At 54.4% G+C, this 137,529-nt stretch overlaps 7 protein-coding genes across 12 annotated transcripts in view; 6 read left to right on the forward strand and 1 right to left on the reverse strand.

The window, feature by feature from the left end:
* The window catches only part of NHEJ1 (non-homologous end joining factor 1), a 42,582-nt gene extending 16,900 nt beyond the window's left edge, over positions 1-25,682 (forward strand). The window contains exons 6-8 of one of the 2 annotated variants that reach the window (XM_066190136.1): positions 24,746-24,863; positions 25,106-25,209; positions 25,498-25,682. In XM_066190136.1, coding sequence (XP_066046233.1) covers positions 24,746-24,863; positions 25,106-25,209; positions 25,498-25,596 — 321 coding nt within the window. In that variant the 3' untranslated portion in view covers positions 25,597-25,682. Of the gene's footprint in view, positions 1-24,745; positions 24,864-25,105; positions 25,210-25,493 lie in introns of both variants that reach the window. The other variant, XM_066190137.1, reaches the window with a different exon arrangement.
* Positions 25,683-30,991: 5,309 nt separating this feature from the next.
* IHH (Indian hedgehog signaling molecule) lies at positions 30,992-42,389 on the forward strand. The gene is made up of 3 exons (XM_066190135.1): positions 30,992-31,294; positions 36,849-37,110; positions 40,193-42,389. The coding sequence occupies exons 1-3, from the start codon at positions 30,992-30,994 to the stop codon at positions 40,852-40,854; spliced, it is 1,227 nt and encodes a 408-aa protein (XP_066046232.1). The 3' UTR covers positions 40,855-42,389.
* A 12,446-nt stretch (positions 42,390-54,835) lies between these two features.
* On the forward strand, positions 54,836-63,688 carry LOC136292990 (motor neuron and pancreas homeobox 1-like). Its single transcript, XM_066189267.1, is given in 4 exon segments — positions 54,836-54,872; positions 54,875-55,378; positions 62,443-62,603; positions 63,125-63,688. Coding segments are annotated over 4 exon segments (1,011 nt in total). The 3' UTR covers positions 63,434-63,688.
* Positions 63,689-67,441: 3,753 nt separating this feature from the next.
* On the forward strand, positions 67,442-99,148 carry CFAP65 (cilia and flagella associated protein 65). 4 transcript variants are annotated; one of them, XM_066190143.1, is made up of 32 exons: positions 67,442-67,601; positions 67,905-68,059; positions 68,737-68,839; positions 70,274-70,440; positions 71,541-71,740; positions 72,420-72,565; positions 73,648-73,870; positions 74,197-74,462; positions 75,689-75,889; positions 76,311-76,673; positions 77,407-77,544; positions 78,420-78,665; positions 79,079-79,303; positions 79,544-79,696; positions 80,945-81,110; positions 81,675-81,803; positions 82,284-82,509; positions 83,427-83,555; positions 83,838-84,014; positions 84,690-84,756; positions 88,601-88,711; positions 89,505-89,696; positions 90,450-90,608; positions 91,922-92,062; positions 92,557-92,673; positions 93,240-93,377; positions 93,993-94,058; positions 95,690-95,904; positions 96,271-96,420; positions 96,942-97,220; positions 97,887-98,024; positions 98,599-98,759. In XM_066190143.1, exons 1-32 carry the CDS (start codon positions 67,533-67,535, stop codon positions 98,633-98,635), a joined length of 5,292 nt encoding a protein of 1,763 aa, XP_066046240.1. In that variant the 5' UTR covers positions 67,442-67,532; the 3' UTR covers positions 98,636-98,759. The 4 variants fall into 4 exon arrangements, with proteins under 4 accessions (XP_066046240.1, XP_066046235.1, XP_066046236.1 ...); XM_066190138.1 differs by lacking the exons at positions 67,442-67,601; positions 67,905-68,059; positions 68,737-68,839; positions 70,274-70,440; positions 98,599-98,759 and adding an exon at positions 98,792-99,148 and having other exon boundaries at positions 71,608-71,740; XM_066190139.1 differs by lacking the exons at positions 67,442-67,601; positions 67,905-68,059; positions 68,737-68,839; positions 70,274-70,440; positions 98,599-98,759 and adding an exon at positions 98,792-99,148 and having other exon boundaries at positions 71,608-71,740; positions 96,945-97,220.
* A 14,418-nt stretch (positions 99,149-113,566) lies between these two features.
* CRYBA2 (crystallin beta A2) lies at positions 113,567-116,660 on the forward strand. Of its 2 annotated transcripts, none has more exons than XM_066189268.1 (5): positions 113,567-113,627; positions 114,211-114,387; positions 114,800-114,941; positions 115,995-116,137; positions 116,419-116,660. In XM_066189268.1, the coding sequence occupies exons 2-5, from the start codon at positions 114,227-114,229 to the stop codon at positions 116,564-116,566; spliced, it is 594 nt and encodes a 197-aa protein (XP_066045365.1). In that variant the 5' UTR covers positions 113,567-113,627; positions 114,211-114,226; the 3' UTR covers positions 116,567-116,660. The 2 variants fall into 2 exon arrangements, with proteins under 2 accessions (XP_066045365.1, XP_066045366.1); XM_066189269.1 differs by having other exon boundaries at positions 113,605-113,627; positions 114,214-114,387.
* Positions 116,661-120,790: 4,130 nt separating this feature from the next.
* FEV (FEV transcription factor, ETS family member) lies at positions 120,791-125,995 on the forward strand. The gene is made up of 3 exons (XM_066190144.1): positions 120,791-120,842; positions 121,822-121,896; positions 124,349-125,995. The coding sequence occupies exons 1-3, from the start codon at positions 120,791-120,793 to the stop codon at positions 124,858-124,860; spliced, it is 639 nt and encodes a 212-aa protein (XP_066046241.1). The 3' UTR covers positions 124,861-125,995.
* A 6,181-nt stretch (positions 125,996-132,176) lies between these two features.
* Positions 132,177-134,083, reverse strand: CDK5R2 (cyclin dependent kinase 5 regulatory subunit 2). The gene has a single exon (XM_066189270.1). It carries the CDS (start codon positions 134,045-134,047, stop codon positions 133,079-133,081), a length of 969 nt encoding a protein of 322 aa, XP_066045367.1. The 5' UTR covers positions 134,048-134,083; the 3' UTR covers positions 132,177-133,078.
* Positions 134,084-137,529: the final 3,446 nt, after the last annotated feature.

The raw sequence follows: 137,529 nt of genomic DNA on the forward strand, positions 1-137,529 counted from the left end.
CAGGGGATCTCTGGTGGGGCTGTGAGCCTATGTCATAGCCAGACGGCCAGGATCCCCACCAGTCTGGGGGGGATGAAGGAGAAGCCGTCTGGCCCTGCTTGGCAAGTCAACGGCTCCAGCCCTGCTCGCCGCAGAGGTGGGAAAGGCAAAAAGGGTGATGGGTGGCCCCGGCCACCTCCTGCCAGGAGCGGGCAGAGGGTACGCCTCCGAGCCGAGCCGGTGCAACTGGGGGACAGCTTCAGGCTGGGCAAGAACGTGCCAGGAAAGGTCTTGTTCCCCTCTTGTTTTCCCAAAACAAAGGAAACAGCCTTGCATTGCTGGAAGTCGCATGCTCGGGCTGTGCTAGCTTGTTATCATCCGATAACCTGGCGACCTGGGAGCTGCCCTGCTCCTCACCCGTCGAGCCTGCACTACGGGATGCGAACAGCTTCCGCATGAGCTGCCCTTTGCAGAGATCCGTTTTCCGCTCCCCGGGCTGGGGGGGGACGGTGGTGGGGGCTGCCATGATGGCCTTGGCTGGCCCTAGGCTCACCATGTGCCGTATGTCTGGGAGGAGATCTGCCCCTGCAGGTGATGATGGATGGTGAGGGCAGAGGAAATGCAGAGATGGCAAATGCCTTGGCATAGCCCAGGTGCTGCCATCCCATGTGCAGTGTGGAAGGAGATTTGGGACTCTGCTGTATTTTTCTTTGTCCCATGCAAATTCCCTGAGAGCTCCACCGACAGGCTTTGCTGTGGAGCAGGATGGGCACTGTGCAGGGCTGGGGGTGGCAGGGGTCCCTTGGGGCATACAGCGATGCCTTCAGGGAAAGGACCCTTGCAAACTGCCAAGGGAGGCTGTCCATCACCAGGACTGCCTGCTTTCCCTTCCAGCTTTGCCTCTTCTCCCAGGCTCTTGCCCTGGGGAGGATACAGTGATGCCAAGGTGCCCTAGGGCCTTTGATGGGACTGGTGGTCACAGTGGTGTTCATCTATCACTGAGGGGACATGTTTGTGGGAGCGTCTCCTTGGCAGGGCTGTGTATGGGGCACGTGCGGAACCACAGCAGTCTCACCCAACTGTTCCCAGAGGAGCTGGCTCATCCCAAAGCAGCCCCTTTCTCCTGCCCTGTGCTATAACGGCTCTGTTCAGCACAACGATGACCTGAAGCAACCTCCATCCCTTGCTCAAGTACCCGTTTCAGGGCAGGAAGGACAATACTAAATCAACTCCTTTAAAGACTCCTGACCTACAGCCCCACAGACGTGCCGGTCTCTATCCCTCCCTCATCTCCTGCGGGCACACTGGGGTCTGGTGCGCTGGCCAGCTGCCCGGGCACGGGGCTGCCTCGGCTGCTGGCCAGAAAGCTCCTGGCCTGGCTGGGTCTGTGCCCTGACCCTCCACCCCACTGTGGGGTCTGTGGCTTGCGCCAGGCGCCAGGGATTCAGCACCAAGGTGGTCGCAGAAGTCCCTGGGGACAGCAGCCACCACCTCACTGGTGATGGCTTGGGAGCCCGGAGAGCACCATGGAGCAAGAGACAAAGTGCCTTTTCAGCCTAAGCCCTGGAAAGATGTCTCTGTGTGTGTGCAGAGGTTAATGCCTTTGGCCCTGGGGAGAGAGAGGAGAGGAGAGGAGAGCATGGGCTGGCTCCATCTCCACGGGGAGCTGGGAGCTATCCCCACACGTGTGCCTCTGCATGTGCCTGCGTGTGCCTGTGTGTGCAGGAGGCTTTTGCATTTCCGTCTCGGTATATTTACATACGTCATGTGTGTATCTTACTCATCGCTGTGTTTTTCTTTCCTTGTTCTTGGGTCTTTCCCCCACCCTCGCCATGGATCTATAATTCTTATGGCATTTTATTCTTCGCTTTTATGTTTTTGTTCAAATCTACAGTTTTGGAAGTTGCTGCCTCCTTAGGAAAATAAACTGTATTTTTAGTGCCTGTCTGCAAGGTGGCTGATGTCGTCTGTCCCTGCTCATCACTTACTCACTACTTGTTTAAGCTTTTATTTAGCCCTTTGCCTCATGCTGGGGTGTGGGGACAACCAGTGGCATGCTGGGGCTGAGCAGCATGGCAGGAGCATGCCAGAGTTGTCAATGAGTGAAAGGCAGCTCCAATCTGGCCTTTATTGAGGTCTGGGTTTGTGTAGCTCTGGAGCAGCCTGCCTTGTAATCAGTCAGCCACCAGAGTTGGCCAGCCTTGTAATAAAGTAACTCTATATTTATTTGTTCTGTTTATACGCTGCTCTGTAATAAGTTGGGAGTCTTCCCATTCCCCCCATTTTCTTTGGGAAGTTCCTCTGGATCTTTGAGAGGATCTGCCATCCTGTGTGCAGTGGATGCTTGGGGCCCTGCATCCTGTGAGCTGCTCTGGCCACATCTGGGCTGTGTGCCACCAGCTCCATGTGCCCCATACACCCCAATGTCCAACTGTTCCCAACCTCTCCCCAGCATTCCAGCCCCATTCCCCAGGGCAGAGATCCCCAGTGGCTCCCCTGGTACCCCTCATCTCCCCATGGCCCCTTCTCCTCCATCCCTGTTGCCCCCAGCGCTGCCTCTGTGAGACCCCCTCCCTCCCTCTCTATTTCAACCTTGGGTCTTTTTAGAATAAATTCATTAAAGGGAGCTCAGTTGCCCTTTCCCCAGTGAGGCTGGAACACTGACAGCCTGTTCACCCGTGTGTCTGTAATTAAACTCAATCTCTGGGTGAATACAACAATGTGACTGCACAGAATAATTCCTGGAGATCCTGACGCCGAGGAGGAGTGTGGCCTGTAAGCAGCCCATTCACGCCTGGCTTTCTATAAATACTTTACTATGTGGCATTAAGAAAACTTCAAGCCCTTTCTCCCCCCCGTCTTTTTTTTTTTATTTTTTTTATTTTTTTTTTATTAGTGCTACATAATATAGTAATTGTGTGACTAGAAGGTCCCCCCTGTGCCTGCACGGGTTCACAGGCCTGGGTGTGACCTTGCGCTGCACTGGCCGAGCACAGGAGCCATGCCCAGGGACTGCTGTGCCCAGGGACCTGCCAGCCTCACTAAGGGGATGCAAGTGGCCTTCAGAATCCTCCATCCCAGATCTCTGCCAAGATAAAAGGCTTACATCCCTAAAACTCCAGTGGTGTCCCTGCTGGCAGCATGCTTGGCTGATACGTGTTCTGTGGTCCTGGGAGCTGTGGCTGCTGGCGGGAGATACTGATGGATATTGGGGAAGAGGGAGGAAGGACAGGCATGGGAGAGCATCCCTACATTCCCACGGCCATCAATGTGGCTGCTCCTCAAGTTCCAGCCTGGTAGCTCTCTAACCTGGAATCCTTGGGAAGCCACAGGGCAACTCCGCATGTCCCATCATGCCCAAGGGCAGGGGTTAAGTGTGTGTCCCAAGTGTGATCACATCCAGCTGCTTTCCCCTGTGCTTCCCTTAGGGCATGCCTGACCTCTCCTCCGCTGGAGCCTACTGATGGCATGGCTGGAAGGGTGCTCAGGCACACACGGGTCCCTGGGGAATCCATCCTCTCACTCTGTAACCTTCATCAATGATGCTTTCCAAAGCAGACACAGAACAATTTTCCTCAGCCACGGCGTGTGCCAGCCCCACACACTGCCCAGGTCCCCAGGCAGCATCCCTTGGCTGGCTCCTGAGACACTGTGGCTACAAGTGCCTGTCGTGGTGCAGAAGCCACGGTCACAGAGCAGTCAGCTCCTTGTCTGCCTGGCTGTTGCTCCCTGTGTTTTGAGACCTCGTGGTTGCAAAGAAAGCAGGGCTTCCCTCCCACTCCTCTGGCCAGCTGATGAGCTGGAGCACAGAGACTGAGGACATGGGCAGAGGGTGGGCATCCCATCCTCATTCTGTCACCTGGCTGGCATGAGGATATGTGTTTTCGTGGCCAGGGGCAGTATTAAGTCTTTGTGCTGTGTTGATGTTCTTGAAAGCTACAATGGGCATTAATATTCATGAACCCACTCCGCTTCATCCACAATCATGTAGCATCCCTCGACAGTGTGGTCCCTGCATGTTTTTCACTTGCATGGCAGTGTAGTGCCCCAGAAAGTGGCAACATGCAGAGCCAGAGCTGAGCAAGGGCCATGGTGCAGGATGAGTTGTGGAAATTTGGGGACCAGCTCTCCCTGGGTGCTGCCCTATTTTGTGACTGTCTAGTTGAGCTTGATGATAAGCAAAGCCACAGGTAGCACCCTGGAATAGGGACCTCCAGTGTTCCTGCTCTCTCCCCCTCAACCTGTCATTCTCCGGCTGCTGCAGCGATGTTCCTACCTTGGTACCCCTGCCTTGGTGGGGTAGCCTCTAAACTTGTCCCGCAAAAGCTGCCCAGTGCCTCTGGAAGCCCTTGGGCAGGGTCTGAATCTGGTGGTGTAGAGTGCCAGGAGAATTTCAAGTGCCTCCCATCCCCTCCATCTCTCACCCCCCTCTGTGTGCTTTGTTGCTGAAGTTCCCCGGCATGGCCCCCCACCTGCCCCACTTCCCAGATTTATTTTGTGGTACAACCCGAACTGCCCCCAAGCTCCAGCACTAGGGGCTTGGAGCCCAAAGGAGAAACAGCCCGGAGGCATTTGCATCGTCATCACTGCCACTGCTGCAAACTGGATGCCCTGGTTGTCAGAGCCGCGAAGATGTGGCGGCGGTGGGTGACAGGGACGCGGCAGATGGCGCCCTGGTTCCGGTCACCGCCTGCCTGATGGGCTGCGGCGGCGGCGGGGCTGCGGATCCCACACTGCACCTCTGCATCTCGGGCACTCTGCATCCCGCGTACTGCATCTCCGCGTCCCAGGCACTGCATCCTGCATCCACAGCACTGCATCTCTGCAACCCTGGCATTGCATCGCTGCATCGCCCTGGCTGCAGCCTCTGTGACAGGGAGGCTTCAAGGCAGCAGGGCTGGTACCCACATTGTGCTGTCACCCTGGTCAGTGGTGCAGCAGGAGCCGAGCAGGCTGTCATGCGGCCAAGGAGCGTTCCCTCCATCACTACAGCATCAGCCCCATGTGGGTTAGGAGCAGAGGTGTGCCTGCAGCTGTTCTTGCCCTGGTCTCCCTGCTGCAGGGGTCCATCCATGCTTACTTTTCTCATGTCAAATGAATCAGGGCCAATGAGTGGGGTTAGGCTCCAAATTCAGGGGTTCTTGGCCTGTTTTTTCCTTTAGGAAGGCTAAGAAGTGAAAGGTTTTGGTGGGAGCAGCAGAGAACTGGGGTCCCAGCTCCCCAGCCCCTGCTGGGGCAAGGCAAGAAGGACTGAAGTCGACTGGGTACTGCCAAGCACTGTGAGGAACAAACAGCATCAGTGGCCACAGCACACCTCCTCTCATTATTTATTGCTTACCCCTCAGAAAGGGCCTCTGTTTGCCTATTTGTTTATGATTTTGCTGCAAGATCTGCAAAATCAGAAATTTTACTAAAAACCTCAGCTCTTGAAGTGATGGTACTGCTCCATCAACCATGCTCAACAAATGTTCCACCAGTGCTGGCTCTTTCATTCCAGCTGGGATCAGCAGTTACTCTCTCAGGCATCAATACCACTGTGGGCTGTTGTCATCCACAGCAGAGACCTTTGTCCATTTCCCCTCTCCAGCCTTTCACTTGTCACTTTGATAGCTCATCTTCAAGCTGCCTCCAAGTTCAGGGGTACTACCAGGGTCTCCCCACAGCCAGGCCTCCTGTCTCTGCCCATAGTGAGGGTTTAGGCTTCTGGGAAGCTCTGGCAAGGTTTCCTGAGTCCTGCACAGCGGTCTGTCCCATGCAGCTTCACAGAGAGGTCCCGCCATTCTGGAGGCTTCCCATGGGCTCAGGTCTCAGCAAAGCTGCACAGTGTGAGCCAGGGTGCCCTTCCTCTGGCTCCTTACCATGCCAGCCTGTCTGTGCAGCTGCTGGTGCTGCTGCCTCCCCTGCCTTTTACTTACATGTTTTTACGGCTCAGAGGGAGCCGTCCTGCCCCAATTCCCCGCATGCTCCTAATTTCATAGTTCTCTCCATATATCCATATATATCCATATGGCATTTGATACAGGTTTTATGGGCATTTCCATACATTTTACAGACACAGCCATTACAGAGCCAGGTTTCACCCGAGAAACCTCAGGGGAGCAGAGCACTGAATCGCCTTAGTCTTGGCCCCAGAACAAGGCTCTCTTCTCTCCCTTGCTGGGGCTGCCGCTATCAGTGCTGCAGAGGGCTGGGGGACGGCTTGGGGCTGGTCGTGCCAGCCTTGAGAACCAGGATGCTGCCTGCAGCCTCATCCATCCTGCTTCTTGCAGCCTCATGCTGCAAACCCCAAGGCTGTCACTTCTGCCTTTTGCTCTCTTTCCAGATGGATGTCACTGGCAAGGGACTGCTTTGAATTCAGGACCACAATCTGTACGTCTGGGTTGCCAGCATCCAGCCTGTTTGCCTGCCTGTTGGGCTGTACCTCTTGCTGGCTGTGGGGTCTGGAAGCCCCGGTGGTACAGAGAGTGATGCCATCCCAGCTGTCGGGGCAGGGACACTGACGCACAAGGCTCTGAGCTGCAGCTGCTGCAGTGCATGCAGAATATCCAACCTCTGACAGTGGCTTCTGGCTGGTGGAGGGGCAGAAAACAGATCCAGGTGCATGCAGCTCTCTGCACATATTTTGGCCTGCTACAGTGGCTGCCAGCACTGCAGTAATGCCCAGCACTGCACAGGGGCTGATTGTGTTCCCAGCACAAGGGAAGAAGCCTCAAATCTTGTTTAAAAAGAAGTTGGGTGACATGTGTCTTCATCTTCACCGTGGCCAAACCTTAGAGCAGCTTGAAGTGCAAATGAAAGTCATCACCATGGCATTGTCTCTAGATGATGGGTTGTTGAGCACTGTCTGCAGGGGAAGGTGGACTGGGACAAGTGCATGCAAGATTGCATGCACTTTGCACCCCTTAGCACCCTCACAACCTATTGCTACTTAACAGGGGCAAACATAGCAGCATCTGGCCTCACTTCATGTCTCCAGTTCTCCTGGCTTCGCGCTGGACTGATGGGATGAGGAATTTTCCACCCTGTATGTGAATTCCCATTTGCAGGGCAAATGCCCACTCCCACCCAGCACTGCCTCAAGGACTGCTCCTTGATGCTCAGCCATCCCAAACACGCCTGTGGCATCATCCAATCCAGCCCTGCATGTGAGCAGGGATCAGCTATTAATAGCAGCTCCCCTCTCCCCTTTTGAGGGCTGGTGGGAGTCCAGGGTACATCCCACTCTCTTTTCTTGAACAGATCCTGAAAGCAGGAACCATTTGTGGCTTCCCCGGGCAGCGTGTCTTTCCCTGGCCTCCACCATGTTCTATTTTCTGTGCTGTTTACTGTTCTTCTGTGGGCTGTCAGGTTTCCACGCTGGGGAAAGGCTTGTAAATGGGGGGGGGGGGGGGGGGGGGGGCATCGTGTCCGCACCGAGTGGCTATGGGAAGGCAGGGATGGAGGAGCACAGACATGGCCTTTATCACAGCCTAGGGGATGTGTGGCTCATAAATCCAACTCAGGCAGATAGGGGATAAATCATCCCAGCTGGGACACTGGTGGTTACCCATGGTTAGAAATTAACTTTGTGTTGGATGGGTCCCAGGCTGTGGGATGGGAAGGGAAGGCTGCTCTGGGCTGTGTGCCTCTTGCCTGCACAGCCCTGGAGCCAGGCTGCATGCAGGCAAGGAGATGCTCACTGCCCTGGCCCAGTCAGGCAGAGCTGGTCAGTACAGTTAAAGCCAGAGTGATGAAGCAAACAAGTTGGGCTGGATGCTGTGGATGAACCTGTGTTGTGGGTGATGATGCTCTGGCCTTCACTCTGACCTGTCTGGACTTTGGCACTTTGATGTGTGTCTGTAGCCACTGTACTCATCATTGTGGGGCTGCAGCACACTGGGACTGTGTGCTGTGGGACTGGTCTACATGGGAGGGGACAGGGACACAAGGTGGAAGGGAAGGTGGCAGGGTGTGCTTGCAGGGCAGGAGAAGGTATGTGCTCACAGCGGGACTGTCACCTTCCTCCCTGGTTGTGGCAGAAATGGAAGCCTCATCTGGTATCACAGGGACATCCAGGCTGGGGCAGTCTCTGGCCTGGCTCTGTGCCTCTGAGGGTGGGAGGAGGCAGTGAAGCCCACAGACCCTGTTTCACTTTCCCTCTCCAGCTGTAGTATCCTCCTAGCTCCAGTTGCCCTTTCTCCCATCCCTAGTGTTCCCTGCTCAGCTCCATGAACATTCCCATACTCTTCTGTGTGTAGGGCCAGGGCTTCCTTGACAGCTTTTACGTATGCAACTACAGCAACCTCTTCTTCTGCTCAGGTCAAGTGCCCACAGTTGGGACCATGTCACTCTTGGAGTCTCAGTGCACCCACTGAGGAGGAAGAGGGGAAGGGGCAGGAGTGATGAGGACACCCCTCCTGCAGTGGGTCTCCAGGCATCTGGCTCCGCTCACTCCTGGCCAGTTCTCTAATAACTCCCCAGCTCCCTTTCTAATGAGGCTCTAATTGGAAGCCGGTTGTGCTTCCCTTCCCCTCCTCTCAGAGCTCTCCAGTCCCAGTGCTGCAGGGTGATTAAGCTGAGGTTTTGGGTTTTTTTAATATGGCAGAATTATTTTGGAAGGGCCAGGATCGTTACATGACGGGCTTCTTGAAAAACCCCAGGCTTCGCCTTTCAGACGAGGCCTTTTCAAGTGGTTTTGCGCAGTACACGTCTCTGGGCAGCGACCGTCTCGAACAGTTACTGTTAATTATAGATGCCTCTTTCCCGCTCGCCCATTACTCAAAGGATTTTTGTGCGTTTTAACAGTGTTTTACATCAGCCTGAATAAGACTCTATTCAGTATTTTCAAGAGCTGGAACTTGGGCATCCCCTGCTGTATGTGTCGTGCTCTCCTCCCTGCATCCCTGGGGCCAGGGACCAGGCAGCCAGCATGGGCACAAACCTTCCTCCCGCTGCCCAGCCAGTGCATGCACTGCTCTGGGTGCAGTTGTGTCCGTTGTGTGCACAGTCTCTTGGCACCCTTCTCCTGGCTGTGTATGGCCTTGGGTCTGCATGCTCAGCTCCTTGGGCTGTCTCCTGAATCCACTCTCCATCATCCTTATATGCTGAGCTCCACTGCCTGCTGGTGCACCCTAGCCAGACCATGTGCTCACATCCATGTCGTCCTCTTTGCCCAAGGATTCAGAGTCACTGACAGCCTCAGGCACAATGGTCCTGTCATGATCTCCTTGGGATGTGCAAGGTTGTCTTTTCCTTGCTGAGTTCCAGGCCAGTGTGTTCCCCTTGCATTAACACAGTAGCTGGGGCTGTTCCCCAAGTCCTCTTTCATTGCCCAACTATTCAACAGCAACTAATTGCACTAGTGTCCTTGACAATGCTCTTGCCTCCCATGCCATTCCATTTGTACCCTCTCCCTGCAAAAGCCACCATTTATTCCAACTTGCCTTCTGTGTTTTACTTTAGGTGTAGGCTGTGAGAAGTGCTTGCATCTTCTCCCATGAGAGCTGGTTTAACCATCCTCCTTGTGAAAACATCTTGTCCTAAGCATTTTCCCATTCGCACTGCAAACCCCAGATGCTCAGCTGGGCATGCTGGTTCCTTCGGAGGGCTCCGGTAGGTTTGAGAGGGGTGATTTCTCACTGCAGAGCAATGCTGTCCCTTCTCTCCAGCTGCAGGCTACTGTTGTTTCTCCTCCTGAAGCATTTCCAGATGAAGAACCAAGCCCTGAGCTCTGGATCTCCCATGAGAGATGGGAACTCCCCCCCAGGCTGTGCTGACCACTCCACAGGGGGGCACAGACTTGTGGACAGAGCCACCTGCCCAAGTGCTGGGCAGCTGGGCCTGGCAGTGGGTGCTCCTGCTACACAGTGAAGCTTTGGTCAGTGCAGAAGTATAGAAGGGTTGGAAGATAAGGAACAGCATCAGGTCTGTTCTGCTCACCAGTTTCACAAGGCCAGAGGTGACAAGAGCTTCCCCTGTGTCCTCTGTGAGCTGCTGGCTGCTCCCCCAAGAAATCACAAGTTGGAGGGGAAAAGTGGATCCTCATGCCCACCATCCATCCTCCTAAAGGCTGGAGTGGGGGCTGGGGATGGTGGGGGAGTAGCTGGGGGCACAGTGGCATTGTTCGGGGAGAGCCCTGTTTAGGGAAGGGGGGGATGCGCCTTGTTTGGGCACTTCTGCAGCCCTCACCTCCTCCACCTCAGCGTACAGGGCACTGTGGTCAGGCCCATTTATAAAGCTGGTAAATATATTGGCAGAGTTTGTGTCCCCTCCAAAGGTCAATATTTGTGCAGAGTTTAATTTTAACTTAACAAGCAGTTGTTTGCAGAGGCTGCCCTGTTTGTGTGTGTGTGTGTGTGTGTGTGTGTGTGCTCCCCCACTGATCGATGCCTGTGGGGAGGAGTGTGAGTGTCTTGGGTGTGTGCACTGACTCACTGGGGTGCACAGGGGGTTGGTGACACTTCCCTCTCCCGGAGATGCTCCGGATGCAGGGGCAGCACTATGTGGTCCAGAAGATAAGGTCCAGGGTCTGTGGCCGAGTCTATAAATGCAACCCACAAACCTCTCCGGGAGGTGACAGCGGGCAACAAGTGCCCCATGAGGCTCCAAACAGCAGCCAGTGGGGACAGTGGCTTTCCCAGCCTGTTCTGACCGGTGCCCTGGGCTTGCTACAGGCAGGCCTGCAGCTGCACAGCCCCAAGCCTTGCCCCTTCTGAGCCCGTGTGGCTTTTGTGGCTCTCATCCATGTTCTGGCAATGTTGGTCTCCCAGCTGAGCTCATTGTTCAGGCTGGTTCCAGGGCTCTTCCAGTATCACTGCCCATGGGGTTTTATACCCCCTGTCCACTCTCCCACCCCACCAGGTAAGCAAATGCGCATCCCACATGCACCTGCAACACCACACTGAGGTGGCTCCTCTTTGAGAGGTCTAGAGCTGAAGTGCCCCTGTGCTGGCAGGGAAGAGGGGAGAGGTTCTGGCTTGGTCTGTGCCCAGGCACCCAAGGCTTCTGTTTGTACTACTCCCAAAGCTCCTCTAGCTGAAACCCCAGGCTGTGCTTTACCCAGGGACAGGTACCCTATTTGGGCTTGGCGACAGGCTGTGCCACTCATTCACTCCATAGCATCTCATTCCTTGGAATAGAGGCCGGGATCTGTCAGGTGCCTGCAGTACATCCTGGCATCCTGGGGCAGGATAGGTCAACAAGTTGGATGCAATACCTCCCCCCAGCCCATCTTGCCCACAGTACAGAATGTGTTGTCTGTGGGAAAATGGGAGAACAACAGTGGGAACAGCTCTGGCTCGCAGGAGTTTTTCCAGCAGCCTAGAGGCAGGAAGAGGGGGTGCACCTGGGGGAGAGACAGAGAGGACAGAGCCCACCATCCCCACAGTGCGGCTGCTGAGGCTCCGTGTTTTGCAGCCTGCCTTGTGGGCGCTGAGGTTTGGTTTCCTTCTCTCTACTCTTTTCCTCGCCAGGCCCCAGGGCTGCTGACTGACCTCAAAGGGAAAAGCAGGCTCCAAGGGACAACAGCAGGGATGGGCAGGGGTAAACACGGGACTGGGGCTGGCCAGGCGGTGGGTGATGGAGTTGAAGTCATGCCGTGACGTCAGCCCTGTGGCTTTGGGGACAGCCGTGGTTAGGCTGCTCAAGGAGGGGCGGCTGTTTTTCTGCAGCTCCGCCGCTTGCTCCTGGTGCCCGTCTAACTTATAAACTTTAATGGCCAGTTTAAAAGGTTCCTGCCATGGGCACCTTGTTGCCAGATTTAGGTTTTTAATTTGGAAACTTTCCCTTCTGTGGTCAGAGGAGGAAGGACTTGGGTCCGCTCAGGGCCAGTCATCAGGACACGCGGGTGCCAAAGAGACAGTCCAAAAGGACCGTGCTGTCGTCACTGGTGTCGGGACAGGGTTGGCCATGCATGGGGCAGACAGGCTGGAGGAGCCCCCTGGTCCCCTCCTGCTGCCCACATATTGGTGGAATAAATTTAGCTCCTCCTCCACCGCTGGCTGGGGGAGCACCATCAGCTGCCACCTGCTCCTGATCAGCACAGTCCTAATCCTCAGCCCCAGGGGTCACCACTGCTCTGGGCTGTTTGGGCAGCATTCTCATCCTGCAGCCCTTGGGAGACACCAGGGCCCACAAAACTCAGCTCACAGGGGTGAGCATTGGGCTACAGCCACGTTTGCTCCCGCAGGTGCCAGCAGAGCTGGAGTCAGACACAGAGCTGGGGTTAGACAGAGCCGGGGTTAAGTACAGATGGGATTGTGCACAGAGTGATGCCTGGATGTACTGCTTGGCAGGAGGAGAGGATGCAGGGCCAGCACTATGGGAGACACTGAGGGCATGGCATTCCTGCTCTTTCTCCTCTTCCTCACATCCCACCTTCCCTGAAGCCCTTCAGCAGCCCCTGCGAGGTGTGGGTTAGCAGAATCACATTTCCCTGCTGCAAACTCAGCTCTCCTCTGCATGCAAAGACTCAAGAAACCCTAGCAATGCCCAGGAGTTGTTGGGTGCTGGGACACAGAGTGAGACCTAACCCTTTGCATTCAACAAGGAAACCAGCCTGTAAGCTTGATGGGAGCCTCCCCACAGCCTTTCCACCCAGCCCTGGGGAGACCAGGGACATCTTACCCCCCTCAGCTGCAACCAGCTGGGGTTACTAACAGTGGGGTTCCAAGGAGTGACCATGGCTTGTCCTCTCCTTGTCACCAGACTGGTGTGGCAGTGCTTGTCCATATGTTCGTGCTGTACAGACTGGTTGTGCTGATGTGTCCATGCTGTGATGGGCTGGATCACAGCCCACCCTGGAGCATCTTAGCTACCAGGAGGGTCCAGAATTTTGCTGGGGGTGTTGGGCGCTGAATGGCAGACAAGATGCCTGACTTGGCAATAGTCTGCACCCCAGGGGTTGAGCTTCCCCAGGGTGGGCACCCAGAGCACTATAAATAGCACATGAAGCCAGAGGAGCAGAGGAGTGGCCCTGGTTTACCAGCTCTTTCATACCATGGCTTTCAAGTGGTTCCCCTGCCTCTTCCCCATGAGCCAGTGGCATATCTGCACCCAGCTGGCTGCCTCCAGTGCTGTGCCACGTGCTCTGCAGCCGCTGGAACTGGTGCCACGTGCCAGCCATGGAGCAGCCCTGCCTTTGCCAGCCCTGTAATTGATTACTGCTCTCCTGCACGGGTGGAGGCTCCAGATGTGTAGCCTGGTAGGAGGCAGTGGGCTGCGGGCACCAGCTGCAGGAGCCAGCATGGGCAGAGTGAGGAGCAGCCCAGTCCTCGCCTTGGCTCTGATGTCGACTTGAAGAGCTGCCTTTTGAGCTTCCAGGTGTTTGGAGAGGTTCTCTTCAAACTGCCAGCCTCAGTTCCTGGAGGCAGGGCATTTGAGGGAACCCTCTTCCCCCACTGTGGGGCTGCTAGAGGAGCTGGGGTTGTTGGGGGGTGAAGAAAGAGCTCCTTGACCATTTGAGATGATGGCAACTGATGGCAGTGCAGGGTGGGTCTATAGAGGTCCCTTGTTATTTCCCCGAGCCTGCAGAAAGACCTTGCCGTGGTGATGGCAGGGGTTTAAGTTGAGGAGGATTTTGTAGCCTGGCACCATATAGGAAACAATATATTTGTGTATGTTATTTTAAATAAGGTTGAAGATAGACCAATTTTTAGACTGAAGGGTGATGGTGTTCCAGGAGAGAGGGACTACAAATAGATGAGATTTTACATGAGCAGCTGGAATCAGATGTCCTTGGTATCTTGTTTTCCAGTGCTGCTGCTGACAGACAGTTCTGCATGGAAGAAAACACCTAGAAAAACAGGGATGAAAATGGTGAGGTTTTTAAAAAACACTGTATTTAGCCAAAGGGCATGGTTTTGCTGTCTGGAGATGGCAAGGGATGGGTGAACCCTTCTGAGCAAGGCAAGTATGAATGGAGAGAGTGATGTGATGAGTGGACTGGGGGCTGGAAAAAGAAGCAGTTGTCAGAGCTGAGGAGGTCTTTGCTTGTCATTGCCAAGGGTGAATGGTGAAGCTCCAAGCATCTCTCCCAGAACCAGAACAGGCTGGGATCCCTGCCCTTGATATTGAGGAGTAACTTGGACTGCAGTGGCTGAATCTGGCAGGACAGAGATGGAAGAGGCTGCAGAAACAAGGGGAAATCTGCTCGCCCAGGTGGAGTGGCACAGCATGGGGCAGGGTTGGGGCCCCGGTTCCCAGCTCCCCCAGCCCTCTGTGCCCCCCCAGGTAGCACCACAGGGACCCTGACCCTCTCTCCCAGGCTGAAAGGGCGATGGTGCCCTGACAGAGTGTTTTATTTGCAGCAGGTGCCTGAAATACAACCGTGGTGCAGTAATCCCTCCCCTCACCTGGGGATGAACCCAGCTTGAGAGACGTGGCTGTGCAGGGTCAGGCCCTGCTGCTGTTGGGATTGTCCCTGCCATAACCAGAGCGTCTCCCTGGCAGCCTGACGGGCTAGTCCTGCCGTGGGAGACAGGCGCGTAATGCCTGATTTCACAGCACTGGCATGCTCTATATGCTTGAGGCAATGATCTCTCCTGCCCTGTCCAACTCCAGCCCTCGGCCAGACCCCAACCTGCAGCTCTGTCAGCTGGGATTAGGTACAAGATTTGGGCTAAAACGTCTTTGCTCTTGGCTGGAGTAATGACAGAGAGGGGAAAGGTCAGCCTGTCATCTCTGGAGATGGAGCTCCTGCGCTGCCATCAATCCGGATGTAGCATTCCCCAGAACTGCCTTCAGCCCCTACAGCCAGCACTGGCATTCTGCAAGCCTCACACAAAAGAGGAGGAGGAAGGCAGTGATTTCCCTGTCTCTCTGGTGCTGAGGATGACCATGAGAGGTGCACAGGTCCCTGGGCTGTCTGGAACAAACCAAGGGAATACTTGTAAAGGAGAGAGGAACAGGAGTGGTCCATGCAGAAGGAGTCTCCCCTATGCTGTGTGTTCCCAAAGTGCTCCTTGCTGTATCCAGCCTGTTCCAGCAAAGCCATGTCTGAGAGGAGCTGTGGAGCAGCAGCCCCCTGCCCTTGATGCATCCAAGAACAGGACTGGGGGTGGTTTGGCAGCAGATAAGCAGTGATGCTCTGTGGGATGGCTGGCAGCCTAGTGCAGGTAGTGCTAGGGGAGGCAGAGGAGGATCTGTGGCACTGGCAAAATCCAGCCTTGGACTTAGAGGAGCGCTCTATCTGTGTCTCACTCTTGCATAGCACTGAGCCCAAGCCAAGGCTTCTTATCACCTCATGGCGAGGTGCACAGCCCTGAGCAGCCCTCCATGTCCCTGCAATCTTGCCCTCTCCCAAAGTGCTGCTTCCTGCTTGTCTTGCTGGACCCTGGTTTTGTTGGCTGAGCTCGCTTAGCTTTGACAAAGTTTATAGCACTGGAATGCAGAATGGCTGCTGGCCTCCCTCCAGCCTAAACATCTCCACCCCACAGTGCGACAGGCGCTGATAAGGGTGAGTGCCACAGCAGGCAGGTATCTCGTGCCCAGCCCGCGACCTTACAGCCACACAACCTTGAAGGTTGTCATTTATCTCATGCGTGTGCATGTGCGCGCACGCGAGCTGTCTCCCATCCCCTAGAAATGTTCTCCACATCCCTGGGTTTCTCTCCAGGCCAAACCCACATGCACGTTGCCCGAAACCGACTCCGAACAGACTCCTTTGATGAGCAGGGCTTAAATATATATTTGGCATTCCAGCGGCAGCGTGCCGACCGTGGCCAAGGGTGTGAAAGTGTTTGCTTGACAAACTCCGGGGGCTCTCGCCTCTCTGCTGGCTCTGGGGATTTGCAGGAGAGAAATATCAAGGAATTTTTCACCTCTCTGTTTTGTTTTGTGTTTTTATTTTTTTTCCTTCTGCGAGTGCATTTTTAGCTCTGGTGAAAAGTGCCTGATTGACAGTCATAGAGACTGAGTCCCCTCTCTTTGCTGACACAGGGACAGCAGGAGCAAACATCCCAACCTGGGCCCAGATGGGAGAGGGAACAGCCCTGAGAGCCTTGCATTGAATGTGGGGGCTGCCATCTCCTCTCCACTCTCCCGGTCCCCTCCAGGAGTCCAGTGCAATCATGGACTGGTTTGGGTACCAGCAGGATGAAGATGCCCTGCATCCTAGCAGTCCCAGGTTGTGGTCTTCTCAAAGCTGACTCTTTTGCAAAGATCCTCTCTCTGCTGAGGGCAGTGGGTTCCAGTCACCACTCAGCTGGGCTCAGAGAGCCCCAGCACCACACTGTGAAGACACCCATGCCCATTGCTCCACGAAGGATTTCCCAGCCAGTGTCCCCACGTGCTGTGGCACCAGCTTGGGGTACATGCTGGTCTCCAGGCACCTTTGGAGTTGCACAGGGTCTTGTCACTTTGTGTCTGTGGATGGGGAGATGGAGCAAGTGAAGCAAAAGACTGTCTCCATGGGCAAGTTGCAGATGGCAGGCTGATTGCTTGCAGCCTCCTAAAATGATGCATACGAGGTTCTGGGGGCACGAAGTCAAAACCCTGAGCTTCGCTTGCTACTCTGCTCCTTCTGGGCTGCAGCCTGTGATGGGGCAGGAAGGGCAGCTCCATCACCAAATTCCATGTGATACAGGATCCATGGAGGGGCTGGGATGTGCAGAGCAGACTGATGTGCAGAGCTGGAACCCTGGGCTTGGTTGTGAGCCCAGGGATGTTTCCTGCATGGGGAGGAGGAGGAAGGAAAATCTTCCTCATCAGTCCAACCACTGCATCCCGCACCTATGGAAAATGGGGAGGGGAGCCCTGGGCAGTGGATTTGGTTTCAGGGCCCATGTCTGCAATGCCTGCTAGAGCAGACTGAGAACCTGGCTGACTCTTGGGGAGGGGGCTGAGGGGGCTGATCTGTGTGTTCCCAGCTGTCCCTAGTGTAATCCTTCATGAAAGAAAACCCTCTGCCCTGCTGCATCCCCATTGTCAGGTCACAGCGCTGCCTGACCCTAAATCACCTGCCACTTCCAGCCTGATGGATTACCATGGAAATAGGGGTGCTGCCCCCCGACCAGCAGAGGGAAAGGGTCTGGGGTCTGTGGGGCAGAGGTCCAGACTCTGGAGGCTGCAGAGCAGGGATTAGGATGTTGGTAGTCTATGGGGAAAGGCTTGGTGCCCAGGGACTGCAGGACAGATGTTGGTACCATTTGGCAGAGGGATGGAGCTGTTGTGAATTACAGCTGCAGAAAAGGGGATATGGAGGGATTGTGGAGCAGGGTTGGGGATCCTGGGGGGCCATGAGGCTGGGGGCAAGCTATGTCCCCGTGGCAAGGGCAGGCTTGGCTTGGGCTCCTCGAGGTTTCCTTCCTGGCCCACCGAAGAATTGCTGGCTTGTCTGAAGGATCATTGACCTGTGGATTTCCTGGGCAGCAAGTCCCTTTCATGTGGCCGCTTGCAAACTCTCATGACATCACCACGGGCTGCTCCTCCTGGAGACAAACCCAGTGCTTTTTAGGGTTTTGCCTTCCCCCCCCGCCCCAGCCTGTGTGTTTTGGCCAGGGGGGACCCAGCGAATCACGTCCAAGAGCAGCCACTCTGGCAGGGAGATGTTGCACAGGGCTGGGGGGCAGGGAGAGGGCAGTGTGTCCCCCCCGTATTGAATAAACATGGGCTGGCCAGGGATGGAGGGGGCTTTTCCAGCCTGGACCACACCCCGGGGGGCTATTTTTTGCCATGAATGAAAGGGCTGTGTGCTCACAGGGCAGGCTGGCCTCCTGCCACTGCTGCTGTGCATGGAGAGCTCTCTTGACACTCAATCCTGGTGCCTGGCTGGGGACCAACATCTGCACTGAGCACAGCTGGGCATTGCCCGTGGGACACCTGGGTACCTGGAACAGCTGGGCACTGCCTGGGGGGACACCTGGGCACCTGGCACAGCTGGGCACAGCCTGGGGTGACACCAGCAGGCTGCCATGCCTGGGAAACACGGTCTGTCACAGAGCAGGGGGAGGTGATGGTGACTCAGTGGCTGTGCCAGCAGCAGTGCTGGGGCTGCTGGGGCATGTTGGACCCAACCCTACTGGGGCCATGTGCCTGGGGACCTGCTTAAGGCAGCTCAGCAGTAAGCCCTGCTGCCCCCTTGCCCCACACAGAAATGCTTCCTGCTGCGGTTTCAGGTGACAATGGGGCAGCATCCCCAGGGGCTGCCCCTATGGCTGCACCCGTGCTTGGGAGGAACTACAAAGCCACAAGGGTGGAGCTGCTCAACCTTGGTCCTAAACACACCCAGATTCCCCCCAAAAGCCCCTAATCCCACCTGGCTCAGCACCAGCTTCCTCTCTGGGCCCTGTTAGCTCAGCTAAGCCCTTGTGTGCCAGGTTTAGGGATGTACTGGATGCAGTAGTTGGGTGGTTGTCCCCATGTCATCCCCAGATTTTGTTTCTCAAGGAGTATGAGGATTGCTTTGCCAGTTCCCAGCCCTGACCCACACTCCTGCTGCCTCTGCCAGCCTCAGTGCCCCACAGGTTGCAGGGGACCCATGAGTGCTTGTGCCCATGAATGAGTGGCCTGTCCTTGCTGGGTGGAGCTGAGGTGCTGGATCCCACCCTTTGCTGTTCCTTATCACCACGCAGCATCCTTGTGATTCACCAGGTGTGGCTCCCTTTCCATCACCCCACTTCGCAGGAAGTTTCCTGGCCAGCCCCCCATGAGCTCTGTGCAATAACAAGCTGGGATGAGCTGGCTGGCCTTCCTGAGCAACCCTGCAATAACAGACCAGTGCCATGTGTCCAGCTTTCCTGAGCAGACAATAATAAACCCGCATGAGCTGGCACACTTTGCGGAGGAACCCTACAATAATAAGCCTGGATGATGTATCCATATTCACCGAGTCAGCCTAAAATAACAAGGCAGTGTGAGCCACCCAGCTTCCTCACAGATAAGTGGGGTCCCTGAGCTGTCACTTTGGGAGAGGAGGCATACTGGACACCAGGTCTCCATGTCTTCTGCTCTTGACCCTGGAGAAGGCAGCCTGAGTCAGTGATGGGTCAGGTTGGTTGGAGGTGAAGGCCATAGGTACTATCAGCCTGTGACTCTGCTTTCCTTGAAGCAAATCCTCACTAGTCCTGGCATGCTGGGGCCTGCTACACTTCAGGGCATTCTCCTTGTCCATGTCCCTTGCCAAACTGGCACCCAGTGCCAGCTTCCCCAAAGGCTCGCCTGCTGTTACCTCATGGGCTGCTGGACAGGGCAACAAATGCCCATGGTCAAGCTAGAGCTGGGATTGCCACCAGCAGGTGCCACCAGACCCTGTACAGCAAGGCCCAGCATCTACCAGCATTGCCCAGGTAGGGAGGCAATGCTCTTTTTCAGAGAGTTTGTTGGCACTTGGGCAGGGGGAGAGCTTGGATGCCCATGGATTTGCTTGGCAGCCTGGCAGGAGGGCTTCTTTCCAAATGGGATGGGGTAGGGACTACCCACTGGGGCTGGAACCACTCGCTCTCCACCAGGGTCTCTGCCAAGCCCCAGGCTGCTCCTTGTGGGTTGGTCCTCATATGCCTGGGGAGTAGATGCTGCAACCTCCTGCCCTACCTCTGCTCTGCCGCTGACCCTCCTTTTTCCTGGGATTTATCCCTGCGCGTTGGATGCAGGAGTGAGTGGGCAGGGCAGATATAGAACCCCCCCAGCATCCCTGAATGGGAGAAACCAGCATCCACCCCGGCGTGGCGGCGGCACAATGCAGAGCCCCCGCTGCCACCACGCCCCTCCGCTCAGTGTCTGCGAGAAAGGCTGTAACCCAAGCCACAAAAACAGCACAAGGAGAAAAGAAAAGGGTATTGAGCGGCGGGGCTGCTGCGGTCGCCGGCCAGCATAGACTGCTGGTTGTTAAGCGAGTGCCTCGCTTGCAAAGGCTGCCTTGATGAAGTGTGAGACAGCACTTACGGAGGGACTCGGGCAGGCATTCTCGCTCCATCTTCCGCTCACAGTGCTGCTCTTTATGTGCCTGACATTTGCTCGCTGGAAAGGCCCCTGAAGTCAGGGGGAAAGGAAAACATTGCCGGCAGCAGGGCCAGAACGGTGCTGGGAGGAGTGCTGTGCCATGCCGGGCCGGGCTGGGCCGGGCTGGGATGCTCCTCTGTCCCAGCCTCAACCACTCGCTCTTCCCCGGGGTGACCCCTTCACCTCTCATCAGCTCTCCGGCTGCCTTCCCCTGCCGGCACCGCCACTTCCTGCCAGGTGTGCTCAGCCTGGCTGCCTGCCTGTGAAGCCCTGGCCATCCTGCCCGTGCCTGCTCCAAGGGCGGGCTGGCAGCACTGCCAGCTCTCCTAGCTGCTGCTGCTGCTGCGTGTCCCCTGGGAGTGCATGAGGGGGGGAATGGAGACAGTGACAGTGCAAGCTCAGACCTGGTCCTTTAGCCACCTGCTTCTGGGGTATGCAGTGTCCCAGCGACTGCTGCAGGCTGGGGATAGGGGAGGGGGTGCAAGTAGATCTAAGGGCTGGAGGAGCTGGGAAAGGGCATCAGTGGTCAGTGTAGGGCACCTCGTTGTGCCTGGAGGTGGCTCTGTCCCCAGGGAGAGGGTCATTGCCCGACAAGGAAGCTGGGGCAGGAGACTGGGCTGATGTGTCCTGCTTCATCCCAGGGAATAAACACCCCCCTTCTCTGCCCTTGATACCAGCTGGAAGGGGACAGTTCAACCTTCTCCATCTATTCTCTTGCAGACAGATCCTTTGCTGCTGGCAGAGGATGGATTAGCATCTATCTGGATTCCAGAGAGGGTCTCTCCCTAGCCTGACTGACATTGGCATTGCTGGGCAGAGATGACCAGCAGAGGTCCAGCAAGCCATTTCAGCCCCATTCCCAGGAGCATGCACAAAGCTTGTGGCAGGGTAGAGTGTCAAGGGCAGCCTGGCCATGAGGCACAGGAGTGCACCAGCCATAGAACCCTTCCCCTGCCCACCACTGACTGCCACAGCAGCACCAGACTTCATCCATGCCAGTGTGTCAGTGCCCAGTGCCGGAGAACCAGTCTGCCATTCCTGGTCTGTCACTCCACCACGCTGCTTCCATGGAGCCCGCTGGCAGGGGCAGCCTGGGGAAGCCATCCTCCCCCTTGGCACACACCCCTTGGCTCCAGCCCCGGCAGGAATTATTAAGTGTGCCCCTGTGGAGCATGTGCTGAGGCTGGCCACGGGAATGTGGGCAGATCTGACATACAAGCCACAGCAGCCAGGCTGTAATTTCCAAACAGGCCTCATTCACTCTGTTTTCCAGTTAAAAATATATTAAAAAATAGGAATGTGGGATTTGTAGTGAAGAATGTTGGTAACCGCTTCGAACGTCTGGTGTGATAATGAAAGGGTCAGTCCCCAGCTTTGAGCATGACCGATTTAGACTCTGGTGCTTGGCAGTGGTGCGGGGGCCCAGCACTCCATCCAGCCTGCCTACAAACCCATCCTGGGCCAGGGAAAGGTGATGCCTCTGTGCTGGTGGCATGGTGCGGTGCTGGGTGATGTGCCCCTTCTGCTCATACTGTCAAGAGGACATTCAAATTGCTGTCCCTTTTGGCCTCTTGAGAAGGGAGTCTGGGCAGGGGGTGTGTAAATGCAAAATGCCTTGGAGCATGCCCACCATTGACCCTGCTGCATCTCAGCACTGGGGTCCAGCCCCATAGCAGAGCCCTCTGGGCTGGGGGTCACTGAGCGAGGCTGCAGCCCAGCTCCCTCTGAGCTGCCCTTCCACACCGTGGGGCTGTCAATGAGCACGACTTGCTCTCAGTGTGAGGTTGGGCACCTGCTCCCCTTTGCTGAGCATCTCCCCCTGCCCCAGTCACAGTTCAGGGTGTGCTGTGGAGTCTCCCGTGCCGCTACCGCAGCCTTGAGTCCCTCCTGATACTGGGGCATCCCACTTGGCCTTGTGGCCAGGTAGTCATAACAGGCCAGACAAGCCATGCCAGCTCCCGAGGCATCACTCCCTGGTGCCTGGCGAGTCGTGTGGGGCAACCCAGCCAGCACTCCCCCAGCTGCCAGCTCTGTGCTTGAGTGGCTCCCCGGACCTCAGACATCATGTTTATCCTGGAGGTGGGTAATCAGGTAAAAACAAGTCACCAGAGGCCAGGGCTGATGTTGCAGTGGGGACAAGTTTTCTGCAGCAGGGTTCAGATTTGGAATGGAGCAGTGGGGCAAGGAGGAAGGGGAAAACCAGCTGTAGCCAAGGCTTGTCCCCCATCCAGCCCTTTAGGGGACACTTCGTTGTCCCTCTCAGCCTTCGGGGCCATCAGGTGGCCGGTGACTGACACAGCACGCTCTGCTCCCTGCTGAGTCATAGCTCTGCAGGGAAATGCTTCCAGCTCTGGTTATAACTCATTTCCCTCTGGGGCTGTGAAGCGCAGCCTCCCAGTCCCGCCGCGGGCCAGCTCCGGCCACCCCGTGGCCCTGAGCCCACGGGCTCCAGCCGCCGGGAAGGGCAGTGGCAGGAAGTGGCCGCTGACTCCCAAATTCCACCCTGGACTTGCTGGAGCTGAGCCCTTCCCGCAGGCGTAGGCAGCAGGTGCCCTGCACCTGCAGACCCCTGTGCCACCCCAGATGCCCAATTCCCCCCAGTGGTGCTGGGCACTCCTCCCAGTGCCTCCCCAAGGTGCCGCCTCAGTTGGTGTGTGTGTGCTGCTCTTGGGGACACTGGGTGCCTGCAAGGATTATTTGCCCAACCCCAGGGGCGCCATGGGGGCACTGTGCTGGCTCTGGGCAGCTGGGGCTGAGCACTGAGTGAGCAGCTGCCCTTCCCAGATCCTTGCTTGAATGCTGTGAATTGGCACAGTCTGAGCAGCCCTGTGGCTTGGGGCACATCCCAGGTGCAATCCTGGCTGGGTTGGAGCAGAGGAGATTGGGCAGCACTTTGCAATGGGATGCATAGCCTGCCCCATTGCCCTGGCATTCCCCAGAGACACGTTGGTGTCAGGGAGAGGGGGTGAGCACCATAGTAGTGGCACCCAGAGCTGGCTGGCTCTGCAGGGGACTCTCCTACCCTCCTGGGGCACTGACCCACTCAGTGCTATCTAGTACACTTTGCTCACTTCTTTGCCATTCCTGACTTTCCTGGGAACTGCTGTTTGCTTTTCTCTGAATTATGACTCCAGCTTGTGCCTTTGATCTGGGCTGTGTCGGCCACCCATGACCAGGCCCTCTTCTACCTTTGAAGTGCAGTCACCTTCCCAGCCTTGGATGCTGCTTTTGCAACCTTGGGTGCCACACTGGCTCTGTGGGGTGAGACACGCAGGGCAAGATCATCCTTGGGGTGCCTGAGGTGTTCAGCATCCCTCCTTCTCTCAAGGACCTTGTGATGAGCCAACACAGCTAACAGCTCTGAGGCTGGGCAATGAGGCATTGAGAGGTGTGCTTGCCCAGTACCAAGCAATCCCAGGGATGCTGGTGGGATGCTGGTGGGATGATGGCAGCAGACCATCATTCCCTCTGGTGGCACCAGGCAGGGACAGAGGAGGTGACCTGTATAGCAGCTGGTCAAAAAGCAGATGCCAGTGCCATGCATTTCCTACACCCAAAGGGCCTTTCATGCCTGTGCCTCCAGCAGAAGTGATGAGACCTGCATGGAAAGTGTCTGTCTGGGCACCAGCCAACCCATCCTGGCATCAGCCCTATCCTGCCACCGTGTCTGGCAGGGTGCAGTGAGGGAGGGCTCAGCCTACCTATTCTGTCACCGGGAAGCTGGGGTCAGGCTTTGGACTCTGGCCTTGAGTGGGTCTGAGCGTCCCCATCCCCTCCCCACTTTCCTGGCCCAGAGAGGATCCTACCTTATCTGTTACACTTTGTTCTCCTGCTGTCTGGGTGTGGAGCAGGGCAGAGATTAGTGTGTGTTCAGACCTTTGACACACACACACACACACACATAGCCACACAACCAGCCATGCGTGCACCCACAGCCATGCTCATCTGCACACTGCTGCACACACAGCCCCTATGCACGTCATCATGCTCACACTCACCTGCACTTGTAGGCCCATGCTGTGCCCCACACACCCCCCGCAGCTCCCCCTCCAGGGCATGTACGTGTTTCCCCATCCCCGTGTATGTTTCTTTGGGCACTGTGAGCTGTGTTATGTTCCCAGTGGAGTGTGGCACTTCCCCAGCCTGCCAAGATCTCTCATGTGCATCAGCATGGCCCAGCAGGAAAGGTGGCATCCCACTGGCAAGGGGTGCACACAGAAGGAGAGGGGCTTCCAGTGTCAAGTCTGGAGGGAATAAAAGTATGTGCAGGGAGGCAGGAGCTGTTTTGGCCAACTGGCAGCAAACCTGGGCATCCCTCGTCTCACTGTCACATCATTTTCACTTTCTGTGGGGCCACCAGTGATGCCTTGTGCTGGAGGCTGTGGTGACTGGCAGGGGCTACCTGTTCCCACCTGTTATTAGGTCATGTCCCTGCCCAAAGCTCACTGTCCATATCAGCAAGCTGCAGCCCATGCTGCTCCAGGCAGGGAAGCCACAGCCCTTCCAGAGCGATCTTATCTCTGGCATTTCATGAATGACCTCTGCAGTCTGCCTCTCAATGGGAAGGCAGAACCCCCTGTCCAGAGCAGGTGTACAGGGGTGTGCATGTGTGTCTCTGTGTCTGTGTGTGTGTGTGTGTGTGTGCATGTGCACACCTGGAAGCAGCCACATCCCACCCAGTGCCAGAGCTGCCTGTTCCCACAAACTCTGCTGCAGTCCTGGGGTAAAACAGATGTAGCCTGATGGGCAGAGGGGAGCACAACCCCTTCTCTGCCCCACAGCAGCCCCGTGGCAGGGTGACCTGGTAAGTGATTTCCTGGAAGGGTGATGATGCCTCTACTTTTTCCCACAGACCTTGCCCCGGATCTGCAGTGCGGGAGAAGGGCAGGCGTTTGCCTCTGCTCTGCAGCAGCTCTACACTGCAGTGACACAGCAGGAGGCCAAGCAGGCTCGGAAACGGTGTTGCTCTGGTGAGGAGCTCCTTGTCTGTGGCATGGGGAGCATGTGATGCAGCTGTCCTCTCAACTGCCCAGCCCCATGTCCTGGGGTGAGGGAAGTGTGGCCCCAGGTGTAGCTAACCCCATGCAACAGTCTCCCCCTTTGCTTTCCCTCTGTGGGCTGGGCTCCTGATCCAAGCACAATTCCTAGAGTGGGTTTGGGCAATGCCCCATAGTCCCTTATCTCAATCCCAAATTGCATCTTCTGCTACCAGAGGATGACGTGGATACAGTATCCACTGCAGAAACCACAGAGCATCCTCATCCACCTGCTCCATCCCAGGAGGATGAAACGACATCTTCCAGTGAGAGAACCTCGGTGAGTACAGTTCTAGAAAATCTCTCTGTACTAGGATAGGACCCACATCTCCTTCCCCTTCTCTCATCCAAGCACTGTGCCCATCCAGGATGGGCTAGGAGTCTCAGCTTGGTTCCTAGCCCATTCTACCCTATGCATCCTGACTGGGGAGTGTGTGATTGCACATGTGCATGGATTTTGCACTCCCACAACACAGATGACAGGAATGTCACTGCTTGCATACTTGCACACATCCTGCATGACTCCTCAAGGTGGAACTGACACTGCCTCCTCTTTGTTTCCAGCCAGCCTCCTCCCCATCTCAGAAGCCCCGGCTGCCTGCAGCCAAGGCCAAGCCAAAGAAGGCAAAAGGGCTCTTCAGCTGAGAGGCTGCTGCCAACCTGCTGAGGTCTCTGCTTCCCCCAGCATCCAAGAGAGAGAGTGCAGAGCACCCATGCGTTTTCTGCCTCTTCTCTGCATCTCCTGGTGGACCCTGCCCAGATCATGGTTCCCTCCCAAGGTGTCTCCATTTGGGGAGATGGAGCTCCTTTCTTCAACAGTGTTTCAGGAAACAGCTTTTCAAACTCTTCCCTGGTCCAGAGTTTGCCCAGCCTTCCTCTTGTGGCAGAGCCAGTGCTGGACCAGGGAGAAGTGGGAGAGATCCTGCCAGTGGGTGTGGGACAGCTGGGGCTATGGCAGAGCTGTGGGGTTTGGCTGCTCTTGAGTGGGTTTTCAATAAAGGGCTGTATCTGGGTGAGATTCCCTCTCCTGCTCTGTCCCACCAGGCCTGTAGTGCCTAGGAAGGGATGTAACCTCTGTTGCTGCTGGATTCCCCTCAGAGCAGTCCTGATGTCCCAGGGGCTTGCAGTGACTCTGGACAGTGAGGTCACAGCAGCTCATTGCTAGGGCACAGCACACAGCTCTCAGCCATGCTGTGCCTCACCCTGAGCAGCAGTATGTGTTATGGGGTATGCCTAAGGATGGCACAAGACAATGCCCAGATCATGGGGGCACAGCATGCTGAGAGGGCTGGAGACCAAGTTCTTGTCCCATTCCAGGATGCACACCATGTGCTGGTGCCTGCAGAAGCAGGCTGGCAAAGGCCCTGGATAGGCTGCAGGACACCCTACATTTGCAGGCACCTCCACCATAGTTATTGGGTGATACGGTGTTGATCCATGCTTTGGCCTCCAAGGAGCAGGAGACAACCAACATTGAATGCTGCCAAGCCTAGGGGCATCCGTGAAGCAGGTTACAGATGCTCCCTGGACACAAAACACCACTTCTATCCCTTCATACTCCCATCCATCCATCCATCCATCCATCCATCCATCCGTCCATCTATCCATCCATCCATCCATCCATCCATCCATCCATCCATCCATCCGTCCGTCCATCCATCCACTCCTGCTCTCCTCTTCCAGCCTCTGGGTCCACATGCTTCCTTCAGGACTGGGACCCCATTCCTGTGCCCTAGCCAGATCCTAAAACAGCAGGCAGAGAGCCAGGCAGCAGGCAGGTTGCAGCCAGTGGTGCTGCTCTCCTGGGACAGGGATCCATGCCCCCAGCTGCCCTGGTCCCTGGGGCTGGGCCAGCTGCAGTCATGTGCCTGTTCTCCTGGGCAGCAAGGGGGAAACAAAAACATCCGGAGCAGTCCCTGTGTCTGTGGAAGGGGAATGAAAGGGCCTTTGCTGGGCTAGAGCCGACCAGTCCCAGGGTGAGTGCAACCAGTTGCTTTTTATATTTCCTTTCTGAGGGAGCAGCATGCAGGGCAGGGTGGGTGGTGAGAAGGGAAAGCCATGGGATAAGGAGCTTGTTCTGACTGCCGTGTCTTATGTATCCTACTTTTTCCCATCTGCAAACATCTTATCTTGGCAGTTTTGAGTCTGCCTGCTAGGCACTTGCCCCCAGAGAGGGTCCTGCTACTAGCTAAGGGATAGGACCGGGGCAGCAGAAGCTTAGCAGCTTAACAGTTTCCTGTATCTTCTGTCACCAGGTTGTCCGTGGTGCAACCTCTGCTCCATCCATATGGACTCCATCTCAGGCGCAGGAGCTGCTCCGTTGCAAGCCTGGTCCCTCAGCTCCATGCTGGCTCTGGGGTTTGTACTGTTGCCCTGTGCCTGCCAGCACGTTCAGGAGGAGTGCTTATCACCCCAATGAGGGCATCTGGCTTGTCTACCCCCTTTGGGTCTAAGGAGACATCACAGGGAGAGGCAGGGCTGAAACAATCCCAACCTGGCTGTGCCAGTGGCTGGTGGGCTCTGTAGGGGAGGAGTGGGTGGTGCAAACCAGCACCTGCATCCCTGGGCCATTCCTGTGAATTACTGTGTCATGCTTCTCCCTGAGGTACTCAGCCTAGGGGAGCCAGTCCCAGGGATGCTGCAGAGATGTTGCTCATGAGTCCTGTTCTGCTGCTGTGTCTCTGTGGAGTGTCCAGCAGCCCTAAAGACCTGCTGCAGGGACAGATCGTGTTCCATTCACCCCTCTCCCAAGGCAATGGGAGGTGGGGATGCAGAAGCATGGATGGGTTGTAAATAAAAGCAGGAGAATGAAGACTGTAGGAAAAAGAGCTTTGCCAATGTCCCCCAAGGAACCACAGGGACCCTGGCCCTCAGGACTCCAGCATGGGGCCACTGGTTCCTCCCTGGCTCAGGTTGTCGCCAGCTCCGGGGAATGTCACTACATATTGTCCCATCCTGTCCTGCTGGGGTCTCCTTCACTGTCCCCACCCCCTCCTCTCTGGAGCCAGCTGGATTTGAGCTCCCGACACACATTAAAGGCCACAAGTTCGGCCTCGGCCTCCATAAATTTGATTCCATAAATATTAGTTTTCGCAGGGTTTAATGAAGCCGTTATGCTGGGCACGGCCCAGCACCCCGACCCGTGCCCTTAATAAGGGCTCTGTGGCCTCGATTAAAGGGACCTTTCAATCGCTGTCAAGTATTTTTAGAAAAGGAAAAGAAAAAAAAAAAAAGAGAGAGAGAGAGAGAGAGAGAGAGAGAGAGAAGAAGACGACCAAGGCAGCGAATAGGGAGAGGAATAGGGAGAGGAAAATCCCAAAGCCGTCCAGTGCAAAAATAGAGAAATAGCACCACCTAGACTGCCTGGCTCGGCTCCGCCGCTGTTCACCCTGCGCAGCGCCCAGCTCCGGGCAGCCCTGGGAGCCCAGCGAGGGGTGTGCAGCATGCTGCACTGCCGCTCGGGGCAGGGACAGCGGGATGAGGTGGTGGGGAGAGCCGAAGGGCAGAGGAAAGAGGCACTGGTGTCCTATCAGAATGCAGGCAGAACGGTGCGTCCTGGCGTCCAGGCCAGAAGTCCCGGCAGTGCCTGAGGGTGACCGAGTGTGGAGGGAAATTCCATGTGATACAGGCACAGACGTTGCATCTCTCACACCTCCACTGTAGCAGTAAGGGTCCCTTCCCAACAGTTGCCCAAGCAGGAGTCCCCCTCCCCGGGAAAATTTTCCCCCTCAAACACTGGTTATCCCAACCCTGTCTCAGCCTCCAGCTGCCTCCCCATACACCCAGCTTGGCTACCCTATTGTGCCTGGTGTCCCTGTCCCACTTGGCTCTATGTGTCCGCAGGCTTTGCCTGGCAGGAGAACTGGCTGACGTTGGGAATGCTGCATGGAGAGGTGATGGACTCTGCACCCAGCAACAGGCCACTCTCACTGCACAATGCCATGGCCTCTGCATGGCAGGAGTTGCTGTCACCAGCAAACCCAACTCCCTGTCTTCCAACCTGGGTCTCCACGGGACTTGAATACTGTTACCAGCAAGGGCAGGGCAAGAGCTGTGAGCCTGGAGCTGCTGGGGGGGGGGGAACAGTGGTTTGTGACATGCACACTGGCTGCAGAGGTTATTAGGAGGTCTGGGTTTGTGACAATGTCATTCTTAGGGAACCTCTCCCTGGGGAAATGCTGCAGCCTCCAGATGCAGTGCTATCCCAGATCATCCTGCTTCACAGTCCTGTGATGTGGAAAGTAGGAAGCTAGGCTCCTTTTGTTGGTAGTACAAACTACCCTGGAGAATCCTGTGATTGAGGGTCCATAGGGTCTTATTTTCCCGTGCGAGTGATGCACAGAGAGTTGTGTCCCTTCTGCATCCCTGAGAAGCCAAGGGCAGGGGCGGAGAATGCTGCTGTGTACATCCCCTCTGCTTTCTCTGCTGATGCCCTTAGGATGCTCCACTGGAAGGATCAGCTGAAGAAGTGTAGAAGTGGGGTGGCCTGGGGCTGCTGGCCAGACACCTTAGCTCCATCATGTGCGGGAGCAGTGGGACAGCTGCATCTCACCATCCTGCTCAGTGACAGGTCTTCACAGAGGTTCTGGGCACTGGTTTTGGGTATGCAGCATGAAAACCAATACAAAAACCTGATGAACCATGGCTACTGAGTATGAAAACCTGATGAAGAGACCTCTGGCCAGCTGCACTTTGCTTGCAGCTCCTGCAAAGGAAATGGTCTGCTGGGGGCATTAGATAGCAGGATCCCAAGTCTGTGGGTGATGCTGGCTCCCCAGCCTGCAGCCCTCTGGCCCAGGTTACTTGGTCCTGCTGAGAGCAGCAAAGCCCTGCAGCCAGAGCTGGATGTCTGGCTGTGCTATTCCAATCTGGCTACTGAGTATCCCTATAAGTGACCTGTGCCCCGCACTCACGGAAGAGCTGGCAAGGGAACATCATCCCTGAGAGAGTCTGTACGTGGGGGGGACATCCCAAGGCACTGCCTCACCTGGGAAGATCCGAGTGAACCAGAGGGTGTGCAAGTGGACCTGTGTCGGACCCCTCCCCGGCACACAGCTGGGGGAGAACCCGGGGGGGGGCCTTCAAACCCTCGCTCCTGAAATCAGGGTGTTATATTTACTTTCCCCTTTTGGCAGCTAGAAGGGGAAGCCCATCCCAGCCCCTCATTGTTGTCTCAGCGAGTTAATCAGATGCCATAATCCTGTTGTGGAAATATCGGGCCTCCCTGGAAACAATGGGGAGCGAGAATATTGTGGTTAAATTTCAACCAGCTGCCTCCCTGCTCTGTTTGATCCCCGCCCGCAGGCCCGGGCCCCTGGCGAGCAGGCGGCGCGGCGGGGGCCGGAGCCCCGGGGGTGCCACCCCGCGCCCACTCCGCCGCGAGGGAGCCCCCGCAGGACGCCCCGCCAAGGGGGGCGAAGGGTGTGCGGCGGACCGGGCGCGCCTTGGGGCGGCGGCGGGGCTGCCCCGGGGGGCAGGTGGCGGCGGGCACCCCCGGAGGGGTGGGCTACGGGGCTCGGCAGGGGGGAGGAGGCTGCGGGCGGCCCGGGGCAGGTTCCACGGGGAGGAGGCGAGAGAGGGAGGGCGCTGGGAGGCTGGGACACGGGCAGGGTGCGGTCCTGGCGGTTCCCGGTCCCGGATCTCTTCAATTTCCCCTCTCACTCCTGCCCGGGGAGCGGAGGCAGCGGCGGCTCCGGCTCCGGCTCCAGCCTCGCCGCGTTGACCGCCGAAGCGCAAACCGCGGAGGGCTCCGGCAGCGCCGAGCCCCGCGCCCCGCAAGCGGCCGCTCGCCTGCCAAAACAAACGGCCCTTCGCTATTTATTGCCGCCGCCGGGCCACAGCAGCTCAGAGCGGGCCGACGCCAGCTCGCCGCACCGGGCAGCCGGAGCGCACCCGCGCCGGGCAGCCGCCGCGCCCCGCCGCCGCCGCCGGCACCGGCACCTGCCCGCCGGCTGCGCGCCGCATGGGGAGCCCCGGGCCGGGCGGCGGGAGCGGCGGCCGAGCCTAGTGGGGACCCCGGAGCCACCGGTGCCCCGGGCCGCCCCGGGGCCGCCGGGCGCGCCATGAAGCCGGCGCGGCTTCTCCTGCTGCTGAGCGGGTGCGCGCTGCTGCTGGCGCCGGCCGTGCGCGGCTGCGGGCCGGGCAGGGTGGTGGGCAGCCGCCGCCGCCCGCCCCGCAAGCTCATCCCGCTCGCCTACAAGCAGTTCAGCCCCAATGTCCCCGAGAAGACGCTGGGGGCTAGCGGCCGCTACGAGGGCAAGATCGCGCGTAACTCGGAGCGCTTCAAGGAGCTGACGCCCAACTACAACCCCGACATCATCTTCAAGGACGAGGAGAACACTGGCGCCGACCGGCTCATGACCCAGGTACAGCACCGCTGCCGCCCGGTTCTACCCTCGCGCCGGGCATCTGCGGGCACCGGGACTGCCCCAGAGCGCCCTGCTACCCACTCTCCGGGGACCGTGTGGGCCCCGCGCTGCGGCTTCCCCGTTCTGCCCCGGGCATCCCGGTGCCGGGTCCGGGCTGCCGGCGCGCAGCGAGTGCATCTCCCTTCATCGGGCGCTGCAAAGCTCTGTCCCTTCGGCTGCGCTGTGCGCGTCGGACAGCACGCTGCGCCTTGGGACGGCAGCACCCTGCTCCCGGAACTGGCAGCGCCTTGTCCCCCGAGATGGCAGCACCCTGCCCCGCTGCTCCTCGGAGCCTGTGGCATCCATGTCAGTCTTCACCCCGAGGAAAGCCCTGCGTTGCTGCCCTCAACTCTCATCCCACTGGCTCCCAGGCTGGCATAACCCTGCACTCCCAACTGGCAGCAGCTGGCCCTGTTGCCCCTGAGCTGTGCCACACTGCCCCCGATCCGGCAGCATTCTCCCACATCGCCTCGATCCAGCAGGGCTGTGCCGCGCTGATCCCTGGTCAGGCAGCACCCTGCCCCTCCACTCTGCCTACCCACTGGCAGAGCAGGCAGCCTGCCTGTTGGATCCGAGGGACAGACCAGAGCCTGGTGTGCTGGCAGGGAGGAGAGTAGGCTCCAGGAGTGCTCTTGCTGACCTTGTCCCCCCTCTGACACTGAAAACCTCAGTGCCCCCTCTTCCCACATGTCTCGTGTGGGATGGTGAAGGGTGCTCAGTGGGAATTGCTTGCTGTGCTCAGGGCTGGGGACAACCTGTTACTGCAAATGCCGTGTTGCAGTCAGCTTACAAGTGCCCTGGGCCGGCAGGACGGATGGGGGGGTGGACGACACAGACGACAGCAGAGGAGGGGGGGTGATGCTGGACGAAGGTTACTCTGTGTTTTAATATTGCCAGGAGAATGCCTGAGGGTTTCAGGAATGCAGATAAGGAGCCGCACGGCCTTGCTAAGAAACCTGGCCACCAGCCTCAGCAGGGTTACAGCCTGAACGAGCTCCTGGGGGAAGCAGAGGGAAGCTGGGGCTGCCCTTCTGACCACTGCACCCCCCAGTCAGGGGCGGGCAGGTGGGTGAACATGAGTGGCTATTATGGTAGGCACTGAGCAAGGCTCTGGCCAGAGTTTCTGACCAAGGTGCTCATAACATTGGGAGAAGTTTCTTGGGTGCTGGCTTGACAGCTCTGCAACCCCGTGTACCCACAGAGCAGGTCCCTTAGGGCAGGGACCCTAGTCCAGGTTGGTTCTCAAGCTGGGGACTGTAACAGAGGGACCGGGATCCCCTGCAAGGCAGCAAGCTCGGGGAGTTGCACAAGTTGTGGTTGCTAGTGATTGGAGCCCTGGGGCTGGGCTGTAACCTGCCTTCCCTGGAGAACAGCTTCAGGGATATTTGAGGAAGCAGTGAGCTCCTCTGGTCCGTGCACTGGGGAAGGGGATTACATCGTTGGAGGCAGGAGAGTGCTTCTTGCTGTGTTTTCTCCCAAGAGTGCTCCCACCACCTTCTGCAACCCAGCCAGTGCCCCTCAGCACACCTGGCAGAGTGTGAGATCTCCACGTCCCACATGCCAGCCTAACATTTTATGCTGTACCACTGCCTTGTTGGCAGAGTACCTAGAAGCATCCTGGTCTTCTTGGGCTGCACAAATGAGGGTCCTTACTCCAGCAGGGTCCCTGGCCACCACACACCCCATGCACAGATGAGTACCACCGTGCCTTGGGCAGCTCTGCAAAGAATTGTTCCTCTTGCTATGAAAGTGGCATGACTTCTTGCTGCCATCCCACAGCCCACTGGGATTGTCCTGTGGCCCCTGGCTGTGGGAGATCCCCCCAGATATGGGAACTCTAGCTCTGGCACCATGTCTGTGTTGCTATGGGTTGGGAAAGGCCATTGACCCAACTCCTTGTCCCTTCCCCCAGAGCACTGGCTTTTACTGCTGTTGACTCACTTCAAACCTGTTTTCTTTCCCCAAGTCCAAGGGTCTGGGTGTCCCAGGCAGCCGGAAGATGTCGCCTGCTTAGAGGAGTGGGTAGTGCAGCTCTCTGCCTGCCTTTCCTTTATCGTTTCATCTTCCTCAAGAATTCCAGTGTGTTTGCTCTCACTGGTCCCACTCGGACGTGCTGAGATAAGGCTGGAGGCAGAACCCGCCTCACCTCTCCCCAGCAGCCTGGCCCAGGAATGCCATGGGTCCCCTGCCCCCATGGAGTCCCAAACCCAGCCTCTCCCTACCCCAACCATCATCCCTTGCAGCCACTGCTTGTCCAACTGACACAGAAACCATCCAATGCAGTGGTGAGGAATCTCTCCTGAAGACCTTCGGTAGGACTTTTGGCTTCCTTTAGGGGAAACCTCACTTCAAGACGAGATGCTATTAAGACCCCTCTTCTCCTGGCCAGGCTCTGTACATGGGAGTAGCTGTGACCAAGCACAGTCCATTCACGACACCTCTGCTGAGACTGTGGTAACACCTGAGTGTCTTTCATACTTAACCTGAGATGATCCTGGGGTCCCTGCTGACTGCACCCCATCCTGGAGCTCTGCCCTGCTGCCTTCCCCCTAAAGTGGTTTGGTTTGTCCCACAAGACATGGTTCTGTCCCCAGTATGGACACAAAAAGGGAGATGCAAAGGTTAGGCAGAAGGTGGGTAGACCTTCTTTGCTCAGCCCATCCCAACATCCCCATGATTTTCACCATGGGGTGCATGGGACAGCAGAGCCACCAGCTTAGTGTGGTCATATGGGGCCCCATTCTGCATGTGAGCTGGGGGTGCTCAGTCACTTGCAGCACTACAGGGACAAGCTGTGCCCTCCCTGCAATCGCCATCGAACACAGAGCCCGTGGACAGCCCATGTTTATGAGTTTTCTGATCCCTGCCTACCTGTTCATGCAGGCAGCAGAGCCCCTGGGCAGGCAATGCCCATCCCTGCTTACTTCCTGCAGCTCATGTGTGCTTCCTGACCATTGCTGCCTGTTCTTTACCCATCCCCATCCATCCCTGTCTTTTGTTGTCTTCTCTCTGCCTCCTGTGCCTGCTCCCTGCGCATCCCTACCTGCTCAGCCTTGCCTATCACTGCGTGCTCCCTATTAATTTTTGCTCATCCCTGCCTGTTTCCTCCTCATAGTTGTTTCTTCCCTGCCGATCCATGGTTGTTCCTTGTCCGCTGCTGCCCTGCTCACCAGTTCCCCACCCGTTAGTACCTGCTTCCTCCCCGACCTGCCTGTGCCTGCCTGGTCCTTTTCCATTGGTACCTGCTCCCTGCCGGTCCTTGCCGGTCCCCTCCCGCACCCTGACACCTGCTGGCCACCGATGGCACCGGCAGAGCCGGGGACAGGGCGCTCCAGGCCTCTGCCTGACGCTGTCCCTGCCTGGGGGAAAAGGCTGGGAAAATCTCGTTGTTTTTGTGCGTGCAGGGTGCCCCTGGAGGACAGAAATGTTGGCAGTGAGGGTCGGAGAGGTGCCCAGAGCGAGGTGCTGGCATCATAATGGCAAGGGAATGCCTGAAGTGATGGCTAGGGGATGCAGGGGATTCCCTCCTTGCTTCCAGTGCTGAACTCACTTACTGCGGGGTCTCAGTGGGGCTGGGGACCTTGGGAACTGCTTGTCACATGTGCCAAGTGGCACCACAGTGGTGCTGGATGGGGACAAAAGTCACTCTTCTCCCTATTCCTCCTCCCCTCACCTAGCAAGCTGTTTGTCCAGCACCTTCCTGGCTTATCTCCCCACGCCCAGGGAGCTGTGGGATGACGGCAGACCTCATGTGGGGCAAAGGCCTGCCTGGCACTGCCCTTCCCAGGGCCTGGACCCTGCCAAGTGAAAGCAGGTTTCCTTAAGAGCAGCAGCGTCTACCTTCCTAGGATGGGAACAGGTGCTTGGGGATAGGGTGAGGAGCTACATTTTTGGTCCCTGTGGAAGCAGTGTTAGGGCATTTCTGAGCCTGGGGATGTAGCCAGCATCAGGTTTCAAAGCCCTGCCTCATGCTTGCTATGACTGTCTCAAGACCCACGACATACTATGGTGGGGAGCTCCAGTACTGAGCTGGGCATCATCAAAAAATGTCCCCATCAGTGGCTGGTTTTTAAGCTGCTCTCCAGTCATTTCATTTAGCTTCCCGGGACTGGCTTTGCACATGACCATGAATGCTCTGTCCTCTGCCTTCATTTTTTGGGGCTCCTTGTTTCCTGGGGAATGGCAATGAGAGGACCACTGGAGTCTCTTACTTCTGGGGAGGCAGAGCTCTCCTACCCAGCAAGCACTGGACAGTGATAATGGGACTCCTGATCCAGCTGGATGTCTCAGAACCATCTGTACCTGTAGCTGTGAACCTCAGCCTTTGGAGCCAGTGTAAAAACATTCCAGTCTCTGCTTGTCTCTTTTAAATTACCTTAAATTTTATACACAGTTTCCCTTGATGTGATTCTTAGGATGTGCTGTGCAGGAGAGCCAGGAGTTTGATCCTATGGGTCCGCTCCAACTCACTCAGTTCTATGATTCTTCAGGACCTCACAGAATCTCCTTTCTGGGCTGCACAGCCCTAGTCCATTCGCCTGGTTTTCTGTAGAAGCCTCCATATTCCTTTTCTTGTACCTTTTCTATCTCTCCTCCATCTCTTTAGCAGCAGGGCAAGGGACCAGAAGCTGGGGCTGTACTTTCTCAAGTCAAGCACGCAGAATTTTGGTCTTTTTCTGACCTTCAGCTGTGGCTGGGGGATGTGGGGCAGGGCAGGATAAGGTTGGGAGGACTATGAAACAGGCAATTGGGGCTGGCATCCCTCTGCTTGCTGGGGAGGACTGCCACAGGCACCTACTTTCGTGTGTGAGCTCTGTGGCCACGAGGTCTGGGGCTTTTAAGATCTACTGCTGTTCCTCAACCGAGGATTCTCAGCCCTTGTGTGGAGAGGTGAAGGCTTCACTTCACATTCTTTCTGTTCCAGCACAACAGAGTTCTTGGGCAGGTTTGGCACTTTCCACAGGAGCAGAGGCTGGCTGAAGCTATGAGGCTGCCCGGTGCTGTGTCCTTGTTACACAGGACTTGAGGAGCCATACCAAGCAGAGCTGTGCTGAGGACTGGGCAGGTTGATTCATTTGTGCCTGGAGACAGCCCCAGGGTCCCTGGGACCTTCTCCCAGCCAGGAAGCAGCAGGACTGAAGCTCCTCCTATCAGATGGGAACTGCTGGGGTACAGTTAGCACAGGTTAGGGCAGGTGTCTGGTGAGCAGAGAGGATGTTTTAGCCCAGCCCAGGCAGCGTTGCCCAACAGGCTCTCAAATGAGCCTGGAACTGGGGGGAGAGGGGTGCCCTGTTGGGTGCACAATCCTCTGTCCAAAGGTGGGGTATCAGGCTCTGCAAGGGAGTTTGGAGAGCATTTGATAGACAAAGCACCTCATGTTCTCAGATCTTCCTATGCTGGACCAGTCCCCAAGGGCCTGAGGGCTCAGGGAAGCATGGTGGGATGCAGCCTGCCAACCAGCTAATTCATCCCTCCAAAAAGCTTTTACTGACTCTGTCCCTCTACCCTACAGCGCTGCAAGGACCGCTTGAACTCCCTGGCCATCTCTGTCATGAATCAGTGGCCAGGGGTGAAGCTGAGAGTGACGGAGGGCTGGGACGAGGACGGGCACCACTCAGAAGAGTCGCTACATTATGAGGGCCGAGCTGTGGACATCACAACCTCGGACAGGGACCGCAACAAGTATGGCATGCTGGCTCGCCTGGCCGTGGAGGCTGGCTTTGACTGGGTCTACTATGAGTCCAAGGCACACATCCACTGCTCCGTCAAGTCAGGTAAGTCTGGGGTGGGGGGCAGTGAGCAGAGCTGGGGGCCAGACCCCCTCTTGCAGCATACCCGGGGAGCCTGGCTGGCTAGGTGGGGTGTTCCTGCAGGGGGTGCCGGCTCTTGCATCCTGATTTCTCTATCTGGGTCAGACAGTCAGGTGGGGAGTGAGTCACACACCTGTGGCCAGCCAGTACAATGGGGCAAATTCCCTACATGGCTCCCATAGACCTACATCTTGACCCACCCTATCTATCCTCCTCCTTTTCTCAGCCCACGTCCCTTTCCCACCCAGCCTAACCCCCCCCCCCAGTATGCCCATCGCACCTGTCTCCCCTGCCTCTGCCCTTGCAGTCCTTTAGTGCCCATGCTCAGCCTCATCCAGCCCTGCCCTGCTCCACTGCTGGCTGCTTTTGAGCTTCTGCTGTCACAGCAGCATCTGTGCATCCCTGCCTAGCCAGGGATGGGGTCAGGGACATCCAGACAGGGACAGGCCAGGGTACTCTGGTATCAGCTCTTGTCTATGCAGCACCATTTGCAGAGGGAAGCAGAGCTGGGTGATGCTTTGAGGGGTGCTGTCGTCACTGGTGGTGTTTGCTTCCTCCTGTGCGGTGCAGTGGGGGCGGCGGGGTGGAGGACGGGGAGGAGCTGCTCTCAGGCCCTGCCCGTGGTCCGGAGGGGATTGCGCAGGGTGCAAGCCCCGCCGCAGCCCGGGAGGAGCAGCCCTGCCCGGGACGCGGCTCCCGCCGGAGCGGCCGCGCTGGCTGCAGGCTGCAGAGGGCAGCAGCGCCCCGCGCACGGCACCGGCCACCGCCGGGAGGGGCCGTGCTGTGCCCGTGTCGCGACAGGCAGGGGAGGGCTCTGCCTGTGCGCGAGCTTGCGTGAGCACGGAGGCAGCCTCGGCAGCTGCTGGCACACAAACCCCGTGCAGCAGGGCCGTGCCTGCACACGGAGCCCTCGCACACGCAGGCACAGAGGGCCGTGCCAGCACACACACGCCCACACCCGTGCCCGCACACCCGTGTGCCACGCACCACGCGCGGCGGTGCCGGGGCCGGTGTGCCTGTGCTGCCCCGCGTCTCTCGTGCCCGGGCTCAGTTCCCACCGCACTGTGCCTGTCCTACTGCCCTAGCCCGCAGCCAGCGGCTCGACACCCCCAGACGCCAGCCGGGCCCCCCGCGCTGACCCGCTCCCCGTGCTGATGCCAGGACGGGCACAACGCCGGCCGGCGATGGACGTGGGGCCACCGCGCCGCAGAGAGGGAGTGATGCACCCCCGAAGAAGAGGGACAAAACGTGGCCGGAGGACCAGGACTCCCGTGCCCTGGGGCACCCTGTGGGGCTGGCACGAGGAGTGGGGCCAGGCTCCGAAGCAAGGACCATGACTCCCACAGCCATGAGGCTGGCCAGAGGAGTGGGGCTGTGCCCCTGGAGAAAGACAGAGGCTTTTGAATCCTGAAATGCTCCCCTTGGACCAACTGAAGAGGGATGCTGTAACCCAAGCAGCAGATTGGGGCCCTGAGTAGCTTCTAGAGGGTGGTCATATTCCCCTCACTCTGCAGCAGCTCCTCAGGGCTCTGGGTCCCCCATATTTATCTCCAAGGCCATGGGCAACCCAAGATTGTGTGGTGGAGGCTGTGGGGTACACATCCTGATCCCCTCAGAACTGTGTACAGAGGGCAGCTGGGCTGCCCCTACCTCTTAGTAAATGGCTTTTATTTTTGTATGGATGTCCACGTGGCCTGTTGTATGTATTGTGTCTTCTCGGGTCCTTCCCTGCACCCACCTACCCCTCCATGCCCAGCACCTATCCCATGCACTTCTGCCAGGCACCCCTCTCACCCTCCTGCAACCCTTCTCCATGGCTCTGCTGCCTGCCAGGGGATGCAGGGTGCAGGATTTGGGACCTGGCCTCTGGAGCAAGGACAGGGCAGACACTTCACCTCATCTGAGCAATAAAAGGATTCTGTCCCAGAGATGGATGCCTCTCTTCATGGGCTTGGGGGCTGGGATTTGGCTCTTCCCAAACCTGGGGAGTGATGGGGGCAGTGCCATTTGGGTGGGGACATTGAGGGATTAGATGAGAGAGCTGGGAGAGTGCTCTGAGGGGGGCCTTAGAGCTCAAGGATGGAACTGTGCAGAGCTAGGAGTAGGACCCTGAGGTGAGATGCCACTGGCAGAGGGTGGGAGGGTATCATATAGGCACTATAGGGAGTTGCTGGGACTTGGGGGAACACTGCTACTGGGGTAGCTAACCACTATTCCTTGAGAAGCCAGGGTTCCCCTGCTAAGTGCCAGAATGGACCCCTGGTGACACTTCATCTCGGGAGGGGTAGGAGATATGTGCCGCCATTCCAGGAGACAAACCCAAAGAGTCTGGGTCCTTTACCTTGTGGCAATCACTAGGGAAGCCATAGCCAGGGGGCTGGTAGCTTTTGCATGATGATGGCCACAGGTTGTGACAACTCCCTACAACCCAGAGAAGCAGGAGCTGGCTGGCATTGGTGGTGCAGGTGTGAGCAGGTGGGCGAAGGGAGTAGGACTGCCGCATGAGCTGGAGGAGTGCTGCAGTGCTGGGAAAGGGTGCTGCATTCTGCACTGTTCTTGCAGCATCCTCCTAAGCAGTACCCAGGACCAGCACTGCAGGAAACATTGATATTGTGGGGGTCTGCAGAGTGAGACCAGGCACTCTGCTCCTCAGCCTGCCACCATCTCAGGGCTCTGCCTCTGCTTTTTCAAGCTTCACGTGCCCCCTGGTAGTGTTTTGCACATTTCAGGCTGTGGTTGTGTCCCACTTCCCCTGCCTATTTTGGGGCTTGGGGCCTGGTTGTGTACAGCAGGCTCAAGGCCCTGGGACCATGATGGAGTCCCCAGGTGCCACCTCAGGTGACATGGAGCCTGGGGGATGAGGTACCTGGGGGAGATCGGTGGCTGGAGGTGTATACGAGACAAGCTCACACCGGTGATGCCATGGCAGGATTATGCCTGGGTGGGCAAAGCCAGGCAGACTGGGAAGATGTCTATGCAGAGTGGAAACATGGTGCTGAGGGTCTGGCTAATGGGTAACCCTCCTGTCCTCTCTCTCCCTGCGCAGAGCACTCAGCCGCTGCGAAGACGGGGGGCTGCTTTCCCGGGCGGGCACTGGCAACGCTGGAGGACGGTGCCCAGACGCCACTGTGGGCACTGCGCCCAGGCCAGCGAGTGCTGGCAATGGACGGGGCAGGCAGGCCCACCTACAGTGACTTCTTGGCTTTCCTGGACAAGGAGCCCGGTGCCCTCACCACCTTCCACGTCATCGAGACACAGGAGCCACCCCGGCGCCTGGTCCTGACGCCCACCCACCTGCTCTTTGTGGCAGAGAATGCCTCGGTGCCCACCGCCCACTTCCGTCCCATCTTTGCCAGCCTTGTGCACCCGGGACATTTCGTGTTGGTGGTGGCTGGGGGGGGTGGCTTGCAGCCTGCTGAAGTGGTGCGGGTGTGGGACCGGAGAGACGTGGGAGCCTATGCCCCACTGACACGCCATGGGACACTGGTGGTGGATGGCGTGGTGGCCTCGTGCTTTGCTCTGGTGCAGGACCAACAGCTAGCACAGCTGGCCTTCTGGCCACTCCGGCTCTACCACAGCCTGGTGGGGTGGCCAGGGGTGCAGGGGGATGGTGTGCACTGGTACTCAGGGCTGCTCTACCACCTGGGCAGGCTGTTCCTGCCCCCTGACAGCTTCCACCCACTGGGGATATCCCAGGCGGAGAGCTGAGGGTGCACCACAACCCCAGCCAGCATAGCTGGTGGAGGTGGTGGCTGCAGGGTGACTCACTGGGGGCCAGCACCCCCTCCCAAAGCTGGGTGCCCATGGGGAGCTGCCTCCAGTCCTGCCTGCTTGGGGTACAGCCACCTCCTGTTTGGGGGGCACCAAAGCTCCATGGTGTGCCTCCTCCATGTTCACCACCCCCTCCTCACCCCCTGTTCCTGGGGACAGGAGGGAGGCATGAAGGGTTTCCCCCCGGGACAGCAGGTTGCCCCCAGCTGGATCCACATGCTGCTATGTGTGTGTGTGTGCCATGTGTGTGTGCGTGCGGTGTGTGCGCTGAATTAGCTGATGGAGTTCTGATAGACCAGTGGGAGGGAGAAAAGGAGAGAGCCCTGGCTGCTCTACCGGGGTTCCTAGCCTATCTTTACCCAGTGGGGAAGTTTTGGGAGAGGGGCCTAGGGCCCTTTGCTAGGCAGCCTGGGTGGGAAGGCAGGCAATGCTATTTCCACCTCTGGGACATGGCAGCTGGGAGGAGGGTGACCCAGGTACTGGGACTGTGCCTTGTCCTTAGCCCAGGTGCAGGGAGCACCCAAAACAAGTTGGCGGGGGGGGGAGGGTGAGTCTGGCACAGCTCTGGCATGAGACCTCCGACTTGGTGACACAAGTGCCACTGGAGTGATAGACTGGGGAGTGAGATGCCGAGCTCTCCCCAAAGCCAGCACCACAGCCACCCAGCTGGGCATCCTTTGGGGCTGCTGTGACAGCATCGGGCGCTCTGGCTGGCAAGAGGGGCTGCAGAGGCAGACACATGGGCAGAAGGGTGCAAATGCCAGCCAGGCCTAGACACACTGGTAGGAGCAGGGATGGGGAGAATCAGGGCTCCAACCCCAGCCTGCTGGAGCTTGAAAGAGGCAGAAAAGAAAACGTTCCCAGCATCTGACCTTGAACTGGCTCAGCCCAAAAGCCTTTCTCCACCCCAAAGCTATGAAAACTCCTCAAGCTTCAGACCCTGGCTGGCCTGACCTCCCCAAGCCCCCAGTACCCCAAACCCTCAGGGTAATTTGTTGCTGCTCACCCATTCCTGGGACGTGGGGAGAGTCTCATCAGAGCCGCAGCCACATTTTCCCCACTCCAAATCCTATCTAGAGCCTCAGTCTCCCCTAGCTCCATGTAAGTGGAGGGGAGGGGGCTGAGGGAGGCTGTGACCCATATCCCCCTGTAGCATCACACGTCTTTATTTATTTATCTGCTCTTTGTATGTACCATAGACGGGAGGCAGTGTGGGCGCGTGCAGGGTGAGATGGAAGTGTAGGGCAGGGGTGGCAAATCGTTTTGTTGGGGGGGTGATTTTTTTTTTTTTTAATGAAAAAAGCAAAAATTATTTAAAGATTATTTTTAAGCACAGCTTCTATGGTGATTGTTGTCCAGGATGAAGTGAGGGACCGTGAGCGTGGCTGATGGCAGGTGTATTTTTGTCTCTTCACTGGATGTACCTCTCCTGGTTGGGGACGCAGCCCAATAAATCCATTGTCTCCCCGGCAGGAGCTCTGAACTCTGGTGTAGGGAGGGCAGGCAGGGATCGGGGGTGCTTACTGCTCCCATTGTTAAAGGGCAGGCAGGGCTAGAGGGCATCATGCACTTCTCTAGGAGCAAGTGGCCTCCAACAGGAAGAATGACATCTCTCTCCTCACTACTTCATCTGTACCCAGGGGAGGTGGGCAACTGGAGGCTGTGAGATTGTCCCAGTCTACACGGGACCAAACTGTCATTAGAGCTACCTGGAAACTAGGGCAAGTGGGGCAGGATGTAGCAGGGACAGCCACTGTGTGGGACTGCCAGGGATACCTCTCCATCCCAGTCTGGATTCACCACCTCAGTGCCTGTCCATCCTTCTGTACCATCCCCAATCACCACAGCACCCACTAATCCAGAAGATGGAGCCTGTATCCTGTAGACAGGTTTCCAGTGTCACTAGTGTTAGTCAGTGCTGTCTCTCGCCCCTTGTCAGCCTTCTCCTCCCTCTACCCCATCACCATGCCAGCAGAAGGAGAGTACACCAGCCAGCACCCCACACACCTCTCTGTACACCCCCTGCCCCATCTCCAAGCTGCCTTGCCATGGTCTCCTGGGCCATGCTACGATCAGGATCTCCTTAGGGCTTTCCCTGGACCCCACAGCATGGCAAGTGTGAAGCAATTCGGCAGCAGGCTGTCAGTGAGGGCCCTCATCACTGGGCTAATTTAAGGGCTTTGCGAGGTGGCAGAGCTAATTTAATTAGGTTCTTATTAGAGAGAAGGACAAATTGGTCCCCCGGGGGGGCACGGGGTCAGGCTTTCGAGAAGTGCATTATGAAGTGAAATTTCAATCAGGCTGTTGTCACAGGCAGGGGGAGCCAGAGCGTGCATAAGGAGAGGATATGCTCTTCGGGGTGCCCGCCGTGGAAGATCATCTCCATGTCCAGGTTTTTGGGGAATCAGTGAGTGTGGGGGAAGAATTCTTTGGCCAGTTAGGAGATTGCTGCAGGGTATATGGCAGCTGCTGTGGGATGGATGCAGGGAAAAAAAAGCAGGGAGGGCCTGGCTCTGAGCTGGCTTCAGGGCAGTGAGAGGGAGGGAAAACACCCACAAGTAAGATGCTAGGATCTTTCTGAAGCTACATTGACTCCCTCACAGCTCTATAACCCCACATGAAAAGAATTTTGAGGACAAAATTATGTCCAGCTGACAAACAGGCCTTATGGGGGTCTCTCCCTTGCCTGGATGTCATCCTCTCTCTTGCCACTCAGCCCCAGGAGAACCAGGACAGCCTGGGAGTTGCCCCATTGCCGTGGGCAGGTGAAGCCGACCCATCTCCCAGCGTGCCAGTGCCAGGCGAGGGGTGGTCCCAGCAGGGTCCCAGATGGGCAGTGATGGATGGGGATGCTGGTGGGTGGCCAGCAGAAGGGCCGGGCTGGAGGGTCCCACAATGGATATCTCTCCATCAATTTGTCGTCATTACCATATAAATGGTGGGTGGGAGGGGGAGGAAGGACATGTGGCGACAGGAGACACCCCCCACATGTTCCCATCTGGGGTAGCACGTCCTCCCCCCCACATCCTTCCAACCCTGTCTGGGCGTGTTAAACCAGCTCCAACAATCCCCGGCCTCTAATTCAGCAGAAGAGAGGTACCACCCCCCATTCAGAGCCTTGAAAAGGCTACAGGGTCCGGTGCTGTTAACAAGGGGGGACACGGTCCCCGTCCCCGCCTCTCCCGTCTGTCCCTAGCCCCACGGCCTTCTGCCGCGGCAGCGCCAGCCAAGCTCCTTCCCCGCTCCCAGTTGACCCGCTGGATGCTGGGGTCCCGGCAACGGAGTGGCAGGGGAGCACTGGGGCTTGGGGAGTGGGAGCAGAGCCTCCTGAAAGAATCCCCTGTTTGTGGCAGTTTTGAGTGGCACGAGGACAGCAGCAGGGTGGGATCCTGCCGGTGTCCCGGGACAAACCTGCCCTGCAGAGGGGCAATGTCTCTGGGCATGGTGGACCCCATCGTCCCTGAGCTCTGGGTCCAATCAGGTCCCCATGAGCCGGGCTGTGACGTGATTGGGGAAGGAGGGATCACCCCGAAATATCTGTGCCTGCCTACATCGGTACAGCAGGTTGCGGGGACCCTCCTCCCAGCGAGGGCTTGACCGATCCATAGCCGCGCACCAAAAATCCCAGGAGAAGCTGCCCGGCCCGGCTCAGCTCTGCACGCTGCCCGCCGACACGTGCCCGCAGAGGGAGCCGGTACCAGCCTCCCACTCTCACTTGCATTAGCGTAATTAAACTTGATGGATTTTCGGAGTGCTGCTGCTCCGGGAGCAGGGGCAGGACCCCACTCTCTGCAGTGCTATTATGGGGGGAGGTGGGGTGTCCCAATACACTGTCCCCGAGCCCACAGAGCCCCGGGAGCAGCGTGATGTGTGCTGCTGAGCCCATCCTGCACCCCGAACTCCTCCTCCACCTCTCCCTCTGTCCCGGGCCCCCCACCTATTTGCCCCTCTCTCAACCGTGACACCTATGTGAGAGCAACATCCCCCCGCTACAGGTGCTGCAGAGCCCCTTTGCCTGAGCATGGCAGCTTCTCCCGGGCAGGGGTGGAGGTGTTTTAGCAGGCAACAACCTCTGGGTGTCAACCAGAGCCTGCTGTGCCTGTATTAACACTGCAGACAGACAGACAGATGCACGCATCCTGCCCCGTACACATACCTTTAACCCCTGGACAGACACCTGCCCACCACCGCATGGACACCCAGCAGACACCCACCAGCTCTCAGAATCGCCCTCCAGTGCCACAAATTACTTTCTTTTCAGCTTGTTTCCTTTATATCTCAGGAGCACTCACATGTCCCTGTGTCCCTGATCTCTGTCCCCTCCAGGAATAAGCTGGAGGGTACATGTGCTTGGCCTATACTGACAGCAAGGCACTGTGAGGACAACAGGACATGGGCACACTGTGGCAGTGGCCACCTCTGCAGCCAGACCCACCCCTGCAGCCATGCCCACCCCACATCTGCCAGGTGCAGAGAGTACTCTGGACCCATTTAGAGGCCTGACAACCTCTCCCACTACACAGGGTGAGCCTTGCCAGCCCTCCTGCTGGTGGGGCACCCTTAGCTCCTGCTCCCACTGTGTGGGGTAAAGAGCTAACACAACAAATCACCCTTCCCCTTCCCTTACTCCCTCCCCAGTCACCAGGACACACTCAGTACCCACAGTGGGTCCCTGCTGCAGAATTGGCAGAGCTGGGGGTAATGCTGGTGATACCCACCCTCCAAAGAAGTGAGAGTCAGGCAGGGGCAGCTGGGGACAATGCAAGGGGCAGCCAGCATCAATTGCTACCTCATGTCCCAGTACGAGATGGGGGACTCCCAACACTGTGAGAGCAGTCAGCAGGATACAGCCCCAGGAGAAACGTCACTGCCATCCAGCACTAAATTCCACGAACGGCTGTGTGGTGCCACGGGGGCCATCAGGATGGGGGGGTGTGTGAGTATGCAGCCACACGCTGGGGACAAGTAAGAATCTAATCAGGGTCCTTTTCCATAATAAATCATTTGTCTTAATCCAACGCCCTCCCTCCTGCTCTAATAACTCCCAGCACTGGGCCCCACAGCCACAACAATGCAGCTAATGGAACAATTTATTTTCATAATGGTGCTGGTGGGGAGAAGGGGTGGCCAGGGTGGGGGCAGCATGGTCTAGGGCAGGAGTTTCTAATTAGTGAATGAAATTTGATGTAAAGCTGGAGGAAGATGGATTTGCTTCCTGACAAGGGGCCTTTCAGCTCATCAAAGCACCCGAACAGGGAGGTAAATTAAATTATTTCTAATTCTTCACTAACCTCCAGGGAGTCACCCTTACACCAGCAAAAGATGGGTCCATTCCTGAAATGAAGAGGCACTTGAAGGACTGAGGTTAGGTAAAAGGGACTGCTGTAAGAGATGGGGATGACAGGATGGGACGGGGTGGGACAGAGAAGCAGGACAGGCTGCCATTGACTTTGCTGGAAAAATAGGGAGGGAAAAGGTGGTGATGGAGGGAAGAGCTGCAAATGGTCAATAAATAAACAACTCCAGGGACTAATGACTAATTTGCTGTGAGTTTTCCATCCATCCCTGTCACATAACTAGACCTGGAGCAGGGCTGAAACACAGTTGATGCTGGGATGGAGCAGAGCAGCCCAACCCTCAGGGAATTTGAGCAGGGACAGCACTTGACTGTGAAGGGGTGACTGATGTCGAAGGAGGCAAAGGGCCCAGTGTAGGGGATTGCTTCAGCAAAGGCTCTTGTTCTCATGTCTTTGTATAATTTAAGGCCAACACCAATGAGGTTAATGCCTGTGGCATAAAGCTGTTCTTGGGATGCACTGTATTTTTTTCTAAATGCCTAGTTCTTGCAGTCCTTTGATGGAGACTTGTTTTACAGAACAAGTGGACTCCCTCCCAGCTCTCCCTCTTTTACAGAGAACAAGTGCATTCCCTCCTAGTTTTCTCCCTCTTGCAGAGAGACCTTCCAGTGTCAACCTGCCACTAGCCCAGATGTCCCCAGTACCAGAGTGGAAAGAAAGTGGAAAGAAGTAGTCTTGGTGCTGTGGCTGAAATCAGCCCCTGGCTCTATTTGGAGCAGGGAGCATTACAAGCTGTCCCGAAAGCAGCCACGGCTGTGTCACAGCTCCACTCCCTGTGGAGCCAAGGAAGCCCATTGAGGAACAGCAGCCGGGTTCCTGGGGGGACTTTCTGTACGAAATCGTGGACTGCATTTCCTGCAAGACCTGCCCTCCCAACCATCCTCAGCACTGCCAAGCAGTCACGACTGCGGCACAGCCCAGGGAGGAAAACAGGGGGATTAAGGGGGGCTGTGTCTTGCTGCAGGGAGCTGGGGAGGCACGGCAGAGGCAGGGCCCTGCAGCAGTGCCCAGGTTTGTTGCAGGCTGGGCAGCACAGTCCTCTCCTCACGACTGAGCTAGGTGGAGCTGGGACAGGCGCAGAGCCGGCTGTGCTGACCCAACACTCCAGGAATTTAATTTGTTTAATATATTCCCTGGGAAAGAAGAAAATAAGTAAGTGGCACCTTGCTTGCCCCCATGTCTCACTCTCACAAGGGAGGTGTCAGCTTAATGAGCCAAAGCCCTCAGCCTGATTAACCAGCCACTGCTCTCGCTAATAGGGAGCTGCTGAGCAGTGTGATTGATGTGTTGAGAGCATTAGCCCCCCCCAGCCTGGTGCTGGATGGCTGGGCGGCAGCACCATGCCCACCCCAGCCCCTTTGCTCCTGCACTCCATACCCAGGCCCTGGTCAAGGGCATGTCAAAAGCCTCCTCTTGCCTCAGGACAGATTTTCCTGCCCCATGGCTCTATGGCATAGACAGTACTCGGGAACATGAAGCTGGGGCTGTTTTTGACTCTGGAGGTCCGATGGACACACTAGTGGCTTCCGATTGCCTGTGGGTATGTGTGGCACCTTATCAAAGTAAGGCCTGATGACCAGAGTTGTGCAGGGCCTTTGTGCTGAGGTCCAGGTCTCACCCTGGGGTAGGGACACTTGGGGACACTGAGGCACAGGGATGTGCTAAAGGTGACAGCAACAATCCAAGGGGAGCCCACAACTCTTGGTAGTTCCTTCAAGGCTTTTATCCAGTGAGCTCTTGGCATACTACTAGGCAAAGACACTCCCCCTTTTCCCATCCACTCCTCACTCAGGCTCTTCTGTAGTCCTGTCTGCTGTGCCTTCATCTCCCCCCTCCCTGGTGTCCCTGGATCTCACTGCAGAGACGTCACTATGTCCCACCATTCCTGTCCCATGGCATCACCATCCCCTGCCCCCACCTTGGGAAAGGGTTAATCAGCAGCCAGGGAGACAGGGTAATAAATGGCCGTTATCTTGTTAATGAGCTAACATTAATTAGAGCCCAAGGTCCTGGGAGGAGCAGCTGATTTATCCTGTCATCCCTAAAGCAGGTTAGGTGCTGACTCCATGGAAAGGCTATTAACAGCTAAGAGGTGAAGCTGTGGGGGGGGGCGGGGGGGGGAAAGTGGTGTGTGTGAGGGTGTTCCTCCCTCTCACTCCTTCACTCCCACGCCCCAAACCTGGCTCTGTAGCCCCACAGGCAGCAGTTCTGGCTTTGGGACAAGACACAGTGAAGCCAAAACAGAAGATTGTGGAGGTGACAGGAAAAATCAGATCTGGAGGATCCCCCTGGTGCTGAGGGAAGGCGAGTCTGGCTGTGCCAGAGATGTGTGACACTGGACACAATGTGCTGGAGTGCTGTGCCAGGCAAGGGCAGTGGGAGCGGGGGCGTGGGGTAGCAGCGGGAGAGACATGGTACATTCAGTCACTTCCCTGCTTTCCTGGATGATGCCAAGCTATGGAAGATGCTGGCTTATTTAGTCTGTCCCCCCAGAAGACAAGGCCTGGGGTGAGGACAGACACTGAGGATGAGCCAAGATGCTGCTCCCTCATTTGGGGGCAGTAGGATGAAGGAGATGTCTGTGTGGATGCTGTGTGCTCATGGTCATTCAGGATCAGATGTTCCAGAGTGATCAGGGGCTAACAGGACTGGAAATGTAGTGGTTATACTCTGAGTCCTTGTAAGAAATAGATCCAAGCTGACTGTGTCCCTATCACTCCAATCCATATGTGGATGTGTCACTCCATCCCCATGTCCCTGTCCCTCCACCCCCATGTGTCTACAAGGGGACAAGCCCTTTGTCTCCACTCTTGAGTACCTTTGCAGTGCATTGCTGAATCCCAGGAACCTAACAGCCCTAGGGCATCCCCTGCAGCCCTGGTCCTGAGGGGTGTTGGTGCTGGCAGTGTGGTGAGATCAGGTGTGACACTCCAGAGCTCCCCTGGCTGTTTCTGGTGGCACAGGCACCCGCCCTGCCCAGCCAGCCTTCCTGTGCTGGCTTGCTATTCCCCTGCTCCAGAGCGGGAGCTGTTAACACGTTTTTCTGCTCAGCCTTGCCATGTCCCATCAGAGATGAGGCTGCTTATTTGAGGAATTGCTTGGTTAAATAAACAGCTGCCCAGAAATCGCTGCAGGAGGCCTGTCGGGGAGGGGCTGAGCCGTGTTTGCTTTGCCTGTTAACCCCTTCTGGGTTACCAGCTGGGGGCTGGTACCTGGGGCTCCGTGCAGAGGCTGGGTGGAAGTTAGGTACAGTGGGCAGGGGCATGGAAGCATGGGGATTTCTGTGTAACAGGACAGATCCCTACCTGTTGGACTGAGCAGCTGATATGCTAGGATGAAGAAACCCTCAGGAGCCTGTGGCTGCCTCTGAGGCGGGTAGGATCAGGCCAACCCACGTGAGAGGGGATCCAGGCAGGGACAGAGCATGGCAGTGACTGAGCACAGGACCTTGGAAGCAGGCAGGGAGGTGGCTTCATTGATCTATCCACCATCACCATCAGAGCAGGGGGAGTCCCCTGAAGACAGATGAGAAGCCCTGTGAGCATTTCTGCAGACAGCTGCTCTGCTCCCATGGCAGCCATGTGGATGCCTCTGCAAATGTTTCTGCAGAGCAGACAGCCCCCAAGCAACCTGGAACCTCGGAGCTGGCTGTGCCAAATCTGACACAAGGTAGACCCAGCTCCCAGTGCTGCAGGGCTGATTGAGACCTATTATCTGGTTGGTTACTGGCCCCAAGTCATTCACGGGTGACTTAGACTGTTCATTTAGCCACAAATCATCGCCGGACTGGCAGTTTATTTACCTTCCCCACCAGCCTCCTGTGGCTTCCCAGACTCTGGAGATAGCGAGTGGCCTGGCTGTAAGGGGCAGGGCAAGGGCAATGTCCTGCTGTGGGGCAGTAGTCAGGGCTCCCACAAAACCTGGGACACTGCAAAAAGGGGCTCTTGGTCCTTAGCACTTCTTACCAAGGGCTCAGCCTGCTTAGGGATTAGAGTGGGGTGCACCTATAGCCTCTCTCATGGGGAAGAGCTAGGAAAACACTTCTGAGCAGGTTTACATCCTGTCTCCAGTAATAGTCATGACTCCAGGCCATACTTCTCCACTAGCTGTCTACAGATTATAGAATGGTGCAAGATGATGTGGGGCACCAGGTCCAGAGCAGAAAGATCTCTGCTTCCTCAGAGATGCTTTAAACAAGGTTGACACGCTGTGGGTTTCTTACTGAGAAGTAATTTCTAAAGGTGGAAAGCTCTGGGGTCTGTGACCTGGTGAGTAGTTAATGCTTAGCAAACAGGTACAGCCGTCCTGGTAACAGACAGGGAGATCTTTCAACACCTAAAAGCCTAAATGGCCTGGTTAGAAATCAGAGTTTCTGTCACCTCTCTGGGATGGGCTAAGTACTGATTCCTGCACAGTCTCTTTGTCAAAGGTAACTTCTATTGAGTCAAGGCAGGAGGTGACCCAAACCTGACAGAAGGATGTGATGCTAAATTGTCTGTCTAGGAGAATCCAAAATGAAAGATTAGGTGAAAATCAAGAAACCCCAGCATGGGTCCTGTCATATATTGTGTCTGGGATGAAGACTCAATCCTGGGAAAATGGAAGTCTGGTCCCAATCGGGAACTTTTTATCAGGTATGGATTTTCCTCGGCACCCTTGGCTTTGATCCTGGGGCAGTTGGATTTGCTGAGGGACATTACGTTGCTTCCCAAGGTGATACTGAGGAAGTAGTGGGGCTGTAAAACTGAACTGTGCTCCCAAATACTACCTGTGATCCCCATGGCTGGTTTCTGAGGGCTCAGGTACTGCTGGCAACAAATTGGGGAAGTATGTGAAGTGCTGTTGGTAGTGTTGTGGGACTCTTAAGCTGCCAAAAACTTGTGTATGCCGGACCTGGGTGTCTTTGTGTCTGGCGGTGTGGGGGTTTGCCCTTCTAGTTTTACTCCTGGTGCTTGACCTTACATGGCTGGGAGTCACAATGGAGTGAATTCACTAGAGGCTATGGACACAGTAAAGAGCTACAGTTGTCTAGCTGTGTACCTTCCCATCAGCAGTAAAGGGCTTTGCAAGGCTTATGTGTACCTGCAGGGGTGCTGCTGTGAGTGCTGCTTTCAGGTGACTGAAGGAGGACTGATATCTGAATGTCCAGCAGAGGCACATCCAGAAAACTCCCCCCAAAATACCTAGTCAAATGAAAGAATCCCAGGAAGCTCTGGGCTGTGTGAACCCTCCTGGTGATGCCCATTGCCCAATGTGGGATGCTATGATCAGGGTCTGCCCCAGAGAGGTGAGGGAGCTGAGGAACTTTACTGCTGCCTGGGCAGCATGGACCTCTCACTGGTCTGCACTTTCTGGACAGAAATAGCCTAAGTGGTTAAAAGTGGAGTTACCTTTAAGGCATGCTGAACATGAGGTGCATCAGGCGGGGGACAAATGGAGATGCTGATGGGTAGGTTTTAGCACAGGGGAGCTGTGGGGGGACTGGGAGCAGTATGATGCTGACTGGGAACATATCCCCTTAAACTCCACCTCATCCTGAACTGGGGTGGTTTCCTGGGAGAGTTTCTGTCAGTAGTGCCCTGAACTCTCAAACCGGGGGAATGAGCTCTTTCTCTGGCTGGTATCTTGGGGTCTGCCACCTGTGGCTGATGCTTAGGGTTGCCTTAGACCCTCCCATGCAGGAAGGATGCTGGGCAGAGGTGAGGGGCCAGGCCACAGTCACTTTCACTTATTACAGTCCTCTGATTTAGTTAGCAACCAGGTGAGCTGTCACTGGAGGACCTGATGGATGGGAAAGAGAGTTCCCTCCTTCCTGAGGCGGGAAATGAAGCTAATCAGACCTCAGACACCTTAATCCAGCTCTGATCTGATTAATGACCCTGAAGACTGTGAACTCATCAGTACCGTGGCATCTATCACTGCCTTGCATCCTGCCCCTTCTGCTGTCCATCGCCCAGCCCAGCTCTTCTGCCCAAAACCCTGGACTCCCATCTCTCTGCTCTGTACAGCATGGACTGTGTGCCAGCTGCTGTGGTCCTGGACAACCCTCTTACAGGGTTTCAGGGTCTGATCCAAATATCTCCTCTCATCATCCCTCCATGATTTTTCTAGATTTCTGTATTCAGATATTTCCAAATACAGAAATAAGCCAGGTTTTATGGCTCTGTCAGCAAAGATTTCTTGCTTGTGCAATTCAAAGGCTGCAGCTTGGCTGTTTGTACTTGCATCACCCTGGCATCAGTGAATTGGGCACTAACGTGAGCTGCTGATCCTTGGGAGAGTTGCTTATCTTTGGAAAACCTCCTTGGGTAGTGTAGGGGACTTCCATGAGGACAGTAAGGCTAAGAGCTATGACCCAGACCCTTCATTCAAACCCTGCTCCCACTGCCTGAGCTATGCACTGGTACAGTCACAAATGGTCTCCAGGCTCGCCAGGAGTTACCTGGGCTTTCTTGGGCTGTCTACCTGCCTGTGTGTTACCCCATGGTGGTGACTGAGGCAGTGATTTCTTTGTTGTGACTCAGTCTCTGCTCCAGGTCTCAAGGCACATTCCCTGTACAGAGTTAACAAACCATTGCAATCCTTGAAGTCAGTCCTGAGGGCTCAGGTAAGAAGTGATGGCTCCCCCCTTCCCAAGTAGGCTATTGATCTGCAGCAGAAGAGTTGTCCTACCTCTTCTGTTCCCTGAATATTTCTTGTAGTTTCCCCCTGTGCTTGGGAGTCAGACTGCTCCATTTCTCCCCAGGTGTTGTCCCGTCTATGCCTGCTGCTTGGCTGTGCTGGCAGTTCACATGGGGAGAGAGAGAAAGTGTTTGGTGTCCTTTTGCTTGTGGGGACATTGGCTTGTATCTTGGTGACCCCACAACATCTGGGAAAACAGAGGAGGATGGAGTGGTGGGAGAAGAGGGGAGCCCTACAGCCTCCCTGATGGTAGACAGGTTGGAGCAGCAGGCACAGCTGAGCTGAGGTGGAAAGGAACACTGTTCCACCCTCAGTACCTGCTGGTCAAGTCAGGTGTATCACTGTGGTGTGACATCCACCCCAAATCCCTTTCTGAGAAAATCCAGCTCTGAGCTTTCCATGGGGCTAATTCCTGCCCTTCAGTCAGGGAGGCATCTGGAAAAGGGATATTGTGTGTCTTCTCACAGAAGGATCTCGGGCCACTCAGTGGAGCTGTTTGGTGCTGGGCTCAGGCAATGGAAGGAGGAAGTTGATGCACACATTGGATCTTTGCAGTTCCCCTCAGCAGGGTGATCCATGTGCAGGGAGATCAGCAGACAACATACCAGACTCTCTTGGTGCTGGGAAGACAAGTCCCTGGGGGCACTGAGCAGAGAAAGCAGAGGAAGGCCCCATATGCTCCTTGCCTTTCTCCTCTCTGAGCATCCGATTGCCACCTTTGTAGCACACAGGATTCAGTGGGATGGACCCATCTCTTCCTCAGGGAATAGAGCAGTGCTGGAAATGCTGAAGGGATAAGAAGTACAGGGACAGGAATTTCCTTTAGCCATTATTGCATTTAGGCAGGGCAATAGCAGCTGCCTTACTTCCCCTCCAAAGAGCAGGACCCACCACAGGGCACTAAAAATCAGAGGCTTGTACCACTGTGTCAGAAGGACACAAAAAAGAGGGAACCAGAGATACACAGGTTCAGACCTTTAATGGTAGAGATTCCTAAAGCAGTCACATGCACTTTGCCTCTCCCTGAAGGCCAGTGCCAGGGGATTAGGACCAGTGCTGCTCCTACTTACCCACCATTCCCAGACCAGCCAAAGCTTTCCTCTCTGTCCTTCCCAGGTGTTATTCTCTAAGCTGAGTCTTACCTAGGAAAGGTCAGACCAGGTAAATTAATAACAATCTGCCTGTATGCACCTGCTGGGTTGGCATCTTGGACAGACATAGGTAATGGAGGGTGGTGGTCCTGCATGTGTCCAGCTCAGGTCCACTGATTTCCCTGGATCGCAGTGATGCAGAGGGAGACAGCACAGCTGGGCACAGGTGGTGGTCCCCAGTGCACAGGATGCAGAGGAGCCTGCTGGTGAGTGAGTGCCTCTCCTACCCTCCCAGGTAAGCACTCTGCCCTCCAAGTGCATGGGGACTCCATGGTGCCAGGGCAGCACTGGAGCCCAGCAGGGCTTTGCCTACATATGCTGAAGTTTGTCTAGTCTCTCCGGATCTCCTCCAGTCGCTGCAACCATAGACCTGCTTCCCTGCCACGGGCCTGTGGATCAGGACGATGGACTCAGCGCCCTGGGTGGGTCCTGCCGGCTGGGGGGACCTCTGGGTGTGGAGGAGCTGGGGAAGGGCCAGAGTAGCCCGGGTCAGTCCTTGGCGCGTACCCACGGCTGTGTCCGGGGGCTGCGGAAGCCGGAGGAGGGCGGCCTGTGGGGAGGGCGGCGGGGCGGGGGGCCGGAGCGGAGCCAATGGGGAGCTGGGGTAGGTGGAGAGGGGGTTAAAACCCACCCCAGTGCCGTTAGGCGAGCGAGTGCCCGGAGGCGGAGCGGAGAGGAGGGCTGCCCTCGAGGGCAGCCCCGCTGAGCGCGGCGCGGCCCCGCGGGTGAATGCCCGCCGGTGCCGGGGCTGGCCCGGGGCTGGCCGGCCGGGCTGTGCCCAGGCAGGGGAGCGGTGGGGCGCCGGAGGGCTCGACGGCTCCGCACGGGGCAGGGCCATGCACAAGCCCATGGAGAAGTCCCAAAACTTCCGCATCGAAGCGCTCCTGGCCGAAGAGCCGGCGCGGAGCGCCTCCCCGCCGGGGCTGAGCTCCGGGAGCCCCGCGGCGAGCCCCGGCCCTGCCGGGCGTCCCGACACCCCCTCACCGCGGGCGCCCCCGGCCGCTGCGCCCCTCGCCCCGGCCGGCTTCGTCCCCAAGCCCGGCTTGCTGCATCTCTCTGGTCCCGGCCTCGGCGCCCTGCCGGCCCTTTACCCGCCCGCCGTGTACCCGCTCCCGACTCTGGGGGGCCAACACCCCGCGTTCGCCTACACCGGCATCCCGCACCTGCCGCCGCCCGGCGCAGAGCACCTGAAGGCGGCCGTGGCCGGTTCCTTCCCGCTGGAGCACTGGATCCGAGCCGGGATGCTGGTGCCGAGGCTTTCCGACTTCAATGGTGAGTGACCCGGGGACTGACCCTCCCGTCAGGCGGAACACGGCTCTGGGCCCTTCCAACCCCCGGGGCTGTCCGCCGACGCATCAGGTGCGGGTCCCTTCGACAACCCGGGACTGAGGTTTCCAGAACCCACTCCTTCGAGGCCTTCCGGTGGTCCGGGTTGGGACCCCGCAGGGACACTGAGCCCTCCGGGCTGACCTCGATGCGTGGCTCTCCCTGCACCCAGACCCCCTTCCCAGCCCGGCAGAGCTGGGGGGGGGGGGAGGGGGGGAGGTGGGATGCCCCACTGCTAGGGGGGAACATGACTCGCCCTCCGGAGACCTCCGAGGGCTGTGAGGCCCTGGGGAACAGATCCGAAGGGCAAAGTCTCGCCTTACGCCGGCCCGGTGATCCGGAACAGCCCCGAGAAGCGCTGCCCGCGCCGCTGCCGGCAGACCCGAACCGCGCCTACCCACGCTGCTGGCCCCGCACGGCGCTGCGGGCTCGTTGGGCTCCTGCGGGGCGGGAAGGAAACGAAAATAAAGAAACGGCAGAAAAAACCTGCACTGGGAAACGAATAAATCCCTCCAGGTGCGGCTGGGAACGAACCCGCCCGAGTCCTGTTGGATGCGCGGCCGGATCGGGCCCCCGTGCAGGGACGGGCCGGCGCTCCGGGTCCTGCCGCCGTCGCGCTCGGCTAGTGGGGATGAGGGGCCGGTGAGTTCATTGCTGGCGGCAGCTGCGGGAACCGGGCGGCCCGACAGCGTGCTGGGCTCCAGCCCTGCCCCGATCCCTCCTGGTGGGCACCACCAGGGCTGCGGGCAGGTACCGGATCCCGCGCGGCTGTGGTGGGGCACTGCTGTGAAGGTTCCTGCAGGGCACGGGCGGAACAAGAATTTACTTCAGGCATTTGTCCCGTTGCGGACTGGCACCCCTTGCAGTGTGACCTGGACCCTGCCCTGTGCTGGTCAGTGGGAAGATGGGCATTAAACCGAGAGTGACTGGTTAATAAAGGCCTGTCAGAGTATCCAGATTTGTTAGCTGAGCGTAGCATCTTAAAAATCTGGAAGCCCATTTGCAAAATAATAATAATTTTAAAAGGTTAGATAAATATCAGAGCAAAAAAATCTAGAGAATTACCTTGAAAAATGCCATTTATTATTCCTACCTTAAACCAGTCCTGATCAGGTTAAAAGGAAACAGGCTGGTTTTTCCCCCATGCTGTCTCCCTTTCCCTAAACTTTAGGAAAGGTCCATCTGTGATTCTACAGGTGTAGAATAAACCTCTAGTGCTTTGGGTTATGTGCACTCTTCAAACATGTCAGTAAGACAAGAAGAAAGAAATTTTTTTATTTATTACATCTTCCTTCCTCTCTGCAGAGGCCGTGTTATCTTTGAAGGGTCTGGGTCTGTTGGTGTATCTCAGCATCCTGGTAGCTTTGTACAGGGTTGCGTTTCACCAGGGTGGGAAGGCTCCACTGTGTCTGATCCTGTTGGATAATATAATATAATATATCCTGGGATAATATAGAGGTATTTGTACATCAGCTCCATTCCTCTCAAAAGCAGGATATGCTCTTCAGCTGGTTGCATCCAAAACCTTACCAAAAGGAAACAAATCCCGAATTATTGGCATGAGAACAACTTGCGAAGGGAGCTCTGCAGAATGCACTGGACCAGAATGTCACTGGGTCTTGTGGGAAACACTGAACAGGGCTCCTATGGAACCTCAGAGGGAGGAAAAGCAGTTTCTGACCCAGTCATGACTTACCTGTTTTCTGGAGATCCCGAAGCAGGGTAGACATGTTGAGGTGTAGCAAGAATGCAGGAAAAGCTGCCAAAACTGTAAAGTATTAAATCAGAATGACCACTGCCTCAATCCATGTCCTAACTAAAAGGTGTTTGTTACCAGTTCTGGAGAGCCCTTTGCAGTGGGAATTCTTTCTCTCGAGAGTGTCCTGTCAAATACTTCAGCAATTCTGCTGCTGCTGTGCAGAAGAGAACCTTATCCATCTTCACATCCTTATTTCCGTCCACTGGTAACCTTAGGGTTCTCAAGAATGTCTTCAGCCCTTGCTCTTGTGGGCTCACTGAAGCTCTGAAATCAGGGTCCTTTGCAGCATGCCTTCTCCTTGTGCTTACCAGGACTGGCTCTGGCTGCATGTTATAGCTGTGTCTGGGCTCATATTGCCCCAGTGTGCTGGCCATGCTGTAGGGACAGGGACAGTGTCCCTGTCCCTACCAACACGTAGGCAGGGACAGGAAAGGGTACCTGCCTAGGATGTGCTGCCTCCATGGCCCTTCCTCATCTCTATGTGGAGGGTGGTGGGCTGGGCAGGAGCCTTCCATTGTTGGCACAGGGCTCCTGGGCTGCCTGTAGTTTGTGGGAGTCCCTGTCCCACCACCCAGCCTAGACAGACAGATGGACGGACCTGCCTGGCTGAAGTTTCCAGAGTGACTGAGTACAAGTGTCAATGCTGTTGGTGCCAGTCATGTTTAACTCTCCCAGGAGCAGTGGACAGATGGCTGTGAGAGATGAATCTGGAAGCCTTCTAGGACATATTGTGGATCATTCTGGAGGTGATCGCCCTTGAGATTTATTTAAAGGGAATTCCAGCCTAATTTCTGCAATAAATTCCTTCTTTGGTTGCCTGTGTAACAATGCTTTGCAGGTGTGGTCTAGTTTTGATCTCCTGGGCACAGTCAGGGAGGGGGAAGCAGCAAGACAGCGCATGAACTGTAAGCTCTGTGCGTATTCATGGCACGCATTTACCCTGCTATCACCTGTGTGGGGAGGTAGGATGCCAGGGAGACTATCTGAGACAGTTGGTACCCTTAGGAACCTGGCCTGGGCTTGGGTGCTGGGCTCACTCAGAGCAGTGCCCCTGCTGTGAGGCAAGCAGGTGCCATGCCTCCCTTGCTAGCTACCTGTGCAGAGCCGCATGCAGTGCCTGTCTGCCTCTGCTGCAATGCGGAGGGAGAGGGTTGTGGAAGGCCTGGGTGCAGGAGCAGGCGTGCCCTTGCTGCAGAAAGCAGGCATGCTGCCTGCCCAGGTTCCACTATCCCCAGCCTGGATCCCTATCCTGGGGCTTTGAGCAGCTGCTGAACCACCCAGGGGAGCATTTGGCATTGGAGTGCCATGCCTATTAGTTTTTCTGGGACCTGTGATTTATTTTGCCCTGTTTGTCAGTGTGGAAATGCCATGCAGTGGTGGGAGCCAAGTGCAGAGACACACTGCAGCTGTAAGCTGTAGAAGTGGGGAGCAGTGACATACAGCTGTAGACTCTCGGGAAGAGCAAAGGATCCTCTCCAAGGGACCTGCTGCTTAGGTGGCTTTCCTCACACACCACTTCCTTGCATCACCCACTCATTAACTTGATGGCCTGGAGCCTAGATCAGATCCTGCCCATGATGGCAGAGAGCTTGCTGGTGGGTTGTGCTGGGCTAGGAGAGCAGGCAGGATAAGTTTATCAAACTTGTTGAAAAAGCAATGCCTTCCAAGGCTCACCAGGTATACAGTGGTCTGGTGTCAGCTGGAAATATGGGCTGGCAAACAGCTGGCAAGCAGCAATCGAGGTTTAATGGTGGAGCAAGCAAGGGGCTATCAGAGGTAGCAAGTGCCCTTACATGTGGTGCCCCACAGATAATGGCCAGGGCTGCTGGCAGGTCAGAAAAAGCCTCTGGTTATGGCCCTGATGCTGAGACTACCTCCCTCCCTTCCAGCTCTGACATCTGGGGAAACACCTAAAGCAGTCAGGGTGTTAATTTCCTCTCCTTTATCTGCCACACCACAGTTAAGTGAGCTATAGTTAAACAAACCAAATTAAAAACAAGTGAGTTAATATCAACCTAGGATTACCCTTGTTATCAAGTAGACGGAACTGTATCAAATAAACCAACAATTCTTTATAAGCTTTATCTAATTATCCAGAGGGCAGCTGCCTTGCAGAGCTCCTGGCCTCAGACTCAGAGGGCATTCCTGGCCCCAGGCCAAGCAATTTTTTACTGATACTGCAGCCAGATGCCAGGCATCCATCGGAGGGTCCAAACCCTGCCAGGCTGAAGGGGTGTTGAGACAAGCTCTGGTCCTGGATGGAGTGCTGGAGGAGATGGCTGAGCAGATAATAAATCCTTTGGCAAGCAGAGGTGTGATGCTGGGGCAGTCACTAGTCTTCTTGTAGGAGCTGAATAAGATGGAGAGCCTTCCCAAAGGGTAGTTCTTTCTGAAATGCTGATAGTGATAGGGATGGGTTCATAGCTCAGTTGACACTTACTGGAGAAGGTAAGCCCTGGTAGGGTTGCTTGCTGTGCACCCCTTGGGAGGATAATTTGTCCATGTGGCAGCCTGCCACAGGACAGGGAGGGATGGGACTCAGCAAAGCACATTGACAGGACAGACTGCAGCTACCAGCAGCCACTACCTCATTCTCTCAGTCTCAGCTTCTACCTCCTTCCTTTTTTCTTTCCCCACCAAGAATCTGCAGATCCTCTTCTGTCATACTCTCTCCACACAAAAGAGCTAGAGCCCTTTGGGAAATGTAACAGCAGAGCTGATGCCAGAGATGTTGGTCATTCAGGTCCATGAAAACCTGCTGCCGTGGGTGACTGAAGGTCAGCTGTATTGGCTTGGGCTTACTTCACCTGGTATGGAGGCCAAATCTTGAACAAGTCACAGTAGGGAGCAGGGGGGATGGATAATTATAGCTGCTGAAAGGTGTGTTGTCAGAGGAGGTCACAGATTAAGTGGCCAGCCATACTCTGTAGGTTGGGCATTGAACTGGTGGTTGCTTGAACTGTATGACAGCACCACAGAGGGGTTTGAGGATTGGGGTGGGTTTTTTTTTTTTGTCAGCACTGGGCCAGGAGGCAGGGTAGTTTCCAAGGAAGTCAGGCTCTGTACAATGTTTGTGATGGATACACTGCACCGAAACTGAATTGGACAATGAGAATGAGAAATCAGAGCTGGCAGCGTGCTCCAGAAGTCAGTCCCCTGCAATGGTAGTTATCTGGGATATATCCTGTTTGGATTTGACTTTTGGACAAACTTTCTGATTATCTTTTCCCTGCTAGACCAAGCAGTCCTCAGCAGCTTACCTGGGGAAAAGTGAGTCCCTCTGAAGGTGGACAGACCAAACTTGCATTGCGTTTAAGATTGAGATTCTTCTGTGAGGAACTTCTGTGCCTCTGCTCTTCCCACATCTGGTTTTAGTCTGATCACATATGACTTTGCTAGAGGAGACACAGAGGAGCCTTTCAGGTTGATCTGAAGGATTTCTGTGCTCCCTGAAGCAGGACACAGTGCCCTAGGAGCTGAGCCCTGGATTCTCTGCTTTGGAATGGGGAATTCAGACTGGGAATATGATATCTCTTCACCCCTGGACCCTCCAGCTCCAGAAAGCGCAGAACTCCCCGATTATTGGATGCTGAGAGGGCACAACCTCTTCCCTTCTCTTTCCCCAAAACATTATCTACAGACCATGCACAGAAAGAGAAACTGCTCAGAGGGGCCCTTCCCTGACCTGGTACAGCCAAACTGCACAGTGCAGCTTCATTGCAGGGAGGGACTCTGGGGCTCCAGATGCTCCAGCCACCCTCATGTCTCTGAGGAGGCTCATGAGCAGAGGAGGCTCACTGGGACCCAGAGTCCTTGGGCTGCTGGGCACTGCCCGGGGCTGCTTTGTGTTGTGCCCCCACCAACACAGAGTGAATGAATTTCCCCTCCAGTTCTCTCTGATGCATCTCTGACCTTTCCCTCCCTGAGGAGCTGCAAAGGCTGTTAGCTTGGGCTGCCCCATCCCTGCAGATGCTAGTTCCCAGAACACCTCCTTTCCTTAGCCAGAGGAAGCTTTCGAAGACCTGTTAGATCCCATGTCTCCGTGGAAGATTTGTACAGCCAGAGCATCCACAGCCAGTCAGAGCCCAGATGGCTGCCGAACTCTGCAGAGCTGAGACATTTTTCATCTATATTTGTACTGGAAATCTTTTGAACCTCTCATTCAGTTGTAGCCTTGAATATGTTTCATATGCAAAGTAATGCATCCTGTGTCAGAATCATTGGACAGTGTGTCTCTGTTCAGTCAGTCCCTCGTTTAACTGGCTGGTGGCTACAGGGTGGGTCCCACAGACTGTCTCTCCTGGCACTGAGGGGCTACAGGCAGAAGAGGGGGTTGTGCCTATCCAGCTCCCATGAGACGTTTGCACAGCCCTAGCCCAGCCTGTGTTCTCTGTTTGACCCACCCAGCATCCAGGTACTTGGGATCAAACCTGTGTTGTGATCAGTTAATACCTCTTTCATAAATTCCTGCCTCATGCGTCATCACTGTGTTTGTGAAGGGGTCAATGGACACCTCAGGAGATGGGCAGGTTGGGATCAAAGCTGGAATCTGGGGGAGATAACATGAATGGTGTCCCATGCCCAGCAAAATGGGTGAGTAGGAGCGGCCCTTGCCAAGCATGGCACACTTTTAGGGCCAGGATGCTCCATCTTGTTGCCCAAGATATGTCAGCAGGGATGTGCCAAGGACCTTTTGCATTAGTGCTCACCACCACCACCCCCCATTCTCCCCCTCCCTGCTGCTCCAGCACTTTATTCCCAGCTGCAAACCCCTGGGTTTGATTGCCGCTGTGGTGCTGGGAGAAGCAGTAAAAGCTGAACCCCAGGGGGACAATAAAGCCAGTGGAGAGGAGATAAGCAAGGATCAAACAGAGTGCGGCAGCCACCCCATGCTGGACTCTGAAAGGTCCCTTTGTTCCTGCTGCCTCCTGATTCAGTGCCGCTCTGCCTTCAAGGGCTGCAGGCAAGATAGTGGAGCTCACGGACAGCCCCACCGCAGCCCCTGGCCGTTGAGCTGCCACCTGTGCGGCCCAGCAATAAAAAAAGAGAATTAATTTCAGTCACAGCACTGATCCCAGTTGTACACCGAGGCCTGATAACGTATCTCACTGGTTCCTATCGGGCAATAAAGCCATTATTGGGGTGGGAGATGATGGAGACACTCACCTTCCTCTTCATCCTGGGTTTGCTGAGGGGTTGTACCCCTACCAGTCTGCTGTCCCCTGACCCCCACCCACTGTCTGCTCTACAGCTGCCCCGCAATCTGGCTTGATGGGGAAGTGCCGTCGGCCCCGCACAGCATTCACCAGCCAACAGCTCCTGGAGCTGGAGAACCAGTTCAAGCTCAACAAGTATCTGTCCAGACCCAAGCGTTTTGAGGTGGCCACGTCGCTGATGCTCACTGAGACACAGGTACCTTGGCCCTGGGGGGATGGAGCATAACACCATGGAGCTGCCATGGGGGCGAGTCAAGGTCATGGGCAATGCTAATGCCATCAGCCCCACACCCCACTGCTCCCATCAGTGCCCCTTCCAGGGCATCTCCTGCAAAGACCTGCCTGGTGGGCTCCAGGCTTCTTCTCTTGTGAAGGGCACCTTGAAAATACTGCTCCTGGTTTTACCTGGCACCACCAACTTGGGTTTCAGAGCCTTCCCCTCCCTCAGCATGCTGTGGGAGGGGTCTTTTTGTGGGGCAAAAATGAAAACGTCCCTGTGGATATCCTTTGCTGAAGGCTGGATGGGGGGAAGGCAGCAGCCCCTATTATTCCTGTCCCCGTGACAACCTCAGCCTCTTTGCACATACCTGTAGCACCATGGGATGCCCCACAGTTTAGAGGTTTTGGGGGGACCCTCCATGCAGGGAAGGTGAGGGGATGAGTGGGGACAGCATGAAGCAGGGTACATCCTTTCCCCTGGGGGCTTTCCCTTTGCAGGTGAAGATCTGGTTCCAGAACCGCCGCATGAAGTGGAAGCGGAGTCGCAAGGCCAAGGAGCAGGGGGCTCAGGTGGAGGCTGAGAAGCAACGAGGGCTCAGCAAAACCTGTGAGAAATTGCTGCCCGGCGAGCCCCAGGGACAAGCTTCTGAAAGCCCCGAGTTCATGGGGCACAGCCCTGACTCAGGCTTCCTGCACTGCAGCACCGCTGAGCTGAGCTATGGCCCGGACTCGTCTTGCTCGGGGGGCGAGGAAGAGGAGGATGACGAGATGGGCGCCACAGAGGGGAAGATTGGCTCTGTGTTGTGAAAGGCGAATGGAGCCAGCTGGGGAGAGGGGCCAGGCTGTGTTGTGGGGGGTCTCTGCTGGCAGACACAGACTGTGCCTGGAAGGAGCAGGGGGCTGCAGGGCACCTGCCACCCTTTAACTTATGTGTGTTTGGATCCTATTTAACTTGTAATTATTCCTCTGTGTGTAACTGGAGGAGTTCCCAGATCCCTCCCCTATAAAGCTGTTATCTGGATTCCTGTGCTTTTCCTTAGGGGACAGGAAAATCCCCTGTCCTGCTACTGTGCTGTCCTACCAGGTCTCTGGGGAAAAAGGTGGGGAGAGCAAACTTGGACAGCTGGCAGTCTGCTAGCACAGCTGGAAGAGAGAGACCCCGCACCCTTCTTTGACTGTACTGCCACTTCCCTACAGATCTGACAGTGCCTGGAGCAGCACATCCCGGTGTGGTGGCAGCATGTCCTTCCCCTTGGTGGCATGTAGAGCTGGGAAGGATGCCCAGGTTGCATGCCAGCCTGTCTTGCTTCCTCCCGCACCAGTAGCATCCCTGGTAGGCTCTGTGCTTTGCAAGGCAAAACTGTCCTGTGAAGCAAAGCTGATGCTGTTTTCCAGGCTGCAATAAGCCTGGTTGCATTGGTGTGGCATTGCCCCAAGTAAGTGGAGGGGAAGGGAGGCAGGAAAGTGCTCAGGCTGTAAAGGCCCAGTGCTGTGGTGAGCGCCCCTTTTCACATGGTGATGCTTAACCTCTCTAACTTCCTTTCTGGGCTTGTTTCCTTATGCTCTTGGGATCTTGTTCACTCTGACTGGGCTGAAATCAACCCTTAGTAGGAGGCTGATGACAGACACCCTCTACTGCCTCCCTAGAAACACTAGGGTTAAGCACTGACTCCCCGTAAGTAAGGAGGTTGCCCATGTCCTCACAGGATGCTGGAGGGTCCTGGAAGGCCCTATACATCTCCCAGGTGCACTTACTGGGTCTCCCCTTGGGGTGCTGAAATGGCTATGAAGGCGGAGGGGCCGGCCCGAGGGGGCAGCCCTGCCTCCAGTGCACGTAGAGCTGCAGGGGTGAAGCAGGCTGGGCGGGGGTGGGTGACCCATTCCCAGACAGACCGTGATGTCCCTCCTGTCGCACATCCTGCTCCTCTCCTCTCCTCTCCTCTCCTCTCCTCTCCTCTCCTCTCCTCTCCTCTCCTCTCCTCTCCTCTCCTCTCCTCTCCTCTCCTCTCCTCTCCTCTCCTCTCCTCTCCTCTCCTCTCCTCTCCTCTCCTCTCCTCTCCTCTCCTCTCCTCTCCTCTCCTCTCCTCTCCTCTCCTCTCCTCTCCTCTCCTCTCCTCTCCTCTCCTCTCCTCTCCTCTCCTCTCCTCTCCTCTCCTCTCCTCTCCTCTCCTCTCCTCTCCTCTCCTCTCCTCTCCTCTCCTCTCCTCTCCTCTCCCTGTTTCTGCCTGAGAGTGGCAGGGAGGGCCGTCTGCCCCGGGCCTTGTGGTGGGGTGGGAATTGCTGAAGCAACAGTTCCTGTGGAATCCCGGGTCATCTCTGGCAGGCAGTCCGTGGTGGAAGGGACAGGTAAGCCTTGGTGCGGGGCTGTCACATACTGCAAGGCTGGGAAAAGTCTCTCCGTGTCTGGGCGGCAGCACCCTGGGCAGGGGGACAGATGAGATGTTTTTGGGACAGAGGGGTGGGCTGGGGAAGCAGGTGACAGGAGAGAGGAGCATGGAGACGGACGGACGACGGTCCTGTGTGGGGGGACAGTGACCCACAGTGGCTGCTGGCAGCCCAGCAGTTCCCCCTGGGTACATGGCATCCTCTCTGCCCAGCTTCTGTCTCCCCAGGCAGTCCATCTCAAGACATGCAGATGTCCAGACCCCTGGAACTGCCCAGTGGGGAACTCTGGTTCTGGGGAGGCTGCAGCTCTTGCTCCAAGGGGGTAGATATGAGCTAGGGTAGGAGGAGGTGCCAGGACACTGCCGTGGTTGGTGTAACATGGAGCAAGAGAGAAATAAATGTGGTGTAGTGGGGGAAAAATACAAGGAAAGGAGGAGGGAATGGGGAAGCATGAAAGGATGGTACCTAATTCGCTGCCATTGCCATGTGCGGACAACAGAGGAGGAGACCCATTGCTCCAGGAGAATTGTGCCAGCTCCCAGCAGGAACACAGGACTGGGCACAGAAATGCTGGCACCTGCCAGCCCATGGCTGCAGCAGCATCAGGGCCAAAGACATCTATCACCTGATACACAACCTGGCACAGCAGGAGACCGCAGGGAGTACTACACACTGGAGCAGGGCTGAAATGGGGGAACAGGAATGGTAGAGGGAGAGAGGAAAAGGCACGAAGGAAAGCAACAAAAGTGCCAGGAAGGAGGAGGGGAGCTGAAGGCATGTCACAGGCTAAAAACGTTCACCTTGATGGGCCATGACAGGTTTAATTTCCAAAGTACAATCATTAAAGTGATGGATGGGAGGTGTTCATCTCACGCCTGGTGCACTCAGGCCCACCGTGGCTGCAGGAGGGTTTGTTTTGTTGCCGTTATTTATGAGGTTGTTTCTGGAGGAGCCAGGCACTCGTCCAGAGCTAGAGGGACAGAGGAGGGGACGCAACTGATGCTGGAAGAGTTAGAGTGCTGATTTACAGCTGGGCTGCTTAGCCGAATGACTCATTTGTAAACATCGACAAATGCCATTAAAGCTGCATCTCCTTCCTGCCTCTGCCGTCCCTGTGCTGTTTGATGTGGCCAGCCCCATTCTCCATCATAGTGATGCCTGCGCCCCCTGGAGGCACTATCTGTCTCTCCCCACCGGAAAAATGTCTCCTTGAGGGTCATCCAGGGAACTGGGACTGTCCCATGGTGGTGGTGGTGCCCCATAAGAATGATACCTGATGGGCTCGTGCAGCCAAGGCTCCCCACCCTCTGCCTTTGCTGGTCTTGGCCCCATAACTACTTTTGGCGATGATAACAACTTGTTACTTGTGTCACCAATGCTCCAAGAAGCTTAGGGTGACCTGGCCCCATTAAGGTGTCCATCCCTATGAGAGCACTCTCCAGCCTGCTGCAGCCTGTGACCCCTTGCCACCCTGCAATCCCTACAATGTCCTCACTCATCCATCCGATGCACCCCCGGACTTCACGGCTCCTCTTTGCTGGGTCAGCTTTACGCTGCCGCCCTCCCCAGCACTCATCCTCAACACCCCTCGCTCCCTCCAGCACTCCTGCATCCCTCCCTCTTCCACCCGCCTTCCTTCATCTCCTTGCCCCTGAACTTCCCAGCTGCCCTTGATCTCTGCTTCCCCCCTGCAGCCCTGAGAACTCCTCACCGGCCTCCTTCATCCCTTCACGTTCTCCTGACCCCCGCCTGCCCGCTCCCTCTCCCTGCCCCGGCACCGTTCCATCGCCCCCTCCCTGCGCAACCCTCCGCCGCCCCCTGGCGGCCGCCGCTGCCCACGCGAATTGACCCGGGGCGGCCGCCGTCGTCGCCCCGGGAGCCGCTGTGCCTGGTCTCCATGGCAACGCGAGCCGGCCCGCCCGGCGCTGAGTAGTCGGGACCGGGACCGGGACTGGGGCCGGGACGGCACCGAGGTGTCCCGGGATCCCGGTCCTTTAGGGAGCCGGGCTGGGATCGAGGGAGCCGGACCGGCCCGGGGATGATGGTGACTCGGAGCCCGGGCTTCTGCTCCACTCCGGGGACAAGCAGGGTTATAATGGAGCGGGCCGTGCCCCAGGGAGCTGAGCAGGCGCTCGCTATAGGAACAGGGTCCTCCCACAGTCATCCATTTGGGGCTCGAGGAGGCCAGGCCAGGCTACAAAGCACAGCTTTGCTGTACTGTGCTCACTGGGCCGATAGTGGGCAGGGCTGTGCTGTCCAGCGCCAGGGAGAGCCCTTCCACAGGGGCTGGGCTGCGAGTCATGACCCACAGGTCATGGGGACAGCCATGCTCTGTGGAGAGGGCTGGACTCAGCTGTTAACTGGGGACACAACGGGGGCTGCTCCCCTGCAGGGAGGGAGCTCAGCGCCACCAGCAGTCTGAGGAGGGGGTCTGGTCGCTGGGAGTGCCCAGCTGTTGGCAGCAAAGGCTTTGTGGGTGCAGGAGCAGCACATGTGAGGACTTTTCCCTCTTTTTTCTCAGATGCGTGCTCAGGTGCATGACGAGGCCCAAAACTCTGACTCTTTTCTGAAGAGTGGCCATGACAGGAAGGTGAGCGGAGGAGCAAAGGGTGCTACTGACGTGGGTAGATTGTCTGGCAGGCAGGGAGAGGAGAGAAACAAAAAAACGTTTAGCCTTTGCATCCGTTGCTCATCACACCTTTAAGTATCTGCTGTTTGGGCTGTGGCCAGGAGGTGTCCTCTCTGGACCCCGGAGCACGGATTTTGGAGACTCCTGGAGTTTTGCCGCGGGGTGGCTCCTCTCATCCGTTGCCAGAGTCAGAAACCCTTAACGTAGAGAAACGGCTATTTGAGTGATTTCTCGTCCCTTCCTCCCAAACTGCTATTCCCAAAGGTGCCTGCAAGAGAAGCAAAGAAGAAGAAAGTAATATTCTGGGGCATTGAGGTGCCTGAAGCACTCAGTTGGCATGGCTGGGAACTTGGAAAAGAGATGATCAAACACCTGACCTTGAAAAATGTTCATGGGAAAGCCCAGAAGCTGAGTTACAGGTGCGTGGGAAGTTTGTTTGTCCTTTGTACTCCTCGTGCTCTCTCTGCGTCTTCACTCACCTCTCCTGCTGTTATCAGTCACATCAGCACCTTTTCTCAGATTCACCTTCCCTCTCTCTCCATTGAGTGCTGTGCTGGAGACAATGTGTGCACCCTTACATTGCAGGACAAAAACCTGCTAATTCAGAAACACAGGCCTTGTTCCTGGCAGAAGTCTGTTAAATGAAATGCCTTGTTTTAAATTCTGTTTTGCTGATACTTCTGTCTGTGAGGCATTTCCAGTCTAGTGAGATTTTAATTGTGGATGTGTGCCAGCCAGCCACTAGTGTGACCTAAAACCATTGCTCCCGGAGTCCCTCTGGATGCTGAGCCATTCCAGCAGTCCCTGTGATCCTCCCTGCTCTGAAACTCAAAATTTTCTCCCCTGTGTTTTTTGCTCATACTGCATGTCCTGAAAACATAAAATATTATCCAAGGAAGGGGTAGCTACTTAGAGCTGGGAATTTTCAGGACACCTGGGTTCTGTGCCTCTCTACTGTTTTGCTGCCAAAGTACCCTTGGGGTCCAGTGTGTAAATTGTGGGGTCTGGAGGTGTTGATTGTTTATTCTCTTTTCTGTTGTCTAACTTAAGCTGCCCACCCTCAGACAAAATCTCTTGTTTTGATTTTGTTTTCTAGAGCTCCTTCCACGCCGTTCTTCTTCACTGTTTTCCCGCAGCCGATTACTCTGAACCCTGGCATGTCTGTAACTCTGCCCATTGTTTTCCAGCCCAGTAAAAAGGTAAAGCAGCAACAACATCGCAACTGCTCTCAGTGCTCAGGCTGCATTCTGGGGGAGGGCAGTGAGCCTCTGCCTGTCTTGTCATTTCTGATTTGTTTTCACTTGAATACATGAGTCCTTGGGGAAATTCTAGCATATAGAAGGAGTGGGCAGAATTACCTTCCTGATCTCTCCACATCTTCATTACCTGAGAGAGCCCTAATCCCTGACTTCCCTGCAGAGTTTGCCAGTAGTTATGGGAGGAATCCTCAAAAAAAGTATTCCCAGTTTTTCATTTACTGTTTCTGCCTTTCAACTCAGTAAGATATAGTGCTTAAACTGTCCACAGCTGGTTTGATCCCAAGGAAACACATCTGGGTGCTTTTAGTGCCGAACCGTGGGTTGAGGGACTCACTTTCTGCTTTCCTACAGGAGATTCCAAAGCCTCTATATTGAAGGGCTACCGCTTTTCTAAAGGGATATGTCAGGGGCTTCCCTTCTTTGGGATGGAGAGCATTTCTTTAAGCATTATTTTAAACAGCAATGATTCTTTTTTATCCTGACCCTTTTCTTGATTTTCAGGTTGTTTGTAGTGTCTGTTTCGGCTCTGAGTTTTGATCTCTGGCTCTTGTTGACAGCTGTATGTCTTTGATATGTATCTCTGTCCTAGCCATAGAAGATGGTCACTGGACAGATTCCCAGTACCCTGCTCTCTTAGTATCATGATTTTCTGATGACTGTTCATTGTTCCCTTTATGAAATAAGCTACTGGCCTTGTTCCATTTTCAGTGAATAGTTTGTCTGCAGCACATCAATCGCTAAAGCAGGAGGCTGCCTTTCTTAGAGAGAGCAAGGACTGCGTGTGCTGCAAGGTCTCTCCTTACCTGTATAAATGTTACTCAGGAGGGGTGACAAATGGGAAGCACAGAAAACACATATCTTTCAATTCCTTCTATCTTGGCTGTTTAGCAGATGTCCTGATGCTATATGTTCACAGTGCTGTCAATGCTGCGTCTTTATCTTGTGCGTTATCTGCTTGGATCTCTAGCTGACAAAGCATTTAATCAAAGATTAATACTTCTGTGCTCATGGAGCTCAAAGAAAGGCTGTACATGCTTCAGTTCAGCTGAACTGGGATCTTGAAAATACTGAAAGAAATCCATCTGCATTGAAACAAACCAGGTGAAGCTAATGTGGCCTTCAACTGCTCTCTGCGAGGGTGTTTTTGTGTTCCCTGATGGAAGAGTATGCCTGAATACCTTCCACACTGCCTGCCTTTTCTGAGCGATTCATACGCTCTCTGTCATGCACAGAGGCCTCCACTGGTGCTTCTGTTGCCAAAATTTTCCCCCCAACACTTGGAGACGTGAAGGTGGCAGGTATTCATGGGTGAAGCTGCAGCACCTGCAAGGTGGAATCCACCTAACTTCTGTCTCCTTTTGCTTTTCTGTGCAGAGGGATTATGAAGACAAAATCTTCTTTATGAAAGCTGAGGGTGAGTTCTCTGTTACCCTGCATGCTCTGCTTCCACGCTTCTGTCTGTCCATCCCGGCCACTGTCCAGTTGCCTGTCTGTGCTATCCACAATCTTACGGAGGCGACGTTTCCTGTGTGCAACACTGGGTGAGTGAGAGGTGGCTAAGCAGACACTCCTTCTGTTTTGCCAGGTATTTTGCCACTTTCTTGGACCCTCCAGTGAATGCAGTTCATTCCAGTGGTTATTAGTTCTGTTGGCTGCCTTAACAGGAAGCAAAACTCTGCCTCCCTTAAGGTCTTGGCAGAAGAGGCAGCAGAAGGGTAGTACAGGTCACTAGGTAGATGTGGGCACATCTTGGCATCTCATATCTGTTTGTTGCCAGCATATGCTGAGAACAATTCATGCACAGGAACTAGGTGGGGACAAGCACAGTGTCCCACTGAGAACATCCCACATTCACTGGAGAAACCTGGGCTTCTGTTTTACAGAAGGTAACCTGCCCAACATGAACAGGGAGAGATGAGCTACCAGCTGGAAACATTTAGTCATTTAGGAGCAAGGATGGTCCCAGTTACCAAGGTTTGTCCTATTTTAATGAGGAAGGACAGTACTGTAGAAAGGAAGTTCCCAGGCAAGGAGGAGGTGTACTTCCAACCAAGTGGTTCCAACCATTTCAAGTGCTTCAGTCTCCACTTGGAGAAATAATTTGTTACAAGTGAGAGGCCCAGGATGTTGGAGGATAAGGATGGTAAGCAACAAACAGCTTAGATCAATAAAATAGAAGAAGCTCATGGCGTATCGTGTTTGCAGAAATCAAACAAGCAAAGGGGGTTCTGGAAAATTGAATGAGGTATTAGGGAAATGGTTCAGTCCTCTCTTCTCGCTTGAGCATATAACAGCGGAACCAATGTTCATTTGGAATTAAGTAGCTGCAAATTTAGATGCAGGAAAAGCAAATACTTAATTGTGTAGCTGATTTACTTGCTATCACCTTATGGTCATTAATAAAGTTCTTAGCTGTAATAACTAAGATTCATTAAAGTGTGAACAGAGCGTTTGCAGAGACTAGAGGCAAATTTCTTCACAACATCACATATTTGTCCAGCTGCATTTGCAATTCTTCCATTCAGCACCGGTTGCTTCACATCCTAACTGAATAACCTATTGGGAAAGGCCCATCCTATCCATGGTTGCACTAGCAGCAAATGATCCACTGATCTGCTTAAAATGTATTTCCATTTCCTAGTGATTTCGTTACCGTCTTTGCCTGGGAGACACCAAACCCTTTCTTCATGATTCCTGACCATGGCACACTGAACCCAGGTGCTGAGTGCATGGTCAAGGTGATCTTCCAGCCCAAGGTGGCTGGGGTGCATAATGCAGCAGCAACATGCTGGTTTGGAGGTGAAGTGAAGCAACAGAGGACAATCCAGCTAAAAGCCCTGGGTGAGTCTTTCTTGCATTTAACACACAAAGAAATGTGTATTACCCTTAACTCTGGAATAGCATTCCACAGGGTTACGTGGAGGGCCTGCACTCTGAGGCTCTGCCCCATTTGGCTCAATCCAGTGACAAGCAAGTGAAGCCCATGATTTAAAAGTGGCCTGTGAAATTCTCTAATGTACTTTTGCCAATTTGGAAGTGTTATCTAAAGAGAAAGAGAGTCCAATATGCCCTGTGGCATGCTTTGGCCAAACCAGCATTTCCAAGGCCTGTTTAAGTTGACAGAAGGGAAGAAATGAGAGAAATTCACTGGAAAAAGCCTCCACAAACTCCTGGCTTTGTCAGACACTCAGTGTTTTCTATCTGCCCCTGCTAGACAGAGAAGAAGAGGGAAATTTCCAAAGCTTTCTGGATGCAAGCTAAAGTAAGCAATGATTTCATTAGCAAGTCCTTGCCTGAAGTGACTCATGTGGCCATTGACAAACAAAAAATGTGATTCTGAGTTAAGTAAATTAGGGCTGGAAAGGAGCTTATTTGGTTCAAAGCAGGGCCAACTTTGAAGGCAGATCTAACTTCAGAGTTATCTGAGGTTCTTCAGAGACTTGTCCAGTTGAGTATTGAGTATCCAAGAATGGAGGTTCCACCTGTCTTTCCTAATCCAGCATACTGTTCTCTTTAACAGCCAAATACCCCTACCTGTGTGTGAGCGTGACAGGAAAGAAGTCCAAAGGTGTACAGCCTGGAAAGTTTCAGGATGTCCTGTGTTTTGGATCAGTACCAGTGGGGACAACTGTGGAGAAGTCTGTGGAAATCTTCAACATGTCTGTGGTATGGGGGGAGAGAGATTGACTTGTGAGAAGCTGACACATTTCTCTGGGATATGTGGTCTTGTGTATCTCCCCTAATGCTGCAAAAATAACCCAAATGTGAATGTGAATGAAACAGAGGTGATGAGCCTTCCCCTACCAACCATGCCATTCACCCTTGCCTTCTAGCTACAGTGCTGGTAAATTAGCCATTTGCATCATGGTATTGTAGTTTCCCCCTGCTTCCCTTCTGTGCTTGGTCCAGATCAGGCAGCCACCATGTCCTTTTCATCCTGCAGCTCTCCTGCTCACTCTGGACAAGCCCATCAGTCTTGTGTGATGTTGTGTCAGTCTCAAATTGGAGGGGGGGGGTATCCCAGGAAACTGATGGATCTTCTGCTGCCCTCTGTGGACTGCAGCCCAGTGAATTGTTCAAAAAGTCAAATGGATTTGAGTACCTTGTTACCTCTGCTAGCTCAGCCCATCCTGGCCTCTTAAGTGATGGATGTACTCAGAGGCTGCTGACATGGATGGCAGAAGTGCTGAGTGCTCCACAGTCCCTGCAGCTTGGGAGTGGAAAACACACTCATTTTTGTACCCTTGTTATTCACATTGCAGTGGTGCTCAGCATTTCCGGGCAAGGATCAGTTTTTTAAGAGTCTTGAGTAAGGTGTCAGAGCACCAGCTTTGTTTTTTTGGGATAAGAAGACCCATAAACAGGATGGAACTGTGGATAGAGGAAAATAAGCTATCTGCCTGCATGTTCCCCTGGCCACAGCAGTCACTTAGGCTGTTTTGGCCCCTACGAACACCTTGAGCCATCTTTCTACCTACCAGGAGGGGCACTCCAGTCCCAGAGATCACCAGGAGTTTTGCTGCAGCCTGCTGATTTCTGAGCATGTTATGGGAGCTTGTTGCTACCCAGTCTCCATCAGAACAAGGTGGCCGAGGTTGGCTGCACAGCGGTTCTGTGGTGGCCTTGGTGTTCTTGGTGGTGTTCAGCACTGCTGAAAACTACAGTTCTTACCTGATTAGTGTCCTTCATTCAGAGCCATCCTGGCTCGCGTTGGCTCCTTTATTAACCTATTTCTTTTCTACTTGTAGGTTGATGCGCCTTGTAGAATAGAACGAGCAAGAGACCCCCTGCTTTGTGATTATGTTTTCTCCTGTGATGTATCTGAAGGTGTTGTCCCTGCCAAAGGGAAGCTGGTCTTGTGCATACGGTTTCAGCCTCAAATAGTAGGAGAGCACAGTACTGACTATTTCACTATCACATCTGCTGGATGCCACTTAGAGACTGTTCTGAAAGTGGCTGGCTCATGTAAAGGTACCAAAGCCTTTTCCATTTCTTCCTGTCAGCTTCTTACCACTGGAGGGAAAAGGTTAGTGCTTGGGGAAGGACTAGAAACTATCATAGCTTGCAGTCACAGACTAAACTCCTGCTGGGATCTTGGCTGTCCCTGGTGTACTGTTTGGTATTTAAACTTTCCTGACTGTTTTAAGTGAATGTCCAACCGTTTGCTAGGACTAGTGGGTTAGTGGGTTTGCTGAAGAGTTGAATCTTTTTGGGAATACCAGTTAAGTGCAGCAGTGTCTTGTGACATGTTGGAAGAAACAGTTATGACAAGTCCAGGATCTTGCATGTTGTGCTAGGTCCTTCCGTGTCCCTGCACCAGTATTCTGTGGACTTTGACTGGATCAATCTTGGCAAAAGTTCGACGCAGACACTGAAAATGAGCAACATGTCAGATGTCCCGGCCTATTATCAGTTTGATATTGATTGCAAAGGGAGCGTCTTCTCCTTGGATCGCCCCTGTGGGGTCTTGGAGGGCACAACAACACTAATGCTGAAGGTGATCTTTCGACCTACTCACACGATGAATTATCACCGCAGAGTCGTGTGCCTTGTCCACCACCAGGTATGGGAGGCAAAGGGTAGTTTCATTGCTGTGATACTTTAGAGGCATCTTCCAGTGTAATCCAACAGGACTGGCTTGTCTCACTTAGTAGTCCCAGCAAATCTCTTCCCACTGCATTTTCATTGATACCTATCATAGAATTGTTAAGATTGGAAAAGACCTCTAAGACCATTGAGTCCAACCATTAAACCAGTACTGCCAAGTCCACCCCTAACCATGTCTCCAAAGTGCCACATCTACATGTCTTTTAAATATCTCCAGGGATGATGATTTGACTGCATTCCTGGGCAGCCTAGGGTGACAACCATTTTGTTGAAGAAAATTTTCCCATTATCCAATCTAACCACTGCCCAAACACAACTTGAGGTCATTTTCTCTTGTCCTTTCACTTCTTACCTGGGAGAAGAGACCAGCCCCCACATGTCTATACACTCCTTTCAGGTAGTTGTAGAGAACAATAAAATTCCCCCTGAGCCTTTGTTTTTTCCAGGATAAACACCCCCAACTCCCTCTACCACCCCTCATAAGACTTGTGCTCCAGACCCCTCACCAACTTCATTGCCCTTGTCTGGACATGCTCCAGCCCCTCAATATTTTTCTTGTACTGAGGTGCCCAAAACTGAAGATAGTAGTCAAGGCACGGTCTCACCAGTGTTGAGTACAGGGGGACAATCACTGCCCTGGTCCTGCTGGCTGTATTATTTTTGATACAAGCCAGGATGCTATTGACCTTTTTGGCCACCCAGGCACATGCTGGCTCATGTGCAGCTATTGTCAGCCATCACTCACAGGTGCTTTTCTGGTGAGCTGCTTTCCAAACACTCTGCCCCAAGCTTATAATGCTGTCTGGGATTATTGTGACCCAAGTGCAGGACCTGGGCTCTTGTTGAGCAGAATCCCCATGGTGCAGGTTCCTATCAGTAATATGATGTGGATGGTCAGTAATGCCTGTGGATAGGGTGAGGTGCATCCTCTGTGGCTCTTGTCCATTTAGGTCTCTCTCCTTACTTTAGCTGCATAGCTGTGCACTGAGTGCCTTCGATTTTCACTCCAGTTTCAAGAAAGTTCTTGTCTCACATTGAGACACAAAGTAAGTGGCAGCCTAAAACTGCAGATGCTAAGCCTTTTCCAGGCATGGTTTTGGAAGTGAAATACTGGTATGGTGTAGCTCTCCAAGCAATCACAGGACAGTTTATTTCTTATTATCCTGTTTTGTGTTTTCCCAGGAACCCATGTATGTGGACTTTTTTGGTACCTGCCATTCAGACACAGCTAAGCCAACTACCCTTCAGGAAAGACACCTCTCCTGGTACCGAACCAACATGGTGAGGGGACTGACTTTCTACCCCCCTGATATCCTGAGTGTGATGCTGAAGGATGGGAAGTTGCAGATCGATGAAAAGGGAGCCCTCATGCTTCCCCCTGAGGTATGAGCTGCCCTCCCTGGAATCTAAGACACTTCCAGCTGTTCTCTATATATGCTGGGTGTCTCTTGTACAGAAGACAGATCTAGAAGGGCTTGCAGGTGCCAGATTTATTTCTTTAGTATTTCTGCTGTTGATGTTCCCAGCACACACCAAAACTATCTTTCTCAGCTGGCTTTTACCCTAGCTCAGCCACAGAGCTTCTTTCTGGCTTTGACTCAATCATAGGGTCATCTTTTGCTTCATCTTTCATTTCAGATTAAGGCTTATGAACAGAAGCCTCCTTGAAGCCTAGACTTTGAGCTGTCCTAGGAGCTCTTACTGAAGTGCCTCTCACATGCCCTCTTGTTTATGGAGGCAGTCAGTGCCTGGTGTCTCCCACAGGCACACTTTCCCTGCTCACACTGATATTTCTATCCCGTAGATTTCTGAGGACCAGCCACCCAAGGAATACTTTGAACCCAATGCCATGACTGAATATTTCTATGATGGTGTAAGCAGTGACTTGGCCTTGTTTCCTGCTCATGTTAGTGTCAGCCCCAGGGAGTATGATTTTGGATGGTGTGAGCCACCAGTCAAGGCAGAACCTCTTTCTCTCTGTGTGACCAACCACACTAAAGGAAGTATCATTGTTGTCTGGACTCCATGCCACGGTAGTGCCTTTCATGTGGACCCCGAAATCTGTGACATACCACCACTGAAGTCTTCAACCTTCTATGTCTTTTGCAAGCCCACTCAGGTCAACAGTCTTTATGCAGCGGAGCTGGAAGGTTTTGCTGTTTACAAGGTTAGTAGGAATTACTAAGACCAAACATGACCTAGGAAGCAACTGTTTGCAGAATAAAGTATTTTAGGGCAGTTAAAATTCAGTTTAAACCCTTAATTTTGAATTTGACAAACTAGCACCTCTATTAACTCTTCTGGCCATTGCTTTGATACACTGTTGGATTAAAGTTTTTCTTTCACCTGTGTCCTGCCAGAGAAATGACAGAAACAAATCACAGCTCATGCACTTGCACACTTGCTCTTACCCCTAGGGAAGATGAAGCATAGTACACCTCACTGAAAGAGGAATTACTATGAATTATTGCACTGTTAGTGTAGATGTGAGCCTGCACAAGAATGGTTGTTGTGGCCTGGGTGATGGGCAATAACTTGGCCTTTGTGTCTGGACCTCCACAAGTAAAGCTGCTGGGGGCACTGTCACTCTTCTCCCAAGTGACATAGGATTCACGTTATGTGAGTCTGCAGTTACAGGAGATTTAGCACCCAGAAACGTCCCGGTAAGTGAAACTTAGCATTTGCAAGCCTCTCTTTCTTTGTTTCTCATCTGGCATTGGTCAGTCCTTCTTCCCTGAAAATGTCAATTCCTTAGCCCCAGAGATGTCACTGAACAAACAGCTGCTTGAGATAGTGTGTGCACTTGGTCTCTTCCAACTCAGATTAATCTGTGATTCTGTGAAGGCACTTTACCACACTTCCTCCCTGTATACACTGTACTGTCCCTTGTCTGTCTGCAGGTGATGAGACACTACACCAACATTGAGAATGATGCCACCATCTGTCCATCGTGGTGCCTGACTGTGAGACTGAGAGCACACACGTACGAGGCAGAATGCGTGCACTTCCTTCCACAGTACATCCTGGATGTCCCCAAAGTGTGTAACTGATTGACCTTTGGATCTTTGCAGAGACACTTAGTGTTTGCCTCTGAATTCCTTGCTTTGTCTTCCATTGCTCTGAGATGTGTCTTTTGTGGTTTCTGATGGTTTGGAGGCTCCTGCTGTGGTACAAAAGTATTATGCTGTTTCTCCTGCATTAGCTTCCCAGCCTCCACCAAGTCAGCTGCACTGACCATCTCATTCACTCTGAGAGAAAAGCTGTTGGGATCACCTTCCTTTCTGTTTAGGTGAACATAGGCACTAACAAAGGTGTTCAGTCCCCTCACAGGAGCCTCAAAAACTCTGCATGCACTTGGGAAAACAGAATCCTCACTTACAAAAGAGAAGTGGTTGTAAGACAGAGGGGAAGGTTCTCTCTCTCTTCTTGCTGTTCCTGTAGCACAGTAAGGTATTTTTCCTGTGAGGAAAAGTGAGATCTGATCCTAAGAAGTAAGAATAGTCTTGAGAACCTCTTATAAAATCTCCTCAGCTAATCTAGGACATGCAGCCTTTATTTGATATGCATAAGTGAAGCAAATTCTAGCCTGCTGGAATTCTTCATCCAGGATGTCACTATCCGTGCAGAAACTGCAGGCACCATCAAGAAGCTTGCTTACTGGATGGGCGTAAAGCATGGCATGGTGGAAAATAGCTTCACCAGTCCCATGAGCCCATGAGGGCCACTGTGGGAAGGGAAAAGACCATAATTTGTGTACCCATGGGTGGTTTTATTTCTTTTCTTGAAAAGAAGCAGTTAGAAAGTTCTCCATAGACTCAGCTAATTAGAACCTGGAATTGAATATAGTGAAAACTTTTCTTTAAGCTGGTTTTTAAACCTAGTGAAAACAACCCTTCTTGCCTGTCTCCACCAGACTTTTCCTCCTGTGGTTCCTGACACTGACACCTACTGCAGCATGCTGTTGTCCAACACGAGCACCTCTTTAATAACCTTCATTGTGAACCAAACTGCCTGTCCCTCTGTTTTGGTCAAGCCCAGCTCAGGATACATCATTCCAGGAGGCCACCAGATTTTCTTTCTCTCCACTCACCCAGTTAACACAGTTTTGCAGAAGCATGTCCTGCCTCTGGAGCTGAACTCTTATCCTGCATACACCAAGGTAAGGAGAGGGAAGTGGAAGATGGTGAGCAAAGTTTTGTTCCCTTGTAGTCTTCAAAGTGACTTGCACTGTGATGCCTATTACGTCTCCCAATGGATAGTTTGGATTTTTTTCTTTGGAAGTAGGAATGAAAGAATATTTTCAACATTTAATATGGAGTCAACATTGCAGAAAGAAGGCCTTTGTGGTGCCAAACATCCTGTACGCCTTGTTCCTTGCATTTCCATCTCTTGGAATACTGTATTATGCTAAGGGCCCGACTTGACAGGACAGCCTAAAGTGCTTCCCTCTCCTTATTAAGATCCAGTTTGTTCTTGCTTCTCTTTTGGAAAGAGCAACATCTTTGCTACGTTTCTCCAGAGGTAGCGGAGACTTCTAGCTAATGTCTGCTACTTTTTCTCTTAATTTCACAGGAGATTGTTCTCCAGAGTTGTGGGCAGTCCCTTCTTTTGCTCTTAGAAGGTGATGGAAATCTCTACTTCAAGCCTCTCCAGATAGGGACCTCCTCTACACGAATGTACACCATTAAAAACTGCACAAGGCTACCCATGGTTTTCACATGGAAGATCCATCAGTCTGACAGTAAGATCCTGTCTGTCAGCCCCACTGCAGGGATCCTCCAGCCCTATGAAGCCATGGTAAGTTCAAGTTCTACCAAAGTTATAGTTTGCTCTCTACAATACAACCTCAGCCTGTCTGAATATCTAGATGTTCATTCCCAGAGTGAATCTTTGACACAGATGGAGGTGGTGTGTCAGTAGAGAACTAGGTTAGCTATAATGGAGAAAGGGACTGTGCATTAAATGTAATCCTTGAGGTATTTGGGTTTAGCTCTGGACAGGAGTTCCTGTGAGCACTCTTCCCTCTTGTGATTGCAGGCTCAGGCATGGACTTTTACTCCTGACAAGGAAATCAAGTATCTGATGCAAGCTATGGTGTGTGTGAAGTGGAAAAGCCCAGACCCTGTGTCTCCCAAAGATGTCCATTATGTCTTACGGGTCACTGGAGAAGGAGCCCTGGGCAAGATCAGGGTAAGGCACAGGGGTCCACTGAGTAGTAGAAGGGGGGACTAGGGTGGAATGGGGGTCTTAGACTTTGCCTTTTTGCACAAACTGTACTGGAGGCAGCCAATACGGATTTACAGCAAAATTCCCAGACACTATTTTCAGTGTAAGTGACAGTATTCATTCTAGTGGCCTAATGGCAACATGTTGTAAAAGTCCTGCTGGTTCAAATCTGACCTTAACAAATCCTTTCGGATTGCTCTGTTTCAGAATAAACAAAGCAAGCCATTTGGCTCCTTGGGAATCATGGTTCCCTCTTTCTGTCTGCTCTCCTCCATTTGTTTTGCCATTACTCTGATTTCTAAGTGTAGTGGACCTTTTGAAGTGGTGTAGCCAGTACACCTCCACCTGGGTTTCCTCCTGTTATCTGCAGGTCTGTGCAGACACTTTCATTTTTGGTCAGATTTCTTAATGAACCAGAGGTAAATAAAAAAATTCTTTGTAAGTCATTGCCCCATGTCAATCATTTTGATTGATGGGTGTTAATGTCTTCGAGGTACTTAGTAATTTTAAATGTATGTGAGTGCACAACTAGCCAAAAGAGAGGGGGACTCTTTAAGCAGTCATGAAAGGGCCAGCAAATATCAGCCTTGGCCTAAGTGCAGCTGGACAACTAGTGGTGTCAAAGCCCTGAATATGCTACATCCTACCCAGCAAGCAGCCTAAAAACCAGTAGGAGAAAGCATTTGGAGGAGGGACTGAGTCCCTTGCAGACCTGTTCCACATTTTATCATGCTCCAACTACCTGAAAGGAGTTTGTAGCAAAGTGAGTGTTGGTCTCTTCTCCTGAGTAATAAGCAATAAGGCAAGAGTAAATGACTTAAAATTGCACCAGGGGAGGTTTAGGTTGGATACTTGGAAAAATTTCTTCAGGAAAGGGATTGTCACTCATTGGAATGGGCTGCCCAATGAAGTGGTTGAGTCATCCTTCCTGGAAGTACTTAAAAAACATGTAGTTATGGTACTCAGGGACATGGTTTAGTGGTGGACTTGGCAGTGTGAGGTCAATGGTTGAACTCAATGATCTTAGAGATCTTTTCTAACCTTAACAGTTCTGTCTCCCAGGGCATGCCAGGTCCTACACAAAGCAGGCAGTTCTTTGCACTGCACTGCACATGCCAAGGGATCAGCATGTGGTGAGATAAGTGGTGGCTACAATCAACCACAATGCTTGACATGTTAAAGTGACCTCAGCATGGCGGGTTTATATTCCAGGCACAAAAGGAACATCTGAACCTTGGAAATGTTCTAGTTGGTGATCAAAAAAGCTGCAGCATTGTACTGCTAAATGATGGGATCTGTACTCTGAATTACATCCTCAGTGTGGAACAACTCATCACAGGGTCCCGTAACCGTGAGGAGGTCTGCAGCGATCCACTGGGTACTGTAAAGGAATTAGCATGGGACAGGACCTTAGTTTTCCCCTCTTTTCTCCAAAATCAATCTAGAATTAACTTGGAGGTTGGACTGCTTGCTGGCTGGCTTGCACTGATTCTCTCATACCTTAAGTTAAGTCTGTTCCTTTGCATAGGAGGTCACTTTTCTATCTCACTGGAAAAAGAATAATCCAGAGTCTGACAATTGAAGTTAGACCAATCTGGACCTTGAAATAAGATAAAACTTCCCACCAGAGAAGGAAGTTAAATAAAGGACCTTACCAGAAGAAATGTTGGAGCTCAGCTCTTAGATGCCTTTCTAGGGGACCTTCCTCTGGTTGGGAGGTTCCCTGTTCTTTGCTGGCCAGAGACAATCCGGCTACTCCCAATGAGCTGCCTACAGCTGTAGTCTGGGAATCTCAAATTCAGCACCTGAAGGAAATCCTAACAATTAGGCAAGGGGTGGCAGTAGCTAGAGTGCGGGAAGACTTAGTGATCTGTGTACCACAACATGTGTGGTGTAAGAAACAGTAATGCCAAGATCTCATACCACCTCTTGTATCCTACAGCTCTAGAGCTGGAACACTCCAAAGGAACAATCCCTGCAAGATCAAAAGCTTTTGTTCAAATAAAAGCAAGGCCAGCCCGTCGGCTGCATTACACCTGGTCAATCAAATATGCTATTTGCACATCCAGAGGTGAGATGGTTGTTTAGAGATGTTCAGAGATGGGGGGCAGGGTTTGTAAATGAAGAGGCTAGCAAGACAAGGAGTTTTCAGCTTGGAAGGTGAAAAATGTGATGTCACATGAATGATAGTGAGAAGACAAGATATAAATAACTGTTTATGATTTTTCAGTGTGAAAACAAGGGGCACTTCATAAAATGGTTAGGCTGTTGGCTTAAATAAAAAAGGTTTTTTTCACATAGTGCAAAACGAAATTGTGTAAATACACTGTTGAAAAGGATCCATTCATAGTCTTTTGGTGATGTCTGAATGCAGAAGTCAAGGTACAATTAGAGGTCACTGGTTTAGGGGTTTTGAGAAGCTGTCAAAGAAAAGACTATGTACAAGGCCTGTTCTTTCTTTGTTTTTGGTACGCCTCTTTCCCTTTTGCTGCACTCAAAATGATCCCTTAGTGGTGCATGACTACTTTTTGGTGTTTCTTTCTCTCCCAAGCTGCAGATCTTGCAAGCACAAAAAAGAAGCAGCAGCTCCTCTGCTGCATTGTAGCAACAGGCGTCTACCCAACTTTGCGCATCACAGATGCTTGTATAACGGGGATTGCCAGCAGTATCAGCAAGTTGCACCTCTGGAAGCTCTTCTCCTTGGACACACTGAATGAATTCTTGGAGCAAGACCCAACTCCTGGCGAGCTCACCTACAGTGTTCCCACAAGGCACAGGTGAGATGAGGAAATGGCTCAGAGGATCTTTGGGTCCCTTGCATGAGCCAGACAGAGATGCTGTGGCTTATTGGCATATGTTGTAGCTCCCTGCTGTTATTCCATCCTAACTGCTGCAGGCGGTCGCTCACCTCCACTTTTCTGTTTGAGCTCCCTTGAAAGGAGCCACAGAAACAGAATGATTTAATGGCAATAGACCTCCAAAAGTCTCTGGTGTATCCCCTTGCTCAAAGCAGGAACATATAGATCAGGTTGCCCAGGGCCTTATTCAGTTCAATGCTGAATATCTCTGAGGATGGAGAAACCACAGCTTGTCTGAGCTCCTGTTTAACCATTTCCATGGTAAAAACCTTTTTCTTAGTATCTCATCAGAATATCTTGTATTGCAACTTGTACAGTTGCCATTCCTGAGCCCTTGCTTAATAAGGCTGAACAAATCCAGGTCTCTCTGTCAATTCTTGTAATCATAGAATGGTTTGGATTGGAAGGGACCTTAAAGATTATCTAGTTTCAATCCTTCTGCTGTGGGCAGGGGTGCCTTCCACTAGACTGAGTTTCTCAGAGCCCCATCCAGCCTGGCCAATGTGCTCCAGCTCTCAGCCATTTTAGTGGCCCTTCACTGGGCCTGCTCCAGTATACCAGTGACTCCCTTATACTGGGGAGCTAAAGAGAGACTTCAGGCTAAGCAGGACTCTATTATGTCACTCACTCTCATTAGACGTACATAAAAGATTTTTAAAAGAAAATCAGAAGGTCTGCCTTATGCCCAGCATCATTTCCCTCAAAAGGGCCAAGAACATAAGGTCAGACAAGAATTATAAGGAAGACAGTCAGTGTAGAATGACCTTTCCCTTGTCATGCCCTGAGGACCCTTCTTCCTTTTTCACTTTAATATCTTCTTTCTCTCCTGCGACCAGCACATGCTTGATCCCTCCAGTGTATACCTCTCTCCTTTTGGATTTTGACTTTGGGTCTGCCCCGGTAGGCTCAGAGCCTACCATTGTGACACTTCTGCTGGAGAACAAGGGTGTGGTACCTGTGGACTGGTAAGCAGTGCTCACTGGAGCTCAGTCTTCTTTTTGAGGGTCTGGAAGTGCACAAAGGGCTGTGAGAAATTTGCAGATTAATAGGGTGGGTTTTGTAGGCACAGCAGCAGCTGAGGTCTCTTGGTGAGTCTGGGTGGTGAAGCAATCAGGGAGCTGCAGAACAGAACTGATGAAATGTGATGTGGCCACCAGCTGAGCTAAGCCCATTTGGATTGAATATACTGACCATAGCCCTGGGGAAGCTGCATATCCTTGTTGATGACCAGCTGATTGGTTCCCTAGGGCCTTCTTGTTTCCTTCTGATCAGAAGATGGATGTGGAGCACTGGGCAGAAGATGCTGACTTTACCCCCCAGGAGCTTCACCAGATGAGAATTCAGGATAACCAGCTCTTCAGTGTTTCCCCAAAGTCAGGAACACTTCTTCCAAGGCAGGAGAAATCTGTCCAGCTCTCACACAGGTGATGACAAGTATCTGTTCTTCAGAGCTTCAGGCTGTGTGCTAGAACAACACATGCCATCAAGTCCCCTGAGTTTCCATGCCAGGTTTTCCTTCCTTATCACATGTTCCTCAGCAGAGGCTGGGCAAGTAAAAAGTTCCTGAGCATGTCCAGTTTCTGGACCCCACCGAGCTTGTCTTCCTCAGGAGAATGTTTTAATGTCCTTTAACACTGCAGAGCAAAAGGCATTTAGTGGGACATGGTGGGGACACTAGTCTGCCTTGACCTGAGAGCTGAGGAGATGAACATGCTGCACTTCCCGTGCTTTTGATTATGTAGCAATATTCTTATCTTTGTCACCAGCTAGAGCTACTATCCCTTCTGTGCCTGTAGAAGGTATGAAGAAAGCTGAACGCTTCCCGTTTCAAAGCAGACCATGTCTGAGAAGTACTGGCATTCTGTTGGCCTAGAAACTTGCATCCCTAAATAGGTGTATGACTAAAATCAACATTGAATCACTCATTCCACCCAAACACAACTGGGTCCCGCCCCCCCCCCCCCTCCCCCCCGGGGCCCTTACGCAACAGTGACTCTTTAGCTGGGAAGTGAATTGTCTCTAATGTTCTGTGTGGCTCTATCATCCTGGGCACAACGTTGATTTCTACTGTTTTCCTCTCTCTCCTCTTTCACTGCTAGACATGATTTCATTGGCACTGATCGCCTCCCTGTCCTGCTGAAGATTTCCCATGGCCATGAGATTCTGGTAAGATAGCAGGTGTCCCTTCCATTTGCAGAATAACAGCAGGTAGGAACTGAATTAAGAGGTGTTTTCCCCAGAAGCTGTACAGTGTCGAGGGAGCTATGGCCTTCCCCTGGAATTTGCACTAACCAGGCAGTAACAGAGGGCCAAGCAGAGACATAAAAACGATGTTCTGACAAACTTGTGGTTCCAGCACAGAGTGATGTGGGCAGTGCATTGACAGAATGGCCCTTGGATGTTGCATCTGCTGGGTTCTTCAGCAAAAGGACTATTATTTATTTATTATTAACTTTTATATTTCATTAATGTTGTTGGTGCAGAATTGCTTCTTCATTCAAGACAGCTCCAAGTCCAAAACAGCCTTCCCAGATTTTACAGTCCCTGCATGTTTTCCACACTCTGGTGTAACTCACAGTCACGATTCCTGTGCATGTTTCCCCTTATTTCATCTGCCTCACCGTGAGTTGTTCCATGCAGTATCTGGAATTCAGATCTGCAGCCTATCCTGCTTCTCTCCTGTGCAGCTTTCCTGCATCTCTCCATGTCATCTACCCTCCATACTTTTTGACCCCTCCTGGAATGAGTTTTTCTCCAAATATACCACCTGTTGTTATGGTAGTTTGGGAATGTACAGGGTGGAAGAACACCTTCCAGCTCCGGGGTTACAGGGTCAACTCCTTCCCCAAGCCCACAAGATACTCCCTGGGTTCCTGGTTGGCTGCAGCCTTTGTCCACCCACTTATTTCTTCTACCAATGATAGAGGAGATTCTTACTCATTCTTCCTCCTTCTCTGCTTTCTAAAGCACCCCAGAGCTGATCTGTGGTGTGTTTTCCCTGAGCGTCTCCTCAGACTTGGAACTAATTTTTCTCTCTCCCCCTCTCTCAAACTGTCAGTTAGAGTCAAAGTCACCTTGTGCTCTGCCAGGCACCACTCATGCCCGGGTGAGCCTTCCTGTCTGTCTCTGAAGTTTCCTATCAGACCATTGTGTTCACACATCTCTTTTATTTTTCCTTTCTTTCAGGACTGTTGTCAGCTGAAAATCCAACCCTTTGACCAAGCTGTTCAAACAGTGGCTTAACTGTGCCTTCCCTCAAAGCCCTTGGACAGGCTCCCTGTGCTCTGCCTGCCTGGCACAGTCCTGAGATTGACTGTGAGCCTTTCACCAGTTGGGCAGTGAGGGAAGAGGCTTTGGAGCACCAGAGGCCTATAGGGCATACATTCTCTCTTGCCATATAGCCAGTGGCTTTGCTGGCTACCAGAGGTCACCAGCCTCCCTCATGCTGTCACTGCAGAAGGGGCTAGAAAAGCATGGGATGCCCTTGGGATGAAAAGATCCGTTGGTGCCTTGGAGCTCCAGCAATAGGAGTTGTAGAAGCCAGTCCAGAGACATGGAGCAGTGCAGGTGGTTGCAGCCTGCGGAGATGCAGTGCCACTACTGAACTGCTGATATTGGAAAGTAGGAGTGGGAGATACTTCTTCTGCGAAGAGGGCAGCTGAGGGACTGAACTCATTGTGCCTACTTTCCTTGTAGTCATGGCATGAAGTGCACAGAGTTTCCAGCTCCTGTGGCAGAAACTGCCCGAAGTGTGCTCACATTCCAGGGTTGAGCAAATCCTCACCTGTGATTTTGGTGAAATGTGCAGAACATATGTTAACCCTAAGGGAAGTAAATGCTGTAATGTCACACCAAAAGTTAAACTTTGGAAATTTCAGAAAGCAACAATAAACAGAGGAGAAGGCCATTGGGCTGGGGTATTGCTTGGTTACTCTGTCAAATTCCAAATTATTTGGCTTCAGAGCCATGTGGTTAGCCACCTGCAAGCCAATGCCCGTTTTTCCTTTGGGTTTAAATTCACTTCTGCGATGACTTTACATGCATGGATAGATTTTGACCTTCTGCTCCTCTGTTTCCCCAACAGAGCCTACTGCTCCTCTGTTTCCCCAACTTGATTTTCAGGAGGAGCTTCTCTGTTATTCCTTCCCTATTCAGTGGCCAATTTTTAGTCCTCTGATGATTTATAGGTACTCTGGAGGACCCAAACTGATTTCCCATTGGCAATTTCTTCTGGCTGTAGGAGGAGACATCTGTAGGACTTGTGTGTTACCCAATTCCTTGTGCAGCAGTGAAACAAAGCTTCCCACTGCCTAATGCTTTCACAGATTGTCCTTTGCCTCTTCACCTGTAAGACTGCTTCTTCTCAGAGCTCTGAAGTCGTTTGGCCAGGCAGAATTTGCAGTCCCCAACAGTTTTAGTAGGAAAAGCCCAGCCAGCTGCATGTGTCGCAGGCAGGCTGGTTCACAAAACTCCCTGGAGACAAGGGCAGGATCCCAAGGAGAATCCCTGAGCACGCAGGTTTTACAAACTGCAAATGTTTGCACTTCATAGCTGCTAGTTAGGTTTTGTGAGATGTTATCACCTGCAACATGTGTTCTCGTGGCAGCTCTCCTCCCTGGGGAATCTGGCATCCCCTGGCATCCCTCTTATGCTCTTAAGTCTTCACTGTGGGTTGAAGTCTATGCACTCTAGAATGAGAATTGATTGCAGCAGGTCTTCACTTTTCTCCATTTGCCTCTCTTTAACTGATAATCTTCTAAATGTCATATCCTGTGTCAAATGGAAACTGATGACAGTTTTTCCTGAGCAGTCCTGATCTGTTGGAATGCAAGGTGGCTTTTTGACTGAAGCTATATAAATGGGTATTTCACTCCCAAAGCTCAGGGAGGTTCCTATCCCTTTTTCCCTTGAAATTTGAAAACAAAGCTTTTGTTTTTCTCCTACTTTCACTTCATCTGGCAAGCTGTGGTTCTCAGGAGGCTGAATACTCATGTAGTGCTTTGAAAAGATCCCATGTGGGACCTTGCTAATGTTGTATTTCTAGTTCTTTCTCCCTCCTCATTTTGCTTATAGATCTGAACTGGAACGGGTTTTCTAAAAGGAGTTGTCATTCTCTGGTCTTTTTTTAAGCAGTTGATACATTATGTCCTGCAGGTGTCTATCTTTGCAAATACTCTCTCTGTCTTTTGCACACACATGTGAAAAATAGCCATGCTTCAGGCTTAACTTACTGTAAATTGCAGCAACTTGGCTTCCATTGGCCCATGCAGGGACGTTACTAGGTGACTGTTTTGCAGCCTCTACTCCAAAGCTGACAGTTCAGAGGTACTTTGGGGTAATCCTGCAGAAAACAGTGCATTGTCATTGCATCTTCAGCCTGATTGTGGTTTTCTCAAAATGCAGGAGCCTGTGTGAATGCAAAACCTTTTCTATGAAATAGCTCTGTAAATCTCTCCACTTTCTTGGAGTGCCTGGCGGCTGCTTTGCCAGCAGAATACTGTTGATCACCACTGGATCACTTAAAGTTCAGCTGGGATCTTCTTGCTTTTGGCCTTGGTTCTAGCTTTTGGACTGCTAGAACACATTCTTGGAGCACTCCAGAGGACATCCAGATGGTCCATTCCAAGAGGAGGCCATTACTTACCTAAATCCTGTCTTTCCAAAGTATTTGGCTGTGAGAGCTGCATACTCTCCTGTGTACAATCCAGAAACTTGCATTCATGGAGAATTTCCACCATACACTTGCACAGAGAAGCACTGATGCTGATGCCTGGCATAGCAGGGAGAAAAGTACAGTCTTTCTGATACAAGAAGAGAACCTTTCAGAGAAAATCTGCAGTAGGTTCTCCATCTCCTTAATTTTTTCTTAGGACACGCTATCCTGGTATTACCAATTTCAGTTTGTAACTGTGTGGCCTTCAGCTTGCAAAGTACTCCAGAGTCCTTGTGCAGTTGTTAGTGATGGGACCAAGGCCCTGTGAGAAAGTGACTGCATTTCTTTCCACTGTAGCTGACCTTCATCAGTATGACAGTGGAACGCGATCAGCGGTACATTCACTTTGCATCCACTAAGCACGTCTTCTCACCCACTGCTGTTGGAGACTCCCACCCCCCCACACAGGTGAGCATCTTGAAGCCAAACCCAGCAGCAAGTGTAGGGAAGGAGCTAGTACTACTGCATCCCGAGGACAGGCAGTGTCTGAGGAAATTCTCGGAAAATGGATTGGCCTCCATAGGAAAGCATCACAGGAGAACTTTGAGGATAGTTCTAGGCAGAGTTTGGAAATAGCTGCTGGGATGACAGCAGGGAAAGTACCTCTCACCATCTCCAGTTTGACAAGATTTGGTGTTCACTCTAATCAGAACATTTATGAGGCTTATTGGGCTCTTCACTTATTCTGTTGCATTGGATCTGAGTGAAAACTTGCCTGTCTGCTCCAAGTACTCTGGAAATAAATGCTAATTAGTTTTTTAGTAAATTAATTTTAGTTCCTTAAACACTTATTAAGCAAAAAGGCAGCTTTGATTCTGTTCTGCCTAATTTACTTGGGAAATAAATAAGTCTGAATTGAATTAAGAGCACTTTAATACAAGTGTTTTTGCATTTTAAGTAATCTGCTTTACAGTGATCCCTTTAGCTAATCTGTCTTAATTTTCCCCTAGTGTGAATTGGGAGGACACCATTTGGAGAGGCACTTTGGTTATCAATGTATATGTGTGGTGATGATAAACTTCAGCACAGCTGCCTATCAGAGCCTCAGTGTTAAATCCTGACACTATGAGGTCTCCTCATTCTTAGGAGATGAGCTGATTATTAAATATTAATGCTTATCAGTGTCCTCTGGGGAAGTGTTAACTGGTTTGACTTGTTTGTACCTGGTATAATCAGCACTGCTCTTTCTGACTCCCTTCAGATTTATAAACTCTGCAATGGTGGCTCCATGCCCGTGAAATTTGAGGTTCAGCTGGACAACATTGGGAAGATAAAGGAGAAGAATTTTCAGCATCCTGTGTTTGTCTGCCTAACTCCTAAAGGAGAAATCCCCCCTGGTGAAACAGGCCACATTGAATGGATCTTCTCACCACTGGAAGCTAAAGCATACATGGTAAGAGCCTCCTCATGACTGGAAGAAACAGATTCTGTTGCTGACGTAAAATTCTTTAGGTTTCTTACTTATGGTTGGTCCACATAATGCTACAGCTGAATTGAGCTCTATGCCTCCAGGAAGCAAAGAGTCTTGAGAGCAGATGAGTGGCTGCTCTGGTCTGTAAATGGAGCAGATAAATTTGTCTCATAAGTTTTTTCTTCCCAAGAAAAGATATCATCCACAACCAGAGTCATCTCATATATTTTTCAAGGATCAAACAGTAATTGGGGATATCAATAGTATCTGTTCAGATTTGTGGTTCATTGTTGGCCTCTAAAAATTCCCACCAAAGAGACTGAACTCAGTGTCTTCTATCATTGCTGTGTATGCTGCTGCAAACCTCTGAAAAACAGCCTTCCCAAAGACCTCTGTCCTGGCCTGCAGCAGGCAGGCAAGGCCAGAGCTGTAGCACTACTTGTTGCTTCAGTCTGTGGTGAATGCATTAATAAATAAATTTAATTTTAAAACTCCAACCTTTGCTCCAAGAGGGAGTCTCTGTCCATCTCATACTGTAACTGGCTAATTGACTACTTAACCAGCTTTTCTGGGCTAGCAGGAAAGGCCAAGGTCTGAAAGAGCTAAAGAGACTGGATTTGTTTTTATCCATGCCTGGAGTGTATTTAGACCAGTCCATAAGCAAGTATGCTAGCTTATTGCACATCTCTCCCAAATATGACTCTGGACTTAAACCTTTTATCTTGTCCGAGGTAGGTTGATGTTCTCATCCACATCCTGGACGGTGAGTCGACCCAGATTACTTTCCAGGGAGTAGGCTACAATCCAAATATTGTAGGAGAAGCTGTCACATCCAGCCAGATTCTTTCTTCTGCAGCCATTCCAGGTTCTGCCAAGCTAACTGTTCCTGGGCAGGTAAGTCAAAGTGTGGGATATGAGCAATATGGTCAGTCCAGAAATGTGTGAGAGAGATTGAAATTTACAAGTGACCCCATCTTGCAGTAGTCTGTGTTGCAGGAGAGTTCATTTGTTGTGAGATAGAACAAGATATTTCCCTTCCAGGAGGTGATCCAGAGCTTGACTCATGGAAGCTGAAAGGTGTCTTCCTTTCAGCTTGTCACTTCCATAGCCATTAGAAGAAAAATGGGTTTGGGTTTGTTTGTGTACTGAATTTTTTCTTAGAAGTTACCTCCCATCACAGCTGCCTTTCTTCTGTGAACCTACACCTTTTTCTTTGCTAAATCATTCTCAAAAAGACCATTATACTCCTGCCATACTCTGTCAGGTCTTGGCTGCCATCATTTCCCAGCCAAACTCAGGTGATTCATAACCTGAATGCTGACTGCAGGATGGTCATCTATTCAGGCACATGCAGAGGAATGCACTTGTTTGACCTGCTGCTGGCTCAGCAGGAGCTTGTCTGGTCTGGCTAGAGCTGACCTGCCAGCCTGGACAATCTGTTGTTAAACTCACCCACAGATCCAAGCACAGTGAATGAGCATTACACAGCAGCAGCAGAAGCTTTCTCCTGGCAGGTAAAGGATTCAACCTGTGTGACATTAGCATGCCTTCCTTGGAGCCAGCCACAGCTCCACAAGCTCTTTTGCTTCCAGCAGGGCCATTATATTCCTGAGAACAGCAAAGAGAAGATGATTGAAAACTGCCTGAGTCTGACAATGAAGATGGCATTCTGCAAGGCTCTGTTGTCGGAAATTAAGTTTCTTTCTCTAATGATTACTGGACTTAATTAGAGATTGCACTGTGCCTGGAGAATGGGACAAACTAGTAGCATACTAGTAGCAAGGTGTATTAGGGATCAATTTCCCAAAACTTACAGTCAGCTTGATAAGAATTTTGCACAAGCACACACCTCATGTTTCTCAGCTGAAGTAGGAAAAGGCCTGGACTGCAAGTGCTGCAGAGAGAATTCAGGATGTTATTGGTCCTCTGTGCTCCTGAGATCTTCTCCTGTCCAACACCAATGTTATTTCTTATTCATTGCCAACTCAATCCCACTGCATCACAGCTGACGTTTTGAGGTCACTGTAACCAGTGCAAAATTGAGAGAATTTTTATACTCCCTCAAGTTGTTATTGTAAAGATATCTGGTTAATATTGTTTGGAATTGCTGGACAACTTAGAGATGATTGTATGACTCCCCTTCCCCAATGCCTAGGTCCCATCTTCCTTCCCTGCTGTTCCCTCTGGTTTCTCCTTGCTTCCTGCAGGCAGCCACATTGTCCCATCACAGGATTTGCCTTGGAAATATTCCAGACTGCACCAAAGCTGGTCGACTTGTTTTTCTCAACAATATCTCGAAGACCAAGGCAGTGGTGTTTACCTGGCAGATAAGCTTCTATAAAGAAAAGGTGAATCCTCTTTGATCTACAGCCTTCCTGCCCATTTCTGTTGTGCCATGAAGGGACCTCACAGCTCCATTTTCAACAGGACACTCAATTCTAGGGAACTGGCTTTCTACTAGATGATGAAAGAAAAAGTGAAGGGAAGGGTTAGGACAGGGAACAACAGGAATTCAGAAGGGAAATCTGAAAACTTTGGTGAGGTTATATGGAGCTGGAACTACACAATGTGGTAAACCTCAGGACTCTGTCCAGCAGCAAAGGCCATGTTTATTCTTAGAATATATCAACTGCATCTGTCTCATGCCACATACCTCTGAGAAGGAGAGGTGTGTTCCCTGGAAAGAGAAAGCACACAGGAAGGTCCCAGCACAGTGAAATAGCTCCTCTGGCTTTTTTTCTGTTTTTTTTTTTTTGGTTTTTTTTTTTTTTTTTTTGTTTTTTTTTTGTTTTTTTTTTTTTTTTTTAATTTTGTTTTCCTCCCTCCCTGCCCCTACACCCAGGTGTTGGAGATTGCTCCAGAGTCAGGGGTTGCGCAGCCTGGAGAGAGTATCCCCTGCTTCATCACACTGCAACCTACAGGGAATCCCTCCTTCTGCAGAATAAATCTCGTGTGTGAGGTGAGACCCAAGAGGTACCTGTGTATTACCATGACTTGGGCATGTCATTGTGGTTCCCAAATGGCTGACCCCAGCTGTCAGCTGCCTGCTGCTTCCAGCTGAAGGAATCCTTCTTTGATATACACTTCTCATTCCTGAAGACACTTAGCTTCATCCTTCCCGATGCTTTAAGCATCTAGCTGTCTGTGTGGCTCACTAGATGAAGTATAATTGTGCAACGTATAGCTTTGTGAGGGGAACCCAGCTGCTAGAAGTGATGATTTGAGTGGGAATGGCTTTCACTGGATGCCAAAGACTTGATATCTATTAAAAACAAGTCTCTCTGCTTTAATATTATTGTGGGCACAGACCAATAGTAGTGTCCCCCTTGACTCTTTCCTGGTTTTCTTTGGCAAGAGAGTATATCTTCTCTGTCTGAGTCTTAAAATACCACTGTTTTTTCCTCTTCCTGTCACTGGAATACATGGGAGCTCCTGAAGGGGAGAAGCAGGCATGACTTGAGCCAGAGACTATTATTTGCAACTCTTTTCTAGCCCTGCTCCCTTCAGTTAGGGTTTGTTTTATAGGTGCACATCCAGGAGTCCCTGGCTCAGTATGAGAGGGACCTGCATGAGTGGGAAAAGGAGAAGGAACAGCAGGCTGTGGAATTCACCATCACAGAGAAGGATCTTGGGAGTAAGAAGAAGCCAACATCACCTTTAGTGGTAAGTGCTCTCAGAACCTTGCACCAGCTTAGATTGCCTCAAGAAACAGCAGCCAGTGTTGACAAGAAACATTCTTTAGGAAAACCTAGGCAAGTTGTTAAGAGGACATGAAGCTCTGCTCTGTCAAAGACCTCAAAGCTGATCTGTGGTTAGTGGAAAAAGAGATCTTGTTTTCTAGCCAAGAATCATCTTACAAACTCCGAAATTGCTAGTGACCATCCAAAATTTGGAAGTGCATGAGAAGCCTTTGGAAAAACAAAGCCAGTGACTCTGGAAACCAGTGGTTTGACTTTTAACCATGAATAAACACTGGAGAGAAATGTGTAGCTAGCAGTAAGAATGTGATCTGAGTGAAGAATGGAGGATGAGATCATTGATTCTCAGCTGGCACAAAGTTTAAAAAAAATCCTAAGGTCTTCTTCTGCTCCATGTCTTCCCCACATGCTAATTCTTCTTCCTTTTTTTTTATGTTTTTTTTTTTTTTAAATTTATTTTTATTTTATTTTATTTTATTTTATTTTATTTTATTTTATTTTATTTTATTTTATTTTATTTTATTTTATTTTATTTTATTTTATTTTATTTTATTTTATTTTATTTTATTTTATATTTCAGAGGTTATCAGGTTCTGCTGGAACAGAAAATCTTCCTGAATCCTCAGCTGTGATCAGGAAATACAAGGTAAGCCAGGCCTGTCTCACTCGTGGTAGAATCAAACTGACTGCTTTAGAAAAGAGGCAGATGCTGGATATCACAGTGTGGGAGTCTGGACAGAGCACAGCAGGATTTGTAGCTTCAAGGCTTTGGGAGACAGACTGTTTGGAGGAGCCAGAGGAATCAGACTGTCTGGCTGTGTTCTCTGGCCAGTAACTTTCCAGCTGAGGTGAATGGGAGCTGAAATTGGCATCAAATGTGCTCCCATGACTGGAGAAAGGGGGAAAGGTTTCTAATAAGCAGAAAAGATGCACACAGACAGGGCAATCGGTACCTGTACTGGTTTTATGCTGGGGTCACAATGGAATGTGTGCCACAGCAGAAGGCATCAGGACCCTGGCAGAACGTGGTGCAAACTTTGTCCTCATCTCAAGAAGAGCTGTGCTCTTCCTCAGGAGAAGCTGCAGGCAGGAACTGCTTTGGTTTAAATACACAGCTTTAAAGCTCAGTTTGCCTGGTTCATCAGTTTTCACTCAAGTGCACAACTGTATGCACTGCTGTAAGACAGCTTTCCCAGCAGTGGTGGGAAGGGGTGAAACAAGGTCCCAGTGAGTGCTCTGCAGAACTGCCGGGGCCCAAAGGAATAGTCAGCAGCACCTATAGCCATCAGCAGGATATGCTGTGGGAATGACAGGGATTAAAGCTAACCCAAGATGTGGAAAGATTTAGAGGAGCTGAGAGGAGGCTGGGCCTGAGAGGATTGAGGCAGCAAGGAGATGCAGCTTGTTATCTCAGGAATACCACCACAGTGAGGCTATAGCAGTGCTCCTGAGACCCCACTGAGTGTCTTTGCATGCCCTGCACTGTTCTGTGTGAAGGAATCAGCTCACGGCAACTCTAGGTTGGACTGTTTGCCTTGTGCTGTTTGTTGTGATCAGTGATGCAGGTCAAGGCATGGATGAGCATAAGGATGGCTGCAGAAAGGTAAAAACAGTTTCATTTAGTCCTCTAGGATTTTAATCTCCAGTGATAATTTGGAGCCTGCTGTGTCTGTGTAAGGAGCAGTGAAGGTCCCTAGCCTCATTCCCAGAGGGAGAACAGCCATGTCTCAAAGATTATTAAAGTCCTGTGATGCCTGAGGACTTCTCCAGATCTCAGTGGTGTCCTTCTGGCCCATGCATCCTGGCTACTGCTCGAAGAAACTTCCCCCAACCTGATTGCTGGTAATGCAACCCCAAGTTGGCCCATGTAGTGCGGCTAGAGTCAGTTCCTGGTTTCCCTTCAGATTTGGGGGAGGACAGTTTCCCCATGCGTTCCATCCATGTACATCACTTCTCCTGCAGCACTCCCGGTGTGCTTGCAAGAGCTTCCATGGTGATGGATTGGAGAACAACAGCCCCACGTATCTTAGGGAGACCCTGAAGCCCTGTTGACACCTGGGGCTGGCACACTGGGCAGTGAGAAGGGAACAGACCTGATTTCCACTATGTCTGCTCATGCCTGTTATCAGTACTGTGGTGCTAAGATAATTTTGACACCCAGGATCTGGTGGCTCTGGTTGCTGGGCTTTCAGTTCTTGTGCCTATGCTCAAACCTACACCAGCCGACTTGTGGCCAAAGGACCAACTATATGCCTGCCATTTCTTTCTTTCCAACAGACATTACCCCCTATTAAAAGCCACCCTACACCCAGTCAGCCACCTGGACACATTGAGAGGGGGCTGCTGTTGGACAAAGACACCAACCAGGTGCGGGTCAAACCAGAGCCTCCCACGCCCTTGCTCTTACACCTTGATGTGTCAGCCAGGTCCTATGCTATTGAGGAATTTCTCAGCAACTTCACCTTGGATTTTCCCAGATACTTCTTGTGCCGGTAAGAGACAGAGTTTTTTGGGTTGGTAGCTTCATCTGAGCCAGGGCTGCCCATGCTCTGATATGCACTGAACTTGGTGCTCTGCTCTCCTCCTCTCTAGTGCCTCAGAATTAGGTAAGAGGTTGTCTTGCTTTCCCCAGCATTAGCTGACATGACCTGTTTCTCCCCCCAGCTCAACCATCAGAGCTCAGTGTTCCTCTTTTATGACAGTGTCCCTGCTCCTGTCACAAATATGACGGCTCCCACCCCTGCCCTGCTTGCCTGCACTGCTTGCCTGACATGCTGCTGCAGTGCCAGGAGGGTGCTGGTCTTTGAGAGTTTGGTTCTGTAGTACTGCCATTGATGGAACAACTCCTCCTTTTCCAGCCCTTTCAGCTCCCAGCCCTCAGAGAGCAAATTTGTGGATGGAAATAGGCACGGAAACAGGACGGACATGGAGCCCAAATGGCTGTCCCTGGCTGCTGCCTCTAAAGAGGAGCTGGAGGTGGTGACTGACATACTCACAGGTGTCATCAGGTTCGTGTCCCTTCACCCTCACCTGGTTTGGAGCCCCTGTCCTCCAGAGAATGCATGCAGCATGGCCAGCCCTCTGCTAATCCTAGAGGAATCTGTCCACTCTTGTTGCCAGAATGGGGGATTCACCTGCCAAAGGCTGTCTTGGGGACTATGAGCTCAGATCCTGGAGTGGCAGCCAAGGCAGGGGCTTCTTCCCCAGCCAGGGGCTGAGCCCATCTTTTCAGAGTTCCCAGGAACCAGAGAACTCTACCTGCTGTGATCTTGGAAGCAGGCTGTGTTGGGGTGCACCTGTTCAGTTTGTGAGCTGTGCAAATGTAAAGAACCAGCACTGGGGAAACAGAGGTAGTTTCACTGGCTCAAGCCCTCTTGCTGCATCCTTTAGGCCCAGAAAGCAAGAAGGTACAGACTAAACACTGATATCAGTCAGTGGTTTCCTCTGATTTGTGGTGTCTTGTAATAATCCTCTGGGTCATACAGAGTGCTGATTTGCTGGAACTTATCCTTTGTCTTCCTCTTCCTAGAAGCCTCTTGGAGAACGGCCAGTTCCAGAAGTCAGTGAGAAAAATCCAAGATGAGCCTATTCCATATTTCTCCCAGTTCCAGTCTGCAAAATCAGCAGAGCTCCAGGACAGTAAAGAGGGCTCCACAATCCTCTCTAGAGTCTCTGCTTCAACAGATCTTGACTTTGAGAAGGATGGAATGAGGAAAAAAATGAGTCAGGAAACCTCTCCCAGTGATTTGCAGGAGTCTTGCGAGACTTTTCACCATAAGCAGTTGAGGAAAAAGGAGATAATAAATAGGTGAGGAAGAGGTCACACATAAAAGCCAAGAGCTGCACAGTCAAGAGAGCCATGGCAGTACACTGCCTGGCCAGAAATCCATTTCTCCTTCAGCCCTGCAGAATTTCTGCTGGTGTGTTCTGTGTTGTCTGGGTAGAAGTCGGTGCTAGCCTATCTAGTCAACCCCTCCCAAATGTGGTTTGTGGGGAGAGGTTTACTGTGTCTGGGGTTGAGCTATAGGCAGTGCCAGGATGCTGGCAGTGAATGAAATCAGCTTTGCTCTCAGGCTGTCCAGGCCCTATTAGACATTAGGGTGCAGTATGTGCTTATCTTACCTTTTATTTTCACTGCAGTTATTTCACCACCTTGCAATTGCTGTGGCTACTCCCTTGTACACTGCTATAAGCATTATTCACCAATAGCAGCTATAGCACAGCTTGGAGGAAGAAACCAGTAAAATATAGTCACCCAGCTCTGTCTAAGGTCAGAGCCTGACACCAGCTGGGGACAGTTCTGGGACAAGGGTCAGCAAGCCATTACTCAATTCTTTGGTTCATTGGTCTCAGTGTGTAGGAAACAGTGTGTGCTTCACTGCTGTGCCTGATGATTCCTGGCAGGAGTCACAGCAAACAGTCTGCATTATCTGCTTTCTGATAGTGGTCCTCTGCTGTACTTCTGTCTTTCTAGGCAGCCAGCTGTTGGGAACATTGTGGAGCTGGTGCTGGAAAACACACTGCAGAATATCCTGATCGAAGCCAGCCGTGGGGAGGTGGTGCTGACAGCCTGGCCCGGGGTCATTTCTTTACCCCCACAGCCCTCCCGAAGGTAGCAGAGTGTACCTGTGCTCTGGTGGGGGACGGGACCTGTCCTTAACATGTCAGGCTGAAGCACAACCCATTTTCTAGACCATGTGGGTTAGCTGAATCCCTGTCTATCAGTGCCAAGGCTGCCTGTGGCAAAACGAAGATACCACTCCCAAAGTCTCTGCACTCTCTTGGCTTGTCCTGAGTCACCGAGCAGAGGTGGTAACAGTACAGCCTTTCTGTGGGCCTGAGACCCTCATGCAGCTCTGGGGCAGGGTCCTATGGGTGAACAGCTGGCCTGAGGCACTGGAGAGCCTAGCACAAGGATGATCTTTTGGGAAAGGGGTCAAGGAGCAGGCAGCACAGCCTCTGACAGCAGAAAGGGAGCAAAGTTTTCATAGTCCACTGTGGTGTAATGTGGGATCTAGTTAGGTTGAGGGAATGGCCATTGGTGGGGAAAGTAGATTTGGACCTGAGTGAAAAACATAAGGGTTTGCCCTAGCTTGGGCAGAAGTGCAGAGGGATGGGATTGAGGGTTAATGGAAGAGGGTTCTTGGATGTAGATGTCATCTCCAGAGCTGCCATCTCTTCTTCAGAATCAGCAATCCGGCACCCCCGCCCTTCAGAGTGTAGCTGCTGGGTACTATACTGCTTAAGCTCTTCAAGCACATCAGCTCTCTCCATCCTTCATCCCTGTGATGTCCAGAGCCACTCGGACCCTCCCACACCATGACCTTAGCTCAACATGCTGTCTTTCTCTGAGGAGGTATATCCTGATTATGTTCTCAGCGCCAATTTGAGACAACTTCACAGCAGAGTTCATGAGATCTCTCCTTTCTGTGGCTGGCCACGTCATCGGAGAAGAACTCTATGCTACAGGGAGCACATGGACAGCCATTGTGACAATTCCCACTACCCTCAGTCTGTACCAGCTGAGAGGAGTGGAATCTCCTTTGAAATGTAGCTGAGGAACGACTGACATCTGGGCAACGAGGTGATGACATCAATAGGATGTAGGTACTGAATCCTCCTCCCCTCCTTTCTCTAGTGGTGGCTGCAGGTTCCCCTTACAGTGACCAGCCCAAGTGGGCAGCTGCAGCACCATCAACACACACAAGCAACCCAATAAAAGCAACTTCACCTTCAGACACTGGCACCATGTGTAACATACGTAATTCATGCATCTGGGTTTGTGAGCCCTGGACAATGTCTTCGCCTTCTAATTGCAAGGCTGTCACCTAGAGAAAGGGACCCTCTGAGCCTTGGCTTAGCCCGGGGGGTCTGTCAGGCAGCAAGAGGTGTCACTATGAAGGAGCCCGTTTGTCACAGCCGGGAGGTGGCAGTGTGAGTTGTGAGAAATCCCAGTGGCCAGCACAGAACAGGCTGGTGCTGGGTTCCAGCTGCTGCTCCCAGGCAGGAGCTGCAGGATGGCTGTGCCAGGCAGTAGGGCTGCGTTTACAGCGTCTCCTTTGTTCTGCCCTACTACTATGGACTCTGCAGCATGGGACTCATGCAGCCACCCACCTCTGGTGAGGATGCAGCTTTGGTTTCCCCCTCCAAACCCTCATGCCTTGTTTCCCAGTGCCAGGACCCAGTTAAGACCAGAGCTGCATCTTCTTCCCTCGCATCCTGAAAGAAGTCTGTGCAAAAGGTGCTGTGGAGGGCTTTTGCCTACTCAGCAGTGGGCAGTTGCCTGCTGTGCCTGGGGTACTGCGGCTCACCCAGCTTCACCCCAGAACTCCTCTCAGTGCAGGAGCCCTGCGTGCATAACCGTTACTGAGCCCCAGGGCCGAGCTGTTCCTGCTGTCAGAGATACAGTAGAGGCACTGCCAGCTTCTGAACTCAGCCTGAGTGCCTTGGGGCCTTCACATGGGTCCTGGATCCTTCTCATGAGAAGTGCAAGCCCTCTCCTTCCCAGTACTCTGTGAGCCAGGTCTCCTACATCACAGCAGTCTTTCAGTATTCCTCTGGGCTTTGGCTGGTGCTGAACAGGTAATGCAGAATCACTTCCTTCCTCCATAGCTCAAGGCAGCAGCAGGGCCTGGCTGTTCAGTCCACTTGGAGTGATTCTTCTTGATCCAGGCTCCTCGCTAGGATTTGCGCACTGCAGATGCTCTGTAGTCCTGCAACAAAGTTCCCAAATGGATAGCAAGGGCAGGGGCAGAAACCTCACTATTGCCCTAAAGCAGGTTAATCCAGCTACTCAAGGGAAGCGTGGAGCAGTGAAGGTACAGTCAGTCAGTTTGTCCACCCTCAGACCTGCTGTGTGATCTAATGCTCTTTAGGCTGCATCAATGCAGGTGCACCATTGTATCCAGTACCTGGAGGATTTAACATGGGAAATGCTGTGTGTTAGTCTGGTGTAACACCCAAAAACAAATGGAGAGAGCCCAAGTGCCATCAACTGTGCAGGGATTTTTTTTGCCATTGAAGCTCCCATTCTCCCCACTCTCCTGTGCTCCCAGCCTGGACCTGGAGAACACAGAACTCACACTGTACTTGGCTGTTGGAGCACTATCAGAGGGAAATTCACTTGCTTGATAAGCATTAGTCTAGTAGGAGAGATCTTGAAGATGATGCCTTAAACAACAGGTGAGTCAGGGAAACAGATTTGAGAGCTATTTACACCTGTGAGAGAAATTTTTCAGCTCTCAGCTCTTTTTAGGGACTGTGAGATGGTGGTGTGTCACCTCTGTTGTAGGTCTTCTCTGATGCCTGTCAACCAGAACCACTCTGAGTGCACTAAGCAAAGAGTAGCAGCTGTCACACACTTTTCTTCTTTTATACTCATCCTAAAATATAAATACACCAGGGCCAGCCTCTTTCCCAGGTTGGAGAAATTCCCAATTCCCCTTTTCAGACTGGGAACTAGACCCTGACCCTGGTTTTGGAAAACACTTTAATGTGTGACCAAGCCACGTCACTGTCCTGTTAGCAAAGAGAGACAGCAGCACTCCCAGATAGTGCTGGGGGTGAGTTCTGCATAGTGTGGAGCCTACAGTGTGGATGTTCTCACCCGGGGGCTTCTCTCTCACTTCGATCTTTAAGGCAATGGGGAGGGGAGGGCAGAGATATGCAGAGCTGGCAGGGAAGGACTCTCCCTCTGCAAGAGGTTTTGTTGGTACCCACTGCCAAGGGCAATGAACTTGTGGGACTATAGTAGGCCCAGACTTACAGCCCAGCTCAGCTCCCAAAAGAGGGGGGAAGTCCTGTTTCTGCTAATGACATTTGGGTCTCAGCCAGGAGGAAGTTTGAGCTTGTTGTACTGTCTCCCGGGGCTGGATTTGGCCCCTGCCCAACAGAGCTACATTTCAAATGAACATCTCTCCAACAGAAATATTGTAGGCACAGGTCCTGCTTCTTCCCACTGGTGTTTGGGCGGTGAAATTGGTGATGTTCCCACTGGACTGGGGTTGGTAGCCAGGCCAGGCTCCCTGCAGGTATGTGGCCAACACGCCAATGGCTGAGCCTGAGCTTGGCAGGTTAATGGGACTCCCCTTCTCCTTGTGTGAAATATCGGGAACACTTAGTCATCAGGCAGTTAATGCAACACACAACAGGCACTTTCTTCCTGGCTGTTACTGCTGGCTCCCAGGGAGAGGTGAAATGGCCTTGGGGCAGGTGGGCAACAGAAGCTATCCTGAATCCCATTAAAACATTTAACACCTGCTGAATCGTGCCATTGTGTGGGAGATAAAGGGAAGGGAACAAAGCTGCTCTTGGGCTTCCCTGACAGGGTGTCTGCTAGGCTTTGCTGTCCAATTGCAGCTGGGGAGCCTGAATCTCCTGCGAAGCCCCACTTGGCAGGTCTCTATCTCAGTGTGGGGAAGGCAGCAGTGCTGGGGGACAAGGAATCAACTATTCTCTGGTTGGAATCAGCCTCTTCTCCCTCTGTACAGTGTATGAGGTAGGAACCTGGAAAAGTCTTGTCCTGACCAGCTTGCAGTGTGAAGAGCAAAATCATGAGGGTGATCCTTCCAAAACCCTCGGCAGAGCTGGACAGATCCTTCACCCTTGGCTTCCCGTCTCTGAAATACTGGGCTTTGCTGTCTCAGCTGTGTCACTTTGGTGTTTGGGAGTGGGGACCATGCTCAGGCCAGGCCAGGGCACCATGCTGGCTCCTGATGGACAAAAGAGGTGCTCTAATGTGAGCTAGTCAGTCCTCATGGGACAGTGAGGCAGCACAAGCCCTTGGCAGCTGCAAGAGGAGGCTGAGGCTGCCTAGTCAAGGCCAGCCCTACTGAGAGCTTGGTCCCGCTCTTGCTGCCCACCTGCCTGACAGGGAAGGGTGCAAGCTGGTAGATGCTGCCCCAGAAATGCCAGAACAGGTGGAAGACGTTCCCCGGGGTAGCAGTGCAGGTCACTCTGCAAGCTCAAGGGACCTGCTTTTCTCCTTTTTTCTGTAAAGCTGCAAGGACAGTATTTGCTGCTATTTGGCAAATGGTGGGGGCCTGCCCTTGCAGGAGAGAGGCTGGGGTGAAAGAGCTTTTCTGACACAGCATATAGGCTTGGAGATGTCTGCTGGCATTACAGCAGCACCTGTGGTATTTGGGTTTTTTTGCCACATCTCCAGAAAGAAGAGCCAATCAGCCGATGCCAGGAACTGCAGTGCTGCTATGCTGGTGTGTGCTGGGGCAGGGAGGGGCGGGAGTCCTGTCCAGCACATTTCCCATACTAGGAAAGGAGAAATATGTAAGTCCAAGCATCACAGCCTGTACAGCATCAAAAGGAGGGGGAACGTCACACTTCTTCACTGCACCACAACCCAGAGTATTGGTGGTATTGCATTTCCTTTGCTGCCAAAACTACTGAAAAAGGACCCGGATGAGCAAGGGCAGCAGGTTGGCATCACTCCAGCTCTTCCCAGTGCCAGGCCTGGGGAACCCCAGCCTGCAGAAGGAGCAGCAGACAGGAGGGATGGAGCCTGCCTTTCAAAATCCTGAGTGTGAGAGGGTCAAATCTCCAAGGAAGAATTGGGAAGCAGTGGCGGCCAAGGATCTGCCACTATCCTCTTACATTCGGGAATCCATTTACTGCAACCTGCAAGTACACTCCAGCTCTGGAGGGAGCAATGGTGATGGTTTCTAAAGCACACCCAGGACCAGGATTCCTGCAGGTGTACACTGTGGGGGTTAAAGCAGTGTTACCCCCTTCCCCACCCGCAAACACACCCACCTGCACAAACAAACAGGCCACTGCACTCACACAAAGGAGCTTCTCCTGCCACCGCTGCTGCATTTCATGCTCTGTTATCCAAGGAGCTGTGGGTGCCAGAATAACTGGGGGAGAGAGCCCAGCTCCTGCTGACTCTGGCTGAGATCAGCTCAGGGCTGAGCAGTGTGGCTGGGCATTGTAGGAGTGTGTCTAAACTTCTCCTGGTTTCTGTGAGCTCTGCACACTGCTCCCAGAGCCAGCACAGGGGTGTCTGCATGTTACCCTGCTGGGCAGTGACACAGTTGGGACACAGGAGTGCTGTGACTCTGGGATGCAGTGACCCACGGGGAAGCATGTGCACATGGAGTGAAACACATCCTGTTCTTGCTGCTGCATTAGGACAGCTGGCTCCTGGCCTGTGTGGCCATGCAGGGAACGAGAGTGCTCCCGAAGTTTTGTTGAGCTCTGCTTTGCTGCCTAGCTCAGAAGTCTGTGGACTGCTCTAAATGAAGTGTGATCATTGTCCTGGTGTGCCATGGGGATTTTCAGCATGAGTAGGGGGATTGGGCTGAGAACAAGGAAAACTTTTCTATCACTGGCACTCAGACTGCTTGGGGTAGGCACTAGATTTGCTTTTGTGCCCTGAGACTTCACAACTCCCTGACCTTTCAGCAGCCCAAGACACTGCAAAAGAGCCATCCTAGAGCTGCCCAGGTAGGGTATCCTCACACCTGCTTCCCCTGGCTCCTCGCTCTCCTCTCATCTCTGCTGCAAAGTGAGCCAGGCAGGTGGGTGGAAAAGTGACAGCTGGTGTTGTTCCAGTGCAGGTTAATGAATGTCTCCTCCTCTCCCCCCCACCTCCTCCTCCCCACCACCCCAGCACCCAGGCTCCTGGCTCCTATCAGCCCATCAGGCTCCCATTAACAAAGGCAGCCCTGGAGAGTTTGCATAGAGACCTGCTCTGCCTCTAATCTAGGTGGGCTAATCGCCTCCCTTGCCCAGCCTGCCTTCCCTGGGTCAATATTTGCTCTGAGCAAACACAGAGCTGTGACAGGTGTGCTGGGGAGAAGGCTCGCCGCCGCCAGCCCAGCCCTCTTGCCTGTCTCTGCTCAGTCACATCTCTCCGGCCCCCCGATCACCGGCCAGCCAGCGCTATTTTTATCGGGACTATAAAAGCCCCATCCAGCCAGCGTCACCCTCATTTTCTGCTTGTGAGCCAGCAGGGGAAGGCGAAGCCGCTCACCTGACAGCTGCCAGCGTGTCACCGGAGCCAGGTGAGCTGCTATAGCCAAGCACACCTTGGCCAGGGTCCTGCCTGCCTGGCTGGTAACAGGGAACTGGGCATAGAGAACATCCTGGGGGCTTTCCCGGGACAAGTACTGGGAGTCTAGTCACAGACCTGAACTCCTGAGAAGGAAGGGGATGGGCTCAGGGGACACCATCCAGCCTGTCCCCTTTCCTTAACTCTTCTCGTTCACCTGTATTTTCCAATCCTTTCTGTTCCGCTTCCCTCCTCCATTTACTTTTTTCCTTTCTTCCTTTCCTTCCTTTCTTCCCTGTTCTCCACCTTGGCATGCCAGTTAAACCACCCCGCTCTGTTTGGCTTTCCCAGGCAGCAGGTGTCAAGCATCCACTTTCCGGACTTTACCCCCAGAGGAGCTGGTCTGGAGCAGCGTGTGCAGCAAGGACAGCGTCTCCCAGCCTGGAAGGACCCAGCTCGGGAGGAAGGGTGTGGAAGGGGCTGCTGACAGCCCAAGGCAGAGCACCCCTCCAGCCTACACTATCCAAAGTCGGAGCATCTCTGCACTTGCCTGGCGTCGAGCCCCACGTGCAATACCTGACCTGAACGTTTTGTTCGTTCGGCTCGCGTTAGGCAGGTCCAGCCCATCTGCGAGCGCATGGCGGGCGCTGAAAGCCGGCACCGCCACACTCCTCTGCAGCGCGGCCGTGCCCTGCAGCCCGCGGAGGGAACGCACGCCTGCTTGCAAGTCCTGCGTGCCAGGGTGAACTCCAGTCTGTGTGCGGAGCACAGCACGCGAGGGACACGCACAACACGCAATCTCACCCAAACACATGCCGCAGTGAACACACAGATGACGCAATACACACACAGCATGAATGAACACTGTGGGACTTCCACATGGCACTGTGGGACATGGGGCCCAGGTGGCAGTGGTACACATGGCAGTTCTGGCACTCAGCTTTGCAGGCTGTGACGTGCAGGACCCATGTCCATGTGCCCATGGCACGGCAAGGACATGTAACACACTAGGCACACGTGTCCTGCCTGTGTGGCTGATGGCTGCTTGTAGCAGCCTGTTGGGGAAGGGCAGCCTGGCTCTGGCAGCACTGCTGAGCCGTGGCAGGCACAGAGAGCCCTGGCACGGTGCTGGCCCAGGGTGGAGTTTGGCAGGCTCTGCCAAGCACCCAGGTAGGTCTCAATGGTCCGCTGGCACCAAGGGAGCTTTAACTGCTGACAGTGATGCAGCGGGGAGGGAGGGCAGAGGCAGGCAGCAAGGAGCAGGGCAGAGGATGGGGGTGTCACATCCTTCCTCACACCCCTCTGCCTTGATTCACTCCCAGGACCTGCACTTCCCAGCCCTTCCAGGGACTGTCTGACTGTCCAAGTCAGGTGTTTAGGTGTTGTGCGCCCTAAGCCTGCAGGCCGGGTGCCAGCTCCTGCTGGTGGCAATCCCTCTGCCTATGCCTGCCGTGGAAGGGTATGGGGGATAGTGCTGGCAAGCCTGTGGGTCTCTTCCAGGGCAGTCCTGCTCACTGCCAGCCCTGCTCTCCAAGAACAAGTGCTTGACCTGGACTCCTGTCCCAGTCCATGTCCTGGTTCCATCCCTCTTCCCCAGGAGCCAGAGCAGACATTCAGAGCCTGGGGCTGCTCCCAGCACCATGAAGGTTGCAGGGAGTCATGGAGAGCTAGGAGGTGGAACAGCAGGGAACATGCTTTCTTCCCACCTCAGTGTATTGCTTGGGAATGGAAAGATCCCTCGCCTCCCTACTGTCTATGCCTGCCTTTGCCTACGATTTCTCTGTCAGCCCTGAGCTGCTTCTGCCGTGCCCTCAGACATAGACACTTCTGTATCACAGGATCCTGTTCTGGTCCTGCCATGCTCAGGGATGCTCTGACTTTACAGGCGGATCCTGAGCCCATCTGCAACATCTCTACAAACACCAAAACGACTCAGCCCATCCAGCCAGTGTGGATGGAGGTTGGAGGTGAAGGAGCTCAGGGAGTGTGCTAAGGGACAGGATTATTCCTGTTGCTTTCCCTCATCCCAATGCAGCTATGCAAAGGACAAAGCTCAGCAGCCTTGGTCCAGGAGCAAGAGAGTCCTGTTCCCTCCCTGGGGTGCCCCTGAAATGAGGTGCCTCCTAGGCTTCCTTTTTGAGCAGATGCTTTGGGAAGTTTCCAACAGGTGTTGTAGGTAGGGGCCAAAATCAAAGAGCATCTCCAGGGTTGCCATGCTCCCTGCATCCCTTCAGAGCTAAGCATGCACCCTAGCCTGGGAACAGCCCCCAGACAGTGCAGTGATTGGCCATCATTGTGGTCATGGGCCCCTTGGGGCTGTGTCTCCAGGCTCTGTGTCTCCTGTTACCAATCCTGGCAAAGTTGAAAAGCTGAGAAAGCACAACACATCCCCCGATATGCACAACCCTCTGCAGCTGCCCTACTCAGGTTGGGATCAAACAGAACATGATTAATAACTCTGAGCAAAGCCAGACCCTGCTGTCCATGTGCTCCAGTCCCTGCACGTGTGTCCCTGTGGGGGCAGAGCCTGGTGGAGATGGTATCTGGCAGAGCAAGGCTGTGGAAATGCGGCCATGCCGCCTCTGCTTTCCAGTGGCTGCTCCAGCACCTCTGGGCTGCATTATGTCCTAGTTTCATTGCCCCCCTGCCACCTTTCCAACCTACTCTCGCTGCCCCAGCTCTGCCAGTCCAGGGGCACTGGGAAGCAGTGAAACCGTTCAAAGGTGGGATGGCCCCGGGAGGTCACATTGCCCTGAAGGCTGTGTTACCTGGGATTACTCTCTAGCAGGATAAGCACCCAAGTGTGAGCTTCTCCTCATGATAGGCACAGCCGGAGGCATTAAACACCCACTTCTACATGTCAGAGCCAGTGCTGCTACTAAGGGCTGCACCAGGCTGGCATGGGATGAGGCACAGTGGCATACTGGCGTCTGTGCTGGGTGGTGCTGTTCCCCAAACCAGGCTCTGCATGGCCAGTAGCACAGCTTTGGGGACCTTGGGACCTGGGCTGGGGATTTTGTGGCACAGTTCTGCACCAGGAGGATTTGCATGGAGAGGGCAGGGCACAGGAGGAGCACAAGTGCCCAGGTTTGGATTTGCACATAGGTGTAGTTTCACACAGGTTTATATGTGCATGCATGCCTGTATATTTGCATAGGTGTTTCAATGTGTGTGCTCTCCCCGGCAGGCAGAGCAGAGCTGGTGCATCCCTGTCCCGTGTGTGCGCGTGTGTGTGTTCCCCTGCTGAGCTGAACGGGTGGTGCTGGCCGTGCCTCTGCAGTGCTTGCTGCTCTGTTTCCTCGTGTGTGTGTGAAGGTGTGGGTGTGAGCAGAGGTGTGCACTGCTGCTGGCAGCCTCTGGGCTGCTCATGTCCTGCCCAGCCCGGATGGGGTGTGCCATCCTGGGGCAGACACTGCTTTACTTTAGGATGTGGGAGAGGCAGCTGGTTGTCCTCAGCATGCCAGTGTCCTGGAAGGGACCAGCCCACAGGGCTGTGTGGGCACCTCAGAGGCTGAGAACCAGGGTGGTGTGAACATCCCCAGACCTCAACTGGTCCCACTCAGTCTGTTTGGCACGCCTCTGCTGTTCTTGAAAGAGGTGCCCAGGCAGAGCAGGAGCTCTCTGCCCCTGAAAGTCAGTCCGTCCCAGCACCACTGTGAGTACCCAGACAGTTTGCACAAGGAGACAGGCTGCTTGTGTCCCTGGGGATGAGCTAATGTTGGAGGCCAGGGTGCTGCTCCAACCTGCTCCTGGCATGGGCAGACCTGGGGCAGGGAGTATGGGGACTGTCCTCGCTCTGTGCTGGGGTCCTGCACTCCCCTTGCCTGGCTGTAGCTTCAGATTCCATCACCAGGAAATGAGTCCATCCCACACATCACCCCCAGCTAAAGACAACAAGAAGAGGCAGACTTCAGTCTGCCTGGGCTCTGGGACAAGTTTATCACCCTCTGTCAGACAGGGTGGAGGGGAGAGGTGGGTCCCAGGCATGGATCTGCATTCTGCTGTGGTGAAACTGTAGGCAGTTCTGCACACTCCAACCCATTCCTGGCTGTGGGGAGTATCAGGGATAGCATAGGTATAGCATGGCATCCTCCCCCCTGCACACACAGACCACTGGGGTGAGAGGGCAGTTTTACAATTGCCCCCAAAAAATGTCTTTGAACCCCCACAAGAGAAAGGGATAAGGGAGAGCTCTGATGAAGGATTCAAGATGCTGGGGGAAAAAAACCCAGAGCTTATACTAGTCCTGCATCTTGGAGCATATCAGCCCCATCCTCCCAAGGGGCCTCCAGGGAAGGGGTGAGCGATGGGGCTCTACTCTTCCCAGCCAGTGGCTCTGGGAAGTGCGTGGGCAGCTTGCCCAGGGGATGGACACTGGGCAGGTTACCAGGGCTGCTGCTTCTGGCCCAGCTATTGCCGGCTTCGGGAGCCCTGAGGCAGGATGTTCTGTTCTTGTGGCAGCGCCTGGCTCAGCCCCCGCCTGTGCTGATCCTCAGAGCTGCTGGAAGAAGGGACCTGCCACTGCCAACCTTTTCATCTGCCTCCTGCATCAGCATCACCCAGGTTTGGGGTGCCTGCCACTACAGATATGGCCAACAGGGCAGTGGAGGAGCATTGGGGTGAAGTAGGACCTTGGCCAGGTGCCAGCTGAGCTGGTATCCCCTGGCTTGAGGCTGCCAGGGCCTGCCAGCCTTAATCTTGCACTCTGCACCTCCATGTCAACAGCCTAGTTGTTATAGGTAAGGCTGGTGTCTGGGAAGCTGGGCTCATCCCTTGATATCCCTCCAAATATGATACAATGTACTGAAGGAGATGCATCAGCAGCTGCATCCAGGCCAGGCTGGGTGTGGGTTGGGGCATGCTCCCCTGTCTCCATCACTTCACCCCTGGGACTGGTCTGCACTGGGAACTCTGTTAGGACCAGCAAGCTTCCCGAGGACACTGAAGCTATTGGGTGCCCTGGAGGTGCCAGGCTGAGGTCACCTGTGGCTGGCACTAGTGGTCTCCCTTTCAGGTCAGGATCTGGACCAGAGGACCAGATACTGGCTCCTCTGCCCCAGGGCCTGGCATCCCCAAGTGGGTAGGGTGTGACAGATGTGACACCTCAGACTGAAAGGGACATGCTACTCAGGGTTGCCTTTTGGAGCAGTCTGGCTTGGTTTTGTGCTGCTGTCAGTTCCCTACCAGGGCTGGGCCAACCTGGGGAAGCAGCCTTTGCCACCTGCTCACACCCAGGCTGTAATCCACAGGCAGGAGGTAAGCAGCTGGTGGAGCCTCCCTGACCTTCAGGTGGGATTAGTCCCCATGGGAACAGTGGGGAGCAGGCAGGTGAGGCCACAGCTCCCCTGGCAGTTCGTGGGGACTGAGCAAGGCTGGCAGAGTTGGGGGCTGAGCACATCCCCATGCTGGGGGACAGCCAGCGTCAGATCATGAATGGGTGACACAGGGTAAGCCTGTGTCCCTGGGTGTATCCTTTTCTTGTTGGGTTGTTGCAGGTGCAACTCCAGAGCTGTGGGTGCCACAGGGCAGAGTGGGCAGCCACAAGGAGGGGGTGAGCAGCGTGCCTGGGGTGCCCATGGTGCCAGTGGAGGCAGCAGGTGGGCAGGTCTGAAGAGCAGGTTCTTGTGGGGGTACTGGTGGCTGGCTGAGGTACTTGTGGAAATCTGAGGCTGGGGTGAGGGCTACTGCATGGAGAACCCTCTCAGCCAGCTGTTTGCAAGACCCAGCTGTGAGTAAGAATGCGTGGGTACCCCTTGCATTGTGTCCCACTAGCTGTAACGTCCACTGCATCCCTGCCCTTCCCTAGCTATTGGTGACAGTGCCTTGAGACCAATCAACATCTTGGTCCCCGGTGGGCTTCTCTCCCACTCACCCTTTGGACTCATCCTGCCCTGGGGGCAGCAGGAGCTGCATCTGGTATGTGGCAAGTCCAGCCTTGGGGGAATTGGAGTGCCTGGAACATCTCTCAGCATGGAACAGCTGGCAGCCCACGGTGTGCGTGTCCGCCTGCGTGGGAGCTAATCCCAGCAACATCTGCCAGGCTCTCTGCAATCCCAGGAGCTCCTGGCTGCAGGGGTGGGATGGCTGGGTGGTGCACAGGGGACACGTGTGTGTGGGGCAGCTGGCATGTGCCAGGGCTCCTTGTGCAAGGCAGTGCCTGCGTGAGGAGGCTTCTGTGGCAGATGTGTGCCTGAACACACATGGCTCATGTGGCCAGCAAAGCTTCTGGAGGGGATAAGTGGCACTGGGGATCCCAGCAACCCTCTTGACTCTGGGATCCAGGGATCCAGCAGGTGGAAGAAGGGGTTTTGGCTGGGATTAGCCAATCCTGGTGTGGCCATGTTCAGAGCAGCCCTGAAGCACAGGTAAGAGAGAAAGAGGGTGTTCGCATCCTTGTCAAGGAGGATGATTTCCCACAGAAATGAGGCTGGGGGAGAAAGGGGAGGAAAAAGGGAACAGTAGGGTTGTGTGGGTGCAATGACACACCACCCCTGATCTAATTAGCCAGACCCTGCAAATAAAAGCCACCTGTTTTGGCCCTGACAGCAGGAAGCCATCCCCAGAACAAACAGAGCACCAGGCAACTGGGAGAAAGACAAACAGGGGCCGGCACCAGCTCCATCTGCTCCTGTTCCGCCCAGCCCCCAGACCTCCAGCCCCCTGGAATGGTGGTCCTGGGGAGAGAGGAGCTAGAGGTCCTTGCAGGGTGTGACCAGGGCTCAGCCCATGGTGTCAGCCAGATGGACTGCACACAGCTGTGCTGCCTCGGTCACCTAGCCCAGATATTCATAACATCAATGGGTGCAATTGTGTATTGCCACAGACATGGGATCAGCATCAGGATTCCTGGGCAGCACCTGCCTCACCTCTCTTGTCTGCTTGGCTCCCCCAGCTGTGCACTGTCCTGGGAGCAGTGTCTGCACAAGGCACGGGGTACAGCCCCATGGTTGGCATGGTCTGGGCTTGGCACGGAGCACTGGAGTGACCTTGGGCTCCCACCGTACCCCCAGGCTGCCGGCTGCTGAACTGTGCCCAGTGGCACTGAGAAACATGATCTGTTTTGTTAGTGCAGGGAACAAGCTGAGCCGGGAGCTACGAGGGGCCCTTATTAAATTAGCCTATGCAGGAGGCCCTGGGCGAGTGCTAACCAGCTCCCACAGCCAGTATTAGCAGCTGCCCTTGAGCAGAGTCGCTGCCTGCCCCCGCACCAGCCTCCCTCTGCCCCTGTTCCCAGCCGGGCAGGTGTGGCTGGGGGTTTGGGTGACCTAGCCAGGGGAATGCTGCCTGGTGACAGAGATTACCTGGAAATGGCACACCACCAGTGCCCCATAGATCCTGTAGCACACCACACAGTGCTCCACACACTCCACATACACATCCTGTAACAGCTCGCAGCATCCTACCTATTCTGTGGTGCCTCAAGCAGTGGGGCTCTGTAACACACTCCACAGTGCCCTGGGGTGTAATACATCCCATGGAGTCCCCAGCTGCCCTCAAGCCTCAAGCACCCCAAACTAACCAGTGCCCCACACCTCTGTTCACACAGCCCAGGCAAGGGGTGGCAGCACCACGCGGGACCTTGCAGTACACTAGCTCTACATCTTGTCTCACCTTTGTCAAGGTGATGGCTTCCCTAAACGCTACCCAGACCTGTCTCCCAGCATTTTGAGAGATGTCCCCAGGCCACCAGGCTGAAGCAGGGTGCTCTTCCTTCTCCAGGGAGCATCCCTAATCTTCTCTCCACCTTCTGCTTCCCCAGACAGCGTCAGGAGGGTCTGCCCAGCCCTGCTAGGAACACTTCAGGCAACACAAGCTGAGGGTCGCCCCCCCAGCGCCCGTCCCCGGCCAAGGGCCACTAATGTCCCTGGGCTGGAGCCTGCTCCAACCGCTGCCAGGCTGCACCCTCTGCTGGGGCCCGCAGGCATCGGCGCGGACTCGCACCGAGCCTCAGAGCCGTCGAGCAGTGCGGAGACACGAAGAGGTCCCCGTAGTCCTGTCCCCAGCCCGTCCTTGCTGTCACCCCTCAGTCCCCGATTCTTGTTGATGCCAGGCATACTAACACCACCCCCAGCTGCCCAGACTGTATTCTCCATAACCAATAATGTCCAGGTATCTTGTGATGTTTGTGGGAAATAGTAAAAAAAAAAAAAAAAAAAAAAAAAAATCCCATGCCCAAGACCCCCAGAAGGGCTGGAGTTTTCTTGGGAATGTTTGAGATGCTATGGTCCAGCCCTTGCCCAGTGGGCAGCGTGGCACCTGCCCAACTGAAGGTGGGGAGTGCCCGGCCTCACCACAGACTACACAGGGATGCTGCAAGAAACACAGCTGCCTAGACACCCAGGATTTCACAGCTCATCAGGGCTCTCTTCCTCCTTTCCAGCCTGTGCTGGCCTCATCGATCCCAGGTCCTGGTAGGAGACCCTGGGGATAGCTACATGGCACAGTGCAGTTCCAGGCAGGGCTGTTCCTCCTGTCCAGGTGAAGGACACAGCTCTGTTCGGAAGTTGGTCCCCTCCCGCTGTGCATAGTGTCCCTTGCCCGAGTGGGAGGTGAATGGGAGCACAGGGAGCTCTTTGTCAACCCAGGGGAAATGCTCAGGGCATTACAAGCATGTAACTGGGGTCCGTTAGTGCCCAGTCTGCAGCCAACACAGGAACCTCTGTAGGGCCTGGCTGGAAAAGGAACCCAGGGTGGCAGAGTCCCACGTGGAGGGGCAGAAGCAGCCCCAGAGAAGTCCTGTGTTCCAGCATGAGGACATCAGTGCCCCTCAGCTCCCAGATGGTAAATCCCCCCCTTTGCCCTGGCACCTCCTTCCCACAAGCCTCAACCCTGGCAAAGGCTGCGGATGCCCTGGGAAAGGCTGGGTCCCTAATCCCTGGGCCAAGCGGGGACATTGTCCGGGGGCAAAAAGGAAAGCGGCGCGTCAGGCCCTTTGCCCATTGTGCCCTGAGCCCCTGCGCAAACACAGCCCAGCACTTTCATTGTCATCCTCGCTGGGCGCGGGGGGGCTGCTCTCGCCACACTGCCTAAGTGGAATGGACAGCCGGAGTCTGGGGTGGGTGAGCAGCCTGTCCCCCCCATCCCCTGCCTGCTGACACAGCGCCCTGGCCGCCTGCACCATCGGCACTTCAGCGCCCGCCTATAAAGGGCGAGAGGAGAAGCCGGCACCGGCACAGCCACCTTCGCCTCTGTGCCCTGCCCTCCGACCAAGTAAGTACCAGGCTGTGAGCCCCCAGGACCCCACTGCACAGGCGCTGCCCCACTCCCTTCACCCCCACACCAAGCCCCCCAGCCAACGCTCACCCTGGGGAAGAGCAAGTGGCGGGGTCTGCGTGGCACAGCGGGGGTGCGCTGTGCGGGCAGGAGGGACCCTGGCAGGAGGGATGGAAGAGCCGGGCTGCTCTACCCCAGGGCTACACTTGCACCCGCGTCTGAGCTGGGGTCACCGCCGCCTCCCAGCAGCGGGTACAGTGCCGCTGCACCCAGACAACTCCTGGAGCCAGCGCAGGGAGCTCGGGAGAAGAAAAACCGAGGCAGTCCTGGGTACATCACATGGAGAGATGGGGCATTGCAAATTCCTCCTGCAACTTGGGGTTCACTGGACAGAGATCCCCCAGTACCAAAGGAAAGGAAATGGGAAATGCCCCCATGCCAGCCTGGGAGGGCAAGGGGCCAGTGGCATGGGATGTGAGAGGGCAGCACCACTGGCACCCCAGGCTCAGTGGCAGGCAGTGGGGTGGCTGGGGGCTGATGGTGGGCACCTGCCCTGGGGTGATACGTGGGGCTCTGCCAGCAGCCGAGTGACCCGTATGACCAGCAGTGAAGCCATGGACACCTTGGGGCAGTACAAGATCACGGTGTGGGAGGAGGAGAACTTCCAGGGCAAACGCTGCGAATTCCTCATGGAGTGCCCCAGCATCATGGAGCGCGGCTTCCGCAAGATCCGCTCCATCAAGGTGGAGTCTGGCCCGTAAGTGCCCCGCCAGCCCCGCGGCCCCTTGGCACACCCCACTCCAGAAAACCCACTGCTCCCAGGGGACTGTTGGGAGCTGCCAGGGAGCCAGAACACCCAAATTCTTCCTCAGCTATAACACAGCCTCATCATGCCACCTCCCTGCTTGTGCTCCTTGTGTTTTTCCATCTGCTAATCAGGCAGACCCTACCAAGACAAGGCACAGGTTGGAGGCAATGATGTGGCTCTGGGGAGAGGGCTCCCACTTTCGAAAGGGACATTTGCTGCTAGCAAGGACCCCAACATGTGTGACAGACCCATAACCTGCCAGGGTGTCTCTGTCCCCTGCCCAGGAAGGAGAAGCTGATCCCTGACTGATCCTGTGCACCGTGCCACACATCCCTGAGGGTTTTCCTCCTCTTCCCTTCAGCTGGGTAGGCTTCGAGTACCCTGAGTACCAGGGACAGCAGTTTATCCTGGAGAAGGGTGACTATCCCCGGTGGGAGGCCTGGAGCGGGAACAGTGGCTACCGGACCGAGCACCTCCTTTCCTTCCGGCCTGTCAAATGCGCAGTGAGTTACTGGGACACCACAGAGGGAGGGCTTAAGGCAGGTAGAGCCTCCTCTAGGCAGCCCAGCATGGAGGTGATGAGGGACAGGCTGGAGGATGACTTACATGGGGCATGGGATGGAGGGGTCAGGTGGTCACAGATGTACATGTGAAGGGGATGAGTAGCTGCACCCACCAGCTCCCGCCTCCCTGCAAAGATCCTGGGATGCTTTTTAGGTCTAAAGTTTAGCCTGAACCACAATTCCAGCTCCTTCAGCTTTGTGCTTTGGAGAGCCACCTCCCAAACTGGGGTCCCAAGGCCTTGTCCCCCAACCCCAATTCCCGGGGATGGGATGAACAGAGAGGAGCTGGCGGGACCGCAGGGATGCTCGGGGTGCAGGGTCCGGCCCCCTCCCACCCAGAGTACCTGAGGCGTGGCCAGGCAGACGCGGCTCTATCGCTCCATCTGCAGAGACACTGGTGCTCGCAGCAGCGGCACGTCTGTGCCTCCGAGAGGGGGGTCCCCCCCCAACTTTTAATAATCACCAGGCAGATATGTTCAGGCTTTAATAAAGGGGATGCGATAAGATCACTCCTTACTGGCAGGACTGCTCTTCGGTGCAGATAGATGCGTGTGGGGGCTGGGCACGGGGGACGGTGCTGCATCACTCAGTGTCCCAGCCATTAACCCCTCTGCCTCCAGCGCCCAGAAAGGCCCCACAGAGCTGAGCGGACATCTCTCAGCATCCTGCCTTGCCCCAAACCCTCCTGCAACCTTGGGGAGTGTGATGATTCTGAGGGCAGCAGTCCATGTGGGTCCAGAGGTTGTAGCCACCAACTCTCACTGACAGCCGTGCATTGGGACCACAGGGACATGAGAGCAGCATCCTTGGGGCAGTTCTGGGGTGTCACAGTGAGGGTGTGCCAGGTTGAAGGACATCCCCATGATTGCATCAAAGCTGGTCAGGATCTCAGGCCTCTCAAAGTGCCTTGGTATGTGTCACACTGTTGCCACATCCCCTAACCCTGGGCAAGCCAACTCATTCCTGCTGATCTCCAGCTCTCTCTCTTCACAGAACCACAATGACAGCAAAGTCATCCTCTACGAAGCTGAGAACTTCCAGGGTCACAAGTTTGAGCTGAGTGACGACTATCCCTCACTGCAGGCCATGGGCTGGGGCAACAAGGAGGTGGCATCCATCAAAGTGAACGCCGGAGCGTGAGTGTAGCCAGTGGGGCAGGGACTGAGGGGTGCCAAGAGCAGAGGTTCAGCAAGCACCTCCCTCCAGGATGTGGCAGGGGGACCCCTCAAAAAAGGGATGCCTTCCTGCTATCTTTTCCTTGAAAATACAAGCCATTGGGTATTTTCTGTCCCTCTCCACCCAAGGCAAGCAGAGGGATGGGATGAGATGGGATGGGATGGGATGGGATGGGATGGGATGGGATGGGATGGGATGGGATGACTTGGCTTGGGGCTCTGAGCCAAGGGTGTGCCTGCAGGTGGGTTGCATACCAGTACCCAGGATACAGGGGCTATCAGTATGTGCTGGAGCGGGACAGACAGAACGGCGAGTTCAAGAAGTACAATGAATACAGCAGCCAGGCCCACACCAACCAGATCCAATCCATCCGCCGCGTCCAGCACTGAACAGGGGCAGGGCTGTGTGCCCTGCAGCCTCCAGGCTGCTGTGCAATAGACCTCTATCCGGTAGCAAATAAAGGCATTTGTCAAAAAAAAAAAAGAGTGCTCCTGACTCTGCTCTGCTCCTCAGGGGGCTGCCATGCTGGGAGGATCCTCTGTGGGGTGGAAGGTGAGGTTTCCCCTTCCCCAGGCAGTTTTGGGCTCACGGCCAGCTCCACCCTGGGTTGAGCTCTCTGCACCCCACCTCTTGTCCATGCACAGTTCCACTGCTGTGATGCTCTGGCTAGGAAAATGGGAACTTACTAGGCAAAGAAAGGGCTGGGGGTGGGAGGTGGCATCCCAGGGCACATTCCCAAGTTGTGCCCTGGGAAGAGGTGTCCAGCAGGGTAGTGCCCTGGGTTCTCCTCAAGGATCAAGGGAAATTGATTGCTACAAAGTCTGTGAACTCAAGGTGCCCTTCTTCTGCACCCCTCTGGAAGAGAGAAGTGGGCCCTGCCTTCTGTGGGCCTGGGAAGAAGGAAGAACATAAGGGGTCATCTGGGGCAGGACAGAACACTGACAAAAAAATGGAGCAGCCATAGTTCTGTAAGGTTTGGGGGCATTAGTAGAGAGGGGCTGAGGGGGAAGGTGGGTTGTGCAGGGGTCAGGGGAAGGAGGTCTGAGGGTAGTGTTCCACAGGCGGTAGGGGGCTTGGCTTGGTGCTCGCCAGTGTGTGAGTCCTCCCCCAGCCTTGCCACGGCAGCATATCCGTGCCAGTATCCGGCTCCGGGACACAGGCAGCCCCACCCAGCCTCCTCCTCCTCCAGCACCCTTTCCCAGCCTCCTCCTGCTCTTCCATCTGGCTCCAGCACCCTGAACCCTTCTGGGGTGCAGGCTACAAGTCCCGAGGACACCTGCACCCAGGACATTGCTTCCTCCTCCTCTCCTCCTCTCCTCCTCCTTGTCTTCTATCCTGCTCTGGCACGCTAAAGCCCTCCTGGGGCACAGGCTTTTGGTCCCGAGGTGATCCCCACACCCAAGACATGGATGCATGGTGGAACAGTTCTGAGTGCCTCAGATGCCTGTGTTCCCTGATGCCCACCCTGCTAAAAGCATGCTTGGCCTTGAGACAGGGAGTGTCCCTGGAGGGTGCTGGGAGACTGGGTTGGGAGTCAGTCTGTGCACATCCCTCACAGTAGTGTGCAGAGACCCTAGCCCTGGCTGGTGTGTGTGTGTGTGTGTGTGAGCTGTACACGACTGAGCACTCAAGTGTATCCCTGCATGCCCTCTCTCCCCTCCAGCCCCAGTGTTACTGTGCAGAAGACCCAGCACCTGTGTATCCCCATCCCACATGCTATCCCAGCTGCAGCGTGCCCCCAGCCCTCCCCCATCTCCTCTGTGTCCCCACTGGCCCCACCCCACCCCAGCCCCACGGCCTCTCCCCCAGCACAAACACATTCCGGCACACCTGGCCAGGTGCAGCCAGCCCAGGGCCACGTCAGCTCGGCTCCGCTCCACAACGCCGGCTCACAGGTGAAGCTTTCCCGGGCACCTGCACATAGGGCTGTGACAGGGGGGTAGGGGTGGGCTGTGGGGGTCATTGTGAAGTCTGGGGTCCCTATTGCTCCACCTGGGTTGGGAGGAGAGCTCTGGAGTGGAGGGGGGTTGGGGGGCAGACTGACTCTTGCAGCCGGAGAGACCTGCAGCTGCTTCCAGCTGGCTGTTCCATATGTCCAGGCTCTGTCCCTAGTAGCCCCACAGAAGTCAAACCTCATCTCCTAGATCCCCCTCAGACCCACAGCTCAGTCCCTTGTTCCCCCATGGATGTGGGTCCCTGTTTCCTGGATTTCTCATATACCCTGCCTATCTCATCCTCTGGGTCTGCCCCAGCTCCCCCATGTCCCAGCTCCCCCATGAACCTGGGGTCACATCATTCGGGTCCCCAAAGCTCCACATGCAGACAGGGCTTGCCAGCTCTTAGGATCTGACACTCCTTGCCCTTCTGAACACCTCTGACACCAGATCAGTCAAAGATCCCAGTCCCCTCCCATCCCACTTTAAGCCCCCAACTCATGGGCTGTCCCAGGGACTCAGGCATCTCCATCCTCAGCGTCATCCAAAACAATTCCTTCTCCAGCTCCTGCAGCCCTAAATCTATTTCTCAGCCTGATCCCTACTGTACTCCTGCCCCCTCCCCACTCTGGGCTGATGCAATGTCTGTCAGCCCAGACCCCCCCCTCCATGCCCTCCACCATGCAGGTTTTCTGGAGGAGTATCATGGTCACCCAGACTGCCAGAAGAGGACAGGTTGGTGGGTCTGGCATGCTCCCCACCTCACCCCGCTGTCTCCAGGGCTTGTTTTCCGTTGCCTGTGGTTTGTTTCAGTGACTCAGGCAGCGAAAGCAAGTCTGGGAGGCTGCGGAGCCACTGCTGTGAGAGCTGCTCTTTGGGGGGCTGGGGAGGAGAGAGGTGCAGAGAGCAGCCAGGGCTGCTGGGCTGTACAGAGCTGGACACCCCACTGAGAGGTTCAGGGGAGCTCAGGGGACAATTTAGGGGAAGAGAAACTTTTCAAGGGCTATATCCAAAGAGGATTGGTGGGGAATTGTTGGGGGAATACCACGGTCTCTCCTCATGTCTCCCGTTGCCAGCATCTGCTCTTTGTCCGTGATGGAGATGGGCAGCAGAGGTGGAGCACTTGGGGCAGAGGTGGGGCTCAGTAATCAAGGGACCCCTGTTTCCTGAACACTTTGGACACCCCCTGCCAAAAGGAGACACCAGCTCTGTTGGCCTGTGCCACCCTGACTGAGCATTGCTCCCCTTGGGCTGCAGTTTCTTTTGCAGGGCAGGCACATTTTGGCTGCAGTATGAATAATAACAGTGAGTCTGGCATGGCCGTATCCTGATTTCCATTAGATTCATGTCTTGCAATGATCACTTTCCAGAAGGTGATCTTCCAGCGTAAGAGCTCATCCTTTTCCCAGACATCAATGAAACGCTACAGGAGAAGTTGTGAGCCTGGCTGTACAGTGTTGGACTCATGGAGCAGAACTGGTGACAGCTGTTGGCATTCTGCCTGGTTGCCGCAAGCTGTGGGATCGTGTGTAGTGTCCACTCCTGACCTGGGGGACAGAGACTCTGACAGCACCCCACAAGTGCATATAGAAGCTGAAGCCATGGGTGACAGGGAAAAACCTGGCCAGATGTGTCTTTTTGGAGCTGGTATCACCTTTCTCCATCATAAGTTTCTCCACAAAATGTCCTCCTGTCTTCAGAATGTACCCAGTGCAGTCCAAGACAAGCAGATGAAGATGGGGCCATTCTGGTTTGTGTGGGTATTGGGGGTTACCCAGCTTCTACAGATCTTAATAAAGATGTGCAACAGGTTGGGACAGGTGCTGTGGGATGGTCACAGGCTTAACTGTCCCTGGGGCAGGGACTATCCAGAAAGACACAGAGGAGCCAGGGAGGTGGCAGAGCTGTGTTATGACCTGGTGCCACCAACTGCTGGAGATGCACTTACCCACCCCAAAACTCTGGGCACTGCAAAGGAACCCCATGACCATTGTCCTGGAGGTGGAGAGACCTGGTGGAGACTCACCTGGGCCACCCCAGGGCTCTGTGAACTCCAAGGAGACCCCAGGACTGTGCTGATGATGCTGGAGCTGGGGAAGGGGCAGGCACGGGCCCCCGTGGCCAGCAGCACGGTGGCTTGGAGAGCCAGACGCCAGGGGGACAGTGCCGACGCTGATGCTGATGCCGATGCCGCGCAGGGACACGCAGGGGTCCGAGGAGATGCTGCCCGATCGGCAAGTCAGGAAGCGAGATGCTGGTGGGAGGCCGGGCCCGGGCAGTCTCCAGGCAGTGTCCGAGCCCGCTCCCAGCTGGGATGTCAGCGCCGTGTTTGCGAAGAGTTAAGGAGGCGGAAGAGGCAGGAAGCGGCCCGAACCGCTCTCCATAGAAACCCGCGGCCGTGATTAAAGTCTGATGCGGGCCCGATAGCGGGGGGAGGGAGGGGGGGGCAGCGCCCGCTTTAATTACAGCGGAGGAAATTGCTGGAGCCGGGGCCCCAGCCCCTGCGAGTTGCCTGGAAACTCCCCCCTCCCCCGCCTCCCCCGGCCCCTGCCCGTCCCCTGCCCGTCCCGCTGCCATTTATTCGCCATCAGCTGCTCCCTGATAAAGTGGAATAATAATAATAATAATAGGGGCAGGAATATTAAAACATGCAGCCCGCGGGCCGCCCCCACAGCTGCCATGAGACACGGCACCGGAGCGGTGCCACTGCTGCTCAACATGTACCTGCCAGGTACGGGCGGATCCCTCGGCCGCTGCCCCACCGCAGTGCCGTGCACCGCACAGCACCCAGCCCCTGCCCGCCCTGTCCCGCTGAGGCCCAGGGGCTCTCCTCTGCCCCATCTCCTTCCAGCGCCCACCCTGTTATCCCCTCTACCTCTGTCCATTCTGTCTTCCTGCCTTCCAGCACCCCAACCATCCCTTCCTTCTTCCTTACAGCTGCCCTCACAGCTTTCCACACCCGCACACTCATCTTCCCATCCTTCATCCACCCACTGTCACCCTGTCCTTCTATCTCTTCGTCCACCCTTCTTTTCTTCCAACCCATCTTTCCACCCACCCATCCTTCCCCTGTGCTTCCATCCATCCTTCCACCCCACCCACTTGTCCCTGCATCCCCCTTTCCACCCCTGCTACCAGCCAACCCCTCCATCTACCCAATATCCCTCCCATCAGCCTGTTTTCTCATAATCTTATCCATTACCTGCCCTTCCATCCATTGATCTTTCACACTTTCTTTCCTCCATCTACCCGCTAACCATCGTCTCTTATGTCTTTCCATCCATTCACCCTTTTCCTTCTTTCCTTCCTTCTATCCATCTATCCATTTATCTCTCATTTCCACAGCAGTCCACTCCTCAAATGCCGACAGACATCCTCGCTTCCATCCGGCGCTCCTGTCACCCATCGTGCCACCCACCCGCCTCCTCTCCATCTCCCCCTGCCCCACAGCTCTCTCCCTTACTCCCTCTCTCCTCCCTACCCCAGCCCACGGGATCTTCTATTCCTATTTAAAAGCTTCCCTGGCTGGGTCGGAAATCGGATTTCCTTTTTCCTGGACGCGTTTCCTGGCTTCGCCGCAGCGGCGGGGCAGGCAAGGGGGAGCGGCCGGGGGCTGCGGGGACGCTGCCCGCGGGTGGGCGCTGGGAGGTCGCGGTCCCGCCTGGCTCCAGCCCTCCCTCCACCCCACCCGCGCCCCCTTTTCCCCCCAGATCCAGTCGGGGAAACTTTGTTCAAAGACGGGAAGAGCCAGGCTTGGGGGTCTCTCAGCCCCGGCGTGCAGAAAGGTAAGAGCGCCGCTGCCCCTTCCCCTGGACAGGCCCCGCTCCCCTCGGCCGGCACGGAGCGGGGTTCCCCGGGGCACGCGCATTCTCTCCCGCCCAGCGGCCACCGGAGACCCTTTCCCGTCCTTTGCCGGGCATTGCCCATGCAGGACACGGCCATCGCTGAGCCCCCGTTCCCTGCGGCTGCGAGTGCCTCGGGCTGGGAGCATCCCGCCACCAATTCCCACGGGGACAGCCGCGAACCCCGACGGTCGAAAGCTCCCGTCCCCTGGCATCAGAAGGGAGCGGGGTACTCATCCCCCCGAGCCCCGCAGCGGGGAGAGTGCAGGGTCCTAACTCCGGTCTCCCAAGAGTTCGGGGACATCCGACGGGGAGGGAGCCGCCAGCCATCCCGGGAGTGGGGCGGGCTAATCCGGGCTCGGGAGATCCGTTCCTGCGAGTGGAAGAGGAGAGTTGAGACAACACTCGGGAGGGAGCTGGCGGTGAAGTGCTGGGGCTTGGACAGGGCTGGGAAGGGATGGGTTCCCGGGAACCGGAGCCATCCGTCTGGAACAACCTGTGCAGGAGTCACGGGCATCGGCCAGTGCTGGCCAGGGAGCAGCCTGGAGCCTGCTTGGGAGCGCAGCAGAACTGGGCATCACGGGGCCAGCACTACAGTATTTGGGCTCTGTAGCTTGCCTCTTTGCTAGGAGGCAGGGACCAGGGGTGCCCTGAGCAGGAAAAATGGAGCCCTGGTTTAGTGGTGAGAGCGGGAGAAAAGATGGAACTGGGGGAACCCCTTTTGCCTCTGCACTGCAGACTCTGCCCAGCCATACTCTAAACAATGTGCTGCAGTGAGAAGAGTCATTTTGGATGCCTGGATATTTCCTTAGGGAGCTCTCAGGTGCGTTATCATGGCACCCTGCAGCAGGCAGGATTGAGCCTCACCACCCCACCCAGATGTACCCCCCAACACATCCCTGACTTCCTTGCAATGGGTGGAACACCCGTGGGTGGGAGACAGCTGGAGGCCAGGGTGGGCTGTGGTGAAAGAGAAGAGACAAGGGCTGCAGATACACCCCAGGGAGGAAGGATCCCCCACCTTGGTCCCAGTATGGGGAACCAGGAAATACACCACCTTAGAAAGACCTGGGCTCAACTGCCTGGATCAGGATGTCTGAGTGGGTTTCAGTGGAATGGGGATGGATGGGGAATGGCTGTTCCCTGCTTCTTCTAGAGCAACATACAGGGAACACCAGATAAAATAGATGGGTCTAAACCAAGCAGAACAAGGTGGGTTTTTTTGTGGGAAATGTAGCAGAACGGTAGGACTTCTTGCTGCTGAGGTCATGGGTTCGAAACCTCTGTATAGGATTCAAGCACCTTTAGACAAAATAATGGTAGAAGAGCACAGGGATAACTGCAAAGGCACATCCTCTGCTCTGGAAAGAGACAGTGCTGCAAGGACTGGTATCAGGAGCAGGGATGTGCAAGGGATGCTGCTCAGAGGAGGCCGAGTGGGGTGTCTGGGTAAGTGCAGGGCTGCTCTGCAGGGTGGCTGGATCCCAGCAGTAGGACTCCTCCTTGCCCAAAGGTCCAGATTCCCTCTCCTCTCAGGATCTCTGGCCAGGCTCGATGGAGCATGTTCTTGTGCCTCACCAGGGGCATGTCGAGGTGTGTCAGGCTGCAGTGTGTGCATAGCCTGGCAGAGGGGCCTCACGGGCACCCACCAAGGATATTTCTCAGTGCAAGCTGCAGATGCAATGGCCATGGCTTAGGGAGGACATTTTTCCTCCAGAAATAAGGAACCTCATTGATGCCTAATTCAAAGCCACAGTAGGTCATGCTATATCCTTGTCCCTCCCTCCCCTATACCTATCTGTGTCTCTCTGTGGTGTAGTTCAGATCAGTATTGCACCTTGACTTGAACTGACCATGGAGACATCTGTGCAGGGTGCAGTGTCCCTAGAGTAGGGGCTGTGCCGTGAGACCAGCCCAGTTTCAAGCAGACATAGCAGTGGGGAATATTTGTGCTGGGATAGATCTGGGTTCTGCCAAGATATGTCCTTCTCAGGGCTGCCAGTAAAAGAACAAGGCCACATCATCCCACGAAAACAAACAAGCAGGTATTCATCTTCAGTGGCGTGTGTATGTGGGTGGGAGGGAAGGGGAGACTCTGGATTCAGACCCACTGCAACCAGTGTTGACCTTTGAGCACTCCTATTCCATCCCATGGTGCAAGGGCATCTTCTCCTCTTATCTGGGGTATAGGCTGGGGTTGGGATGTTGCAGAGGAGACATAACCTTGTTACCATCCTATGTGTCTCTAAAGCAGGGAATATGCAATGGAGTGCAGCCAAAACCTGGGTGGGGGAGAGGGTAACGTAACAGAGGGTCAAGGGGATTGGGGCACATCCTGTCCCTCACCTTGTGCGCTGGGAGGGAGCTTTAACCTCTCTGGGGCCCGGCCTTGCAGGCAGTGGGCAGATCCAGCTGTGGCAGTTCTTGCTGGAGCTGCTTTCAGACCGAGCCAACCTGAACTGCATCGCCTGGGAAGGCACGAACGGGGAGTTCAAGCTGATAGACCCTGACGAGGTGGCGCGGCGCTGGGGAGAGCGGAAGAGCAAACCCAACATGAATTACGACAAGCTGAGCCGGGCACTGCGCTACTACTACGACAAGAACATCATGACCAAGGTCCATGGCAAGCGCTACGCCTACAAGTTCGACTTCCACGGGCTGGCACAGGTGTGCCAGCCAACCACCCCTGATCACACTCTCTACAAATTTCAGGGCAACCTGACACCACTGCCCTTCTCGGGCATCTCCAAACTCAACCTCATGACCTCGGGAGTGACACCGGCTGGCTTCTCCTACTGGCCTGGCTCCAGTCCATCCCTCTACCCTGGGCACGGTCTTCAGCCCTCAGCCTCGTTCAGTGCCATGGCAGCCTCCCACCTCAACAACATGAACAACCATTACCATTAGAGGCTCAGCTGTGCCAAGCGGATGCTCCATGTCCCTGGCAGCATGGGCCTGTGGATTTGGGAAGCTTAGTGGGGAGGGATGGGGGATGGGATTGTGCCCTGCTCTCACTTGTCCCCTTTTAGGTTTGATGTGGTGTGGGGGATGGGGGGGTGCTTGCAGGATAGTTGGGTTGGTTCTCTGATGTGGGTGGCTGGAGGAGGGAAGTCATCTAAATTTAAGATGAGGAAGTATCCATGAGCCTGGGAACAGATGTGGATACCTAAAGCAGAGTGTGAATGGAAGGAAAAACCATGGGCACCTCTCCTGGCAGGGACATTGCCCCACCTTTCCTTTGCAACATGCTGCCCACACCATGAATGTCCTTAGCTCTGCCTCCAGCCTGTGCCTGCCCTCCCCATTCTCTGCAGAGAGGGGTCAGGAGCTGGGGCCCTGGGGCAACTGTGCCCATGAATGAAGGTCCCACTGAGAAGGGACAAGGAAAGGGGACTTTCTTTGACCACTTTGGCCCCCCACCTTTGTCTCCAAAGGCTCCCTTTCTTCCATCCCTTCTATACCTGCTACCTGAAGGCGGCTTCCTTCAGACCTCAGGAGAAGCCTTGGTCTGGAGAGCAGATGCTTTCTATGAGTTCACTCATGCCCAGGGCAGGGCTCTGGGGTTGGAGGTGCCAGGGACAAGTGTGGGGCTCACTGCCAGTCCTCAGGGCAAGGTCAGAGCCTGGAGGCAGAATAGCCTGGTCTCTGCAACTCTGCCCTCTCCCCAGTGCCCAAGGATCACACCACAGACAGACCCTGACACCCTGCACACAAGCCCGTGTCCTGCTCATCACTTCCAAGATTGATATTCCAGTTTTACTCCAGCTTTAGCCCCTCACATGCAGGGCTTGGTGGGACACCCTCCACAAGTGGGAAAATCCCCAGGGACAAGGCAGCGTGGGTGGTGGAGCAGAGGAAGGGATGACAGCGGGACTGGGAGCTCCAGGCATCAAGGGGCAGCCCTGGGTCTCTCCGCCTGGGTTCAAGGAGCTGCCCCCATCCTCTGGAGCAGGACTTTGGCCCAGTGGATGCAGAAGAGCTGGGCATGCTGAGCTCTGCACTGGCTGGGGGGTGGGATTGGTCTTCAATAAAACAGAGAGGTGCTGTGACCTGTGTCCTCTCCTGTCTGAAGCAAGCTGGGGAGAGGGGGAACCATGCAACAAATCCTCTCCCATCTGAGCCAGAACACCTTCAGGGCTGGGGTGGGAAGGGGCTGGCTGCATCATCTTTTGTCCAGGCATCACCTCTGGTTCTTACAATCCCCAAGAGATAGGACAGAGCTGGAAATCTCTGGGTTACTTGAGACACCCCTCCAGAGGTTGTTCTCAGGCTCCCAGGCTTGCCACAGGGACCAAACTGGCTGTGTAGGAGGAGTCATGCAACTACCCAGCCCACAAAAGGATTGGTCACCCCCCACCTCCTCTCCCTTCACACCTCAGATCACAGCAGTTCCCAAATCTCGGGGCTCCATGCTGCCCCTTCTGCATCCCTCCAGGGTCTGGTCACTCTCATAGCCTTGGTGGCATCTGCTCCAATGCATCCTTACTGCCCTAATCAGCTTAAGGGAGTGGGATCTGATGTCAGGGTGTCCTCCGGGGAGGGCTCAGGCTGTGAAGTGGCGGGGGCCTGATGCTGCTGGCAGAGAGCCCATGAGAGCAAAAGGAGTTGCAGGGACTGGGAAGGGGCTATCCCTACCTCCAGGGTTTCTCAGTGTTGCACAGACTGGTTTCCAGAGACGGCAGGAGATGAAGTGAGGTGGACAAGGAGTCCGTACCCCCACACAACCAAAGCCAAAATAGGCTGAAGACACCACCTGGCCTCAAGTTTCACTTTGCAAGGACAAAATGGAGGAAATGGCCACAACTGGCTCCCTCAGAGACGGGGCAGAGGGCTGTGCCCTCGCCGGGGAAGCCTGCTTCAGGACTTAGGTAACTGCGTGACGCAGGGCAGGACACGGATTAAGGGATGTGGGTCACTAGTAGCTCCTCCCTTCCCCCCTCTTCCCATCCCTCTGCCAGTGTCTGCAGCAGGGAAGCCCAGGTGAGTCCAGCCCCCACCTCACACCCGACCTTGCAACCTGGATCCCTGATGGATTGGAGGCGGGGCAAGCTAGGGAAAAGGGAGACTTACCTTTTTGGGAGAGAGAGGACCGTTGCACACACGCAGTGCAACAGGCTGCAGCTGGCGGGTTGCTTCACTCTGCTCTGAGCTCACCTGGCACAGTCCCATCGCTCTGTCCCCAGGGTGCAACGCCAAAAGCCGGGCACCAGCCCCGCACTCCCCAGGGACGGCAGCCAGGAAGGAAGTGGGGGAGTGGGTGGGACACCCATGCGGTACTGCACCAGCCATGCTCTCGCCTGCCTGAGGATGCAGCCGGTGTCACCATGGCAACTCGGGATGCTCCCATCCTCAGACCCCATTGGGAGCAACCTCCCCTCACGACATGATATGTTGAGCTTATCGGAGGGCGAAACAGAGGACCGCCTTCACCCAGCCCAGCCTCCCCCCTCCCCAGAGCCCAATCTGACCCAGTCCACCGGCACTGCTGCTTTCTGCAGCTTTCTTCAGTCACCAAAACCACCGGCTCGGAGCAGACTGCAGCAAAATCCTGCCAATGGGCAAGCAGGGCCGAGCCCAGCACAGCTCCCCTTAGAACATCATCCATGGCCCTGAGCAGGGGTGCCCAGCCCGGGGGGCAGATGGGGAAGCACCATTTCTGGCAGTGGGATGCACCAGCTGGTGGAGAGCCTATTTTATGTGGTTGACAGCTGCACTCAGTGGACTTCCAACCTACCTGCAGGGAGTCCCTGGGTGCCCTGTGTAGGGTGAGATGGGGAACACAGTCCCAAAGGGTTTCAGCCTGTGCTGGGCAGTCTGAGGGAGCAGAGCACATGGCCTGGCAGCTTCTTCTGCTGCCCTGTGATTAAAGGAAGAAGGATTATTTTTCCTACTAAAAAAACCCGAAAAAACAAATATATCTTTGTATCCGGCCTTGTTCAGCTGGCAGGAGGGCTGCCCTGACCACGGCCTCTTGCCAGCATGACAGGGGGACCCCTCCAACTCCTCCAATATCTTCCAGCTCCCCGTAATGGATCAGAGGGAGAATGGATTAGTCCCTCTCTTATTTTAGTGATGTTGTCACTTTCTTAATTTCTCATGCTGGGAAGAGCAGTACAGCCAGACCATGTCTGCCCTGGGGGACACAGTCTACCTCCCTGCCCACTCCTGCATCCTCTCCAGCTCTCCCAATTCCCACCTATTTCCTTCTCTCCTCATCCCAGCTGCACTAGCTCCTCAGCCCCCTACCCCCAAGCTGCTGACTCACATCCTCTCTCCAGACAGCACCTTCTTTTGGCCCGGCTCCCTGCAAAGTGCTTCGTGACTTAGTGTGGCTCAGCCAGAGCCTGCAGGTGCAGGCAGGCAGGCTCCAAAACCCCGTGTGAAGTCTCTCCAAGGAAGCAATGGTGATGCTTCCAAAAGATACTTTCTCCCTTGGCAATGTGCTGAGGGCTGAAGCTGTACTGCCACAATAACTCCAAACCTTGCTCCTGCTGCACCAGCTGGTGCCCATCAGGGGCAGGCAGGGAGAGTGTCCTGGTGCCACTGCTGCCCAGCTGTACACTGAGACCTTGGTGTGGACTTTGTTGAGGGCAGGAGCTGAGTAGCAGGAGGACTGGATTAATGCGCTAATGCCAGATTATGCTCTAATGCAGGACTTCTGATGAGGGAGCAGTCCCTGTTCCAGCCCAGGGGATACTCACTCCCTGGGACAGACTCCCCACATCTGCCCTCGGTCACAGCTTGGTTCTGCCTGGCTGTCCCCTAAGGAGCAAAGTCCTCAGAAAGGACAAAGGACTGTGACAGAGGCAGGGGGCACAACACAGGAGGGAAACCTCCGTGCTCAGCTCTCAATGAGCAGGAGGTAACGACCCAGATTATGCAGCCCTGGCCTTCTGCTTTGCCAGGCTCTGTGGCAAAAGGATTAACCATCACAGCAGGGCTCCAAGGTAGCCAGTTCCCCTTCCTCATCTGCCCCAACTTCCTGGCACAGAGCTGTCCCCAGTCTGTGCTCCTCATTCCCAAACATATCAGCCATGCTTTGGCTACAGTGGGAGCCAAAACTGTTTGCCATCCCACCTCCGTCAGTCTCATGCCTGCCACTGGGACATCCTAGGCGCAGGCAGAGCTCTTGTAGGTTTCCAGCCAACCTGGATGTGTCTTCCATCAGATGATACAATGTGGCAGCATCCTGCCCCTATCTGAGTACAAATATCAGGCAATTTAGTCTGAGACCCGTCATACTCTCTCTGCCATTTGCTGCCATCTCCCCGGGTCACTTTGCCCGTGTGCTCCCCCACAGGCACCTCATTAGCAGCTGTGACTCAAGTGCCATGGGGCAAGGAAGCAATCAGAAACCTGCACCCACAAGCCATCCTCATTTCAAAAGAGCAGCAACAGCCCAAAGGTGCAATGGAGCCCGTGCTCAAGTAGCTCCCACAGAGACAGAAGAGAGACCTCCCACTTCCATCTGCCTCCAGGAACGTGTTCTCCATCATCCTTGCAGGCAAATGAGGAGAGGCTTGCATAGAAAGCTGGGCCAAGGCAGGTCCCTCACCAGCCATGCAGGTACTGGCTCTGCATCATCCAGAACATTTTCCTCCCATGGGGCATCTCCAAGTCATTCTGGGGGATGATGACAACTCTTAATAGCAAAAGCACAGCTACTCTGCTGTTTGTCTGACAGGAAGAGGCACGGGTTTCCAGGCTGGCTGCTCCAGCTGCCTGTCACCTCTCCATGCCCCAGTGCCACGGCCAGCTCATCTCACCCATGGAGTTTGCTCCACAGACAGAACAGGCAGGCAAGGAAAATCCCAGAGCTTTTACCCTGACTCCAGGTAGAAACTCCCTTTTTCACATTTGACCATGCATCCTTGCGATCCACTGTCACCCAGGGTGCATCTAAGAGCCCCGTGCACCATTGGAAAGGAAGATCAGGGTGCTTTGGCCTCAGAAGAGACCTCCTTGGGGCAGGAGGGGCTGAACTTACAGCAGGCTGCAGTGCCCACCTCTGCTGCTGCAATGTGGAGCAGATAGGGCACCCACTGTGAGGCATGGGAAGGAGATGGATTGCCGGTGGAGGAATTTCAAACGAGGAAAGTGCTGGGATCCCTCACCTGGTTCCCTGTGGTGATTGATCACTGCTTTGGCCCTGTTGCTCTACCTCCGAGTTCCGAATCTGATGTGAATTCTCCCATCCCTGCGACCCCACACACTGTTGGGCCCGTGGCTGGGAGCACAGGGGACTTCCCAGCCCCTCCTGAGAGGGTCTCAGTCCCTCACTGCTCCTCAGGGAGCACTGGTGGCTGCAGGGGTCACAAGTTTGGAGACAAGCTCTAGCTATTCCCTTTGCTGGCTCTTGAGTCCAGGCCATCAATCATGCATCAGCACAGGAGTCTGGCATGTCAAATCACAGTTTTAAAAAGGGAAAAAAACAAGCTCCCTAGCCTGTCTGAGAGTCTCGTCCTCAGTACCTAGCCTTGCTTGTGTTCTCTCACATATCTCCTTTGCCTTGGGGGGGAGAAGAAAGCTCCCAGACAAGGTAAGATTAGTGCTCCCCCTGCCTTGCTCCCCCCAGCAGCTCTACAAGGTCCTCTGAGGGAGGGAAAACCAGACATGTCTTCCTCCCTCCCTCTCTCCAGTAGGGCTCTGGCTGAGCCACTGATGCAAATTTAAATGCATGGGAGCATCTAAGCTCCTCTCTCATTCCTTGACATTTCCAGAGACTCCAAGCTGTCTTCAATTACCAGTCTGCAATTAGCTCTTCCTAAATCCCCCAGTGAGGCCTAGGACTCTTAATCAATGAAACACAAGGGAGGAGGGAAAGGACATGGCCTCACTGCAGCTGGAAGCATTTCAAAAGACTGGGGCTTGAAGCTGGAATAACCCCGTGAGTGTCTCTAAGGAGATCTGTAGGGTGGGAAAATCCTCCAGTGCTGGGAGGTTGTTCAGCTCTGGGGAGGGGACTGCATAAATCCTTACAGCTGGGAATACAGATCATTGGACAAACATCACTGCTCAGGGTGGAAATAGCTGGTACCAATGGCTCAGGTATTACCCTGTGATGCAGCAGACCACCTTGCTGTATTCATCTCACTGAGCCTCAGTTTCCCTCCCTGCAAAATGCTGATCTGGGAGAGCCAGGGCTCTCCCAGCAGCCCCATAGGAGCTATAAGGCTCCAATTCCACCAGTTGAAGCCAAAGTTACCTCTCTCATCACAAGATGTGGATATGGCCAGAGTTGGGGTGGGTTGTAAATGCTTTGTGGCCCAGACAGCTCACCACAAGGTCACATGAATGTCAATCTAAAGGCACGGACAAGAGCATCCATTAGGAGAGGGAGGACAGGAGCAGCATCAGTCTTGTTGGGTTTACACAGCCATGGAAAAGCCTTGCACAGCACCCTGCTAGGTCAGCCCCCGTCATAGGGACATCTGTGCTGTCTTCCTGGCAGCACAGCTTTGCCTGAATGAGCCAGATTGGGCCTAATTAGCAGCTCTGCTGATGCACACAAAGGTAGAGAGAATCCAGCTTACCCCCCATGACCTGCAGAGCCAGCACAGCTCTTCCCAGTGGAGGGGAGCACTGGCTCAGAGGGGCTGTGAAGCACTGGATGCAGACCCCAACCAGAGAGCATGCGCAGCAGCTTCTGCTAAAGAAGTCCTGGCAAATTCAGTACCCTGAAGCATAGCAACCAGTTTTAAAAAAGGCAAAGCTTTTCCATTCTCCACCCCTCTTCCTGGAGGTCTGCAGAAGCACAGGGCTAGTAACAGGGATAGCAGCACAGTTCCCACAGCCGGCTGGTGCCAGGAAAAGGGAGCCCAGCCCTGCAGAGCAAAGGTAGGAAGAAATGAGGTGAGGGTGGGTATAGCTTCAGGAACAATAAAACTAAATTTAAAAAAAAATGGAGGTGACATGAACTGTGGCATCCTGTTTAAATTCAGTGTGGAAGACAGGCATCAGGAATTTCCATCTGGAATGAAGGAGGCTAGGAGAGCTCACAAGGGTCCAAGAGACACTCAGGTGGACCACGACTGGCCTTGGGCACAAAGTGGGGTGAAGTATTGGCCCCCAGCTCACACTAGGGAGTAAAACCCCTTTCAAGAACCAGGTCCGCCCCCCATCCCTCTTGGGGAGGAGTGGGTCATGAACAGGAGCTTGGGGTGCTACCCCAAATGCCCTTGCACCCCGCAGCCCAGCAAGTCCAGGAGCCACCACCAGGCCCATCCAGGCCACCTCTTTATTCTCCAGTGAAGCAAAGCAAGAGGAGAGGAGACCCCCCCCTCCCATAGCAGACCCCCTCTGTTTGGGCACCCTAGGCCTCCTCTGGCACAGACCCCTCTTCCCGCAACAAGCCAAGGGGGGGAGGCATCGCCCCCTGTTTCGGGGTGAACACCGGGGGGGATTTACCGGCGGGGAGGGGCGTTGGCGCCCCCCCAGCGGCTCGAACAAAGGGGTATGCGGGAGGCTCCCGCGGGGTGAGGGGCAGAGTCGCCCATGCCGGAGGGGTCATATACCACACGTGGGCGGGGGGTGGTGGGGAAAAGGCAACCCCCACAACACAGAAACCCCCCAAGCCTTGCCCGCAAGCCTCTCCTTTGTCTGCTCAGGCGCGGCAGCTCCAGCACCACGGACAGCACCGGGAACGCTGCGGAGGTGCGGGGTGGCCCTGCCCGCGCCGGGGGACTCGTTCACATGCACCCTCTACCTGGGGCACCCGCCACACCCCAAAATACCCCCCCCCCCAAGCCCTCCTGCCCCCAGCCCCCACATCCATTTTTTCACCCCTTTTTTCTAGAGAAAATGCATCCAGGAGCCTCCGCTCCTCGGCAGCCTCCCCCTCCCCCCCTTGGCGAAGGTGGGAGGGACACCACTCCCCCTCCCCGGTCTTCACCGCCGCCTCGGTGTTCCGGAGCGCAGCTCCCAGCTGGGGTCGGAGGCGGGGGAGGAGGGCAGCCGGATCCGGAGCAGGGAGGGTCCAAGCAGAGTCTCCGTGGAACTGACGGCTGGGGAAGGGGGAAGGCGAGGAGGATGCGGGGGCAGGGGGTGGAATCCGACAGTCCATCGCCTCCCCCGCCCCTCGGTGCGCGGCCCCTTCCGCCCCCGGCTCCGGGGGCCTGGTACCTCCCTAACGGTCCAGGCTGATCGTCCAGTGCTTGGACCCGTCTCCGCCCTCGCCCTCGCTCTTGAGGTCCTGGAAGAGTTGCGTGAAGTAGTGCGGGTCCGCGTTGATTCGCAGCATCTTGGCGCTGAGGCGCTGGATGATGCCCAGGCAGCGCTCCCAGAAACGCCCCTTGTCTCCCTCCACCAGGAAGGGCTTGAGCGGGTAGGAGATCTCGTTGCCCATGTAAGAGTAGGCGAGATAGAGGCAGGTGAGGAAGGCGGCCTGCAGCTCGGCCTGGCTCCCGATGTCTTCGCCCCGCAGCGCTTCCCGGCACAGCAGATAGACGAACACCAGGTTGGCCGGGGTGATGAAGCCCTGGTCCTGCCAGCCCTGCAGCAGCAGCGAGCGGTCCACGCTGCGAAACCACGAGATGAGTTCGCCGGGGCTCAGCTCCTTCAGGCGGTAGCAGCGGCGGCACACGAAGTCCCCCAAGCAGCGCAGCAGCTCTCCGGTGGACGCCTGCACCACCACGCGGCGCGGGGACCCCGGGGGGCGGCTGCTGGCCGGCGGCGGTGGCGGCGGCGGCTTTCCCCCGCCGGAGCCCGGGTGCAGCTCCTGCGGTGCCGAGGGCACTGTGGGCACCGGCACGGCCAGCGGGCCCTGCTTGGCGCCGTCGGCCGGCCCCACCACGGACTTGCGCAAGTTCTCGCGGTTGCGCTGCACCACCAGCGGGTCGGGCTGGCCCGGGCCCCCCCCCGGGGCCCCGCCGCTGGGCTTCGGCGTCACCTTCTTGGTGCTCTTCTTCTTCTTGGCCGAGACGGCCACCAGCCGCTTCCAGGTTAGCGCCGAGATGAGCACGCCGGGGCGCTTCAGCCGGCTCTCGCCCTTGCCCGGCACCCTTCCCGACGCCTTCTCGGCCAGCAACCCCCCGCCGCCGCCGCCGCCGCCCTTGCCCGAGGAGGCGGCGGGGGAGAGGGAGAGCACCGTGCCCATGCTAACGCCGAGCGGGACGGGCGTGCGGGGGCCGGGGCGCCGGCACCGCCCATAAGAGGCCGAGAGCTGCGGGGGAGGCGGCCCGCACCGGGGCCGCGGTGCCCGAAGATGCTCCGCCGCGCCCGCTCTGGGCTCCGCGCCCGCCGCTGCAGCCAGCCGCGGCTCCGCCGCTCCCCGCCTCCCCGCCGACAGCCAATCGCCGCCGCACGGGCTCCCGGTGCGCCCGCCCCTCGCCGGTGGGTGACGGGGGGGCAGCGCGGCGCGGCTTTGCCCGGCGGCCGCCGCCCCGGCGTGACCTTCACCGATGGGCTCGTTCGGTGCGCCCGCCCGGGCGGACGGGCTGGGACCTGCGATGCTGTCACAGCTCCCAGCCCTTTGTGTGGGGGACGTGGTGGGGAGCCCAGAGGACAGGGAATACGGGAAGGGTCTAGGGAGGGCGTCTGAACTCGGCTGTTCTTGCCAAGTCCTGCTCTGTATTCTTACCTACAAGGGGAGGGATAAACCTTCCCAGACCAGCAGAGCCCCCTGGCTCGGTGGTGCTGGGGGTACACGGTGGGCAAGAAAAGCCTTTGAAAAGGCTGAGGAGGCATGAGGATCAAGAACAGTTGCTCAGAGGGCAGCTGGAGAAGGCTTGGGGTGGGTGCAAGGCTGGCTGTGACTCAGAGGCCAACGTGAAAGGTTTAAGCTTGTCAGCCGAGCCTCACCTCTCCTGAGAACCAGCCCAGCTCTGGGCATGGCTCCGCAGGGAGTCAGAAGGTGCCACGGGGGAGCACTCCCATGACTTGTTGTGCAAGTGTGGGGTCCCTCACCCACCCTACCTCTTCTCGCTCAACTGTGGAAGGGAGATTTACCACCAGACTGACAGTCACCAGCATCAGGCTGAAGTCAGGGACCTTGGAGAAACAGGACAAGACCACCTCCATGTCCCCAAGCCAGCTCTGCTGCCCAAAGCTCCCAGACCCATAGAGAAGGAGGCAAGGGAAGAGATGCTGCACTTCTGCATCATTGCAAATGGTGTGCGATAAACCAGCCATGTGCATGAGCACAGATGCTGCTTGTCCCTCTATGGATCAGAGCACGCCATGGATGTTGCTGCCTCTATGCTCCACACAGGAAGATCCTCCTTGTATTTCTCCTGAGCTGCAGCCCTGATTTCTATGATGAGTGCCAGGCATCCATTAAGAACAAAATGTCCCAATTGCAGGGACCGCTCCCACAAGTGAAGCACTGAGAGAGGCAACTAGAAAAGGTTTCAGGGAGAATGTCTCAAGGATGCATTTTGATACAGCATTTTATGTGTGAAATGAACACATGTCGTTGCCAGGATGTAGCTGCTGCTGGATGGATCCAGGCTAACAGGCGGTAATGAATTATCAACTGGGAGGAGCTAAACCAGCCCACCCTCTCCCCTCCCCACTTCCACTGCACTGCTGATGCTGGAGGTGTTTGCAAAGAAAGCGCAGAATCGGAGCCATGTTTCAGGCTTTTAGACTGGCCTCCTGATGCTTGGGGCTGACTTGCCCTTCTGGGAGTGGGGGAGAGGCTATGCCCTCTAGGCCACGGCAGGGATGAAGAGCAAAGTCTCATTCCCACATATCCTGCACTGTGGCCAGCTGCCATCCCTGCACTGACATCTGCAAAGAACGGGCACGTGTATACACAGACTCTCAGATGCAGAGGTCTGCTTTGGGAGTGGCCAAAACCAAAGTGGATCTGGGCCAGCATTACCTACTCAAGGCCAGATTAGGCTGGGCTGAGGTAACCATTAGGATTTGGTAAAGGGGGATAAATACAGAGGAAGAAAATCAGGACAAGCTTCCTGATGACAATTAAGTCAGCACCTTTAGATACACATAGCTGGTTTCAACCTAGCCAAGAAGATGGAGGAGCCCTAGGGAGGGGATAGGAAGGAGCTTGTTGTCTTTGCTCTCTTTGCCTGTTTAAGGATTTTCTGGTGTGCACACGTGGTCTCATCAGAAACCCACAGCTGAATTTTTCAGGTGAGGAAGCAGAGACCTTTCTGCATACTACTTGCTCCTGTTGAAGTGAAAGTGCTCTCAGATCGCTTCACACGAAGCCTCCCCCACATTGTGTGAGCTGTCCCAAACTGGCTTCCCAGAACTCATTCATAAAGGTTATTCTTATTTGGCAGTGGTGAGCTGGACTTCACAGCAGAGGCCAGAGAGTTCCCCAGCCCTGGCTGTGCTTGCGGTTGCAGCACCACTCTGCTCAGTGTGCGTGCATCTCCTACCACTCCCAGGAGGGGACATTTGGCTGAAGCCTCTTTAAAAATCCAGATCGGAGCTGTTTAGTGATGCAGCGCAAGGCCTCAGCTATGAGCAGCAGAAGAGCTCCAGGGCATTATTCCCTTCTTGCTTGCAGCATGTGTCTTGCTGCGGCAGCAGCCCTGGGGCAGAGGAGGTCAGCGGGCCCCGAGTCCTTCTCCAAGGCAGTATTGCTGACAGGGGCAAGAGCTTCCTGCAAGCACTATGGAATTACCCAAGCCCCACAAGAACAGCCGGATGTTCCTTATGTGGGTAAAGAAGCAGCTTTGCAGCTTACATGGGAGGCAGCTGCACTTCCATGTGAAAGAGGAGGATCTTTTCCCCACTCTTTAGTTTTATTCTTCAGGCTCAAGCCATGAAGATGGTAGGCAGTGATATAGCCCAAGCTACATCCTTGACACCATCTCTTCTTGGCCTTTTTCTTGGTCAGCTGGTAGGTAAAGGCACAAAGCAGGAGAGAAGGGCAGCATTTCCCTTCCCTAGGGAATTTGGATTCCCACTCCAGGCAGCAGGAATGACATACTCTCAGATGACAGGGAGGAATGAGATAGATCTTCAGGCACAGTCAGTCTCAAAGCTCTCAGACTTCTGCCCTTGGTTAAATCTTCAGCTATTGGTGGGGTAGATTTGCAGGGACACTGTTGGCATACACAAATCCTCTGTGACTAAGGGTCACTCTGGCAGGGCAACACATATTTCAGTGACCTGCTAGCTCCAACAAAGGGATGCTTTCTTGTCCAAGACCCTAATCTGGGCCATGTAAAGGCATATTCCTGTCCTGAATCAGGGGTGTTCCAGATGGGAAGTTGGAGCACTTGGGTTCCCAGCACAGCTGACTGGGCTCCAGGGATGGAGACAGGTGGGAAGACAGCAGTACCAGGAGGGAGAAGCTGGTATAAAACCAGTACTGTAGGCAGTACTGTAAAAAGTCTTTGAGAGAGCTAGCACTGATCTGCAGGATCCACACAGTTCCCTGCAGGTGCCTGACAGTCTCTCTCGCTCTGCTTCACCTGACCTAAGCCTCCCACCACACAGAGCTGTGCAGCTCTGCCTGCCTGGTTCAGGTGGAAATGTGGGGGCAGCTCAGGCAAGCTCATGCCAACTGTCGCATCCTCTCCAAACTGTCTCTGCCATGATGTTCCCATGCTGGGGCTCTGGCTCAGAAATGCATGAGTTCTCAGCCTGGAGCAGGGCAGA

This window comes from Chamaea fasciata, unplaced genomic scaffold (genome assembly GCF_029207755.1).
Source record: "Chamaea fasciata isolate MVZ Bird 193981 ecotype frontalis unplaced genomic scaffold, bChaFas1.0.hap1 SCAF_8, whole genome shotgun sequence".
Classification (NCBI taxonomy): domain Eukaryota; kingdom Metazoa; phylum Chordata; class Aves; order Passeriformes; family Sylviidae; genus Chamaea; species Chamaea fasciata.

Bases quoted from the DNA above. Each gene is read 5' to 3' on its own strand.
- IHH (XM_066190135.1), top strand. From the start codon at position 30,992: ATGAAGCCGGCGCGGCTTCTCCTGCTGCTGAGCGGGTGCGCGCTGCTG. The intron at 31,295-36,848 runs GTACAGCACCGC...TCTACCCTACAG, and splicing joins CCGACCGGCTCATGACCCAG to CGCTGCAAGGACCGCTTGAA. The intron at 37,111-40,192 runs GTAAGTCTGGGG...CTCCCTGCGCAG, and splicing joins CCACTGCTCCGTCAAGTCAG to AGCACTCAGCCGCTGCGAAG.
- CDK5R2 (XM_066189270.1), bottom strand. From the start codon at position 134,047: ATGGGCACGGTGCTCTCCCTCTCCCCCGCCGCCTCCTCGGGCAAGGGC.
- FEV (XM_066190144.1), top strand. From the start codon at position 120,791: ATGAGACACGGCACCGGAGCGGTGCCACTGCTGCTCAACATGTACCTG. The intron at 120,843-121,821 runs GTACGGGCGGAT...TTTTCCCCCCAG, and splicing joins GCTCAACATGTACCTGCCAG to ATCCAGTCGGGGAAACTTTG. The intron at 121,897-124,348 runs GTAAGAGCGCCG...CCGGCCTTGCAG, and splicing joins CAGCCCCGGCGTGCAGAAAG to GCAGTGGGCAGATCCAGCTG.
- CFAP65 (XM_066190143.1), top strand. From the start codon at position 67,533: ATGCGTGCTCAGGTGCATGACGAGGCCCAAAACTCTGACTCTTTTCTG. The intron at 84,015-84,689 runs GTGATGACAAGT...TTTCACTGCTAG, and splicing joins TCTGTCCAGCTCTCACACAG to ACATGATTTCATTGGCACTG. The intron at 96,421-96,941 runs GTTCGTGTCCCT...TCCTCTTCCTAG, and splicing joins ATACTCACAGGTGTCATCAG to AAGCCTCTTGGAGAACGGCC.
- CRYBA2 (XM_066189268.1), top strand. From the start codon at position 114,227: ATGACCAGCAGTGAAGCCATGGACACCTTGGGGCAGTACAAGATCACG. The intron at 114,942-115,994 runs GTGAGTTACTGG...CTCTCTTCACAG, and splicing joins TCCGGCCTGTCAAATGCGCA to AACCACAATGACAGCAAAGT. The intron at 116,138-116,418 runs GTGAGTGTAGCC...GTGTGCCTGCAG, and splicing joins ATCAAAGTGAACGCCGGAGC to GTGGGTTGCATACCAGTACC.